The sequence below is a fragment of the Centroberyx gerrardi genome, chromosome 17 (assembly GCF_048128805.1).
Source record: "Centroberyx gerrardi isolate f3 chromosome 17, fCenGer3.hap1.cur.20231027, whole genome shotgun sequence".
Lineage (NCBI taxonomy): Eukaryota > Metazoa > Chordata > Actinopteri > Beryciformes > Berycidae > Centroberyx > Centroberyx gerrardi.
Genome location: NC_136013.1, coordinates 12,387,244 through 12,507,531, shown reverse-complemented (window position 1 = coordinate 12,507,531; position 120,288 = coordinate 12,387,244). Strand labels below are relative to the sequence as shown.

Below are 120,288 nucleotides of genomic sequence, written 5' to 3'. Positions count from 1 at the left end.
TAATTACTGTGTGAGTTGAATAATGAAAACCTTTGTATTATTCATTACGTTACTCCATGTTTCATCTGTATGAGGATCTATGGTAGATCAAAATATTTGGCTCCAAATTGAACCAAAAATCTGTATATTTCGATTTTCTCAACATTTGATCAGCTGTATAACAAGAGAGAAAAGTCTTAGTGTCTAAAATAATTTGAAGTCTCAGCATTACTGTATGTAAAGAAATGGGAAGAATTACACCACTACATGATATGATACAATAGCTTCAGTAATGCTTTATTGCAAAGGCAAGTGCAGCGCAGTATGCATGTGAGAATTTCACACAACTCCAACTTCAGAAATGAAACAGTTGAAACAGCAATGCTAGACTTCAGTCCAATCAGTGCAGACCAAAACCATCAGCGATACATTATTATTTGATTAAGAAAATTATTAAAGTGACTCTGATGATGATCCTTTGTTTGTTAATCATGGCTCCTTGTGAAGGAATGCATGCAGGTCATACACAGATTCACAGATAAAACATTTCTCACATTTTCACAGTGTTGACACCCAACCACTTCTTGACAGAGGAGGGAAGTGGTTTTTGGAAGGGGTTGATTTTTTATTTTTTTTGAATAGTGGTCTTGACTATCTTTGCTGCATTCATAGCCAGATAAAGATAATCTACATGTTGAATACCTTTGAGTCATCCATCCCTTACAAGCTTCACATACACAAATGTGATCGAAAACACTTAAAATTCAACCCTGGTCAATTTTGTTTGTTTTTTCAATGGAACAATAGACAGGCCTTTTCAGTGCCGAATGAAGTTTGCAAGTGCATGTTGCAAGTAAGTGTTATCTGTGAGGCAAGGGTCGATATCAAATGAGGGAATCAATTTGTTCTCTTGTGTTGCAAAAAGACCACAAAACCACCTGTATCTCACACGTGACAACATTAGTGTCACTTAGCTCAGCTGTGGAGCCTTGTTGTTTTACCAGGCCAGTCATACTAATAATACTGGTTAGGGTCAGGCGTTAGTGTGTTTAGCTTGTGTGTGTCTTAAAATGCATAGGACTGGTCAGCCTGTTTTTTTTCTTTGTAGACTCCATCCTTGAAGAGATTTATTTCTCAGTTTACCGGTGTGATAGATTTAGATTTTAGGTTTATTATATTAGGTTTTCACACAGGATAAGTCAAGAGATAAAAGTATTGACGGTCTAGTTTTTGCTTTTAAATTTCACTCTTGATTTTCTTAATGTCACTCTCTTAAAGTTTGTCATGATCCTCATCTAGCTGCCACCATGTAGTGTCGGTCTGGTGTAGCACTGCAGTGGCTGTGGTGCTACAAAATAATGGCAAGAAATGTACATAGTGATTGCTGCGGAATTGTTTTTCGACAATATGACACCCTGATTCATATTGTTCGAGGGCAGTGGCTTGTGTAAAACGAGAACACGCTTCTTTATCATTTTTAGTCAAGATATTATTGATAATGGAGTCATGTGGGCTCATGGGAGATCTGCCCTCCGATCACTTCCCATAGCACCAAGCACATAGACCTGTAATGCTTTGTTGTTGTTGTTTTAATTGGTCAGAAAAAGAAATGTACATTAAAAAAACTTCAACTAAAGCAGTAAAGCAATGCATATTGCTGCATTCAAGATGATATGAATATTAACATTAGATAAAAATCATAATCAAGTATACAAAAATAGATAAGTAAATACAAAAATGAAAATGAAAAAACAATGTAAATTATAAATAAATAAATACAAGAGGGGGAATTGACACCTTTTTTGTCAGCTCCTGTAACAGAAATTAATTTGTAAGAACCACAGCGGGGCCTGACCAGAGGAGAGTTAAACCAGGGCATCAGCTAGATTCCTTCAGTTTCGCTCCATCCTGTTTACAATGCCATGATGACTACAGCGTCATGATGGTTTTTACCTCGGCAGTGGCGTTGGCACCGGCGGATTTCTTCACCTTGTTCAAAGCCCACTTGCACGCCCAGCATAAACCTGGGAGCTGCGGAAGCAAATGAAAGGGACACAGAGTGATATTATTATTATTGAGGCCAGGCAATTTTTGCAAAATATCAAAATATGTTTAAGTGATGGAAGAATATTAAACAGCGACAGAGTGTTTGGAGGTAGATCACAGAAGCAAGTGGCAGCTCTCAATCAGAAACTACAGTGATATCAAGATTACAAAAAGAAGAATGTACAAATAAAAAGGATTGTTATTTATGGCAAGTTATATACCGGGAAGAATGCTTTACGTTTACATTTTCCATAAGTTACGGGTGAGCACTTCTCTTTTTGCTGCTCTTCCCTTAGTGTTTCAGCAGCCATTTTTACCTTGTTCGCATCCACTGAAATTTCCTCTTCCATCTGGTCAAGGTCATTGAGGTCAAACTCGAGGCATCTCCCATGGACTGTCCAGACTGAGAAGGAAAAAAGGGGAAATTGTTAAAATATGACTTGCCATTCACATAATATGCAGGAGTGAAGCCACAGAGCCTGCGGCACCTTACGACATGCAGAGGGAGGATCCACTCTCAAATTCATGAAATGGGTTTTGCAATAAAAAATGTAATATGTTCACATGTTTCAAGTCAAAACAGTGTATCAAACAACACAAGAGCACACCTGAACATGTCATCAGGAAGCAGGCAAGGAGGATCACAGACATATTCATGGCTTTCAACCAGCGGTGAACTCTGAGAGCGTCTGAGAGTCTCCTGTGTCATGACACCTTTTATACACAGCAGAGGTGAGGCGAGGTGCTACACATCGACACTGCTCTGCATCGCTTCACATGAAGGAAAGATAGTGTCATTTCTGTAATCTCTTAGAAACCTCCAACCACAACAAGTGGCTGATCAGACAAAGTGTCTCAGCTAGTTCTGCGGAGACCACCTTCGCACAAAATTCTTATCACCCTGCCCACATCTGTTCCTGTCAGCTCTATACTGACAGGACATATATATTAATATAGTATATATACATATATAGTAAGAAGTAAGGACCCAATTTAACCCCATATCAACACAAAGCATGCTGGGGAATTGTTTTTGCTACAATCAATTGTACTTGCTAGTAAAAGTATTGTGCAGAAATAGGTGCAGCGTTTACAAGGTTGCTGATATGTGTGTGTGTGTGTGTGGGTGTGTGGGTGTGTGTGTGTGCGTGCCACAATGCTTCACATGAGTCTTACTTTGCTTTGTCACTGAACTCAATGGAGGGAAATGACCCATTATCAACATGAAGCACTTATTAAGCCGACTTTAAATTCCAGTTAAAGAGCACTGGGAAGGAAAAACCTGGTCAAACAAATGGGGTTTGCTCTAGTTTTTGAATAATTACTGTGTGAGTTGAATAATGAAAAAGTGGAAACCTTTGTATTATTCATTATGTTACTCCATGTTTCATCTGTATGAGGATCTATGGATAGATCAAAATATTTGGCTCCAAATTGAACCAAAAATCTGTATATTTCGATTTTCTCAACATTTGATCAGCTGTATAACAAGAGAGAAAAGTCTTAGTGTCTAAAAGAATTTGAAGTCTCAACATTACTGTATGTAAAGAAATGGGAAGAATTACACCACTACATGATATGATACAATAGCTTCAGTAATGCTTTATTGCAAAGGCAAGTGCAGCGCAGTATGCATGTGAGAATTTCACACAACTCCAACTTCAGAAATGAAACAGTTGAAACAGCAATGCTAGACCTCAGTCCAATCAGTGCAGACCAAAACCGTCAGCGATACATTATCTATAGTATCTAAAAGCCAGCAAGTGTATATTTCTAGCAGAGTGTCAGCTTAACACACGCAGACTTTGCATCCAAATGTTTGACTAAAGCATCAATCAGTTTATCTTTGTATTTCTTGACGATTTTCTTGCAGATGCCCTTGATGAGTTTGCCCATTTTATTGCAGGCAGTGTTCAACAGCTTTGCGATTTTAGCCTGCAAATAAAAACACATGTACAATTTTAAAAGACACATTTTGTTTCTAGGTTGATAGAAAATAATTAAAACTGCCAGAATTGCTGGAAAGAGAAGTGGACTTTTTTTTTTTTTCAACTACAGGGGGATATTGGTCTCTCTCAGTAAGGTCATGTAGCCTCTGACAAAGTACATATGATACATAAGGAAACATCTGTGAAAGAGACTATAATATCGGGGATAACATCTGTACAGATTGTTTTGCATGACCAAAACATTCATTAGAGTATCCTGTTGCAGTGAAATGAAGCCAGATCTACATATGTATCATATCCTTAGTTGATATGATTAAATTGGATCAAATGAATAATTACACAGTACTGTGATATATGGACCAGTATGATGTCATTTTATATTCATTACCCTTGAAGTTGAATGGCCCAGCTTCTTCTTAACTTTGGATATAACGACTTTGCAGACTGTACAGGAACCGGGGAAAGCTTCATACTGTGATAGCTGTAAAAAAAAAAAAAATAAATAAATAAAAAAATTTTAAAAAAAGCAAAAGCAACTTTGGGATATAGGCATATATATTGTACAGTCTATTGATACAAAAAGAAACATTTCAGATATGTTTCCATGAAGGTATCAGTTCATGTGTTATAGGTTGACCATATGGTGATGAGGCAGTCAACGGGCTGGATGTTGAGTTTGCAACATGTTTACAGCTGACTGACATCTTCAAAAGTGCATTATGTGTCACAGGTTCTCACCTCCTCTGTAAGGTGGTCGGCTCTCTCCATGTAGTCTTTCCACACGGATGGAAAATCCTCGTCGTCTTCTGGTCGGCCCTCCAGAGAGGGCCATGACTCAACAACAACTTGAAATAAAACAGAATGCAAACAAAAATATATATTTATGTCATAAGATGCACTTATATTATCACTGACTTAGGAGAAATAATGTTAATTTCTTACGTGCACAGAGCAGCAGAAGAGCGATGCCGATGGCAGGTTTCATGGTCTTCATCCTTGCTTCAGCAAAGTTGTCATCAGTTACTTCTTCCTTGGCTATTTATACTGTTTTAAAACTTTTGCCACACTGGCTCAACCACAGCTCTTAACCATATGTAGCAACACTTCACTTGCCACAGACAGAAGAGTACAAAAGATTAGATTAGATTAGATTTTATTTCGAACATGTTAAAAAAGTAAAAATATAAGTGAGAAAAGCAAAACAAAAATAACCAATAAAATTAACAGCAAACATATACAGCAAACTCTCAATAAACAACATTTATAAATAAATATTTCATGTCCGAAAAGGAGTAGGAAGAAGTGAATACTTATCAAGTCCTACCCCCTATTTTTATATTTTATCTATAAACTTAATGTTAAACATAAATATTCCAACTTTCCGCCCCAGTGTTCACGATATACAACTCGAACTCGATCAAATCAAACAAAAATAAAACATTCAAAACAAAACAAGAACAAAACAATCAGAATAAAACAAACAAAACAACACAAATAAAAAACAACCTACACATCCTGTACCGTCTTACTATGCCAGTTCCCCTCTCTGATCATCCATCCTATATCCATTCAATATGTTATTTTTAAACATTCATTTCAACTTATTAAATGTTCTACATGTCTTCATTTCCTCACTACAGTTGTTCCATAAATTAACTCCTTTGACTGATATACAATGATATTTTGCATTAGTCCTGACTAATTGTTTCTTGAACATACAGGTTCCTCTCAAATCGTGTTGACTCATTTGAAACAACCTTTGGATACTATTAGGTAATAATTGATTTTTTGCTCTGTACATGATTTGAACCGTTTTGAAGTCAACCAAATCTTTTAATTTTAGTGCTTTTAATTTGATAAAGACTGCATTGTTCAACTACTTACATTTAGACTGCATTGTTCCATTTAACTAAATATACAGTACAAAGTTATTTAACAACTGCTTAATAAAAGAAAGCATTTACAGCTAAAAGGTTATCCGATTGTTTTATTTGAACCAGATCACTTGTAGAGAAAAGTGAAGTTTTAATCTACATTATTCATATGGCCCAGGATAGCCCACTCAATATAGATATGCTGTAGCTCCAACTCTATATCCCCATATGAGCCAACTTACAACTTTTAAAGAAGGTAGTATTTCTATAATTTATTCAATACATTTCTCCCATTCTCTTCCTCGGCTTTGGCATCAACTGTACCAGAGCTTCTCCTGTGTAAGGACTCTCAAGTGAGAGAAACTTTGTCCCGAATCTTGCCAGACATTGCTGGATAAAGTAAAACTTTTTTTGACAGCTTTATTTCGGTTGTGAGAAGAGGTAGGACCCAACAACCCAACAACCAAATAACTGTGCATCACCAGTATCATGAAACCAACTACCATCCTTCCTTATTCTCTCCTTCTTTCCTCCCCATCATTCGCCCTACCTTCACCATCTAAATTCCTAACATACAAGCGCTCACATAGAGACAGTGAAGAATAAAAAGGGCAGTCAACAAAGTCTCCGTCATACTTGTGAATATGAGACATCACACCAAAGTCATACTTTACAAAGAGACAAAGTCATAATCAATCTGTCATGAGATCCTAATAGTTTCAATGATGACGTCACTTCCTGCTAACTGAAAAGCATGAGGTGACGATAAAGCCAGCGGAGAAGACGATGTAGTTGCACTGCAACTCTCAAAGAACAGGGAAGAATAGAAAGAATAGGGTCCAAAAAATAGTGTGGAAAAAGGTGAAGTTTAAATATGTGACAGCTTTTTTTTTTTTTTTTTTTTTAATTTAACCTTTATTTAACCAGGCAGGTCAATTAAGAACAAATTCTTATTTACAATGATGGCCTAGCAAGAGGACAAAAGGACCTCTCGAAGGGTAAAGGGAAAAGGGGACAAAAAAAAAACACGCAAAAGAAACTAAACAAAGAACAATCCAGATAAGACTATCGGACACAAATGTTACATACATCGCAGAGGCAGAGAAACTCAACACAGTATGGGAACGGGGAAATAATCAAAACACACACCAAACACACAACCAAATAAAATTACAAGTCATGCAAGTCATGAAGCAGAACAGACAAATTTCTTTGTCAGTTAAAAGGCTGGGTGACAGTTGCAGGTGTGTGTGAACAATTCTGCAATAGAGTCCTTAAAAGTAGTGAGGGAGATCAATTTGTCCAGTTTCAAAGTCTTTTGCAGCTCATTCCAACTGCTGGAAGCAGCAAGTTGGAAGGAGGACTGGCCAAAAGAAGTATTAACACGGGGAACTTCTAGCGAGATATGGCGGGCAGCTCTGGTGTTATAGGGAGTGGATGACAATTTTAACAAGCGTATCAAATAAGGAGGAGTCAGACCAAGGAGGGTTTTGTAAACGAGTGTAAGCCAATGAATCTCTCATCGAATGTGTAACGATGGCCAATTAACACAAGTGTATAAGTCACAATGATGTGTTGTATAGGGGGAATTTGTGGCAAACCTAATTGCTGAGTGGTACAAAACACTAAGGCGTTCAAGGACACTCTTGCTTGCATGCCTGTAAATGACATCGCCATAGTCAAACAAGGGGAGAATGGTCATTTGGACGAGGGAGTGTTTCGCAGAGTGAGTAAAGGAAGAGCGATTCCGGTACAAGAAGCCAAGTTTTGCTTTTACTTTTGACTGAAGATGTAATAAATGCTGAGAAAAAGACAGTGTATTATCTAACCATATACCGAGGTATTTATAAGAGGTGACTGTGTCCAGAACTGAGCCATTAGTTGTTGTGATGCTTCCAGGCGGGATAACAGACTTCCTACCAAACCACATAACTTTTGTTTTAGATGTGTTTAAAACAAGGTTAAGAGTAGAGAAAGCCACCTGTATACTATTGAAGCTGTCTTGAAGAGAGCGCAGAACAGCATCAGGGGAAGGTCCAACTGAATATAAAACTGTATCATCTGCATACAAATGAGTCTTGACAAATTTCCTACTACACTGACAATGTTATTTATGTATAAGGAGAACAGAGTGGGGCCAAGGATGGAGCCTTGAGGTACACCTTTAGTGACAGGCAAGGGCTGCGACAGGTGGTGTTCTGATTTAACGCACTGGGGTCTACCAGACAAATAGCAGGAGAACCAGGCTAAGGAATGGTAGTTGACACCAATGTTACCAAGTCTGTCTCTGAGAATCGAGTGGTCTACTGTGTCAAAAGCTTTTGCTAGATCAATAAAAATTGTTGCACAATGTTGTTTGGAGTCAAGAGTGGTAATAATGTCATTGAGGACCTTAAGAGTTGCAGTGACACAGCCATGCTCAGAACGGAAACCAGATTGCATACCAGAGATAATACTGTAAGTGTCAAGATATGATGTTAGTTGCCTATTTATGAGTTTTTCCAAAATCTTAGATATACAGGGCAAGATAGAAATAGGCCTATAACAATTAGGATCAGTCTGATCACCCCCTTTAAACAAAGGTAAAACAATAGCAGCTTTCCAAGAACAAGGGATTTCAGCAGTTTGAATGGAAAGATTAAAGAGATAAGAAAGTGGGGCAGCAATTATGGGAGCAGCAACCTTGAAATAGTAAGGGTCAAGGTCATCAGACCCAGATGGTTTTTTAGGGTCTAGCTTAAGTAGCTCATCCAGCACTTCATCCTCAGTGATGAAGTGATGAAACTGAAAGAATGTACTGAAGATGAGATGGCACTGTGTAAAGACACAGTATCAGACAGGCTAACAGAATTGGGGGGCTCGGGGGGGTTGATAGAATCAAATAAGAACCCAGATGTGATGAAATGGCGATTGAAGACCTCTGCCATGAGCACCTTGTCTGAAACGATTGTACCGTCAGAGTTAAGGGACATAGGAAACCGGGAGAACGGGTTCCTATCTTCCATAACTCTGACCGTTTTCCAGAACTTATTTGCATCTGAGATAGGCCTACTATGGGAGAACTGATCTTTAAAATAATCAGCTTTGAGTTTTCGGACGGTCTGGGTGCATTTATTTCGAAGTTGTCTGAATGTCAGCCAGTCTGTACGAGACTGTGAGAGTCGAGCCTTACGCCAGGAGGCATTTTTGCGATGAAGAAGCTCAACCAGATCAAGGTTAATCCATGGACTGAGACGAGTCTTAATTCTCATTGACCTTCTGGGGGGGCGTGTTTATTGATAATGGTACTAAAATCATTATAAAACAGGTTCCAGGCATCTCCAATAGAGGGGATCAGACTGATTCTATGCCATTTTATAGTGGCTAGGTCATGCAGAAAGGCTTGCTCATTGAAATTTTTCAAGCAACATTTTACCAGAGGTGGGTTTTTTTTAACGGAACAATTTGCACGAATACAAGCTGTAAACAATGGTCACTGAGATCATTACAGAAAACCCCAGTACGTACATGTGGGGTGTGTTCGTAAGTATAACATCAATGAGAGTTGCCTTTTCTGACTGCTTGGTATCATATCTTGTCGGAGTAGAAATAATTTGCGAGAGATTAAGAGAATCAAGTTGCAGAGAGACTTTCCCTGGTGGTTTCAGCATATCCCAGTTAAGGTCTCCTAATAAGACAAACTCAGACCTGAGGTGAGGAGCAAGGAGACAGCTTAAGGCGGACGATAACACCCAGCAACTTTTAGACAGGAGTTGTTGGAAAGCTTAATATGTAAGATCAACAGATCGAATTGTTTGGGTACAGATTTGGCAGTGATCACAGAGCACTGGAGTTGCTCCTTGGTATAGATAGCAACACCACCTCCTCTAGAGGATCCATCCTGTCGGAATAAATTATAACCAGACAGATTGACCTCCGAGTTGGAGATGCTCTTTTTGAGCCAGGTTTCACTAATAACCAGTACATCTGGATTAGCAGTATGAACCCAAACTTTCAACTGATCTAGCTTTGGCAATAAGCTTCTAGAATTGATATGGAGAAAACCCAGGTTTTTACGAGAACAGAAGTCAGAAAAGCAAAAATTATCAATATTCAAGACACTGTCAGGACAACCTAAATTATCACACAAGCCAGAAACAGGGACATCAGGGCCAGGATAAACATGGACATCACCGGAAATCATTAGCAATAGCATAATCAAAGCATGGCTAAGGACAGTAAACCTTTTACCATTTTGTTGTATTTTCTTAACTGTTCCATCTGAAGGCAATAAAACTGAATTGTGAAGAAGTCTCATGATGTAACATGAACACAGAGCCACCAAAGGACACTTAGTGAGAGGAAACCCAAAGGTCCTTGTAGCCAAAAGTGAGTCATTATCACGAGCATGCAAACAAAGAATGGCACAATCTGTCATACAGACAGGTGTATGAATGAGTTCACTATGATTACAATTTTTAAAAGTATGTTTTCTTGATAAAAAAGTAAAGAGAGCGAAGAGAAAGTAAAACAGTTTGGGATTAGCCATGATTACTTTGTAGCTGGTAGAGGAGATCAGACTGTGGCTGGTAGAGGAGGCCCTAGGTAAAAAACTTAAACTTAATGTGGCATCCATTGATCTTCACAACTTCTAAATGATGATGTCAATATTTAGGATTTACATTTTTCTATGGGAAAATGTCACCCACTGCAGTCCTTCCCAGGCATTTTTAACTGAATTCCTTTCTGTGACTGTCATGGTCCCAGCCTAGCCCTTGTGTTTTCCTTGTGTTTCCCTTTCCCTGTGTTCCCAGTGCTCCCCTGTCTGTCTCTCTCTGTCTTGTTTGTGTGTGGGCGTGGTCTCCCCTCGTTCTCCTGGCTCCCAGCTCGTCCTACACACCTGCCTGCAATCAGCTCGTCTCCAGTCTGTTCACCTGCTTCCCATCATCTCATCAGCCCACAGTATATCATCCCCGGCTTGCCGTCCACTCACTGCCAGATTGTTCCGCCTTGTTCGTGGTAGCTACTCTCTCGGTCCCTCAGTATCTTGTATACCTGAGGTTAATCCTGTGTTTCCTTGTGCCTGTTTCCTAACAGTTTTTTTTTCCCTGTGTCCAGGATTCCTCGTGCCCTCTCCTCTGTGTGTTACCTCGCATGCCCACGCCTTTCCAGCCAGCCTGTCTGCTCACCTGTTCGTCTGCCTGCCAGTCAGCTCGGCCCGGATCACCCACACCACTCCGTCTTGCTGTCTCAAGTCTCTACCCACCTCTTCATCCCATTCCCCAAACTAACAACCAGCCTTCTAATAAACCCTTTTTTCCATCTCCATCCACCTTTGTCCGTGTCTGCATTTGGGTCCTGGAAACAAACTGTAACAGTGTCTAGGTTTTTTTGTTGAGTCATCTTTCACAGTTTATTTTGTTTCAGTTTTTACTTTGCTTCCTTGCAAATGGCTCAAATTTCCTTTTACAGGTTTAAATACCAAGAAAGAGGCAGAGACCACCAACACTTACATCTGTCAGATGTCTCCTTCCTGCTTAACACCTTTTACAAACAGGACACAAACTCACAGCTCATGCATAGAAGCGCACACACACAAACAAACACATGCATGTGTATCCACACACACACACACAAACACTCACACAGAGTTGTAAGAATGTATCTTTACCCAGTTGAGTTGTACTTATCAACTTAAATTAATTTACAACCTCTTTCAGGCCATTGTCCTTTCATTTTAAACTGTATTTCCGTGTATTAGTTCTGAAGCTATTTTCATTCAAAAAGCTCTTACACACCACACCATTACTGAACTCTCACGTCAGCAACCCTGTAAACGCTGATGCACCAAATGATGCAGGATACTTTAATAAACCAACGGGGGGTGCTAGAGCCAAATGGCTGAGACCTGCCTGAGCCCGCAGTGGCTGCCTACTGTGTGTCATTACATAGACACAGAACAGAGAGACACTGAAACAGGAAAAGTGTCTGTGATTGTCTCAACTCCTACGGTTAGGCCGCCCCTCCAGCAACCGTTTAACCATCTGAACAGCTGCCTAATGGACCTGCTGAAACCTTTAGGGCTGCAGTGAAACAATCTCTCTGGTGGCGGACTGCAGGGCGTCCAGATTGCCTGGTCAGATGGCCAGGTAGATCAAATGGGCTAAATCAGTGAGGCTTACTGAACTGTGAGATGGATGGGGATGAAAATGTGATCTGGATTAATTGAGGGTGACCTGGAAACATACAGTTGTTGTTTTTTTTTACAATTGCTATGGCCTATTTTCATAACAGAGTTCTAAAAATTTGCAAAATTGTGGATGCAAAAAGCCAAACTGACTAGCCAAAATCTTACCTTAAGACTCATAAATGCTCTGCTTACAAAGTGAACAACTCACAAGTCACAAGCTCACTTCTCAGATACTACATGTAAGTACAATGTTCTAATGCTTATTACTACACATGCAGTTCACTACTGAAAAACATGTACAGTATTTTCAGTCATGTCTTGTTACTTCCAATGACATTTCCCAGGTTACAGGCACTGCAACTCAATTACTAATCACTTCACCACTACAGAAAATACTGCAAGAAAATGTACTTCTAAAACAAGAACAGCATTTTTGATTGCTGTTACTGTTATTTTTGGTTTCTTTGGGTTAATGGTACTGTAAAATAGTGTAACGTACTGAGTTTCTGCTTTGTGTACACCTTCCAGTATTGTGCTGCTGTACTGTTACAGTACATTACAGCATTTGTTGCATGTACACATTTTGAGTGAATCTTGTTTGTTACAGCATTACTGTATTTGTTCATCTTCAGTGATTACAGTACATTTCAGTATAGTTATCAAAGTGGTTTGTGTCTTGTGTAAAAACACAAGCTTTACTGTAAGGTTGATGCGGAACAGAGAATATACAGTAAATTGATGTGATTGATGCAATTGAGTTTGAAAACCTTTTGCTCATTGCTACTTGCAATCTAAATATCTGAATATTAGGACATTACCTTTGCATACTCTAAAATTCAACAAGGAACATATCCAATGTTCTGATGCTAGGATAAGCCTTTTGCACAATGTCATTTGACAAAGTTGTTGTTATTTTGCCTGCTGTATGGGACTTTAGGAGTATAGAAGTTTGCATTAAGAGGCACTTTGAAAGTCTCTTGTGAAAACTGAGGTAAATGCAAAACTGAAATGCCAGCGCTGTGCTTTAAAGTAAAATATTCATCTGATTTGTCTCCTTCTCAACTCCAGTGTTTAACACCTTTTTGCTGTGAAAATATGACACCGTTCAGTTCTGCATGGAGTCTGAGTAAATGAGTCACAGCCCAGTTGTTCTCATTGGAAAATAAATCACACTACAAGCTTCATAGGTAATGGATGATTTTTGGGGGCCCAGTTGAGCGAATGATGAGCTTGTTATCAATAGGTAATTAAGGAGCATGAAAAGCAGAACCATGAGCTGTCTGATGGAAACTTTATGAATCATTCTGACAGACGCAAGAATCAGTTGCATTTGTAGGTATAGGACTAGTGAGTGTGGCCTATATTGGATTAATGTAATGGATTAATGTAATAAACATAATTCTGCACAGTCATACTTTGTCATGGTTGTATTGAATCATGAACCCCATATTGAATCGTATCGTATATTGTCTCATCCCACACTGTAGACAACTCATAGCTACAGTACACTTCTCATTCTCATTCAGTGTCCATGTATGTATATGCTATGCTATCCATGCTATGTAACTTATCATCTGGATGTCTGTGTCAGGAGTGTAGCACATGGCTGAACATCGCAGTATCTCGGGAGGAGAGCGGTTGTGCCTTTGAGGATGTCGACAGCAGCTACAGCACCGCCTTGCGCTGCGCCCAGAGAGCTGGGCAGACCAGACTACAGGTGAGGTAGCACAACTAGCTCATGTTGGGTTAACAGCTTACAGTACAAGGAGTGCAGGTAGAAGGTGTCTTATGTTGTTGGATAGTGTTCAGGGTTCCTAAGCAGACCTAGGTGATCAAAAATGAAGGTCTTAAAAAGCTTTCAAACTGGATAAATGGGCTGATCAAGTGTGAAAAACAAATCTTCAGCCCTGATACACACAGCTACATTTTTTATTTAGCTGTAAACCCACTGTAATTTTGCATCCTGTGATATTTGCATGCTGCCGTGTTACCCAGCCACTGTTGGCATACATCATATTGGACACAGACCAGAAATTAGGGTCTGGGAAAATGTATGCAGTTTCCAAATGGAAACCGTGTAGGAAGCCTCATGATCCTTCCCGCTGCAGAAGCGTGTGTTGAGACTGTGGCTGGCGGCCCAGAGACGGAGCGGCTCGTCGAATGCTGATGACACGGAGGCTAGGCTGCAAGAGCTGTGTGCTTCAGAGGGCTGGAGTGCAGACGGGAGCGATGGAGAGGAGGATGAGGAGGAGGAGATGGAGAACAGTGAACCTCTGGAGGACGGTGACATCCACCTGTCAGACTCGGGTAAGTGTGTGATGTAGACTGCTGCCCTTCTGTCATCTCTGTATGAGTTTATTTACCAGAATTAACTTGTCATTTTTGTCTGGAAGTCATGCTTGTCTTAAATGACTGTTCATATGATTTCTAGATGATGATTTGGAGGGTTATGACAAGATGGTGTCAGGGAGGAGGAAGACAGGAAAGGTAAGGGCTGAATCAGGGCCTCATTGGCCCAGTTAAGTCCTAGATATCATATATAGGTTGTCAATTTGCACAAGAAATCATCTCTCATATGTCTCCTGCTGCTCCTCTCTCTGTCTTCCTCCTTTAGTGGAACAAGAGGAATGAGAAGGGCGAGACGTCTCTCCACAGAGCGTGTATAGACGGCAACCTGAAGCAGGTCCAGTATCTGGTGGAACAGGTGAGAAATACAGGCTTTTTACATTTTTGATTTCTAGAATCCTTTTTTCAATGGAAACCTGGCCAAGAAACCAGCATCAAGACAAACATAAAATTTGCAGACATACAACAAAAGCAATGCACAAAAGCAAAATACAATGAAAGTCATGCAGAAGAGAGTGACATTTTCAGTAAATAGTAAAGTTTTCTTTATACTTAGTCCAGTTAGCAGTAGTCCAGTATCAAAACCAGTGGCCAAAGCTATTTAAATATTGACTAAACAAAGCATCAAACAGCCAGCTGTTTGAGAACTCGGAGCCGCTGTTGTCATCAGGCGGGGGCTGTTCCTCCAGCCAAGACCGGCCCAGGAGCACCAGGAAGTCAGAAGTGAGCGCAGTGCCTGCCAGCCCCACACGGTGGCAGTGTAACGGCTCAACACAGCGCCACAGAGCCAGAGGAACAGAGGCTGCTGTTCTCTATGGGGTAATGTCTGGTTCATGCTGTCTGTGTGGTTGATGCAAAGAAACTCTGTCTGCGTACCTTGGCATATGCTTCTTATGCTTTCATGGCAACTGTGTGCCTGAAAACTCCCAGTACCTTGGAGGCACTGTATCTGTTACACAGGAACAATTCTTTGGCTTTGAATATATATTTCTAGTGTGTTGTTGTTCTGTCTTACAGTACATCTGGTCTGCACTCTGTGTGTTAATATAGAAATAATACTAAAGGATTTCTTGTTAGGAATACTGTGTAATGCATTAGTACTTAATATTGAGTTTAAACTGAACAGCCTTTTACTCAAATGTCAGCATGAATGTCAATGACATGGCAGGTTTTAAAGTGAAACGTCCCACGTGCAAACTGAATTACTCAGAATTACAGTTACAGGTTTTGTATCGATTTGTCTTTCTCAGAATGACAGCAGCTTCTCAGACGACAGTGACTCAGAGGGTCCAGTCAGTCCCCTCCGTCCCGTCCGCCCAAGACACAGTTTCCCAGCAGCCCCGAGCCAGAAGGAAGTTCCCCCCGAACAATTAAGGAAGCCAGCTCAATCCCCAACTCCGGCCGGGAAAGCACCAGGGAGGCTGCTGCATCCTCTGTCTTTGCTCGACAGGAGTACCACAGTGCCATCCGGGGCCTGGGCAGCTCCAAAACGCTCCTCCAGCCTCTGTCACAGCCGCAGTTCACCAGCACGCCCGCAGTTTCTTCCGGTAGCAAGTCGGCACTGGTGCCCGAGGAGGAGTATCTGGCAGATGATTGGTTGGAGGATGACCTGGGGGAAGTCCAGCCGAAGAAGAAGAGGAAGCTCGGGGCGGAGCAGAATGGGACGAGAGCGGAGGGCAGCACCTTCTCCTCAGCAGCCAGAGGTCCAAACAGACACTTAAATTCTGACACAGCTAGCCGAGGTTCGTGTTCAGAACGGTCGAAACACTGTCAAACGCACATACACAAACACACGCTCATAATCATAATGTAATATAATGTAAGCTCATAATTCCTTCCTTTGTCAGTCCCTCTCCCATGGTTTGCTTTTCCTTGTGTGATTTATCCCGATGACTTCAGTTAGATTTCATAGCTAACTGTACCTTCATTATTTCTAGGGCTGCAGCTAACGATTATTTTCATTATCGATTAGTCTATTGATTATTTTTTTGATTAATCATTTAGTCTATAAAATGTCAACAAGCCAAAAGTGATGTGCTAAAATTGCTTACTTACTCAAAAACCCCAAAGTATTCATTTTATAATGATATAAAACTTCAGCAAATCTTAGCATTTGTGAAGCTGTAACCATCAAATGTTTGATATTTTCACTTGATAAATGACTGAAACGATGAATTGATTATCAAAATTACAATCAATAAATTTTCTGTCGATCGACTAATCGTTTCAGCACTAATTCTTTCATTCTCCTCACTCAGGTTCTGCAGTCCCGTCTTCTTCCAGCAGGGGTCTCTCTCTGAGAAAGAATGGCTCCTTTAAGCCTCGCCAGGTCAAGATGACTCAGTTGTCTGGGATGGTCAGGCTGGGCAGACGGGAGGTCAGCAGGTCACACAGCCCCACCGTCCCGGATGACGATGACGACTTCCGACCTGAGACGCCTCCCCCGCCCTCCCAAATACACGTCACACAGGTGAGAGAGAGAATCTGTGTCGCCTCTCCTTGATTCTGGATGGGTTTCCACTGGAGTGACCTGTGTTAAAATGCAATCAAGATACTATAATGTGCCTTGGATAAAAGTGTCTTTAAAACAATGCATGTTGTTGTGTTGTGTCATGGTGTAATTTGAAGAGTGGATGAGTCAACGTCAAAATTCAGAAACAGAATTCAAATTACTACTTCACCACAAGGCTGACTGCGGCTCGACAATTATTAATGCTTCAGCATCACTAGGGGCTATTACTGGGATCTCATTTGTCAAGAATCTGTCTCCATTTTTGATTAACTTAAGACTGTGATGAAGGTGGTGGCAGATGAGAGAGAGAGAGATGGTCAAAAAAGGAGATCCATTTTCAGATATCACCGCTGCAGGAACACCATCACCCGCCTCCAGGATCATGACCTCATGTGTTCTTTACTGGATGCTCACACATTTTCCACTTCAAAAGTTCCAGTTTGTTTAGAGTTCATTTTTATATTTTGTCTATGTATTTCAGGCTCCAGCTCAAACATTCGCTGCTCCCATGCACACACCAGTACCTCCACCAATCAGAATGAGGGTCAGAGTTCAAGAAGATGTGTTCCTCATCCCAGTTCCACAAAGGTTGGCATATTGTTCTATATGAATCAATGGTATTGTTAATGAATTTCCATACAAATATACTGCTGTTAAATCAACTGTGGTACATTCTGTTTTAACATAAAGACACTATTACATTTGTTAGAAAGCAGCCCCAATGATTTGCTGTCATTTTGGGACCATTGGCAAATTCTTGGATTTAAAATGACATAATTTTGTGGTGCTCTGGTGAAAGGGGCTATAGAGCACTGAGTACCTGTTATTTGACTCTTATATATAATCATGTAATATATGCACAGACATTTAGAGAGGTATTGGAAGAATCAGACATACATACAATACATTTAAAGGAAGAGATTTTTAACAAATAAAGATATATGTATTGCATAAAAAAGCCTGGGTACGTATTAACACATAAGTAATGTCCTGTTCCACCATGTTGCAGTGAGGCAGACTCCTGCACCGTGTCCTGGCTGTGTGAGCAGGCAGCTCAGAGGTACTACCAGAAATGTGGCCTCCTGCCTCGCCTCTCCCTGCAGAAGGAAGGCGCTCTCCTCTCCCCGCAGGACCTGCTGCTGGCCGTCCTGCACACCAACGAAGAGGTTAGTGGCCAGTTTGAGGGGCAGCGGCTGCTTTAGGATCAGTTTTACTTATTTTCTCAAGACCAAGAGACTTTATTATGGTGTGGTTGATTGCAGGTCCTGGCTGAAGTGAGCTCCTGGGATCTCCCTCCTCTCTCTGAGCGCTACAAGAAAGCCTGTCACAGCTTGGCAGTGGGTGAGGAACACACACACACACATACACACAAACACACACATGCACATTTTGATAAGGTGTCTCTTTGTCTCTGTGTGTTGATGCCTGCAGACGAGAACAAGCGTGTGTCCCGTCTGTGCGAGGTGCAGGATGGCAGCTCGTCCGTGTCGGTGTGCGGCCTCAGCCTGGCCCCCTCCTCCCTCACCCCGCTCCTGCGCGCCCTCAAACTGCAGGCCAGCCTCACCGAGCTGCGTATTTCCGGCAACCGCCTTCATGACAGCCTTCTCCCCAAACTGGTTGCCACAGCGATCACCATGCCTCGACTTCGCCTGCTAGACATTTCTTTCAATCACATAACGGGGGAAGGGCTGGAGAAGGCGGTGAATGCCTTGAAGGGGCAGACCCATCCTGCGTTTCCGGTAAAGACCCCAGCTGGACAAATCTGTTTTTATGTTGTTTTTGCTTGCTATTATTAAACTTTTCATAGTTGTTTATCAGTGATCCACACAGTCAGCATGCTTGGAGTGGTATGACCAATTGCTAAACAAAGAACCACCTTTTCTTAATGTCCTCATATTTAGATCATCACACTCATTTTACTCTGGAACATGCATGCATGAGTAAAATGAGTGCTATCACCAACACTGTGGCTAGAGTGACTAGCCACCAGCGATCACAGCCCCTCCCTGTATGTGCTGCTGAAGTGTGATAAGCAACAGTGTGGTGACAAACTGTCGCTGCGTTCTCACACTGCATGCACATTTTTTTTCTGTCATATCTTAGAATGACTGGCTAGTAGCCACGCAGTAAATATTTACGACAATATTAATGTATGAATACAATATAATAGAGAATTCACACACTCACTTGTGTGGTCCTTCCCCTCCGCAGTGTCTGGAGGAGCTGGACCTCAGTATGAACCCGCTGGGTGACGGTGTGTCTGAGTCTCTGTCCTGTCTGCTGTCCGGCTGCCCCCTGCTCGCCCGCCTGTCCCTGCGGGCCTGCGGCCTCACCGCTCGTTTCCTCCAGCAGCATCGCTTACTGCTAGCCAACGCCCTCGCAGGTAACTGTTAGCAAGGGGGAATCACCTGAAAATGTCAAATCAGTTTCTGTGTGTGCTCTTTTATCTTATGCTTTTGTTTTTCTTTTCAAGCGAGATAATCTTTTATCTGCAAATCGATGGGCTTAACTAAAATACCAGTAGGGTTTAATAGAGAAGGGATTAGATGAAAAGAGTTGGTGTCACGTTATAGGAGAAGGTTTTGGAGATGCAAGGTTTCCACCTGACAACAAACAACATGAAATCCAAACTGATCTAGTCTGACAAATAATTTCCACAATAACACATAACTGATAAAATTCCAAAGCAAATTTATTGATGTTGATTCTGCACGAATACAGAAAGTGAAATCAAGCAATTCAGCAGAGCACACAAAGCAGTTGCAGTTTAATAATTGTATATGTGTAAGAAGTCAGGGGTTTCCATTGCGTTCAGTCTCTTGAATCCTGGTGGCTTCATCAGTAAAACAGATCCAGAACCTCTTTTGGCCTGAAGGGTGCACATCAGAAAAAAAAGAGAAAGAATTAGGGAAAATGTGCTGAAAGAAAGGACGTTTTTACTGTTAAGATTTCATCAGTTCAAGAAATTGTAGTTAGAGTTGTTGCATCTGGGATAAGGAAATGATGCGTAGGAGTTATTCTTTGAAATCAAGGATATTCCTCATGTTTCTTAACTGCAAAATACACAAATAATAAAACGATCAATATTAGTCAAACCGTCAGAGCTGAGGTTAGAAACCCGCAGGGTATCAGATCAATTGAATATTGTTTGACAGCATCCCAGTTTCCAGGGGCCCGTGACTCACTTGCAGGCCTTGAGGTTGACGCAGATGGTGCGGACGTCATCAGTGGTAGAAAGCTCCTCGATCAATTCTCCAAAGTTATTCTTCACAAATTTGTTGCATAGATTTTTCAAGAGGCCAATTTGGTTGCAGACGGACGACACCTTTTTTGTCAGCTCCTGTAACAGAAATTAATTTGTAAGAACCACAGCGGGGCCTGACCAGAGGAGAGTTAAACCAGGGCATCAGCTAGATTCCTTCAGTTTCGCTCCATCCTGTTTACAATGCCATGATGACTACAGCGTCATGATGGTTTTTACCTCGGCAGTGGCGTTGGCGCCGGCGGATTTCTTCACCTTGTTCAAAGCCCACTTGCACGCCCAACATAAACCTGGGAGCTGCGGAAGCAAATGAAAGGGACACAGAGCGATATTATTATTATTTTAAGCCAGGCAATTTTTGCAAAATATCAAAATATGTTTATGTGATGGAAGAATATTAAACAGCGACAGAGTGTTTGGAGGCAGATCACAGAAGCAAGTGGCAGCTCTCAATCAGAAACTACAGTGATATCAAGATTACAAAAAGGAGAATGTACGAATAAAAAGGATTGTTATTTATGGCAAGTTATATACCGGGAAGAATGCTTTATGTTTAAATTTTCCATAAGTTACGGGTGAGCACTTCTCTTTTTGCTGCTCTTCCCTTAGTGTTTCAGCAGCCATTTTTACCTTGTTCGCATCCACTGAGATTTCCTCTTCCATCTGGTCAAGGTCATCAAGGTCAAACTCGAGGCATCTCCCATGGACTGTCCAGACTGAGAAGGAAAAAAGGGGAAATTGTTAAAATATGACTTGCCATTCACATAATATGCAGGAGTGAAGCCACAGAGCCTGCGGCACCTTACGACATGCAGAGGGAGGATCCACTCTCAAATTCATGAAATGGGTTTTGCAATAAAAAATGTAATATGTTCACATGTTTCAAGTCAAAACAGTGTATCAAACAACACAAGAGCACACCTGAACATGTCATCAGGAAGCAGGCAAGGAGGATCACAGACATATTCATGGCTTTCAACCAGCGGTGAACTCTGAGAGCGTCTGAGAGTCTCCTGTGTCATGACACCTTTTATACACAGCAGAGGTGAGGCGAGGTGCTACACATCGACGCTCCTCTGCGTCTCAACTGGTTTTGCGGAGACCACCTTTGCACAAAATGCTTATCACCCTGCCCACATCTGTTCATGTCAGCTCTATACTGACAGGATATGCACACAGTACATATATAGTAAGAAGGACCAAATTTATCAACACAAAGCATGCTGGGGAATTGTTTTTGCTACAATCAATTGTACTTGCTAGTATAAGTATTGTGCAGAAATAGGTGCAGCGTTTACAAGGTTGCTGATATGTGTGTGTGTGTGTGTGTGTGTGTGTGTGTGGGTGTGTGGGTGTGTGTGTGTGCATGCGTGCCACAATGCTTCACATGAGTCTTACTTTGCTTTGTCACTGAACTCAATGGAGGGAAATGACCCATTATCAACATGAAGCACTTATTAAGCCGACTTTAAATTCCAGTTAAAGAGCACTGGGAAGGAAAAACCTGGTCAAACAAATGGGGTTCGCTCTAGTTTTTGAATAATTACTGTGTGAGTTGCATAATGAAAACCTTTGTATTATTCATTACATTACTCCATGTTTCATCTGTATGAGGATCTATGGGTAGATCAAAATATTTGGCTCCAAATTGAACCAAAAATCTGTATATTTCGATTTTCTCAACTTTTGATCAGCTGTATAACAAGAGAGAAAAGTCTTAGTGTCTAAAAGAATTTGAAGTCTCAACATTACTGTATGTAAAGAAATGGGAAGAATTACACCACTACATGATATGATACAATAGCTTCAGTAATGCTTTATTGCAAAGGCAAGTGCAGCGCAGTATGCATGTGAGAATTTCACACAACTCCAACTTCATAAATGAAACAGTTGAAACAGCAATGCTAGACCTCAGTCCAATCAGTGCAGACCAAAACCGTCAGCGATACATTATCTATAGTATCTAAAGGCCAGCAGGTGTATATTTCTTGCAGAGTGTCAGCTTAACACACGCAGACTTTGCATCCAAATTATTGGCTAAAGCATCAATCAGTTTATCTTTGTATTTCTTGACGATTTTCTTGCAGATGCCCTTGATGAGTTTGCCCATTTTATTGCAGGCAGTGTTCAACAGCTTTGAGATTTTATCCTGCAAATAAAAACACATGTACAATTTTAAAAGACACATTTTTCTAGGTTGATAGAAAATAATTAAAACTGAAGAATTGCTGGAAAGAGAAGTGGACTTTTTTTTTTTTCAACTACAGGGGGATATTGGTCTCTCTCAGTAAGGTCATGTAGCCTCTGACAAAGTACATATGATACATAAGGAAACATCTGTGAAAGAGACTATAATATCGGGGATAACATCTGTACAGATTGTTTTGCATGACCAAAACATTCATTAGAGTATCCTGTTGCAGTGAAATGAAGCCAGATCAATGTATCATATCCTTAGTTGAGATGATTAAATTGGATCAAATGAATAATTACACAGTACTGTGATATATGGACCAGTATGATGTCATTTTATATTCATTACCCTTGCAGTTGCACCGCCCAGCTCCTTCTGAACTTTGGATATAACGACTTTGCAGACTGTACAGGAACCGGGGAAAGCTTCATACTGTGATAGCTGTAAAAAAAAAAAAATAAAAAAAAAAAGCAAAAGCAACTTTGGTATATAGGCATATATATTGTACAGTCTATTGATACAAAAAGAAACATTTCAGATATGTTTCCATGAAGGTATCAGTTCATGTGTTATAGGTTGACCATATGGTGATGAGGCAGTCAACGGGCTGGATGTTGAGTTTGCAACATGTTTACAGCTGACTGACATCTTCAAAAGTGCATTATGTGTCACAGGTTCTCACCTCCTCTGTAAGGTGGTCGGCTCTCTCCATGTAGTCTTTCCACACGGATGGAAAATCCTCGTCGTCTTCTGGTCGGCCCTCCAGAGAGGGCCATGACTCAACAACAACTTGAAATAAAACAGAATGCAAACAAAAATATATATTTATGTCATAAGATGCACTTATATTATCACTGACTTAGGAGAAATAATGTTAATTTCTTACGTGCACAGAGCAGCAGAAGAGCGATGCCGATGGCAGGTTTCATGGTCTTCATCCTTGCTTCAGCAAAGTTGTCATCAGCTACTTCTTCCTTGGCTATTTATACTGTTTTAAAACTTTTGCCACACTGGCTCAACAACAGCTCTTAACCACATGTAGCAACACTTCACTTGCCACAGACAGAAGAGTACAAAAGACTGCATTGTTCAACTACTTACATTTAGACTGCATTGTTCCATTTAACTAAATATACAGTACAAAGTTATTTAACAACTGCTTAATAAAAGAAAGCATTTACAGCTAAAAGGTTATCCGATTGTTTTATTTGAACCAGATCACTTGTAGAGAAAAGTGAAGTTTCAATCTACATTATTCATATGGCCCAGGATAGCCCACTCAATATATAGATATGCTGTAGCTCCAACTCTATATCCCCATATGAGCCAACTTACAACTTTTAAAGAAGGTAGTATTTCTGTAATTTATTCAATACATTTCTCCCATTCTCTTCCTCGGCTTTGGCATCAACTGTACCAGAGCTTCTCCTGTGTAAGGACTCTCAAGTGAGAGAAACTTTGTCCCAAATCTTGCCAGACATTGCTGGATAAAGTAAAACTTTTTTTGACAGCTTTATTTCGGTTGTGAGAAGAGGTAGGACCCAACAACCCAACAACCAAATAACTGTGCATCACCAGTATCATGAAACCAACTACCATCCTTCCTTATTCTCTCCTTCTTTCCTCCCCATCATTCGCCCTACCTTCACCATCTAAATTCCTAACATGCAAGCGCTCACATAGAGACAATGAAGAATAAAAAGCACAAATGCTCATTCTTTATTGTAACCTACAAGTATGCCTCTCCGTCATACTTGTGAATATGAGACATCACACCAAAGTCATACTTTACAAAGAGACAAAGTCATAATCAATCTATCATGAGATCCTAATAGTTTCAATGATGACGTCACTTCCTGCTAACTGAAAAGCATGAGGTGACGATAAAGCCAGCGGAGAAGACAATGTAGTTGCACTGCAACTCTCAAAGAACAGGGAAGAATAGAAAGAATAGGGTCCAAAAAGTAGTGTGGAAAAAGGTGAAGTTTAAATATGTGACAGCTTTTGTTTTTAATGTGGCATCCATTGATCTTCATGACTTCAAAATGATGATGTCAATATTTAGGATTTAAATTTTTATATGGGAAAATGTCACCCACTGCAGTGCTTCCCAGGCATTTTTGGTCAAGTTTAACTGAATTCCTTTGTGTGATGCAGTCTAGGTTTTTTTGTTGCATCGTCACAGTTTATTTTGTTTCAGTTTTTACTTTGTTTCCTTGCAAATGGCTCAATTTCCTTTTGCAGGTTTAAATACCAAGACGGAGACAGAGACCACCAACACTTACAACATCTCCTTCCTGCTTAACACCTTTTACAAACAGGACACAAACTCACAGCTCATGCATAGAAGCACACACACACTCTCATGCATGCACACACACAAACATGGACACATGCATGTGTATGTGTATCCACACACGCGCGCACACACACACAAACACTCACACAGAGTTGTAAGAATGTATCTTTACCCGGTTGAGTTGTACTTATCAACTTAAATTAATTTACAACCTCTTTCAGGCCATTGTCCTTTCATTTTAAACTGTATTTCCGTGTATTAGTTCTTCATTAGTTCTGAAGCTATTTCCATTCAAAAAGCTCTTACACACCACACCATTACTGAACTCTCACGTCAGCAACCCCGTAAACGCTGATGCACCAAATGATGCAGGATACTTTAATAAACCAACGGGGGGTGCTAGAGCCAAATGGCTGAGACCTGCCTGAGCCCGCAGTGGCTGCCTGCTGTGTGTCATTACATAGACACAGAACAGAGAGACACTGAAACAGGAAAAGTGTCTGTGATTGTCTCAACTCCTACGGTTAGGCCGCCCCTCCAGCAACCGTTTAACCATCTGAACAGCTGCCTAATGGACCTGCTGAAACCTTTAGGGCTGCAGTGAAACAATCTCTCTGGTGGCGGACTGCAGGGTGTCCAGATTGCCTGGTCAGATGGCCAGGTAGATCAAATGGGCTAAATCAGTGAGGCTTACTGAACTGTGAGATGGATGGGGATGAAAATGTGACCTGGATTAATTGAGGGTGACCTGGAAACATACAGTTTTTTTTACAATTGCTATGGCCTATTTTCATAACAGAGTTCCAAATATGTGCAAAATTGTGGATGCAAAAAGCCAAACTGACTAGCCAAAATCTTACCTTAAGACTCATAAATGCTCTGCTTACAAAGTGAACAACTCACAAGTCACAAGCTCACTTCTCAGATACTACATGTAAGTACAATGTTCCAATGCTTATTACTATACACATGCAGTTCACTACTGAAAAACATGTACAGTATTTTCAGTCATGTCTTGTTACTTCCAATGACATTTCCCAGGTTACAGGCACTGCAACTCAATTACTAATCACTTCACCACTACAGAAAATACTGCAAGAAAACGCACTTCTAAAACAAGAACAGCATTTTTGATTGCTGTTACTGTTATTTTTGGTTTCTTTGGGTTAATGGTACTGTAAAATAGTGTAACGTACTGAGTTTCTGCTTTGTGTACACCTTGCAGTATTGTTCTTGTTTGTTACAGCATTACTGTATTTGTTCATCTTCAGTGATTACAGTACATTTCAGTATAGTAATCAAAGTGGTTTGTGTCTTGTGTAAAAACACAAGCTTTACTGTAAGGTTGATGCGGAACAGAGAATATACAGTAAATTGATGCAATTGAGTTTGAAAACCTTTTGCTCATTGCTACTTGCAATCTAAATATCTGAATATTAGGACATTACCTTTGCATACTCTAAAATTTAACAAGGAACATATCCAATGTTCTGATGCTAGGATAAGCCTTTTGCACAATGTCATTTGACAAAGTTGTTGTTATTTTGCCTGCTGTATGGGACTTTAGGAGTATAGAAGTTTGCATTAAGAGGCACTTTGAAAGTCTCTTGTGAAAACTGAGGTAAATGCAAAACTGAAATGCCAGCGCTGTGCTTTAAAGTAAAATATTCATCTGATTTGTCTCCTTCTCAACTCCAGTGTTTAACACCTTTTTGCTGTGAAAATATGACACCGTTCAGTTCTGCATGGAGTCTGAGTAAATGAGTCACAGCCCAGTTGTTCTCATTGGAAAATAAATCACACTACAAGCTTCATAGGTAATGGATGATTTTTGGGGGCCCAGTTGAGCGAATGATGAGCTTGTTATCAATAGGTAATTAAGGAGCATGAAGCAGAACCATGAACTGTCTGGTGGAAACTTTATGAATCATTCTGACAGACGCAAGAATCAGTTGCATTTGTAGGTATAGGACTAGTGAGTGGAGTGTGGCCTATATTGGATTAATGTTGTGACTTCAGTATTCCAATAAAGAGTCCAAGTGAGTGGTGAAATGTTAGGTATATACTGTATGGTTTTTTTAATATAATTTACTGTAAGAAACTCATTAGTTGACGCCATAACAACAAGCTACTTTCCTGGGCTTCACAGAAAATGTAAATCATAATACTAATGAAAAGAGCAAGATGATACAATGGCGATGGTAAGAAAAACATGAATTGTTGAATTGTGAATTGGACTGTTTTTGCAATGAGGCTCATTTGCATAGAAAGGGGCCAATTTTGCGCCAAATGTATGCATATTACCTAATTTAAATACGTGCAAATAGCACAGGAGCACCGAGACGCTATTGCGTGGCAGCGCAGTTAGCGGTGCATTTCACCCTTTGCAAGTGCTTTGTGAATTACACGGTTTCTTTTTGTGTTATTTGCACAGGTTTAGTGTCAGCAATAGCCGCGCAATCCTTTTGTGAATTTGCCCCTCAATATTATATTATATAATATTTTAAGATGATGTCTCATTGATGCACCATCATAGTGCACTAGGTTGTAAATTCAGCATATTAAAAAGCAATGAATAAAATAATATATAACCAACAAAGTAATATGTAGATTAATTTTTTTATTTTATTTTGAAGAGGGAAACAGATGGAGGTAGATGGTTCTTGTTCTAGATCATGTTCTTGTTCTTGCCAGGCGTGCAGGACAGAAGTTTCCAGAGTCCTCCGAAAATCTTCTGATACCATTCTGGTTTTTTTATTTCTCTGGCTGTGGGTTTGAACAGTGACTTCAGCTTAGTGGTCTTACTGTTCAGGGTCAGGCATGAAGGATAGAAATTTCCAGAAGAATCTCCTGACACCCTTCTTCTTCTTTGCCCTCTTGGTTATATCACTGAAGGCCGAAGCATTGTCCTCTTCCGTCTATTTTCTCCCTCTGGCTGGGAGCTTGAACAGTGACGTCCCAAGCGAAGTCCTCAGCAAAGTAAACTTCAGCATGGTGGTCTTCCTGTTTGATGTCAGGTGTGCAGGTGAGAGATTTCCAGAAGCCTCTGAAAAATCTCCTGACACCCTTCTTCTTCTTCGGCCTCTTGGTTTTATCACTGAAGGCCGAAGCATCGTCCTCTTCCGTCTGTTTTCTCCCTCTGGCTGGGAGCTTGAACAGTGACGTCCCAAGCAAAGTCCTCAGCAAAGTAAACTTCAGCATGGCGGTCTTCCTGTTTGATGTCAGGTGTGCAGGTGAGAGATTTCCAGAAGCCTCTGAAAAATCTCCTGACACCCTTCTTCTTCTTTGCCCTCTTGCCATGGGCTTCATCACTGACGTCTGAAGCATCGTCCTCCTCCTGTTCGATGCACGTCTTTTTTTTCTCCCTCTGGCTGGGAGCTTGAACAGTGACGTCCCAAGCGAAGTCCTCCGCAAAGTAAACGTCAGCATGGTCGTCTTCAATATCAGGCGTGAAGGTCAGAAATTTCCAGAGTCCTCTGAAAAATCTTGTGCTACCCTTCTCTTTTTTCGCCCTTGGCTTTTTCACTTGGCTGTCATCCGACTCAACTGCCTTGCTGTTGGTTTTGCCCAGGCAGTTTGTGACCAAGTTGCTTGGAGGAAGGTCAGGGTTATCAGACACCTTGCTGTCCATAGTGGCATCTGCTGCCTTATCAGTTGGAGCCAAGTTGTCTGAGGCCATAAGACACTTCTTCTCCATCAAATCCATGCTGGCCTCGGCTCTTTCAGTGGCAGCCCTGAGTTTGTTTGCCAACTCAGTGAGGGCTGACTCGGAGTCCTTATCCAGAATGTCCTCATTAACAGTTGTTACAGCGGACGTCGAGGCAGCCTCATGCTCACTTTCTGGGGTCAGATCGTCTTCAACCGTAACGATGTCAGCCTGGTACTGGAGACCTGGGTGGTACTGGTGGCCTGAGAGGTACGGGAGACCTGGGTGGTACGCGGGGCCTGGCTGGTACGCTGGGCCTGGGCGGTACACGGGGCATAGGTGGTACACGGGGCCTGGGTAGTACGCGAGGCCTGGGCGGTACCGGTTGCCTGGGTGGTACGGGAGAACTGGGATGTATGCGAGGCCTGTGGGGTACGCGAGGTCTGGGTGGTAGGCCTGGGTGGTACCGGAGGCCTGGGTGGTACGCGGGGCCTGGGTGGTACGCAGGGCCTGGGTGGTACGCGAGGCCTGGGTGGTACGCGGGGCCTGGGTGGTACGCGGGGCCTGGGTGGTACGTGAGGCCTGGGTGGTACCGGAGGCCTGGGTGGTACGCGGGGCCTGGGTGGTACGCGGGGCCTGGGTGGTACGCGGGGCCTGGGTGGTACGTGAGGCTTGGGTGGTACCGGAGGCCTGGGTGGTACGTGGGGCCTGGGTGGTACGCGGGGCCTGGGTGGTACGCGGGGCCTGGGTGGTACGCGGGGCCTGGGGGGCACGGGAGGCCCGGGAGGTACGGGATGGCTGGGGTGCACGGGAAGGTACAACAACGAACAACGTATCCCAAAGTGCCGATCCGGAGTTGGATGGATTTGCGTATTCCAGCATATCCAGTACTGTCATGTAGTGAGTTGACAACATCCAGAGTGCGTTCTCAAGGTTGAGATGCAGCGTGGCCTCTTTTGGATTGTCGGTGAAGCGCAGGTCTGGATTGGTGACCTTGACCTTATTGATCAAATTGATCAGCCGACTCCAGACTAGCCTGCGTTCTGCTCGACAGCTGTATCGCTGGTCATCTTCCTGTAAGAGTGCCCCCTTGAGGACCCTCCTGACGGAGTCCTTGCTCAGTATGAGCGTCTGGAAGAAGAGAAGAGCAGAAGAAGAATAATGGTTAATTGTCATTTCATTTCATCTCCATGTCTCACAAACACAACCTACATCCCAATATAGTGCAGGGAATGCTTATGAAGGTATTTATGTTGCAAAACCCGAGAGCTTGTAGACTTGATCTGAGAACTTGTAGAATGCGATCTGAGAACTTGTAGAATGCGATCTGAGAACTTGTATGTTGAAATTTTCACTCACAAAAAAATAGTTGATAGTCAGATAAATACAATGACAGCTGAAAACTTATAAGGCAACATTTACTCATATTTATTTTTTAGTTTAGTTAATTTCCCAGTACAACCACAAGTCGGTGATTACAACCTCTCAAACTGCTAGCTAACTGTGACCAAATATCTCAAGTAATCTGAAATAAGTTTGTCCCGGTTGATCATCTTGATTAAAAGTACTTGGTGTTCCACTGACGAGTTGGAAATGTCCAATCAAGTAACATTAACTCTGATTTAGTTGTTTATAGGCACTTTATTAAGTTACAGCCACAGTATTACACTCTTCAGTACGACTCAACGGCAGTCAGCTGGCGGTGTATTGAGCGGAACGACTGGTAAAGCAAAGCATTATGGGAAGGGCTAAAAAGGCCTATACCTAGCTACAAATGACCAGTGACAAGTAAGTCTATTAGAAATTGAGTCAATCTGCAAATACACAGACTTAGGAATGATGGCTGTGTGTGTGTGTGTGTGTGTGTGTGTGTGTGTGTGTGAAGTTGGGGGCAGGGTAGATCACTCAAATCTTTGTTTTTACTGAAACTACATTATATCTACTCAAGTTCTGTGTTAACACTATGACTGACATGCATCATGGGACATGTAGTGCAGTTCAACCTGAGAATCAAGGTGGCTTAAAGATTGGATAACCCATACTGGGCCAACACACACTAAAATGGGTACCAAGCATGCACTTGTACACTAAATCACCCTGAACAGTCTGGGTTAGTTTGGCCAGATAATTAAATATATATATTACATAATTTCCCATTTTTCTCCCATTTTCTCCAATTCAATTCAGTTATTAGAGAGCTAGAGAACAGGTGCCCTTTTACCTTCCCCACATTTCGCCACATTTCTAATATTTTACATTGATAATATTTCCTAATATTAATTTGAGAAAGTTAAAGTCTTTACTTACCGTCATCAAACTTGTAAGTCAGATTCAGATTCCTTGTTGGTTGTGTCGAAAAAAGTCCTGAGGTTACGATTTCCGCTGTGTTGAGGTTCGCTGTGAGTCTCAGTCGCCTTATGACGGGCTGAAGCCTCAACACTGGTATTTATTGTCCATGGAATGTTCAGCTTCATCACCTCAGCCATTGTGACTTAAGGTTCACCTCTGGAGTCTGCCTATGCAGATGAGCGCCTGTGTGTTCCTGTGCATAGCAGCTCATTGTGAGGTCACAGGAGAACCTCAGCTTTCTTTCTACTTTAGTATACAAAAAATAATTCAATTTTTGTGTTTTTTTTTGTTTTTTTTCATAAAAAACAACAGTTGCATTATGTAAACAAACTGGCTTTTAAAGGGTTAAAATTCTGAAAAATGAATGAATATTTGGTAGTTATGATCAGGGCTGAAGTTGGTTCAAAGATTTAACTCAGTGAAAGTGGAAAATAATATTAATATATAATATTTTTATGGCAGTTTTTTGACACAGACATTTTTGTCCTTTAAGGAACTTTTTTAAAGTGAGGCACAAGGGTTTAATTATGTATGTTTGTGTCTTACAGCTAACAAGCCTGCAGACATCGACAGTCCAGACACCGACAGTCCAGCAACCATGGAGTCTGTCTCTCAGCTCCTGGATTTGGAATTTGCGGCCAGAAGAGCATTCACTGATTCCGATTCCGTTCGCGAGGAGGACAGACACGAGAAAATTCTAGAGGCATATCCTTGTTTCAAGGACATTGGACATGCAAGTCATTATTGACTGGGCATAATTCAAAACATGGTACCACACAGAACAATGTTTTATATACCAATTTCCTCCTCCTAAGTGATGCATTCAAATGTCTGTATTGGTATATTGGATATATTTCATAGGTGATGGGGGAGCCTCGACGCATTTTGGACAAGGATAACAGCCACTACATTGATGAACTGAAGGGAAGGTGGCACGACTTCTGCCAGAAGGTGCAGTTTTTTGGCGTATGGAAAAAGATGCTGAAACCCCCAATGGGAATAGACAAAGGTAAGCAATGATGTTTTGATGTTATTAGTGATCAGGGTCAGGGTGGACATTAGGGCATGTTAATTGTCAAGTTCATGTGCTAGTGTCTTTTCTTGTCTTTCTTCTTTTTCATCTATGATGACTATCCCACCGTTTGTTGAATGTTTCTGTTTTTTAAAGCATTATATCTGTTGTATACCGTTGATCAGATTTGATCTCGTGCATTTTATATAAGTGTAAAAGTAATGAATCTTTTCCTCAACAGTTGAATAGGCTGTCGGGATCCTACGTGTGCTGCCATCACTGTTCCCCTCTACGTCTGCTCCTCCGAAGAGGCTACGAGATGCGAGTGAGGCTCTGGTGCATGTCCTCGAGGTGAGCTGTGTAAAACGTTACAGGATAATTTCGACTGCAGTATTGAAAAAGTTATAGCTGAAGGTGCTGCTTCTAACTGCTCCCAATGTATTTTTCAAATTATGTTCTAAGCCTTCAAAGACACCCAAAACATTTGTTTTTGGAAACAGGATTTTCACTGGTAAGATGTGTGTAGCTCTCAATGTTACAGTATGTACAAAAAATGGACGCATTACATGGTTAGTAGCAGGTTTTATAGACCTAATGAAGACCTTGCAAGACTAGCCTAGCCTTGGCTAGCCCAACAAATCTAAATACATTCCTGTAAATTCAAATACAGTGTGTTTAGCAACACAATTTTGTACAGCAGAGACGCATTTTGCTATTCTTTAAGCCTACTGATTTCGAAAACATACGTTTTCAGTGTTTTGGAAGGCTTACAACGTATGTGAACAGGAAATGCATTGGGGACAGTTACAAGCAGCAACTTCAGCTGTAACTTTCTCAGTACTGCACCTTTCGTCTGAATTTTGCTTTGGAAAGTGATATTTGATTGTAAACAACCTTCTAAAATGGCTTAGGTTCCAAAATACCGAAATGATCCTTGAAACAAAAGTGCATTATCCTGATAGAAGGATGTCTGTGTTATATGTTTAAGGAAAAAGAAGACCCCGATGCGCCCTCTCTCCTGTCCAGTCCTGATTGTGAGTTCGTCCAACTGCCTCCTGGCTGTAGGAGATGTGCCGATAACTACGTTCCCAAAAGACAAGGTTACCGAGGGTGCTTTATACCTTATGGCCTACTATTATGCCCTACACCTTACGTACCCCAAGTGTGTAGCCACTCTGCTTTCAGTCATACAAACGGAGGTCCTCTTGGACACAATCCATGAGCGAGATCTCACACCATCTTACAAGAAGGGCATGGCCGATTGGAAAGCTTTTGTTGGCCAATAAAGCCAATGGTTAGATGTGGACTATAGGATAGATCTCTCTCTCTCGCTCTCTCTCGCTCTCGCTCTCGCTCTCTCTCTCTCTCTCTCTCTGAGATTCTATTCTAGGCTACTACAATCCACGGTCATTGCCATTGATTCTTGGTTGGAATTTAGCCAAGTTTGCCCAATGTTAAAGTTAGCCCAAAACCCTTAATTTGAATGTTACAATAATGAGCAATTTGTAGGTGTATTGAGGGACACATTGGTCAGATGTTCGGGTCCGACCTTAACCCACACACATATTTGGCATGTTCTGCTATGTTTTCCTTATTTTTATTACAGTTCTATACACACTGTGAGCCAAAACATATTGAAAAAAACTAATGCCAGTGCAAAATTGTATTCATTCTATGCAAATGTTCTGCATAACTTAAAAACAGACCTCTGTCCATGGGACTCTTGTTGTGTGGCGAGAGAGGATGGTTGGAGGGAGGGAGAGAGGGAGGGGTGAATGGTGCTCCAGTCATACACTGCTGTGAAGAAGTCTCCATGTAATGCACTGGTTTGTCAGAACTGTATGTTTACTCCTGCATTCCACAGAGCTAAAAAGTTAAAGGCATGGTTCCTTTTATGCAGAGAAAATAAAGCATTTGTTGGTTTAATGCAAGACTAGTTTTCAATTTTTCAGTCTTATTTGAAGTAGGTGATTGTCTTAAATCTAGAACAGCATCACTATTGCTTACAATAAGTTAAATACACTTGAATTGAAATGAAGAGGATGCCAGGCTGGAGAATTATGGCTTATTATGACACAAAAAGCACTTCCTAATACTAGTAACAAATGCTCAATATGAGTATTTCCAGCTAACTTCAAGACATATTTTATCTTAAAATGCTTAAATATCACTTTCTAATCTTATTTCAAGTAGGTGATGGTCTTAAATCTAGACCAGTGTCACTATTATAGAACTTAAAATAAGTTAAATACACTTGAAATGAAGAGGATGACATCAACGGTAAAAAAAACAAAAAGCTACTTTTGAGGGAAAAAATACTACTTCTGAGCATTACAGGCTTATTATGAGACACAACACTTCCTAATACTAGTAAAATATAGCTAAAAATTAGTTTTCCCAGCTAATTTCAAGATCTCTTTTATCTTGAAAGGCCTAAATATCAAATCTTATTTCAGGAAATCTTAACGAGTGAATTTTCACTTGCTCCATTGGCAGATTTTTTTACTTATTACAAGCAAAAAACATCTTGTTTTAATTTTTTTTTTACTTATTTTTGAAGTGGCCTTTTTTCCAGTGTGGTCCTCAGGTCCTTTCAGCCGGTTGTTGCTGAGACCAATAGCAAGTTTAGAAATAATGGGTAATGTTGGGAACTAGGTGTAAGCCTTAATTTAGGTTTAGGAGTAGAGCAGGTGAATGCAGAAATCTCTGCAGCGTGTGCGCCGTGGCTGTTCACTTTGTTTCACTCACTACTATTCAGGAACCTCTGCTGATATTTACTAGTCATATTATGCTTCAGTAAGGCAGAAATGTGACACATATACCCTTTAATGCACATGCAAAGTCTAAACCCACCGATGTATTTGCCAGTCAGAAGCACCTACTGTCTGTTCTACTGCAGGTTTGTCCGACCTCCCAGAAGTCATAGGCTCCTATTGTTTTTTAAAATCCATTAAAAACTGCTCAGAGACATAACGCTGCATTGGCGAATGTAATCCATCATTTTAAATAACACGTGTATTTTATTTTTTTACACAACTTAATAAGGCCACAATCATTGCAGCTGCAATCGTATCAAAAGTAGTTACATTCTACCTGAGAGGAGATTCACCACTTTGTTTACTTTCAATGTTACATCTGGATTATGAGCGTCCCCTGGCATAGTAAGTGTAAATGAGTAAAAATGATTAGGTGTGAATGGGGCTACATAGCTGAAGCTTTTTGCAGACTGTGCGATTGTAACCGTCTTTTGCATTCACTTTATGTTGGACTGTGTAATTGGAGAGAAGTAAAATCTTTATTGTCAGCCTGTCAGACTGTAGGCTACATATTAAGGCCGTTCCATGGATTGGCTGATCTTGACCTTGTCCCACCGAATGAACAAAGACTGCTAACCATCTTTGAAGACAATTTCCCAGATGTGAAAAATGTGTCTGGGACGGCAATAAGATGGACAAAATGGCACAGTCTGCAAACACCTTAAGCCTGTTCATGTGAATATGCAGCTGTTGTTTTGAAATGAATTCAGCTCCAGCATCTCCTAATACCATAGCTTGCATGACCACTTACTGACCATTTTCAGAGATTTTTTTTTTGCTTATTGGCCAAGTGGTCTCAAATTTAAAAAATCAACATGGAAGTGTTGTTTGTGGCGGTATTGCGGTTCCAGTAGCACCTTTGGCCGACCGGGCCAATCTGAGAGCGGTTTTCCTTCTGCTGCACCCGCTCTGATTCTGCCTTGTCACTGCCACCAGTGTGCAGTAATGGAAAAAGTTAAATAGTCCCCCCCATTAAATGTAATAATTAGCTGCTGATGATAACAATAATCAAACAAAGCTTTTGAACAGAATAAATATAGAATACATGTATACATGTAATAATACATGTATATAATATACTTTTGAAACACTGAGGGGCGAATTCACAAAGAATGGATTGCGGCCGCTAATAGCACCATGAATTGCGTATCATTTGCAACCGCTATTTGCTCCGTCTCAAGGACCGATTCACATATTGCGCTAATGATATGCCAGCGCAAACACGCCCATAACCTGTTGCAACTGAGTGCAATTTGCCCCTGTTTTGCGTCTGATTGCAATTATCAATGTGGCAAAGTATAAATGTTGCCTTAGAGAAAAATGATTTTTTTAGACCGCGAGCTGCAAGTCCTGACGGATGAGGTGCAGAGGCATTCCTCAAAACTTCAGGCAAGAAATTTAACCGGGACTGCGAGAAACCATATTTGGGATTTAATATCCCAGTCTGTCAGTGCTGTTGGTGTTTCCAAACGCACACCTTCAGACTGCAAAAGAAGATGGCATGATTTGAAGCGGAGAACAAAGGAGAATGTAGGGGAGCTTTATTCATTTATTTCCTGTCACTGTATCCTTTGTTTGTCATTGCATCTCACTGCATCCCAAAATAAACTAGAAGGGCACTCGGAGAGCGCAGACCTCCACCAAGGCCAATCCAGTCTTCTATGATATGCAAATGTGCAAGCGCAACCAATATACGGATCCGCTCCAAAATTTAATGGGTTCTTCCTTGGCCCATGCTACACCCTTCCACCAAGTTTCATGAAAATCGGGCCAGTAGTTTTTCCGTAATCCTGCAGACAGACAAACAAACACACAAACAACCGCACCGAAAACATAATCTCCTTGGCGGAGGTAATACTGTAAATGAGTTTGAGCGGGGCTGTCCATGGTGCTGAATCTTTAGGCCAAAATAAAGCCCACTGTGCTGACTAGTGAGATAAGTGAAAATATTTTCAGAGTGAGAAATTGAGTTGTATTGATTGTTTGGTTGTACTGATTTATTTGCTTTTGTTTGTGAAGCAATCTGTGTTAAAGTTCTATAGTAATAATAATAATAATGTCAAAATATTATTTACAGACTGTATTTATAGACAATTTTATTTTTTAGGTCACACAAAGGTGGAATTGTTGCAGAGACATTTGCAAGGTCAATTCAATTCAATTCTCAGTTAAATCAACAAGTGATAAAGTCTGGGCGTGACACCCCTTATAAATGCGCTTCAGTTACCACCAACTCTCTGAAGACGCTAATAATTTCACTCTAACTGCATGTGGCAATTAGCGCCGACCTTTGTGAATTGGACTGTTTTTGCAATGAGGCTCATTTGCATAGAAAGGGGCCAATTTTGCGCCAAATGTATGCATATTACCTAATTTAAATACGTGCAAATAGCACAGGAGCACCGAGACGCTATTGCATGGCAGCGCAGTTAGCGGTGCATTTCTTTTTGGGTTATTTGCACAGGTTTAGCGTCAGCAATAGCCGCGCAATACTTTTGTGAATTCGCCCCTCAGTCTTCAGTGACAATAACAGAAAAACACAGAACCCAGTACTGGTGCACTCAATCAATTTATTGCAACCATAAGGACATGTATACAACATTAATCCTGCCTTAACAAAAAAAGGTTCTCCAAAATTGCAACATAAAAACAGTGTCTCAACACAGACATGTTCGTGCCGTATAAACAGAAGATACGGGGCTAGAACTTGAAACAGAATCAAACTTCAAACAAAACAGCAGCCCCAGCTGCCATGAAAACATGCGCCCCACCACCATGGGTGCTACACTCTTAGGGCATAGAAAAAACTTAAACAGCCATCGCAGACGATGACATCAACCATCCCCTGCCACCACGAGAACTGAGGATGAAACAGATGAGGAAGCCACATTAAGCCGATAGAACCTGGTAAAGGTCAAAGGGGAGGCCCAACCTGTTGCACTGCAGGTGTCCTCCAACGACGCCCCCGTAGCTAGACCGGACTGCCCGTAGGCCAAGGAGATCAGGTCAACTACCCAGTGAGCCAGCCGCTGCTTTGACACGGCCTGGCCCAATAGCCTTCCCCCGTGAGAGACAAAAAGTCTACCAGAGGACCGAAGGGACCTGGTGGGGTTCACATAGCACCTAAGGGCCCTCACCGGGCACAACTTGTGAAGCCTCTCTGCCTCTGCAGAAGGGTGCGGAGGAGGATGAAATGCGTCCAGCACCAGGGGTTTAGAAACAAATCCCCTTGTCAGAACCTTAGGCAGAAAAGCTGGGTTTGAAAGGAGACAGACTGACCCATCTCCTTCCCCAAACCTGAGACAAGCCCCATCCACAGACAGAGCACACAGCTCACTCACCCGCCTGGCCGAAACAATAGCCAGAAGGAAGGCTGTTTTCAAAGAGAGAAGCCGTAGATCAAGGCCTGATAAAGGCTCGAAAGGAGGCAGACAAAGAGCCCTGAGCACCACCTGAAGGTCCCAGGTGGGGAGAAGACGCTGCCGAGACGGTCTGCTTCTCCTCACCCTCAAACACCGCGATGCCAAAGGGTGAGCCCCAGGGGACACCCCATCACACCTATCATGACCTGTAGAGATTAGGGATGTGCAGAGAGCCCAGTATTTGTATTTGTATCTGTATTTGTTGAGGCAGCAAAATTATTTGTATTTGTATTCGAATAAAAGTGGAAATAAGCGTAACAATCCTGTTTTTGTTTTTATTACACTTCTAATTTTAGGATATTAAAGTGTTAAAATAAGTGTTCTTCAATAAACTATTATACAAAGGAGGGTTCCCACAGCAGGTCTTGAACCGCGGTCTCCCAGACCACAGACAACTGCGCTGACCACTCAGCCAAAGATCAGCTCTGCCAAAGATCAGCTCTGCCAGACACACAGACCTGCAGCTATACATAGACAGACAGCACAGCGGAGCAGAGAAGAGAGACGGAGACAGCGATGTAACCTCGCTACGTTATGAGTCCCGACCTGCGCGCTGTTATTTGACATGGTTTTTTTTTCTTCCCGAAAACAAATAATTTTTAAAATGTTTGTACGAAATAAATATTCATAAAAACCCACTATTTGTGCTTTTCCGAATACCGTATTCGGATTCGGCTCCACCCCTAGTAGAGATAGCGGCCAGGTAGCCCCTAAGTGTGGATTCTGCCTGCCCCATGGTGAAGAGGCGCTGAAGAAAAGACAGGATCACAGAGATGTCACAAGTCATGGGGTTTTCCCCTTTAGAAGCACACCAATCCCTGAACACTCTCCACTTGCTGCTATACTGCAGTCTGGTGGAGAGAGCCCGGGAGGCCTGCAGAGTGTCTATGACATCCCTGCCTAAGCCGAGCCCCTGCAAACGCTGCCGTTCAAGGGCCACACATGAAGGCCTCAGAACCTGGGGCTTCGGGTGCCAAATCTTCCCTTGCACCTGCGACAACATGTCCGGCCTGACTGGGAGAGGCCATGGGCTGCCCTCCAGCAGTTCCATGATCCCTGCCATCCATGGTCTCTGTGGCCAGTTCAGGGCCACTAAGAGCACCTGGGCTCCCAGCAGCCTGATCCTTGTTAGCAAGGCTGGCAGGAGAGGAAGCGGGGGGAAGGCATATAGCCTGTCTCGTGGCCATGGAAGACTCAGGGCATCTGTCCCCAGTGGCCCAGGTGGGCCCTGAATCGAAACCCACAAGGGGCAATGAGTGTTGGTCCACCCCTGCTCTCCCGAAGCGGCCCCAAATTCTCTCCACAATCTGTGGGCGCAAGCGCCACTCGCCCGGGTGGGGACCACCCCGTGACAAGAGGTCTGCTGCTACATTCTGAGACCCCGGGAGATGAAAAGCCCTCAGGGAGGCAGCTGCTGCGCTCTTGCATGCAGGGACGGGGACCTCACCCCACCCTGCCGATTTATGTAAGACACCACTGCAGTGCTGTCGGTCCTCACCAAAACCTGCCGTCCCAATAGCTGGGAGGAAGTGCCTCAAAGCCAGGCTGACTGCCTCCATTTCGAGGAGGTTCACATGCCACCCCTGTTGCACAGGACCCCAGTGCCCCCAAATGGACCTCCCTTCCCAGACTGCGCCCCAGCCCGAGAGGGAAGCGACGGTGGTTATGGTCACCCTGGAGGAGCCCTGGCCCAGGGGAACCCCTTCTTCGACAGCCAAGGACCGGCTCCACCACCTGAGGACCCCTTGGCCCTTCTGAGGCAAAACTAGCAACTTGGATTTGTCCTTCCTTGGACACACCTTCTGACGTATGAACCACCGCTGAAGGGGGCAGGTGTGCAACAGGCCCAACGGCATGACCTGGGCGGCTGCCACAAAGGGCCCACATTAGCCGTTTTAAATTTAGGATGGGGCGGAACCCCCTGTCCCGTTTCGGCACCAGAAAAAAAACGGAATAAAACCCCTGTCCCATCTCCCCTTGGGACAGGGGCCTTATTGCACCTTTTCTCAGTAAGGCAGAAATCTCGTTGGCCAAAACAGCAGAACAAGATTTGTCCCTCACCTTGGTCTCCAGAACGCCTCGAAAACGAGGGGGCCTGGTTGCAAACTGCAAGCGGTATCCACGCTCCCGTGTGCTGATCACCCACAGGCATGAAGTGCAGTGACGCCAGGAGGAGAGGTGAGAAGCGGAAAAAGCCGACGCCAGAGGCCGCGCACTGTCAGGTACGCTGCTGTGGCTTGGAGGATGAACGGGTGGTTTGCTCTCTAAAGTGCGGGCGGGGGCGCTGACGGCCCTGCTCCTGCCGTGGGGCAAAACTCTGTCTGAAATTGCCAGAACCCCAGGAAGGGCCCTGGTCTGCAAAGCTAGACCGCTGCAGGCCAACACGTCTCCCCTGGGATCCCCGAGACGGGGGTCTGGACTGTGCCGGTTGATGGATAGACTGCGTCCTCACCCTAACCTTCTGGGCCTCATCCAACGCGGCCTCTGCTGCAGGCCCAAACACCTCACGGTCCACCTCTGCCAGACCAGACTGGCTCATCCAGACGTGTCTCCGAGCTAGGGTCAGCTGGGCTAGAGTGTTGCCCAAGACCCTAGCCTGAGCACTCGCACCCTGTATCACCACATCAATGACCTTTCCCATCTCCGACATCAGGTCCGCTGGGTCTTTGGACTCCGAGTCTCTTATCAGACCCTCCAAGTACATCAAGAGGAGAGCATTAGTATTAGCCAGCCTAGAGGCCATGGCTGTTGACTGAAAAGCCTTCACCACCAACCTGTCGGTGGCACGGCACCTCTTATTAGGGTGACGAGCATCCCTACTGCCAGAGGCTGTGGCCCCAGTCAACATTGCAAAGGTCGAGCCAACCCTTGTGGTTCCGTCCAAACCATGCTCTGCAGCCCCACCGAGAATGGCGAGCGCCAAGCGGGGAGCTGTCACCTCCCTAGGTTTTGCCCAAGACATCTGCAGATGCTTGACAAAATCTGGAAACACTGGCAATGGAGGCTGTCTCAGCCCCCGCGGGTCTCAGTCCAGCGCAGAAGCCCTAGGAGGGGACGGTGGAGGGGGAATACCAGCAGCTACTGCAGCACGCGAGACCAAAGTCTCAACTGACAACTCACCGGCCCCCGAGGAGGAGGTCTGACCTACCTGGAAATTGGCATCGGCATCATCCATTCCATCATAATCATCCTCACCCTCAGAGGAGCCGTGGTCAGAACCATCGGTCTTATCCAGGTTATCTGAGGCTGTAAGGGACAGGGCGTCAGGATGGGCACGCTTAGGGGGGGAACCCCGACCCCGCCCACTCTGCAGCGCAAGCAATTGGTGCTGACTTGCAGCCATATTTTCTATGGTCTTACGCATTTCCTCCAACTGCCTCTGCATGAGGTCCACCCATGGATCACAGACTGGGATGGATTCTGTCCACTTCCTCTTCCTGGAGCACATCCTCCCCTTTGCTGAGCCACCTGCATCAGGAGGAACTTGAACCTGGCTCGGCGGCATTACCTCATCCGGACCACTGTCTCTTGCATCACCCTCCTGGGATGCCATCCTCCAACTGTTAATTAGCAAAACACAATTACACAATTGCATATATGTTTGGGGGTTTTTTGTTTTTTTACTATGACTTAATATGCAGGGCAAAAATATAAACGTGAGGCAATCCCCCTTTAAATTAGATTGCCACTGGGGAAACACACACACACACGGTTGAAGAGAGAAGAGAAGAGAAAAGAACCCTCCTCTCTCTCACTCACCAGTGTCGAATCCCCGCTTGAGTCAAACCGCACGCCGTCTCTTCCCTCTAAGAAGAAATCACAGGTAATAACAAACAATATAATTGTTCGTACAATATCCACGCTCTTAGCACAATCACGGGACGCCGCCGGGGTGCCCAAAGCAGCCCGAAAAAAAGCGAAACAACCAGAAAGTAACAATTTTGTGACGACTTCTCAGCATATGCTCTTACAGAGCAGGAGGATAAAAAGAGAATGAGTGTGTGGGTGCGCAGAGATATAGCGCGCTGCTGGTGACGCCGCACCCACACAGGTGTGATTAATTTGGCATAATGCTCCTGACCCAAGGGTAGATAATCAATGGTTACAGGTTCACTGACATGAAATAAAACACTTTTCATAAAACACTCTTGGTTGTTGTGATAATCAAGGGATTTTAATCTTGTGCATACAGTATGTACATTATAGTGGTCTTGGACATTCAATAAAGCCAAGTTTCAGTGCAGGATGACCTTTAAGAGATATACTATATCTACTATGGTGCGACACCTTGCCATAAATTCACTCAACGAGGATCTGAAGAAGAAATCCTATCTAGATCCTGTTTAGAATAGTCTGTGCTGAGAAAGAGGAAAACCACAGGAGAGTGATCACATTTAAAGTTAAAGCGCTAACTAGAAATGCATCATTTTATGTCTTATATGTACCATCACGTGTTGATAAGCCATTCCTAGCTGTTCAAATGGGCTTTGATCATTTACATCATAAAACACATACATAATGTGGGCTACATGCCTGTCATGAACAACTGTTTTGTACCTTCGCTGTACTCATTCACTTGTCTTTTACAGTGAGGAAAATGTTGACATCTTATGTATGTATGGAACAAAGAAATCAATGAAATGAATCGATAAATCAATAAAAACTAATTAAATCATATCTTATCAAATCAAGATTAGCCTTCAAAAATGAATGACAAACTGTTAAACTTGGTGGGAAGTTTTGCATCGACTGAAACATACATTTTAACAGGTTCTGAATGATAAAATGTGTATTATCATCATCATTACGTGAAATCCTGGAGTGCAGTGACTAAGCAACTATTTTTGAAAAACCATTGAGAATTTCTGATCTCTTTGATTCTCATACTCCTTTGAAGATACTCCCCCACATCTTACTGTTGCATCTGATGTTTTGCTATTTCTTGGTTCTGCTAGATGTTATACAGTAAATTCTTAGAAATTGTAGACTTTTGGAAGGCAAAGGAACAAATTTTACGTCTCTTTTCATAATATATGCTGTTTGTTCTCATCCATTTCTTACATCAGCTGCTCACATCAGGGATTACATCATGGAAAATAATCTGACATTTCAGAGCAAAACCTACCTACTATTTTGATCATTGATTCAAAAGCTAAACTCTTGCTTGGAACATAATGTTAAAGCATGAGAGACTAAATTGCTTGTAAGAAGAATGCCATTGTATGTACTCAAACCTTGAAAAACAATCACGGCAAAAAGGATTTATTTCCTTTTCTTAGGCTTGTAAGGTCAAACATTCTGCCTGCCAGCTCCACTTTCAAAAATAAACCACAATTTGTAGCGGAATAAAAACTAAAGGGAAAAAAAAGAAACATAAATAGGCTCTCTAAATTAAATTGAATCCAGTGATACGGTGACCTGCAGTCTCCTTGCAAACACGACATGGTCCGTCATCTCAGCGTCTCTCCCTTTGGGCTGAGAGGGAGTGAGGAAAGGAGACTCAGTCAGAGTTGAGTCCACAGCGACAGAAGCAGCATCACCTTTTGACCTTTGAACTCACAGTTCTGCCGATGAGGGCGGATTGGTACCGCGCGGCCATTTTGAAGGTTCGGCGTTCCTCCTCGACTGACCGACTGACCCCCCAGCTACCGTCACAGCCACCGTACCCTCCTTTCCTCTCTCGCCGACTCTCTGCCTCTCTCTCTCGCTCTCTCTTTCTCTCATTCTCTCTGACTGTCTCTCTCTCTCTCTCCGCTTCTCTGAGTGTTTCTCTCAGATGATTTCCAGAACATCACACGGCACATAGCCTCTCTTCTTCCCGCAGGCCACTCTGATGAAGTCGCCGCGCTCACACTCACTGCTCACACAAACCTGAGGGCAAAAGGGAAAGGTAATGGAGAATGTTACTTGAACGGAAAGACAAATCTCAGGATGTATTTCTGTCTTTCCTACTATTTGGTTCATTTATAAACCCTTACAAGTGACCTGAAACACATTGACTTTGCATACTTGCTCTAAGTACTATGCAACATTTTCCACTGGGTTAGTGTTCACTGTTGTGAGACTGGGAAAGAAAGGCAGCGGGTCACGGACTGATCTTGTGTTTAGTGGTTTCATCTCCGCTGGGGGTTTGCTTGCTTTAACTCCCCAAAAGCGTTGTGGGAAAAAGGCGGAGTGATCCGAGCGAATAGCCATTATGCCAAAATGCTAATGCAGCAGTTACAGCTGAGAGGGATTCTCTATCGGCCAATTCAAGTCAAGCTTTTCAGTGAATAAGTGTATGGGAGGGAAGAGTCGAGGTGAGGTAAGAGGCGACTTGGGAGCTGCAGGGGGTTAATAAGATGGATAAGGAGCTGGTGGATAATGTGATTCTGATGTGCTCTAATGGCTGGGGTGTGATTATGAATTAGTCACAGGCGTACTGTGGAAACTTTTATGCCCAGGATAAAGGTCGTTGCTTCAAAATTCAATAATGACAACGATGTTCAGTGGCTCAGCCTTACTAATGCTTGGTCCGACTGCTTACTTGGCTAGATGAATCCTTAATGTGTCTTGTCATTGTGGCTCAATGGGTTGAGCATGGCTCTAACACTGCAAAGTTTAGGTGCTTGACCCTAACCAAAAAACCTACAGTACGTACTGTACTGTATTCCTACGGAAGATTAGGGCCACATGCGAAAAATGTATTTGAGTTTAAAGTCAGAATTCTGAGATTAAAGTCAGAACTCTGAGTTCTGACTCAGAATTCTGAGTTTAAAGTGAGAATTCTGACTATCAGAATTCTGACTTTTTTCTCAGAATTCTGACTTTAATCTCAGAATTCTGACTTTAAACTCAGAACTCAAATACATTTTTCACATGTGGCCCTAATCCTCTACTGTAGTATTCACTGTACTGCACTTTGGTTAAAACATCCAACATTTACCTACTGTTGTTGTTATTATCATCATCATTATGAGGATTGTAGGATCCTACCTGTCCTTCCTTCAGGGTGATCTGGCCTTGTTCCTTACAGCCGATGAACGTCCTGTTACACCTGAACACTTGGTCCCCGGCCCGCACCTGATGAGCGAAGGATGCTGGGAAGAAACCGATCCTGTCCTCAATTACCCCCTGGGGAAAAAAATGACATAACAACTGACACATGGAAAGGTGGCGAAGTACATCAGAAGATTTAGAAAACCAGTGTTTTTATAAATGATTAGCTAAAAGTCTAAACCAAGAAACAACAGGAGGTTTGAGGTAACTGGTGTCCGTTAGTTAGATACAGTAGCTACCAGGGTTTGGGGCCATTCATGAACTGAATGGAGAATGGATGGTAAATTCCAATCCAATTCCTGGAGTTGGAATTGGAATTGGAATTTTACCCAGCTCTAAAGAAACAGAATTGGAAGGACAGGATCCAGAATTGAATTCCAGAGGTAGTCTTGACTTGCTAAAACATTATAAATCAAACATTATGAATCAAATAAGACAGTTAAACAAATCAAATACATTTGATCATAATGTATGTATTACGATTACATGCTATGCATCAAATACCACCTGAAAGGCACCTTGAAAATTTTATGATATTCAGTATTGATAATATATAACACTGTGTAATCTCAGATATGTAAGAAAAAACTAAAAACACACGAAATTTCACAGAATTTCATTGAATTAAATTACATTTCCTGAAATTCCAGTTCAATTCCAATTCTATGTCCTGTAGGTTCCAATTTCAATTCCTCAGTTGAATTGGAATTGATGAGTTCATTCATGAATTGACCCCGACCCTGTACAGTACATAACACATGTACAAAAGGCTATTTTACAACACAAGACCAAAAGCTGTTTTAGTTCATGTCTCTTATCAGGTGCCAGGTTTGTCTTTTGACTTGTTAGTATCTGTTGTATCTGTTGTTCAATGTTAAGGCCGGTCAGGCCAGATGTCTGTGTTTATATACAGACTGTGGAGAACAACAACAGTGTTAAAAGATGCATAAGCTTCTTCATGCTCTGGTGGCGGCGAGCTGCTCTGCAGAGTCACGTTTTGGCCCTTTTGTCTCCATAATTTATCTGTCATGCATTTGTGTCCGGAGGCTGGCTGTTGTCTTGCTCCCATAATTTACTGCTCGACTACCTGTAATTTATCAATCCATTTCTTATGCGGGCATTTCAGGCTTAGCAGAAGATACACAGTAGATACAAACTGGTCAACAAGCCAACTATCAGACAGTAACTTTGAATCCAGTTCATGGGAAGATAAACAATTTGCTGAATGAGCCAAACAAAACAAATTATTACATTTTTAATGACCATGAGTTATTTACTTAAGTGTGATATATTATTGGTTTCATACCTACCTTCCACCAGTCATCATTGGAGTCATCAGCCAGTATGATTCTGTCTCCCGGTCTACAACAAATAGAACAAAAAAAAAGAATTAGCCTAAAATTTCCTTTTTTCTCTCCTCTTATCTGAGCAGCAAGGGTAAATGTAAAAGCTGAATGGAATAGAGTATTACATTACATTAAGCATCGTCTACTGGAGAATAAAGGCAAGATAGATTGTTGACAAAATCACTATTGACTTTTCCAAAACAAATTGGCTAGTTTTAAAAGCCAGAGCCAGGAGTTTCTCTTAACAGAGGGAGTTTGTCTTTTCTTTTTTTTTTAATCTTTTTCACACTAGATGTGATGTACCTTCATCCTGTCTGTAATTCTTCCTCATCCAGGAAATGCATGAATCATGTGTACCTCATCAACCTGTGTGTCATAATTACTAGCATCTGTTTCAAAGCCACGGGCGATATTCAACCAATAAGAACCAAAGGGACCGGTGTTGGCCGAAATGCGGTTTTATATAGTTTCCTTTCTTCTCCTCTCGTGGTCCAATTACAACACTGACTGTCCTTTGCTGGGAATAATCAACGTGACTCAGAAAACACCGTTTTATAGTAGGTGAGAAAAACATCCTCACCCAACGCTGTAAAACCTTCTAAGACTGTGAGAACAAAGTTGATGCATGTTGTTCCAAGTAGAAGAACAGGAACTGTGCAGTATGAGATGCTGCATGTTTTCCACATACAATAAAAGGTGAGAAAAATGGTGGGCATCTCTTATACAAAGGTTACTGAAATAATTGTCCATTAAATAACAAAAAAGAACCAAGCAGTAGATTTTCTGAATCAACAGTTTAATAATGCAGCACTCATCATCACTGTAATATCACATAGTCCAAAAGTAATCATGTAATCAGAGCGTGTGGCAGCATCTGCAACTAATCACAAACCTGATTTTCTACCTTAAAAAGAAAATTGAACCCTTTGATTGAGGATTCCAATTTTTCCCCATTGTGCTTTGATGTGTTAAGTTTGTGATGTATTGATCACGGTCTGCGACGGGATCCTCGGGGGGGAAAAGCCTCGAAGCGGGCTTTCATAAGAGATGAGATTTGAAACAACACTCGGTGAAGCTTGTACTGTACGGCGGCTATCGGTGGACAGGGAGTCCTGGAGAAGGAGTCAATGAATATCAAATGAAGCCTGGTGATTGAAGAGAGAGAGGGAGAGAGAGAGAGAGAGAGAGAGCGAGAGAGAGAGCGCACTTTCATATCCTTAAAGCCTCCTAGGATTTCTATGAGAACCAGGAGCAAATGGATACTTGGGCTGAAGGACTGTTCATAAGCAATGCTCTCTTTCCTAAGGGCCTCTTTCAAAGGCTGTTACAGATGACACCCTATCCATCACTGTTAAGGTGGGGGATAAAATTCGCAGCTTGAGTGTCAGATTGTATTGTAGACAATGAGACAGGCTAGTGGCATAGAGATATCAGCAATGTCAAATGTGAATTATCGTTCTACAAGATGTTTTTTTGACACATGCACATAAAAAACGGCACATCTGTGTCAAGGTGCAGGGTGACAAACCTAAATACTTGTAACAAAAAGAGGCAGCCATACATATAGTGTCCAAGACAAAACCTCATATTGTTTTAGAGAATTATTAAATTTAAAGAGTGTGTTAATGCACTGTTTTCAGCCTAGTAGCTACACACTTTTGAAAGGTGCGAAAAAAGTGGAGTGCGGAGTGAGAGCGAACAGAGGTGTGTGTCTGTGATGACGGATCACCCATCTGTACTTTTCTGATGTTCTGACGGCAAACCATTTGACGCTGCTGCAGGCGAAATACCTGCCTTGACATCACTGACTGAAGGTGTGGCTAGAAATGCGAACACAGTTGAAAGTTTCAGCCCATAGATAGAAGTGCAAACACGGTTTTCTTCCCCTAGTAGCGGACGCAGGGCTTAATTAAAAAACATGTACAAGTACATGATTAATGCTAGTCAGTAGTCACTATATATATAGACGCCATGTAAGCATGTTTACAGCTCAAAAACGTGATTTAGTGCTGATTCACTCTTTGAGTTAACTTTTCAAAGACTAGCTGTCTCTGTCAGGGTTAACGCAACAACGCATGAAATTGACGGGTATTTATAGACTATCAACGAAGCCAGGTTCTGGTAATGAGGCCACTGTGGTCAAAAACTCTGTAAGGACCCTCTTCCAATAAAAGGAAGTTAATTAGATCCTGTTGGGGATCTATTCCTGTAGACTTTGGCCTCTGCTACTCTCTGAATAGAATACAGGCTGAATGATTACATAGGCAACAGCGGACAACAAACACATACACACTAATGACAGACAATTGGATTTCCTGGCATAATAAAGCAGGAATTAGAGAGGGACACTGACAAAGACCAGATAGCTGCTCACCAGCAACTACAGCATCACTGAAGCCTGCCTGCTTATCTCCAATGGTAAACACCTTATGTGTGTGTGTGTGTGTGTGTGTGTGTGTGTGTGTGTGTGTGTGTACATGTAGCATAAAAGGAGAGTTTAGAATAACTGTGATCACCATTACAAAGGCAACAAGAAAAGCGACAGAAACCAATGAATAAAACTCAATCCAGTCACAGATCCTGTTGTGACGCTGCAGGTCAGATGCTGAGGCCAGGAGGGTCAGGAGGATCGTGTTTGGTAATCAGTGGTTCCATCTGAGACTGCTCCTATGTATGTATAATGTAATATGTGTATCGTGTATAATTGTACAGTATATCATGATTTTACTTTCCACAATTACTGTAAAAATCAAAGAATTCAGCAAGGGTGGAAGTAACTAATTACATTTAATCACATTACTGTAATTAAGTCGTTTTTTCATGTACTTTTTTGAGTATTTTTTAAAGTCAGTGATTTTACTTTTACTTAAGTATGTTTTTACTGAAGTATTGTACTTTGCAACATTTTAAATCACATCCATTACAGAGTACACATTTTGTAAGATCTCCATAAGCAACAGAAACTGGACAATCATAAATTGACAAATTGTGGATCCATTCACAGTGAACAGTCAGTTAGCAAAGAAGAGAATCTGGTACTTTACTTACTGTTTTGCACATTATTTTGTAATTTCTAATTTTTCCAATTCAAAGAATCTAGTTTGAATTCTGTCCTTTCATCCTTTTATAATTGCATGGAAAAAAATCACTGCTCCAAATCCAATGCTCTTTTATCTAAAAAAGTAACTTTTACTTTTTAAATGAGCTACTTTTTACTTTTACTTATTGTAGATTTTTACACTGATAATTTTACTTCTACTTAAGTAAAATATCAGCAAAGTAACAACTTCTGCTTGAGTAGGATGTTTTAGTTCTCTTTCCACCACTGGAATTCAATTCCTCAGCCCCGTTGTAATTGAAAATAGTGAGGATGTTGATGGGAGATGAAAAAAGTCCAAGAAAATAATAGTGTTTCCCACATCATTGAGACTAATAATCCTGATTAAAAATTGTGATCACAATATCGAGCAAAATAACTGCAATCATCATAAGCCACAGTTTATGGACAGAGAGACACCAGCTGAACTGGAGCAGATAGTTTTTATGCAGGTAGAGATGTACAGCATGACTTTGTGATAGATGTTACCTGGCAGGTGACCTTTGGGGAAATATGTCTGCCTATGAATTAATTCAGCAGTGCTGGATTCAATTTATCTTGTATGGAAGGTTCACATCAGATTTCACAGTAATGTAGAATTGTGCTTGCAGAAGAATTGAGTGTGCAGCGTGGCAGAGTCTCTGCCTTTTTGCTTTGCATCCTTTTTGGGTTTTCTCTTTTCTTTTGGATGTTCTGGACAGGAGAAAAATGCATCAAAAGAAATCATTGTGGGCAAGCCAGAGTCAGTCAGCCGGCAGTATTCCATCTGCGCTCCCTGGACAGGTACTGTGTTATTGTTTCCGCTGAGTAATGCCAATGGGTGTTGTAGTGAGATTTCTAGATAAGATGTAAGATGCATGTGTGTATGTGTGTGTGTGTGTGTGTGTGTGTGTGTGTGTGTGTGTGTGTGTGTGTGTGTGTGTGTGTGCGCGTGTGCGCGTGTGTGCGTGTGTGTGTGTGTGTGTGTGTGTGTGCGTGTGTGTGTGTGCAAACTAACCTCATCTCCAGGTCCTGGCTCTCCTGGGGAGTGAAACTGTACAAGGCCACATAGGTGTTGAGCTGGAGAACGTCTTTCTGTAACTGGCTCCGCTCCTGATAGACAACACACACACACACACACACACACACACACATGCAAACACAAAGAGTTGGTTTTCAAGAATTCTAAGGGAAAAAATGCAATACAGGCAGACAAATTAAACAATGCGCAGGCACACACGCACACACACATGCAGAAACAGAAATACACACACACACACATATACACTTTTCTTGTAATCATATCATAATAAAGTCTAACATTTTTAACATTCACACAAAGCCCTTGTTTACAATAGACTGATAGACGGAGGAAGCGCTTAAGTTGTTCTGCAATCTGCTCCCTTTTAATCCATCATCAACATGAGTGGGAGAAGCAGGATCCCTCGGTCCTGTTTTCATAAACTCTCAGGAAATTAAAAGAGGATCGAGGTGTGGGTGGAGAGGAAGTTGTTGAAGTGTTAGCACAATTAGCAGCAAGATATTCCGGCGCTCTGGTGCTCTTCGCACCTGCTCAAAAAAACCGAGGGTGTTTTCCTGTTTCATCACCAGCATCTTAAGTCTCAAACCAACCTCCTGTGTATCTGAAATTCTTCCAAATGCACAGATCATGTACGCTTTTCTTTTGTGCCTGTGGGGAAATTGTGTTTAAAGATATGAGAAAGACCTTAAGACACACTGATGGCTACTTTTGCAAGACAACAGGGAAATCTGCCGTCTCTGAGACGGCGGTCGTGGCGCTGTACAGTAATGAAGAGCAGTTTTTCCAGTTTGCCGTGGCACAAAATGGCTCCCCATGCATCACCCGGGCAGACTAGCGATGTGGCTGATGGATGAGTCGAGTTACCGTGGCCACAAGGCAAACTGCTTCTCTGGCCTCTGGTTGAAAGCAACAGCATCAACCAATGGCAATCCATTACAGTTAACTAAGAGCTCCTCACTGGCCTTGAGAGCCTCACGGTGCTGCGGGAGCCTGGAACAGTGGAGGGGAGCTCGGGCAGCCTTTGTAATTGAAGTACTCAAAAAGGCAGTAGGCAGTGTTGTGTATGGGGGACCATGTGCTAAACACTTGTCTCTATCGCCGATTGCTTTAACAGAATAGTGATTCAACCTATACTCTGTTCATCGCACATCACACTTTTACAATTTCAACTGCTGTTCTAAACACCTGGTGTCTGGTAGATCTTTCCCAGGAGATTTCCTCTGACACACAAGGGGTGATACATTCCTGGTTTGTTTGGAACAAACAGAAGAAGAACTGGGTAGCTAGCATGAGCAGCGATAGCCACTATGGCTGAACAGACAACGAAAAGAGAAACTCAAACTTCATCAACAGAAAGTCTATAAGGAAAAAGATTACTGGCCACACTGTTTGATTATCAAGTGATCTCTGGAAATTCAGCACTAAATGTGGAAATGTGAACAGACGGCGATCCAGTGTGTGTCTGTGTGTATTTATGTGAATGTATGTGTGTGTGGATGTCTGTGTGTGTGTGTGTGCCTCTCATCTCAGATTGGAGGCTCCTTCCTTGGTGGAGGAGCATCGAGCGTTTTCCTCTGCTCATTACCCTGCAGAGTCTCCATCTGTCCGTCCGCCAGCCTGATCTAATGGAGCTGTCGGCCGACAGACAAACAGCCCGCTGCCAGCTGTGCTCAGTCCAGCCTGATAACACCGCACAATGCACTTCATGTCGCTCCTCTGAAATGGCCGGCTGGACTGGTAGATTGTATTGGGTGTGTGCAGAGGAGAGGTGTGTGTGTGTGTGTGTGTGTGTGTGTGTGTGTTCATGTTTGCCTTGCATGGTTATTTGTTCATTTTTGCGTTTGCCCAAGTGTCTGTGGTCTTTTTCCATTGTTGACAATACAGATAAACATGTAAAACTAAAAAGTAAACAGGAAAGATGGCCGCAAAGAGGAAATATGTGCAACGAATGTCGATCCTGCAGCGGTAAAGTCAGCACCTCTCCCACCAGATCCCACCGTGGAAGATGAAAAGATAGAAAGGGAATGCACAGAGCTTTTTTCGAAATTTGCCCATGAAATATTCATTGTCACTCCACAGGGGGTAATGTGATATTCGCAAAAGTTTACCCTTTCTCTTTCACCGACATGAATTGTTGCACTGTCAGCGCCGCATGTAGCGTGGAGAATAAATATTGCAGCGCAGACCCCAGAGCTGCAGATCCAAACATGAGGGTCAGGGCTTATCCCTATCAGCACGGGCCAGCGGCCGAGTCAGCTGGGGTATGATTTGTTACAGCAGGAAAAGAAGTTTTCCCTCTAACTCCTGGGAAATTCGGCAGCGACGATGGAGCCGGGCCAAGTGTAGCATGCTGATGGACCCGGCGTGATCTGGCTCCGTATCAGTTCTCAGACCGACCGGACAGAGTTCAGGCGTTGGTCAACGAGCACAGACAGTTCTCAGAGGTTTTCAGGCTGCACCGGTGCTACCCGCCTAGACACCGGGCTGCAGAGTAACTAGCGCTGTGAAAGACGAGGAGAAGATAAATCTCAGGGTAAAAAGTTGGCTACTGTGGCTGCTGGAGACTTGTAGAAAACTTGAAAAGAAGTGGAATGCAAGAGAGTCCACGATTGGAGGAGCATCACACAATCTCATTCCCCTAACGTACAGTAGGCTGCATTCAGTCTGCATTTTCCTTTTCCTCTTTCTATAATCAGAAGTTTATTATTTGGCTAAAAAGTTAATTTATGTACAGATGCTGTCGGGTGAAAACCTTCCAGTGTTTTAATGTACCCTCCAATTTTGGTGACTGTCATGTTTTAACTTCAATTTAAGGACCATATGCTCCTCTACAGGATGAGAAAATTTTACATCTCTTGGGTTCATGAAACCTTTCAAATCCAGTTGTATTAACTCAAAAATGCATGGTGGTCAAGCTAAAAAATAAAGCTGAAAAGTCGACATTTTGGAAATACAAGGTTTTCCTAACAACAGTGAAACAGTGTATGCCCATGCTCTGTGTGCTAGCAGTCTTAATTCACTGAGGTTTGAGTTTGGTCATAAGAGCTGGACCCATGAAAAGGGTCTTTTGATGTAACAAGCACCTTACAAGAACCATTAACTGTGGCCTAAAGCAGCATTTGCTGTAAATCAAACTAATTCATATTTATGGCTATGCATCCTGCTCAGCTCTGTTGGCACACAGAGCTTAAAACAGCAGCAACTTTAAATCATTCTCTTTCCCTCTCAGTTCAATTCAGCTTGCTTTACTGACTATTATTATTAACGTGCACGAAGGTTAGATGAACAGTGCTGCCAAGGCGTCTAAAACTCTCTCTTTCACAAACACACACATACACACACAAACACACACATATTCATTAATTTGCCCTTCCATCCCTCCTTTGATCTTCAATATTAGATTCGCATAAAAAGATTTTGTGGGCTTTGTCTTTAAGTGTTTGAGTTTCTCACCGGTGAATCCTCAGGCTTTCTCTCTGGCTGCTGGTAATGCTCCGTCCCGTTCTCCAGGACTGTGAAGACTAAGAACAAAAACAAATCGCTTAATGAAACCAACGACCATGGATAAAAACATGAAATAACCAATCTTAAACATTTAACACTTCAGAAGAAGTCTTATCAGAAAATGCTTAAACTGCTGACCTTACAGGAGTCAGTGAAATACCTGCTTTCATTACATATTTTGCTAAAGGCACAGCATGTCGAAATGGCATTTAGAATAGAGCACACTCATAAATGTGTGTGTGTGTTTTTCCCTTCACCAAGCTCACTCTCAAGAAACTCAAGTAGACAGCGGGGGGAATTGTTGTTTCGCAACCTAAGAAGGTGAGCAAGAGGTTTTTCATTTCTTTTTTCGTGGGTCAGCTGCTATTCTCTTTGAAGAATATCAGTCAGCGGTGTGGCTGTGCTTGAAATGACGTTTTCCAATACCAAGGTCTGCACTTCACAATTCTCCCTGTAGTTACTTCTGCCTTCACTGCTCAGGTTGAATGCTTCAGGATGTAAAGGGTCAATGCCTCGCCCTCCACTACAGATCCTATTGTGCAGCAACACACTGAGCAGATAAAAGAACCCAGCCACCGCTGAATAAAGTGCCAAACGCAATACAAGTTCAAAATCCACGCTTTCTTTTTAAGCTTTAACCACAGGATATTCTATAGGTGAGTCACAGTGAACAAACACTCCAAAAAAGAGCGAGTCCAGCTCAGTGGAAAACGGTGAAAAACCTCATTTGATGGTTCATAGAGAGAGAATTCGATGTTGCAACCTTCTCAGCCTCTCTTGTGGGAAGAGCAGGAGAATTTTTTTTCTGTTTTTTTTCCCTGTGTCACTGTCTGGCTTCTGTCCAGATGCACACAGTGTACCGCAATGGATACTCACCATCATCACTGTGTTTTCTAGACAGCTCCTGCCTACTGCTGTGAGCCACCGCTTCCTCTGGAACATTATCCAAGTCGCTGGTCTGCACACAAACAGAGCAGAGAGACAGAATAATGATCTATACATGGATAAATAGATAGATAGATAGATAGATAGATAGATAGATAGATAGATAGATAGAAAACACAATAACTATAATGAAAACTGTCCTCCCCTTCATACAAGGCAACATTTGGCACAGAAAGAAAGCAGTTATTAGTAATTACGTTAGATTTCTGAAATGCATTCAGTTTAAGAGACTGACCAGCCATTTCCGAGAAGCTTCTAATGTTGCATGCATGCGGTTTCTAAGTCTGCATTTGGGAACTATTATCATAACCCCTGTTGAGATCACATTGTCTCAACGGGCCTCCAGTGACACACACCCATTCACTAGCAGCTGCCCAGGACAGGAAGGCCCAAACCCAACAGCTTTCAGATGTCATCACGCAGAGGCGCGTATCCAAACTGCACATATAGCTTACACTAAAAGTGATAAGCTGTGAAAAACAGCTTTCCTTTTATATTACACACAGAGAAGGGAAGGAGGCTGGAGAGTGTAGCTTCGCTCTACAATCTGTCCGGTCCATCTAGAGAGCTGTAACGTGAGCATTCCCACTGACATCTCCCCTCATCACTGCCTTGACCAGACTGCCTTTATTGGTAGTGTTTATGGCTCAACGATGGCCGTATCTATTTAGACCATCGACCATGTCTGTCTGAGTGGGACTAAACATAACAGACATAATACCTGCACTGAACCGTGATGATCTCCTAATCTTTAAGTGTCCATATGTATGTTTAATGATTAGAATAACTGAGAGATAGAACAGGACCGACGAAAGTAATCGAAAGTAATAAAAATTGGACTGTGTTAGGATTAAAATGAGTCAAGCCCTGATCGCCAAAACAAAGACAGCTGCAACAGAAGATACATGTTAACAAGGTGGTAACTGACACTAAACTACAGATGATACTCAGTTGTCCTTACCGAGTTTCTGTGAGGAGACTCGGAGCCGCTGGCCCTCTTGGCCTTTTGTGCCAGCGACGTCCCGAACCTCAGCGCCTCGTACACCGGGTCCACCTTGTTGCCACAGGCTTGAGAAGAGAATAACACAAGAGGCACGATAAAAGCCACGGCACCCTGATCACAAACAACTGCTGTTTAGCTGTCAGGACGGCCGAGCGGTGATGGAGAATACTATAAAAACAGGTAGCACTTAACGCAAATCTTATAAAGCAGCTGAGCCGGAAAAGTGGACCTGGAGTAGTGGAATAGAATTTGCTGCCCACTTCAGTGCATCCTATCCCACAGAGCTGACAGTTAACTGTATTATGAAGATTAAGACAGATGTCCTCACCAATGGGCATGACTTCCTTGATGCACCCGAACTGTTCCTGGATCAGCAGCGGGGAGCTGTAGTAGCGCCGAAAGCCTTTTGGCTGAGGAGGAGGAGGAGGAGGAGGAGGAGGGAGGGGGGGATAGAGGGAGGGAAAATGGAAGAGGAGAAAGAGAGAGAGAGGTGATAGACGTTAGAGTGAGAGATGAATCAACATGCAGCACCACAGACAGCACGGCACCTTGACATTAAAATAGATAACCCTGTTTCGTCTTCTGTCTTCGCTTTTCCAAATAGAATTGACTCTGCACTGCTGAACTTCCGCTACACTGACCATGGGACTGCTTCTCTAGCCTGCAATGCTACACACAGAAAAATAAAGGTGCGAACTGGAACCGAAAATGGCCATAGAAGAACCATTTCAAGAACCTTTTAATATCCCAGAGAACCATATATGGTTCGATATTAAAAGGTTCTTAATTCTAAACTCCTGGATGGTGGGTGATGGCATAAATGTGGAAAATAACCAAACCCCTCCATAGTATATATTGTCCAATTGCAAATGAGGCTGTACAAGGGCAGATAAACCAAAAGACAATGCAGGTGTCTGAGCAAAGGAGTGCAGAAATGGATCTTTAAAGAACCTTGGTCTGAAAGGTTCTTTGTGGAACCAGAAATTGTTGGTTCCAGTTCGCACCTTTATTTTTCTGTGTGTACATCACTGCTTGGATGCATCACAACAAGCTCAATCATATTTCACCCAGCAAACTATAACTTAATCTGTCCCGGGCAAGTCACTATGCATAAAAGCGTCAGATGAATTCCTAAAATATAAAATAAAATGTCTCCTGAATGGTGGTTTTGTGCCTTTCTTGCCTTGTACCTTGAGCAACATCTCTACTGCTATCCATATTTTCTTCTTGTAAACGGTCAAGTATAGATTTAATCTCCTAACAAGCAGGAGTAGATAATGTCACATAATTGTATTGTCTTTCAGCAGCTGTACATATTGATTGAGGCTGAGCTGGCGCAGAGCCTTGGGCCAGGCTTAAAACTGCAGACGTGGAGTCATGGACTTAATTTACCTGCCTGTCATGTCCTCCTCCCGCCTCCCAAGTTCAAGTAAGGACAGACCTTCAAACATTTATAATTTATGTATCCATGCCTGTAGTCAAAGTCCTCTGCTCAATCAATACCTCCCCATCGGGTTTGACTCCTTCTTATATACAGATATAAAGACAGAAGAGTGAAATTCTCCTCTCTCCCTGCAGAGAGGACGTCGTCTGCAGCACAGAGGGTAATGATTAATGTAAGTCGTGCTTATGAAATATGTACAGCACAACACTTTTTTGTATTTTCTCTGTTTTTGATCTGTGGGAGAAGTCTTGGATAAACAGTCACATAATGTTCACCCATCTACTGATAAGATACTGTGATATTTGTGGTATGACACACAAGATGAATGTACCTCAATTACAACAACAGCTTTAATTCTTTATTGTATGTTTGGGCCAACACATACACTCACAGGATAGTCTCTTCTCTGTTTGTTTACATTTGGTATATTCAAGTGCACAGTAGGTGCAATCTGCATCGCTAATCAGTCCTGATTAATTCCCTGTTTGACACAACCCGTGATGAGACGGCTAAAATAAGCAACTCTAGAGCTCTTCAAGCCGCTCTCAAGAACTGAGATGTCAGACTTTCAGGGGCAAACTCATTAAGCAAAAGGTTAAAAGAGACATGCTTGTCGTGAGCCCATCTGGTTCATTTGGCCACACACAAAAGACAGCGCAGCGCTGCCAGCGAGTGGGACTTCAATTGCCACACTCTGATGTTGTTGTGACAGCAGCATTTAAGGAGTGCTTGGAAAATATAAAAATATCATTCTTGACATCTAATATTCTACAGTCGGTTATTGACGGTTAAGTCGGTTAAGTAAATCATAACATATTTGAGTCACCTCTTGGCGTGTAGCTGTGCAATCTGAGTAATATCAGTGGAGTCATGTGTGATGTAGTGAAATAGGTGAACGACAACAAAGGCCTACATTTTTTGTCATTGCTGATTTTTAGTCATTGTTAGAAGCATTCAAACTTACTGAAACAGTGATAATAAACTGGTTTCAGCATTTATAAAGAAGCAAAACATGAGGTAATTTTATTTCTCTGCCAAAGCTTTCTTTGGCCAAGAGAAATAAGCATGGCCAGAGAAGTACAAGTGTCCAAGTTTAGAGCAACCCTAATTTAGAGCTGCACTCCACTGGGGAAACTTCCCTTTTTATGCCTGACCCCTCAACCTCATTTTCCACTCCTGAAAGCCGATCATATCTCCAAGAGAGCCTCATCTTCAAGGCATCTAACGGAAAGCAGTGGGAAAAGGGGAGAGGGAATAGAAAGCGCTTTTCTTGTGTCATGTATCCTGTGTGAAATCTCAGGGAACATGATTCAGTTCAGAGACACACAATGAAATCTACAGGAATTGTCAGCAAATCTTCATCATTTCCAATCATTCCCTTTATTCTTACGCACTAACATATACTCATCCCACCAATTTCCTTCAAAAAAAATCCCAACAAAACCTTGTAGAAGACTGTAGAACATGGTAGGCATTCCTAGTGGAAATGACACATAATGTGACTACAAACCACAAACACAGTGCTGCCATTTCTCTCTCTCTCTCTCTCTCTCTCTTTCTCTCTCTCTCTCTCTCTCTCTCTCTCTCTCTCTCTCTCTCTCTCTTCCCCCTTCTGTGTGGGATGTGTGTGTGAATGACTAAAGAGTCCCAGTTCAGTCATGACTGCCAGTTTTCTGGACTGCTATAGAAGACGGCAAAATGATGAATGTGTCTTGGCACAGGCTTCCATGAGTGTGACCAAACCCTCCCCTGGAAAAACACCCTGCCCACCCCAAACCCAGTGGGCCAACTCCACAGCTAAACGCTCTCATCATAATGCAGAAGCACAGACTAAGAGGGAGACATGGTGATGATGATGATGATGATGACGATCACAGAATAACTCCCAATCTCAATAATCATCACCCAATAATGGCCCCCAGACAGTGTGTTCTTGGGACAGAATGAGATATATACAGCAATGATGAGTAGGCTTGATCTCTCAATTTCCGGTTTTTAATATTCGTCGCTGTCAGGTGAAAACCTTGTATCTCCAAAAACTAGCTCCACCACCATGCATTCTTGAGTTTATCCAATGGGTTTTGAAAAGGTTTCATAAAACCAAGAGGTCGGAGAGTTTTCTCAACCCTTAGAGGAGCATGTAATCCTTTAGTTGTGAAAATATAAAAATCACCCAAATTGGAGTTACGAGGTTTTCACATGACAGCGGTGATATGCTGGTAGCAACAGGAGACCATTTGGACCACAATTATTCAGTATAACTAGCAATATCACCAACTATCCCATTTTTGTGTCACTTTGAATTTTTTTACAATCCTATTACCTCTCTCAGTGATATGAATACTGGAATTAAATAATTCATAATTTGATTATTATCCCAAATATAATTTTGTTCCCTATTTAACTGACCCTGCAAGAACAAAGGATGACTTGCATGTTAGACAAAAGAGGTCAGAGACGACACATCATAACATATCTGATATTGTTATGTATGATATTTTCAACAGTGGTATGAAGGTGCCTCGGGGTAATCATAGTGATCCTGATTAATGGTTTATGCTGACGGAAGCAGAGCGGAACTTGGGGGTGAGGAAGTCAACATGTTGGTGCTACATTATTATTATCTAACAGAATAGAAAGACAGAGCGATGATATAACGATGATGAGGATGATGACGAAGATGTAGATCACAGATGTACCAGCACACTCACACATAGGAGAGAGTGTGATTTCTGAATAAGCACATTCTGGTGAAAAACAGTCGTACAGCCAAGTCTAATGTGTCTGTTTTTTATTAACTATGATACATGATGACATCAATTATAAGTCTATTTCCAGAGATTACAATCTCCCATACTACTGTCTCCTGTCCATAACATTGTTTCTTCATCATGTGTGTCAGTTTGTTGTCAATATGTCTCTGCACCAATTTCACCGGGACAAATTCCTGTACATTTACTGTACATGGCGATTGATGTGTTTGTGTTTGCGATCCTGATCCAGGTCTTACCAGTTTGCCCATGCAGCGCTGCTGCCCCACGCCATTCTCACATTTGTGGTGGAGGCTCATCTTGCAGGCTTTGCAGCGCAGGCCGTGCTTCGCCGTGTTCCCCGCCAGGAACACCACATGCTTGGCCGTGGTACCTGATACACGCACAGAAAACAGACAACATGGTCAAGTCCGCTTTTTATCCATGGTAAAAATCAGTCAAGTTAGGAGCTGGACTTGAATGGTATTCCTAAGTGAGGCATAAGAAAGAAAATAATAAGAAAACTTTTCAATGGAAAATATTGTTCAGGACCCCACTGACAGCTTGTATAACATGTAATATTCATTCATTCATTCATTCATTCATTGACTTTCCCCGCTTACTCCTTTTCAGGGTCACAGAGGGGGTGGGAGCCTATCCCAGCATGCATTGGGTGGAACATGTCATATGATAGGATGTGTATACTTCTGCACACCTGAATTTAACTGAATCTAATGCCCACGTACCCACGAATAGAATACTTTGGAGGGATCTCAGACTAAAATCCTAAATACTTGCATTTTAAAGTTATTTTATATCATAACAAAATGTCAAAAAAGATCAATGGGTGCACACAGACCTTTGCAAATTAAAGTGGATCTCACTTAATCCAATACTCTTCAAAAGCCTGTCTCTGCTTTTTCACGTCCACCTTGCCACCACACCCCGGCGCAGTATAATTTAATCTGCAACAAAGGAAGTCTGCCAGCCTCAGAACTGATTCCTTCATGTGAATCAGCTTCTACCTGCTGCCCGCACCTTTTACCCATTGATATCTGACGCACAGATGCTGGAACAAATGAGGATTAATCTGCTTTATTTGTGAACCAAAGTTATGCAAAACTGCAACTGCAATCAGTCTGTGTGTGTGTGTGCGTTTGGGTGTATAGGAGTGTGAATGAGTAACAAATGAGCGGATAGTGAGAAACAGAGAGAAGGACAGACGAACAAACAGAGGGATGGACAAACAGCCACGGCACAAATAAAAAGGAATAGAGAAAATGAGAAAGCTAATCTTGTTTGGGTGGAGATGTGAGCAGTAAAGAGAAAGGTGTTGGCAGAGAGGAAAGCCCACATGGCGACAATAGCAGATGTTCTGTACCATGTTTTTGTCTCACAGCAGCTGATTCTATTACAATGAAGGGCACTGAGCTGGGACTTGATTACTTTGTGTATGTGTGTGTAAGAGAGCGAGAAAGAGAACGATAGAGCCAGAGAGAAAGAGTAGGTGGTCTGTGGTTAATATTGGCATGTAGAGAGGGAGTGTAAAGCTTAGCAGAAGGCTCCCACAGTCTGAGTCCACCCACAGGATCTAACCACTGGTCAGCGTTGACCTGTGACCCCACTGCTAATGTCACTCCAGGGACAATCAAACTTTGCCTTGTTTATCTCAGGGATTTAATTAAATAAAGCTCTTGTCAATCAAACTAGATAAACGGGTGAATAGGGTGAAGCTCAACCTCTGATACACATGGCAAGTTTAGCTGCCTTTTAAACATTTAAAAGATGCTGATATTACTGTGTTATCCCCAAAGCATTAGACTCATTATGCACTGATAACCCTAACCATCAAGGTTTTCTTGGTATATATAATTTAAGAAACAATCCCACTAAACCAGTAAAAACTACAGTAAAGATTTCAGACATACAGCTAAAATGTTTCCCTAGTCCAGTGTCAGAATGTAGCGGCTAACAGAAAATAAAGTATTTTTTAATGAGAAACGTCAAGCTGAAAATTATTGCTCCACATCATAATATAATGATGTTCCTAATTAGCTTGACAGAAAATGGTGCTTACTAACAACAACAGTGTAGCGCTTGACAGCATTACTTCCCATTCCACATTAATAAAAAAAAAAAGGGCAGTGTTACCAAGTCACAGTTATTAGTTATTTAGTTAATAGTTATTTAGTTATTAGTTATTATGTTATTAGTTGTAGTCTGGCAGCTCTGCTCCTCCAGCTCTTTATTGATTAATCAATGAGCACGTGCCCCGCTTGGGCCGTGACTCTTTGTGTGAGCGTGTGAAAATGTGGACATGCAAAGGATTCATCGATCTAGTTTTCTCACTGGCCACCAGCGCACAGCGAGTACATAAGATACGCTTCGTCCAAGTTCCATCACTGTAGCATGTCATGTTATTTTTTTCCATGTTGTCACCTGACAAGGCTGTACGCTTAGGTCAGATTGTACTGTATATGGATTACTGTTCACTGTGGATGGGCATTGCAGCGAGCCAGTTTCATCATAGAAAAAGAATGCAAAGGGATGTCAGACAGCGTTTAGGTCCAGATGGTCTGCATAATACATTATGATGAGCAGGGGGAGCGGGGTCAGCGAGGAGAGGTGTTACTTTACTGTAAATATGAAACCAAGCAGGGCACCGGTTCCCCCGAACAAGACAGCAAACATGAATCCCCTCATGTGTAGTTTACTTCACCAAAGAAAAACAAATCTCTGCTTGTTCCACACGTGCTGTAATACGAACTTCTGTCAGGAGACAGTTATCTGGAGCGAGGCTGCGGCGTCAGGAACTTGAACCTGAATAATAGGTGGAAAACTGGGTCTTGTGTTGCTTGGCTGAGTCTCACTGCTACTGAGCGAGAGGAGTTAGTGATATTGAGATGGAAACCAGTGAAATGTGATCCAGGTCCAGATCAGGAGCGGTCAGTCACAGATCACGACGACAACAACGGCAGCAGCAACCACAACAGAGTGACTGCAAGCCACAGCTGATCCGTACACACACACCTGTACAGGTTTTTAGGTCGAGCTAAATCAGGTCGACTGATTATGTTGTTTAATACAGTGGTTCTCAACCTTTTTGGCTTGTGCTAGAGGCTGAAAACTATTCAGAATTTATAAGAAAAAAAGCAAAAATTTGAGAAAAATCTGAAAAAATACACTTGATAATCAATTTGTATAATAGAAATATGTTTTTTTCCTATCCCGTAAATCATGTCGGGACCCCCCAAAATTATCTTGCAACCTCCTGGGGGGTCCCGAGCCCCAGGTTGCGAACCACTGGTTTAATAGACCGTATTAACAAGCACTTCAATCCCTCATGTTTGTTTTCCTTCTACCTTCTGTTACAGGTCAGCATACGATTTCTCTACGGGACCTTTAACACTTCCCGTCTCTAGTCCTTGTCCTTCTCTCCGGCTGGACAGGGGGGGCAGGAAGCAAATGAAACCCTTGTCAAGCGATTGTTGATTGGGGTTTGGGGTTGTTTGAGCTGACTCATTGCAGCAACACGGGGGAATAATGTGACGCCTCCATGTTAAATCGTAACAGCTAGGAAGGGAACAAACCACTGTGTTTGAGCAGCCAGGCACATGAATCTGACAATGTCATCTCCCCTCGGTAATGGCTGGGTCAGATGGGTAATGCGTCAGCTGGGTAATGACATGTGGTGTGTGTGTGTGTGTGTGTGTGTGTGTGTGTGTGTGTGTGTGTTTAGGTACTTGTTCCTCCTCCTGGCTACGAGAGCGGCCCAGCGTCCAAAGAGATTATAACTGTGGGGAAGTGAGTGACAGCATTGCTCTCTCTGGCATTTGCTCTTTCTGGGCTACGTCGCCTTTAAAGCCCGTTTTTCATTTACACCACAGTAACACACTGGGCAACTGCCAGCTTTTCCATACTTTCTTCATCTCCCCTCTCATTTTTTTTCCACTCAAATTCTTCATCTCTCTCTCTCTCTCTCTCCCTCTCTCTCTCTCTCTCTCTCTCACATACTTTCTCAGTGTCTCCCTTCCTTTTTCCAGTATTCCTCTCCCTCTCTCTATCTCTCCCATACAAACACAGCACCAACTCTCCATACGACGCCCACACATTGATCCATTAAGCCGCCGCTCTTACTTCACGCCTCCTAATTTCCTGCGCAAATAACCTTCATCGTGACAAAGGCTCTCCCTCTTCTTCTACGCTCCCCGTCTTCCCCTTCAAAACACTAACCTGAGAAACTCTCTTTGGTTTATTTGCAAACTTTAATTAGTTTTCCCCATAGGCATTTGATCCGTCGCCACTGAAAACACCGTTTTCCCATCTGGAGAATAAAGGAAATGGGGCCTTCACTGCTCGATAAAATGCTATGGATGAATAAGGTGATATATATGTCTAATTGTACGTATTTATGAATTAACATGTAGATAGATAGATAGATAGATAGATAGATAGATAGATAGTAGGGATGGGATGATATGCTAATCTCATGATGAATCACGGGTTCACGATTCGATACAACCACAATACGATGTAAAAAAATAAAAGTCCAATGACAACAAAGTCTGACTGCAGAATTATGTTTATTTCTGAGCCACAAATCTTTCTAGCAATGGCACTGGCTTGCTAGAATGTAAACAACAATTTAAAAATGTCATTACAAAGTGCAAATAATATAATTTGAAATTGTGATGGTCAAGCCGTCTCATTTGTGACTACTACAGCAGAATAAAATGGAGCTAATATAGCGATTGATTTTCTGCTCCATGATATGTATTGTCACATTTTTGTATTGCGATATATTGAATTTTTTTTAGATAGATAGATAGATAGATAGATAGATAGATAGATAGATAGATAGACAGATAGTCCTGTCCAGTCCTGCTCTTGCAATGGATGGAGATAAAGGCAATGGCACGGATTAATGCATAAAAGATTAGTATAGCTGAACATTTTAGATTTATCTACCCATCTACAACAGGGGTGTTGAGGGTACAGAAGAACATGAACTATTTTTGGTAGCATCCAATTCATAAATGTTCAACTCACTTGGAGCACTGAGGCCTAACTCTGCCCTGCAGAGACGTCTGCTCACCCTGCATCTGCTAATCCCTGCCCAAACATCTGGGAATTTAGAGGACCAAATACATTTGTAACTGATGCACTTCATACCGTCCTGTGTGGCTTTGAAATAAACCTTTTCCTTATCACAGGATGTCTCGGAAAAACAGCTATCTGTAGTGTACAGTCAAGGCTTTAACTAGAATAAGTCATATCCTGAACAGATGCAGCAGTGATGTAACGTCTCACATGGTCGCATGCCGTATCCCAACAGCCCTGCAAAAAAAAAAAACCTGCATCTCCAAAAATGTCACTTTTCTTCAACTTTTCTTGAACTGACTCTCTCCAGCTGACATTTTCCCCCATGTAGTTTGACATTTTATAATGCACTCTCAATGGTTTAATGGTTTGTGAGACATTTTCAACACGTGGCAGACAGTGTCAGCTGTCAATTATAATGTTAAAATGGATAAATGGAGTATGAATAGAAATGCAAGGTCTTTACAGGCAACGGTGATCATATCCTGTGTGTGTGTGTGTGTGTGTGTGTGTGTGTGTGTGTGTGTGTGTGTGTGTAAGAGGTGCCATATAGGATGCAATTGAAACTTTTCCTTATGAATAGACATAGTTTACATACAAGAGATGTTTACACATTTAAATGCAATGAAATACTCGCATACACTACTGACACACTGACACTGTGTGTGTGTGTGTGTGTAACTGTGTGCATTATGTGTTTATGAAGGGATTTGTGACTCCACAGTCCCTAAATGTGGGTTTTCCACCACAAATCTGCCAGCAGGATCTGTCCACTAGTCAACCTTGACCTGTGACCCCCAGATTAAAGTCCCTCTGGGGTCAATCAATCAAAATTGTCATGTTTATCTCAAGGATTTAATAGCGCAGATTAGTGGATGTTAATCAAATGAGATTACACTCTCATTCACAGTGAATATCAGCTTCTCTTGATAATCCCTTGAATTTGGCTTCCTTGATTTAAAGCATTTAAAGGATCTTGAAAGTAAGTTGTCTATCCCCCAAAGGTTGTTGCAGGATATCATACTGATTGATTTCCTGTAATAGTATCTTACATTGCTGCATGTTCCATCTGCACTATGTACTGTAAGAAAAATATATTGTTTACAAGGCAGATACAGTAAAATCCTTTGAGCTCTGCATATGGAATTTATTTTTTTTTACATTAAATAGCAACGTAAAAGCTGCCCGAGAAATTATTAGCTCTTTCAACTCTGCACCGTAAATTATATTTCACCCTCTATCAACCACAGATAACTCTCCCATTCATTCTCCAGCATAAAGTTGGACGTTTATTTAATAAGCCATTTGCAGCAAGGGCCTGCAATCAATATCCCGGCATCAGTCAGTACTCAATCAGAGCATTTTTATGTACTGGTGAAACGAAACCACAGCCCTCCGCCCTCCTCAAGAAGGACACCCGCTTTAATGAACAAAAGCTACATACTGCACACAGCATTCAACCCATGTAATGAATTAAAACGTTACTTTCCAGAATGATGGAGCAGAATAAGAGCAAAGAGCAGCCTTGGTAGAAATAGCTTAAGGTTCACACTGAATAGGCTTCTTAGTTAAGTCGGATGGTTCTTATGATTAAGTGCTGGTTTGTTCATTTAACCACTGTTAATCTTTACTCTTATTTTGGAGATTTAAAATGATTCTGATGTGTGATAGTGTAGTCTCACAGTAAGACAGTAAGACAAGTAAGACAATGTGCTGTTTGATTAGTTCATGGGTTTAGAGAATCTTCCTGCTCAAACTGGAGCAGAAGTACAACTTTCTAAATCCAGAAATCTGTCAGTGAGGGATGACACAACGCTCTTTACATTAAAACACAATGTAATCAAAAGGTAGACAAACTTAACAAGATGATACTAATTCCACCACTATAGTTGTTCTAACTTGTATGGATAAATTTGATGCTATTGTGCCTATATGTGGAGCAGATAACTGCATTGAAAAAGTGAACAGGAGATGTTGAACTTTATGTAGCAACCATAAACTGAAATCAACTCTGTCAAAAAGACTGACAGTTGAGATCTGAATTATAGAGTCAACCTACACTGACAACTTAGATTACTGTACTTTTCATTTTAGTTTTCTTACATGCAAAGAGTTCCAGGTAGAACCATGCAGACAAGTTTCCCCATGAAAAAGGGTTTTAAAGTCGCTCTTATAAGGGCGCCCAAAAATCAGGAAGGGCTGAAATCCCCATAAAGACACAAAGTAGAACTATAATTTACAGTGAAGAGAGAGGATGAGTAAATAGGAAATATCCAAGTTAAGTAACTAAATCATTACAGTCCTGCACACTACGTAAGACAAAAACCTCAATGCTTATTGGCATTCATTGAAACTGCTGTAGGCCTCTACTCTTCCCATGTTGGATTACAATAATCAGTGATTTACATAATAAAACTATTACATTGCTTCCATCAACCCACTCCTGACCTTGCTGATCCCTTTTGGATTTGATAATAATTCTGCTTGCAATTTGCCAAATCAATTAAATACAGCATATGAGTTAATCTCATATATCCAGTGGTTCAGTTACATTTTGTCACAAGAACAAATAAACGCCTACAGATGAATGGTAATAAGCTCAGTGCTCTATTGAATTTTTACAAATTAAGTTTGCTCAGCCTTCATCTGCAGTAAATCTGATGAATGAGTCAGAAATCACTATAATATAATTCAGCCTTTTTCATTATGGATGACGCATTAATTTTACGCAGACTTTTATGTAATAAACCGTCTTTCTCTAGGAACAAGGTGGGCGTAATATTTGTAGTCTACCCCTCATAATATTAGCATATTGCTGTTCATCATCAATCATTGATTAGCTGCGCCTCTGTATACAGTGGATCAAACATACATACAGTATTTATGGCCCTTATAATGCCTTTTAACTTCGCTTAAACAATGAAAATGACAAAGATTGATTAGTGAAATTAATGCATTGTATTTCATTTTACTTATCCAAAGATCGTTCTATTTTTTCTTAAGTTTCCAGCAATGTATTTCCACTGTATTGTTCAGTAACACAGTCTTTGCTGTTAACAGGTCTGGTGTGCAGCAGATGTTGTTTCTGGACGACGTTGGCAGGTCAGGTAATGGAACTATGGAACTACGCTCTCCATGTAGCAATTTCTAATGAATGGCCATTAGTATTGTAGAAACATGATATGCTTGCACTGGCAGTTTCAGTCCCCGACACCCCCACTCCCTCCCCCGCCACCATCTCTCTCTCTGTCTCTCTCTCTCTCTCGGTCTCTCTCTCGGTCTCTCTCTCTCCCTCTGCTGCTCTATGACTCTGGGACACTGAATCACACTTTGACAGCAACATAGCATCTACTGCTCTGCTCATTACAGACACGTACACACACACACACACACACACACACACACACAAAACCCACCCACTGTCCTCTCCCTCCCTCTCTCTCCCTCCCTCTTTCTGCTCTCCGCTGCTGACCACAATGTGTTCTCATTAAAGCTGAACAAATGAGGAGGAGCGCAACATCTTTTTTTATGAGTGGCCAGAGGGAGCAGCACCAATCACAGGCCAGGCAGGCCTGACATTACACTTCTATTACCCAGAGACCACCAGAGGGCCATTCAAAACTTCAGCCGCTGGACTTGCTTCACTGGCCAGACCACATAAAACAAAGTTGTAAGTGTGAACAAGTACAGTCATGAACAAGTATAAATATGTTTTGTGTTAGAGTGAACTATACTATAGGTTTACTTTAGTAGCCGATATTTTGTGCCACTATTCAATATCTTTAAATTTGAAAATTTTTATGCAAAAAATGACTCTTGTCAAGGTGGAAAAGTCTCTGAAACAGCATTTAGACCATCATGGGACACTAAAACGCTCCATTGAAGCCCATAGTAATGAAATTCTTTTAGGTGGATTAGCAGCTCCTTAAAGCAGGATCACCTACTGCACCTATTCAATGGTAGGGGAAATCATTATTGGAAAATTAAATTAATAAATGCAACGTGCAAAGAAAATCAAATCTCCTTACAGGTTTGAAGGACTTTATTTATGTAGGTTAGTGATATATTGATATATTGGTCTAACCCTAGAGCATATACATGTTTGCATGAAACATTTTTTACATGTGCATATACTGACAATATATTGTGTACCTACCTACATTCCCACCAGCCTATACTATACTTCTCTAATACTCGTCTGATTACTTGAATCTGCTACCAGACTGGGTGTCAGTGTCTTGTGAAGCAGATGGTTTGTGCCGCCCTGGTCACTATGGTGCAGGACAGGCTCTGGTATATAAAGACTCAGCGGTCCCTCGCTGCGGACGGCTAACAAGGAGGGGGGCAGCCAGGGAAACTGGAACATCTGCCGAGGGGAGGACAGGTAGCGGAGCTGGCACTGGCTATCCTGCCTCCGCCGGCTATCAGACACACAATCAGACCCTCGCAGACAGATGGAGCGACCCGGCTCGGCAGCGCGGCGTTGCTGCCGGGCTCGCGTCAGGCGTCAGTTGGTCAAGTTGGCTGCTCAGAGCGTTGTCTGCCTATTTGTCCGTCTGTCTCTCTGTGTCTCGGTCTACATGGCTTTTGTGTCAGTGTTTCTCGGATCACTGCAAGTCATTATCTAGTATTTAGCATAATAATGACAGGACACCCTATACAGTATAAAACACTGGTGAGTAGTATAACCTCTCACGTCCTGCTGTCCTTCTGCCATATGCGCATATCCCCGCACATTCATTAGACTCTGCAATTAAAGTGAATCTGTCATTCTGATGACATTAAAGAAAGAAAAAGCTCCACTGTCTACTGAACTTTGCAATTAGAGCGTCTTTATTGAGAACAATGGTTCAGTACTGGAACCTTCATCGGGTGATATTTCAAAATCAAAATAACCTGATGGAGCTCCTAATACTGAGATGCTTTTCTCAATAAAGATGCTTTAATTGCAAAGTTCAGTAGACAGTTTTTCTTTCTTTAGCTGTCACCCTACAGTCTTCTCCTACGCACCTGCTACTCAGGCGTGCAAAAGCTCTACGGTTTGATATTCTCATTCCTCTGACATCACGCTTTACTCATGAGCGGGAAGGAAGGGAGGCGTCATCAACCGTACCTACGATCATGTGGTTGCAGACGTCGCAGAAGGTGGGCTTCTTGAAGATGTGCTCCATGAAGCAGTGTCCCGCCGAGTCTAGCTGGAGCGGGTTGCGCGACGGGGAGCGCGACGAGGGAGGAGGGGCGCAGGGGATGGCCGGAGGGACCGGCGGAATGGGCAGGTTGGTGGAGTGCGGCGGGGCCATCCCGATGCTGCAGAGATGGCCCGTGCTGCTGCTCACATCGGACAGCAGCTCCGTCTTGTTGTCGCTGCTGGTTCGGAAGAAGTTGTCGGCGCTCTTGCTGCGGATGCTCTTGGTCTTGAAGGACAAGGAGCGCTTCAGTCTCTGCAGCTGGAAGAGGAGAGAGAGGAGAGAAGGAGTCGAAGGAGCAAGGGAGAAAAAAGAGAAAAAGACAGAATAGAGGGATGTAGGATGAGAGAATAAATGAAGAGAGAGAATAAACAAAGTATAAGTGACAAAAACCTCTGCAAGACAGACAGGAGAGAGTGAAATGTTAAGTGAATCCATTCCTGTAATAAGCTACTTGAATTACTAGCTTTCAGAGCCTCTGGTTAAAATCATCACCTAAATGTCTTAGGCAATGCTTCAATTCCTTTGTTTCCAGCTAACTCTATTCCTGCTGTACAGCAGCGGCCGATAAAAAGACCATTGCTAGGGGCAACTTGTCATTGTTCAGTGGAAAACCTTAGAGGTTCCCCACCTGGAAGGTAATGTAATTTCCGAGGTTAGAGCGATGCATCACATCAGAACTATTTCTAACACGCTGGGTTGCCATGTCTGGCCGCGGCCTCCATCAATCTCATTAGGGTCCTTTTTACAAAAACGCTATTTATAAAGCTACACCAGTGACAACTCCTAATTTACCCTCTCAGTGTGTGCTTCCTCTTCTGTGTTGGAACCCAGTTAATTTTAGATTCAATTATACAATAACAAATCTCCCAGCTACTATAATGTAATTTTATGGTGCTGGTTTGTGTCCAGTCTGTGCCTGGAGATATCTGATTGAAGAAACAGATCTTTATGTTTTTAAGTAATTGATGAGTAGGGAAAGAACTCCTAATGATCCATTATGTCCTATTACACAGCAGGGGCCTGCCTGTATAATTGGAAATAAACACCTGGGTGGATTTACTGTTGTTCTGCCAGTTGCTCAAGGTTGATCCGTCCTCTCCCTGAACATGATATTGACAATGGCTTTTAAGTTCATTAACTACAGAGCATTAGCTATACACACACACACACACACACACATACTCATGCTTGCTGACGTACACACACATATGCCTGCATATGCACACACATGAATACACAGACGCACAGACTTAACAGTTGATGTGTTAGTGTTTGACAGATATTCTTATCAAATTAGTTAAATAAACAGAGATATTCAAAGGTGAATTAGCATTATGTATGTTGTTTGCTATGGATATTTTGTATGACATGCATGAGCACATTTTTCAGAGCGCTTAATACATCATTGCAGTTATGGAGGCACCATTGCATGCATGTGAGTGTTTGGGATGATGAAGATCTATTGATTCTACGGGTCAATCTGGAAACAATCAATTTGGACCCCTCCTCTTCTCTACCACTACCACCCACACACAGGAGGGCACACACACACGCACACAGACACACACAAACATGCAGTAACATAAACATACAAACACACATATATTATCCTCTCGCAAGTCTTTCATACATCCTAAACAGCAAAAGAAAAAATACAGTTGGCTCTAGATCACTCACTTATATCTATAGTATCAGATACTGTATAGCTGTGTGCACATTTTGTGTGTGTTGTACTTATCTACAAAGACTACAATGGCAAAAGGGTACAATGCTCCTTTCCTCAAGGCTGAAACTCAACACTTGAGTTTGATATGCTTCAGGGAAAACGAACGCTCAGAGAGAAATCAGACAGCAGTGTGAGGGATTGTGTGCATGCATCCAAGAGCTCATGCTGTTGTTGATGGCACTAAATCTATCAGCTATGTTCTGTCATTAAGCAGGGAGGGTTAATGGGAATCGGAGAGGTAATGCAGAAAAAGCCTAATTTGCCCACAACACTAACATGAATCATATAAATGTATCGGTGCAGCTTACAGTAAACAGGCCTTGGAACAAAGAGTATCCTCTGGAAGTTATAGGGTGATGATCGATTTCATCTTAAATTTACGGTGTGCGACATTCATCTCAGTGGGTGATTTATAAAAGTTGTAATGCGAAACAACTTTTATCTTCATGTACATGCAGGTATGCTGTTATGATGAGCTGAAATCAGCAGTTACCGCTACTAGTTTGCACAAGAGTGGAGCTGTTCCTCACCTTGCGCTTGTGATGTTCAGGCCTCACAGTATTCTTAAAGGAGGAATAAAAACACAAACAGTATAATGGCAGACAGCCTAAATCTTTGGCTTTTCTTACTGTGTATTGCTTATACTATATATATCTACTTATTCAGTCTGAAAACTACAGGCAAAATCAAACACTTTCCTGTTTTTGTTTTTGTTTTTTTGAGGTCAGCTACTACTAACATCCCAAGATATTGGAAGCGGGTGAGGTTGTTTGCCAGAAGCCTTAAAATTCAGTGAAACATCAGCCAGGAGTCTCTTGAAATAGCAGCTAATAACCCAGTGACCACATCTGCCAACATAAGAGGCCAGGAGCGTTAAAGACACAAAGAAAGGAAAGAGGAAACTTAACTAACTGTCCGACAAAATAATGCAAATGTAAAAACGGAAACACTTTCTCTCTTTGTTATTTTAAAAAAGAACAAAAGGATGCGTGAGTCTCATCTGTCCCGCTGCCACACAGGAGCTTCGGGGGAAGCAAGGGAGAGTGGCTGTAACCATCTACTACCATGATGACTAGTCCAATATTTCACTGCTAATTGTAGTAGTCTGGGCAACATGTGACCCACATAGATGGCACTGGACTACAAAACGCCTGTGGCAGCCTGGATCTCTACCACACAGCCTAGTTTTGTCTGTCAGCCAGTAAAATATACATCCCATATGCCCCTTTCTTATTAATATTCTCATAATATCAATGCCCAATTGCTTTGTTTGACACTACAGTACACTATGAACATGATATAAAGCTATACAACAAGTATAAGACATACAAATCTTTCCATTCCCATCAGGCTATATTGGGTATCAATTAATTAAGGCTGCAATTAAGACTATTAATACATTGCTTAGGCTATATTCTGCTGATGTAGCCTACATTTCTGAACTGAACTGAAATACCACAAGGCCTAATGAACTGAACTGAGATAACTGTCACTTAACCGATCTTCCCTAAAGAAAAATCACTGTAATATTTCCATAAGATTCATACAAGGACCCATAGGGTGTGTGTGGTGCTCATTAGTGACCTTATCTTTATCTATACTTTATGGTAATTTAATAAGTGTCATTATATTATTCCTATAATATTCCCATATACGGACTTACAGTGTGTCTGTGGTACTACATACCCAGTTTACAGTGACATTATAATATATGGTATTATATATATATATGGTATTTTTGATCTACTATGGCATTACTATAGGATTTTCTGTGGTAGGCCTATAGTTTTTTGACTCGTTTTTTAAAGTTTTGCTGTGACGTCAGTAGCCTATAGTATGCTCCTTAGATTTATTAGGCTACAAGAGTTCTTTTTGAGGCGGACGAGTGCATGGGTAAGTAATAAACAAAGAGTGACAGTGTCAAAAAGGGGCATGTTGTAAGTTTGGTCGAACCAAAGTAAACAGCTGACCGCTGATTTTGTCGATTTTAATTCCATTTTTAAGCTGATAGAAATTTGTTCACCCTCCTCTATTAATAGGAGTTGGACTGGTGCAGAAAGCGATCACACAGCATATCCGGGCTAATGCTAAATAAGAAATAAAGACAGGACAGCCCTACCTTGGTTTCCTGCTGGCTGACGCTTATCGCCGGGGACTGGGGCGTCTCGTTCTGGTCCCGCTCGTCCTCTTTGCCCCCACTTTCGTCCTGAATCATGTTGGCCGGTGGGATCATCCTCTCTGTCCGGGATCTCAAGAACTGTTGCTCTGCAGACTTTGCGTTCTCCCCGAAAATGTCTACATCGTTGCCATGCCTCTGTGGTCACCGTGACCCGAGGATAAGAGAAGTCATCCAGATCCACTGCTGCTGCGAAGAAGAGGAGAACCGAGTCTCATCCACCGACAGGAAAAAGAGAAGAAGAAGAAGAAGAAGAAGAAAAAAAAACGACACAAGACAACTTCAAGGGGCTGGGAAAGTAGTGTTGCTTCTTGTCAAATCTCAAGTTCAAAGTCGGTCGAGTTGAGCTTCAAACTGTTCTGTCCGTCTAAAGGAGACTTTTGCGTGTGTCGTGTCGTGCGTAATGCTGCCAAGACCTCTCCATGTCCATGCTGTGCGCCGTGCGCCTCACACTGCCAGCACTCATGCAAATGGGCGGAGAGCTGCTTGGCATGCGACTAGGGAGGGAAGGAAGGATGGGGAAGGAGGAGGAATATTACACAACGTTGGGGAATCAGAGATCCCTCCTTTTTTTAATGTGTCGGTATCAGTATGAGATAGCCAACTCTCTGCCCTGCCCACATTCACATGGGAGTAAGATACACTGCAACAAATGTCTATAAACAAGTTGTTTAATCTAGTGTTGTCTTAATTTTCTTAAAGGAAGTTAAAAAAAAAAATGTGCCAGTGTGATTACATAATGTCACCTGTTTCATGTCTCCACTGCAAATCAACTTATTATAAGAATTTTCTTGAACTTATTCACTTATTTGAAGGAAAATAAGATTTTGAGACTAAATTACTTTTTAAGACAGACATTCTTTTATTTATTAAAAACACAGTTTTGTTGTTTCCTATACTGAAACACTGTTTCACCACCAAAATGAGACAAATAATGCTTGACAAAGTATACAAAGAAAAGGACTATGCCTACTATTTGATTTATACCAAATATTCCTATTCAGTGACATAAAAGGATTAAGCTACTGTATTTCTCTCTCTCTCTCTCTCTCTCTCTCTCTCTCTCTCTCTCTCTCTCTCTCTCTCTCTCTCTCTCTCTCTCTCTCTCTCTCTCTCTCACCCTGTGTGTCTCACATCTAAAATGACCCAGTACCTTAAGTATGATGCATCATCATAAGACCCTTTCCTCATGACCGGACGATAAATTTCACCTTGCCAGGTACTGAGGTCTCTGTAATTGCCCTGTGACTCCTCGGCTCCAAGAGACATCTATTCTAAATAGATTTGATGGTACACTTTCGAGCAATTGGACCAAACCCCATGAGATCTGGGGTAATTAATATGTGCTCTAAAATGTATTTCTGTTGAAATCTATTTTTCTATCTTTTCTAGAGAGAGTACACCCAATTCTGGGGTTATTGCCGATCCTATAAAGGACAAACATACAACAACTCTACAACTATACAACTATAATACAGCAATTCATAGTATTCCCATGATGTCACATGTATTTCCTACCAATATGGTGCTTTATAAACAGGTGGCTGTGGCTGTCATTTGATTATAATCACCTGTTCATTTATTACAATCACCTATTATTCTTCTACCAACATGGCCTTGCGGTGATGTAACAGAATATTATGAATACAACAACAACAACACTTTCTCATTCAGCATTTCATCATTCCCGTGTCACTGTTATGTGTCTGTATGTTCTGCAGACCTTAGCACCCTCATAAACCATCGTTTAGGACTCATACGGCGAACCATTTTCACATTTTGCCCTTAGCTGGGGAATATTAGGCGTCTCTACAAGCAGATCACAAGTCTGGGATGGGATAGGTGTGATCCTCACTGTAGTGATACATCACTCTGCCTCCCTGCAGGCTCCCCTGTGATGTGATGTCCTTGAAGTTATATTGCAGGGCGACGGAGGCAGGCAGCAGACTGCAGCCTCCTCACTCTGACTGGAATGCAAACACCAACACAGTGCCAAGGAGTCCACATACACACTCAGTATCCAGCCCAGTTTCTAGACAAGAATAGAAGGGATTCCCTCCAAAATGATACATATCTGCTTTAGAAGAAAAACATTACCTATAGTTCAATGCTCATTATATTAAAACAAACAATTATGTCTTCTAAAATGTGACTATTTTGTAACTAAAGGGATCAAGATAATGGATAAGGTCAAGAATAGTGAATGTTGAGTTTTACTTTAATGCCAGAAATCATTTTGTCAAAGTAAGTGACATATCTTTCAAATTGTGGATATCTTATTTTGAAACCCTTCCATTCTGCTCAGCTACTTGTGAAGCACAAGGTCTTTACTGTTTCCAACATAATCAAAAGGGATCAAGTCAACAAACGCTATTCAGGGACCGAGAAAGCACTTTGTGTTAGAGAGCCGTATATCAGAAGTGTCAGAGATACATGACCTGTGATATTTGCGACCGGGTGACAGCTTATATCTACTGTAAATCAGTGCTTGAGGTTTGGCTTCAGGTTGTTTGCACTGATATTACACTGCGTTACTTCAGTGTAAACAGTATAAATCGGGTGTTACTCATCCACTGCTTGTCAGGCTTTAGGGGGTTATAAAAAGTAAACCTGAACCTGAACCTGAACCATATCTCCAAATAAACTAAAGCAGGCGAAATCTCACATTGTATTTTCAGGATGATAAACAGGTTTTGTCACTTCATTCTCTAAAAACATAAACAATCAAAACATGGTGTAGTAGAAATTAACTAACTGAACCAGATGTAGCCATAGTGCCTGTATGTCCTGCTCCTACAGTCTTTAATTTGTCATATGGTGCTTGTAAGTTATACAAGTACAAACAGAAAAACAGTAAATACAGTAAATAAATATCAGGTGAAATGTTGATCTACAAAGTTAATCATTATTCAGCCCAGTTACTAGGGTCTGTCCTATGATCTTTAATTTGTCACATGGTACTAATGAGTTTTCTTAATAAAAACAAGATGCTGTTAAGATTAAAACTTATGTTCGTTTGACATCACAAAACTTTTCTCATCACATCAAATCAATTGATCGGTCACAGCATGTTATTACAGGACAACCCACCTCCTCCAGTCCGCACAAGAAAACCACTCAAGTTAATCAGAGAGTGAGGCATGCAGAGTGTGAGTCAATGTTGCATTCGTGCATGTCTGTGTGTGTGTGTGTGTGTGTGTGTGTGTGTGTGTGTGTGTGTGTGAGTGTGTGTGTGCTTGCTGTGAACCATGTTATCACTGAAAAAAAAAAAGCCAAATGCATGACCAGTCTCGCCAGGCAGGAAGGAGAGAGAGTGAGAGAGAGAGAGAGAGAGAGAGAGAGAGAGAGAGAGAGAGAGAGAGAGGGACAGCGAGAGAGAGAGTGATAGAAAGAGAGCGAGAGAGGGGGAAAGAAAGAGAGAGAGAGAGAGAGGGACAGAGAGAGAGAGAGAGAGAAAGAAAGAGAGAGAGACAGAGGGAACATTATAATTTCCTTTCTCAGCTGCTAGTCCTCATGAAGGACCGGAGGACTGGAAGGAGGGCGTGAAAAGATGAGAAGGGAAGATGGAGGGATGGAGAAAATGGAGGAGGACAGGACAGAGGACTGGGGAGGGATGGGGAGATGGGGGTTAATTATGCCAAATGAAAGGTTTCATCAAGGCATTGCTGAGAACCAAGTTGTGTAATTCCATGCCTTGCAGTCGCTGGTTCTCCTTTTCTTTCTTTCTTTCTTTCTTTCTTTTTTCCTCCCTCCCTTGCTCCCTTCCTTCTTCCCTTCCCTTTCTGGGCATGCAGCCTATAAGCAACAGTGCTTAGAGTTTTCATAAGAGAAAGACTCTGTTTTCTTTAACTTTAACAGATGATGAATTAGAATAATTTAATTTAATAACTTAATTTCACTGCTTTTTTTATTTCTGCATTAGGACAGAAGACAAAATATGAGTTGCAGGTGCTGCTCTTCTCTTCTAAGCAACACATATGTGTTAGAAGACTATTAAACAGACAGCAGTGACCTTCTCCATTTGCTCTAATCTTGAGGTATTCCTCCTTGTTTACCTGTCGCCAGATGAGCGAGCCAACAGAGAGAACAATACTTGGATCGTTTACCACATTGTGTCAGAAAGCACATTCCATCCACGCGGACATTTAAATTTGAAAGCTTGTGGTCAAATTTTCCATAAACAATTTTTCAGTTTTGTTATTATAACCTGGTTTCATGCACTAGAAATGTTCAAAGAAAAGAACTGATAGCCATTGTCATCTAGGGATGCTCCAGGCTATTTAGTCTATTACAGATGGGGAGAAATGAGGTTGTATTATGCTTTTGCAGTGAAAACACAAAGGGGGGTGATGTCCTGCTGTAATTGGGTTCCTTTTGTGGCTGAATTCATAACTATTACAGGCAAATACACATCCAAACAAACATGAACATAAATCTAGACTGCTGGATCTTCTTGAATACACAATACATCACCAAAAAACCCTTCTTTTCAGCGAAGAAGCCAGAACCACGTTTGGGAATCCTGCCTTTTACAAGCCAATTCAAAGCCTTACCGACCGGTGTGTTTTGCTGTGTCTGGTTTACAGTTATCTCTCACAGACCGCGGCCCTGAAGGGAGCCTCCTTCCTCTCAGGCTTAATCCAGCCAATCCAGCGCTGCTCTGCTCCTTTTCATTCATTCATTCATTAGACGGCCATTCACTGTCTCGGGGATTACGACCATTCAGCACAGAAATAGCAGCAGAATTGGGTGGTCAGGATTTGGGGTCCCACATGATATTCCAAGTATGTAGTGTGTATGCCACAAAATGTCACACATAGAAGAGATTTTTTATATATTTCAGCTCTTCTTTCTCTGTCAAAATGTCATATGGACTTAAATTCAACTGGATTTCTTCATCTGAAACGTATTTTTTTAATATTTATGCAGAAGCTGAACGTTATCATCAAAAAATGACGCAGTAATGCTCAAACATATACCATATACTGTATGTACACCAACAAAATACAAAATTAATCAACAACATCTATTTCCTAAGCCATAACATTGTCACTATCACACCTTGATTTTCAGATGTGTGGCAGGCTGGTTTATTTTGGGACGTGCTGAAGCATGTAGGAATAATGTTCTGGAGTAATTGTGTCTCTCTAGCTGTTTCCAGGTTGCTGCCGCAGAGTTGTGAATTATATTGTTGCAATACCTCACTGCATATTTAATGACTTCACACATAAATGTGCTGTATTTAAAACGCATGTTGCTGTTGCTTGGAAGATTCCTGGGAAGATTAGAAAGATCTCCAGCGTTGGAGGACTTGAATGAACCGGATCACCCGGTTACCCAATCACCCAAATAATTATTACTCAACTTGTCTGAATTCTGGCTGATTTGGCTTATTGTCCCTCTAAACTGTGGAGATAAGACATATGAATTTCACTGTTTTCCATCTAACATCTGACCAACACTAACTTCTCCATTTCCATTAGTCGTCTGTTTTCGTGGCAACATTACTTTAACATTGTGTATGAAGTTTCTGTGTAATAACACCAGAATTATGAAAATCAGAATGTGATTGTGATACATAAGTGGTAGTAAGTGATAATGATTTTGTTGTTGTCAATCATAGACATATAGTCTCAATTCCATTTGTATGATCTGTAATTTCATAACTTAAAGCCAAAGTCTGCGTAATAACTTCATAAGATTCAAGTATGGCACTGAACCGTCATGTAAACAAATGAAAACAATCTGGGTGTTGAAAAAGGTTACTTAGTACATGGATGGACTCCATCGATGCCATTTCCGCTCATTCCGTCTCGAGTACCAGGATGTTATGAAATCCCTTCTCGCACTTTTGAAACTTGGTCACACTCGCATGTGCCAAACTTCACATTTGCCTCTTTCTGGTTGGTTCTCAGCTCCTCCGAGAGACTAAACATGTCAGCCGGCTATTCTTAGAGTGTAGTTTCCTGCATACGCACATGGTGTCCGCATCGTGTGCTGGTGCCAGCAAGACATGATCCTGTCCTGCTGACAGTATCGCATACAGTATAAGTATAGGTCCATATGCTAATGTATGGCTGTATCTATCATAAAAGTAGATCTATCCATCTGTATCATCACTGCAGTCCTGTAGAATTACTATAAGTGACTTTTTTTACCTTAAGTGTGGAAAATTGATGGGAATGTGAATTTCTAAAGTTTGGAATGAAAGATTATTACAATCAATCTTTTAATTGAGCTTCTGTACCACGAATCCCTTCTGATTTGAACACACAAGTATCTCTATAATTTATATGGATCATAAGGCATTGCATAGCTTTTCTGTAGATAACTGTAAGTGGATAAATTTTGGAGATGAACAGCATGTAATTGTGTCATAATATCAAAAACCCTTCACCAAAGCAACAATCAAAATGGTACATAAAATCAATTTATCCATACACACATGCTTATTTTAAATCAGCCTAGTTTGATAGGTATTGACTGCATGAAGGCATATACAATATAAATCATATAAAATGGTTTAAATACATCTTTAACGCTTGTCATCTATAAGTATAAGCCTTGTTAATTTATTCTCTGTGTCTTCGGCTCAAATTGAAACTGAAAATGTTACCAATTACTGACCCAGCCCAACACCGTACACACACACACACACACACACACACACACACACACACACAAACACACACACACACGTCCCAGCATGTGTTACAGTAATGGGCAAATGGATTCCCTAAGAACCAAGGCTAATTAGGCCAGCTTATTATGAGAGATCCGAGGAATGGTCTCTGCAGGGTAGGCGAAAGTAATGAGAGATATGAGTATATGTGAGTGCGTGTGTGTGTGTGTGTGTGTGTGTGTGTGTGTGTATGTGAGAGAGAGAGAGAGAGAGAGAGAGAGAGAGTGAGAAAGGGAGAGAGATTTAGAGAAACATTACTTTTTAGCAAACAGACAAGTGAAAGTTGATGCCTTTACAATGACAAATTATGGTTGAAAAAGCAAATTACTCATCTCTCCTGACAGACATTTGTATGCCATTTGTTTCCATAACGACTGCACTTTTTTAAAATCAAACCGTTTACACTGTTGTTACACTGTTGCAAAAATAGCTTCACCAAATCCTATCTGTTTTTCAGTTTTGTAAGTGAGGTATTTAATGGTGGTGTATGTGTCTGTCTGGTGTGTTACTGTCTGTGTGTGTGTGTGTGTGTGTGTGTGTGTGTGCGTGCATAGATAGGTGTTTTTGTGAACATAGACAACTTGATATTAAAACTGTCAGAAAATCTCTAAAGGTTTTCGAAACACTCTCAGTCCGTCTCTCTTTACTGATCTTATTCAAGAATCTTCAATTCCATAACCTGACATTTAAGATCTGTAAAGTTCAGAACCTGTTTTCAGAGCAGTTGATTCAAAGTATTAATCAAGTGCTCTGGCCATAATGCCAATTCCCTCACCGCATGTTGATCCAAGCGAGCGCTCCGTTCAGGTTGATCCAGTGACGCACAGCTGACCCCCCAAGACCAAGTTACTGGTCTCCAGCTGGTCATTTCTAAATCTCTGGGTGCAGCAGGCAGGGCTAATGAGACAGCAGAGGCTAAAAACAGCTCAGAGCAGCAGCTGATCTCTGCCTCACTGCGAGCATCACAGCTCTCCAACAAGAAGAGCGAGGCATCACTGTATAGAGTCGGTATGCATATAGGTGTAGGTTTGGAGGGAGACAAGTTTTAAAGTAAACTGCTGTCAAATTTACAGTAAAAGATTTAGCTTTTGTTGCTGTGCTAAACTTATTTACAGCATAATTTGAAAAAAAAAAAAAGTTAGATATGTAGTACTTTTTACTGTATGTCAATCCATATAGATTAATGGTATGTTGAGATGACAGCCCCTCCATTCTGAAGTGATAAATGGTGACAGGAGCATGTGGCAGTGTTACATAAATCTGCTGTCGCTTCTCAATTTTCAATCCAAAATAACAGAGTTGTGCAGGTTGTAAGAGCTCCTGTTCTGCCAAGCAAGTGTGTCAAAAATAAATAAATAAAATAAAAAGGCAATGCATAAAAAAACACAAAAACCTCACTTGAGACCTGAGTTTTTTTTCCATTTCTTCCTAAAAATCAGTCTTCCCTCACTATGGCTTCACTACGGCCAAAGTGGCTACATTCTGGACAGCGCCTGCTCTCTGGCACTTGTTTGCTGAGAAAACTATCAGGACACGTAGCCGTGGTATTTGTTTGTAATCACAGCATATTTTGTGCAATCAACTATTCCTCCCAAATGCTGTGAGGACTTGAACATTTTGACCGAGTCTTACAGTTATACTGCAGAATATCCATCACTTAGCTTTTAAAAAACACAACAGGGACCAGAAATGTAATTTCACACTGAAAACAAGTTAGGACTTTTCAGCAACCAGAAAAAAAGCAATGTTTTTGCCAATCCTTGCACTGTGACAGCAAAAACAACAATGAATTTGAACAACACAAGAATTTAAGTTGTAATAAGAAATTCTACAGAGACAGAAGGAACCTCCAAAGAAAAGACGATATTTCTCCATCATTTATTTGCAGTTGACACAGTGGGATACGGGTGCAAACAGCGCAGTCCATGACTCCTATCTGTTGCTGATTTCCCTGAAGGACTGCAAGGAAGCAATGCTCTCATAACCTCCACCTAGACCTTTAATGAGCAAATACATGTTTCCGTTTCCAGCGCTGAGGCATGGATACATGGATCGAAGAAATTATGTTCTCATGCATACATGAAAATTATGGAGAATAGCTTTTGACATGCATGTTGAACAGGTCTTTCTGTACACTCGGTATAGCTAGTTGACTTGAAATGAAATGAAATGTTACACAAAACACTTTTTCCTCAATAGAAAAATGTAATTCCTTGATTGTTTCTTCATTTGTGCCCAGTTAAATGGACCATGAGCCATTAGTCTGATGTGTTATTTCAATTGAAAGTTGATTACTGCCTATACACTTCACCTAAAAGGATTGCAAGCACACGCTTCGTGTGGAATGATTAGTATTTTAGAGAGTTTTTTCTACACACAGTTGGCCTGAAGTGAGATGTTTTATTTATACAATGGGTCGGTTCAGCCAAGCAATCTGATTCGTTAAAAGACGGGTTCCAACCGTGCTGATAATTCCCATGAAGCATAGCTAGCCATGCTTTATTGGTTGCTATGCCAACTGTTGTGGTAACCAGGGAGCTAGTTAGCGGCCTCTCTCCTTTTCTTCTGTCTTTTATTCATATGTATTTACACTATTCTGAAGAAACGTATAATGCCCTTGAGGACATTCTCATACTGTATTTATGAGCGCTTCGGTGCCGTCGGCGGCACTTGGCTGTGCCTCATACCTATTACATCCCTGTCATACCCATAACCACAGTGAAGAACGCCCTCTTGGCCGTTATCATTATCCTCTGGAGTGCAACCTATCTTAAAAACCCATCTTGAAAGTGAAAAGGACGGATGTTGAGGATAGACTCTTATCTTGTTTCCCTGCAGCCTGGTCTTGCTCGTGGTTTTCCTCATCTATTTTGGACCGTTTGTTTGTTTCATCTCTGGTTGTAAATGTTTAGGCAACAATATGAAACATTCCAGATTCATCTGCTGGGTCAGAAGGTTAAGTCTAACCCATGCTACTACACTGAAATGATGACCATGATGGTACACAGGGAAACACACGATAAGTGATGTCACCAAACGTATGAATCACCTCTGACTGTAAAATGACTTTGTGTTCTGGTGCGAGAAATATTGCTGATTGCTCACCGCCCCAGTGGCTGTTATTCATATTTTGCTAAATTGGTTGAATAGGGGTGAGTGGAGATGACTGAATAAAATGTAGAGAGAAGGCACTTAGGCTCATGAGCTGAAAAATCATCAGCCGTGAGCTGTACAGCACAAATAACCGTCATTTCGTGGCACAGGCCCCTGTATTTGTTTCTTCTTTAGTTCATTTCCCAATCACAGGCCGTTTCTAGGAAACTCTTGTTCCCTTCCACATTCTTCTCAAAATATGAAAAGCTCAGATTTAATCACATATTTTTGTTATGACCAAATTTTGCCCCTTTTTTACAAGACCATGACCAAAAGCAGACATGATGCCTTATCCTAATCACACATCAGTTATGGCAATGAGACAAAAATAGTATTTTGAAAATCCACTGTATAATTATATCACTATGAATGCATGTACGGCATCATAAATGTGCACGCTTGGTGAGCATATTGGCTTTCGTGCCTTTTGCTACAGAAATCCCACATCAATTATGACTGCTTGGTGTCTGCCACGTAGCCCAAGTTACTCAGGGACCATCTGTGACAGACGAACCCCCTCTTATCAATTTCTAATCAAAACGTGACTCTGAGCTGAGGGGGGGTGGGGGGGGGGGGATGGAGAAGAGGGAGAAAGAGAAGAGAAAAAGCACAATCGATGTTTCCATTCCACCTCCGTATTTCTTCTTTCTCCTCAGCCACTGGAGGCAGGGCATTAGAGACCAGGGCCGAGTTTCTCAGAACAATCACAACCCTAGGATCATCTTTGTTCCCTTGACTACTAACAGCAAATATGCTCTAGGTATTAAGATGTCATTCGGAGACTGGTACTGGGCTAGTCAGGATGCAAGAAGCTGATTTTATTTAGACAAATTTAGACAACTTTTTCATACAAAGGAAGCTGATCAATGTCAATCGTCACCCATGAGAAGCTGGCAGGCAAAAACAAGGCCATGATGATGTCATGCTCCAATTAACAGTACAAAATGATGGATTTGAACAGAGCACAAATATCTGGGTGCTGTGCTGTCCCAGTACAGGTCCCACAAGCAACAGCCTCATCTGTAATCCCTCCTCATTGTGCCATTCCCTTCTCCATACTCCTTCTACTCTACTTGGACATGTTGGAGAGGTTACAATAAACAGCAATGTTAGGAAAGAGGTGGAAGAGGGGTTTAACACAACATCAAAGACATTTGAGCCAAGAATCACCTGGTTCATTTTTTGTCTGATGTGTGATATAAGATTGATGGAATTACAGATATTTTAATTAGCCTAACAGTGAATATGTTGATCTTAAACGTACTCTGAAACAGCAGTGACAGGTTCAGCTCAGCGTAGCTCCCTATAGCGACTAATTTACTCAAGTAAGTGCTACCACAGTTCCATTTATGGAGACAATTTGCTTTGCATCACAAAACAATCATGTTTAGAGGGCAAACGCGCTAATAAAGCCAGAACACTACGGAGCCCTAAAAATAGAAACAATGGAACAAATTCAATAAAGCAGGAGGCGCTCTGTTAAGCTTCCCCTGTTGTGAGTCATAAGTGCTAGTTTTGAGTCTTGATGACGTGGGCGGGTGCGTGGGTGAGACTGGGGGAGGGTCGAGGGGAAGGCAGCAGATGCAACGCTGGTGTTCCCCAAGAAACTTGTCATCCTGCTACGAAATGACAAAGAAGATGACACCCTCAGCAAACACACACACACACACACAAACACAAAAAACCTGTTAAGTTTGTACGCATCCAGGGGAATCTTTTGTTATTCAGGAACAAGTTGAATGTCTTGCCCTGCAACCTCAGACACAAAGAGCATTATTTTAAAGCCAAAGCTGGTGTGGAGTCAAACCAGCGGCATTCTCAAAAAACACCTGCGCTTCCATCTAAAGCAGTTACTGTTAGTCCCATACATCTGTTAGTACATGACATGAAAATGAGCAGGGAATGATGAGGCTTTCATGGCGGTTGGGAGATCAGAATATTACTGATGTTCCCACTGTATCTTTCTCTCAGGTTATTTTCCCCTCGCTGCTCATGTGTTGCTATGGGATTGGGGGGAGACGGAGCTTGGGAGCTGTCATGCTCATTATAATGCTCTGTGCACTCTATCTCTGGTATTTCCTCTGGTATTTTCAATTTGGCAGGCCATTCAGTCCACACAACTGTGTCATTACCAAAAAGGCAGCATCATAACCATGCTGGAGAAGGTAATATCTAACATAATTGTGCTAATCATACTCAAGGTCACAAGTGGCGTCACTGCTTTCTGTTAAAGGTGCTGCTCTTTGATCCATCATGTCTACTGTATTAGCTCAAAAGTACAAATATGAGCTTCTGCACTTTGAGGCATGATCATTGAGCTGCTGAATCACCTCAAAACTGAAAACCGAAACATGATACTACCACAATGAAGAGATCATTTCCATTAAAATCCGTTTTATCCTTTGCTTCGCTTGATGTCACAGCTACCATCCATGTAGGACCTTCTTTTGTTTTGTTTGAATTGAGAACGCAAATGGCACAGCATTTTGAGATGTGAGCCATTAATAAAGGCATTGGGATACACCATCCTGACATTTTCCTGTCAGTTCCAGAAGGGTGTAAATCTGCCAATAAATACCTTCTGTGACACATTTTCTCCAGCACCTGCTCTGCTGCTCTACAGTTTTATGAGAATGATAGCTGCTGGAGCAATCTCTCTTCCCCTGGTTTCACTTCAGCTCGGCTGCAGCTCAGAATTACTCTCCCCTACTGCGGCGCAATGCCTCAATGCTTGACACATTTGTCAGATAGATTAATCAAAGCCAAAGCCGTAACAATGTTCTTGCCCAAAGTGAAACTTCACCACTTATACAGCACGAGGGAGTTCTCGCTCCATGAAGGGAAACATTTTAGATTGACAACTAAACAGCGATTCCTACGATCACATTCTGCAAAGGGAGAAAAATACAAAAGTAACAAATAGTCTTGAATCTTGACAGCCTCCGGGCAGAAAGAGAAAACTTCTAGGACATTGGAGAGAAGCTTCTGTTTTCAATAACGGGTCTACTTATAAAGAGCTCCCAGCAACCTAAGGAGACAGTGATGAAAAGCTCTGAGGCTAAGGGAGATGGAAGAGCCCCGCTGACCAGTCAGCATGACAGATACTCTACCTGTTGGCGTGTTTGCTGCTGCACTGCCACTTATCACAGGGCAGGAACCTGGCTGGAACCGCTGCCCCATGTGGTGGTTTTTGGAGATGACACAGGACAGAGGCGCTGCTAATGAGGCACATCTTACCTTTATCAGGATACAGGGTTTTCATTTGATTTGACTCAGATTTGCGGAGGAAAGGAAAACCAGACCTAATCAACATTTATGTTCATGCATTTTTCATAGAGCAATGTAAGCCTGGATAGGATAGGCTCAACCTCTCTAGGGGCCTTAGAGCTATTGCTAATTCTATAACTCACAAACACGTATTAGCCTGCTTTAATCCTTTAATGCATGTCTCCCGATGACGAAAATGTGTCAATGTCACTTTAAACTAAAGGTCTATATTTATAGTTTTAACAAAGCCCCATTTTGACACTGAGCCCTATTAATTGAACTCTCCACAGACATCTCCCTGCATCTAAAATAGGTAGGAAGTCCATGGTGGAGGTGAAGAGGGACAAAGTAGGCCAAGGACTCGCACAGAAAATAGACTCACTGAGGGGCCAGATCATCTTGGGCGTTCGAGATAAAGAACAGAAGGAAATGAGAAAGAATGTGGGTTAACAATAATCCTAGAAATTACAGGGCTACAAGAACAGGCCCCCCACGGTGCAATGAAGTGGAGAGGTTCTACATAATTATGTCTGGTAGGTTTTATACGGTTGAAAGATGGTGGCTTGATATTCCAGGCATTTAAAATGTATCTGGTGATGACTGGCCTTATATGAGAGTTAGCCTCAAGTGGTCAAATGTTGTGAAATATTAAATGTAAAGGGAAGCCTTATACACCCCATCCCACTTTCTTTATGTCTCTTTATGGGCTGTTCTTTGACCTCTGCATCAAATGTACTGACAATAACCCATCTTGATTAATTCCTGCAGAAAATTCCTGCAGAAAATGTAGTGCATGTTATGACAAGCAAAATAGCTCCATTCCTTATGATTCATTTTAGAGTTTGTGGAAAAAAAAGAAAAACTACCAACAGCATGCAAAGTTGCTCACTACTTCATATATCAAAATATCACACAATTTCTTTGGTGCTCCTGCATTGCCACCCTATGGTAATTTACTGGCACTGCATGCAGAGGCAAAAAGGCAAGCTGCACTCAATGCAAATCAACTGTCCTCCTCGCAGTCCAAAAACAGTCATGATTTCAAAACATCAGCCCATCTTTATTTACAGTTCATAACATGACAAAACGTATGGCAGGACACATACAGATGTTGGTGGGCTCAACCCTACAGAAAGGTACTGGGGTGACATAGGCTCAAACTAGAAAAGAGAAACGGTAGAAATGCAAAACAAAGCTAATAAGTTCTCTATGAAAAATCCCTCTATCGACTGTATTTTTTTTCTCAGTTTAGTAGCAGGACTAGTGATCCAGTTGCTAGTCTCAGGTTCAACATCTCACGTCTATAGACATATCCTCAGACAGTGAATCATGTCTACGTGCTATCTTGACATTTACAACATGGCAGTACACATCTTTTCTGAAATCAGCTGTTATTTTATACCTTTTATCACTTCCACCTACAATGAGGAAATGAATTTAATGAGAACGAGACCAAAGAGCAGTTAGAGGGCCAATCCTAACAACAACAACACAGACTCCAATTCAGACAACAACAGACAGATGGGCACATTCTTGTTTTCAATCCAGATAACTTGGCAGGAACGCCTCTTTCACACTGCAAAACTACACTAAAAGGATTCCCTGTGTTCTAAGCATAGACATAATAATTCAAACAAGAGTTAGAGTGACATGGGTGGAACTAAAACTGACATGATAACAGCAAGTCTTGCAATGACACAACTAGTTCTTAACAGTCATTCAATTTATATTTGTGCAATGAAAACTTTGGCGGCTTAAAGGTTTATTAAATGGGGCAAATTGAGGAAAAAACGGAGGCAGGCAATGAGGGGATGGGCTGATAAAAACAATCTCGTGGCACTTGAACCGATAAATATATGGGAATAAAACCAGGTATTGGAACAGGCAATAGTTTTGTGGTAAGGCGTCAACTGGAGAATCAATCAACATCAACATGAATCACATAAGTGTCATCATACACATGCTTTGACATAACTCTGCGCACAGAATGATGTGAAAGCACAAAGTTCAGAGGTCGTCCGTCCGAACTGAGGTCACCTCTGCCACGCCACATCAAATCAGGAAACATTTCCAAGAGCCACACATTCTACACTACAGGAAAATCAATTGGTATTTAAAAAGACCTGCACAAGTTTGTCTCTGGTGTTGTCGTTAACAGATATACAAACAGCAGCAAACAATGATGGGCACAGATTTCAATCACACACACTTTACTTACAGTAATCATATTCATTTCGCCAAAGTATTCCATGCTATTATGCACCATACAATTCACTCTTCACACTATGTCATCAACGTTTTCTCGCTCCGTTTAGCCTGGATGTCGAGAAGCTTTGTCCTGTGGTTCAGTGACTGTCAAGATATATGTTAATCACAAACTCAGGACAGGCATAACATGAGCTGTGGTTTACAGGTGCAGTGGAGTCCCGTTTTGAACAGGAAAGAGTGAGCAACAGATATGATGCTGTGAAAAGCATTTGCAAACTCAGTACTGTAATGCAAATATCAACTACAAAGCTCTGAAGTTATTTTCTCCCATACACACTGTAATAAGCTACAGTACATCACTGTATGCACCCTAGATCTTTCTCCATTTGTACATAAAATATGTTCAAGTATGTTAGAGGACTTTTTTTTTTACACGATTGGAAAAAAAAAATCTCAAAAAAGGTTTATTTGCATCTCTTCTGTTGAAAGTTCAAAAGCTTGTCAGAAAAAAAAACCCATCAGGTAGGAAACTCGACTCTTGTCATAGCAGGATAGGTAATATGCTCCTTAAACAAAATAGCCTGCACACAGAGCAAGTCATCGGGCAGCAGTGGAACCAGTCCGTTGAGTTATTATTCAAAATTAATTTTAACATAAAATAATCCTGTGTCACTGTGATGAAGCTTCTTTCGGAGAGAGAAAGAGAGACTGAATTCAATATGCAGTGCGGTGGTGAACTCACTGTTGATTTGTTATCAAGAGTAGACCATTCCCCTTCAATTGCACCGGCACACAGGAGTGAAGTTCAGATTTGGTTTTGAATGTCAGGGACTGAGTTTTTTTTTTTTTTTACATCTGGTATACAGCTATTGCCTTCGGTCGGTGGAGCTAGGTTGGGTCTCCATGGGTACACATTCCACAGGCAAAGGCCTGATAAAAAGCAGAAAGAGAACAAAAAAACACAAAGAAACCATGAGTAACCTAAGACATTTTGCCTTTGAATACCAAATACGAAATACTAATCTACCATTTGCTCTCATCAGATCGCCCCATTTCAAAGACTGGGGGGAAGAAACTCTTCATTATATGCAAAGCTTAAAAAATCCTCTCAAAAAAAGAAAAAAGAAGAAAAAAAAAAACTTCATATGCCTTGATTACATGTTGTTGAAGGACCTAGCCAAACACTATCCAAACAATGTTATTGTTCTGTCCTGACTTACATGGAGAGCAGGATCGGGTAGCGGTGAGAAACAAGAGATCAAGCTACTTCCGTTTCACAGCGGCGATATCTTCTTCCTTCAGGGTAAACTTTTTCCTAAGAGCCTCTGAAATCAGATTGGCCGAGTCCTCCTCTCTCAGGGACGTACAGCCTCTGTTGTACCTGCAGGGACACGCACCAAACAACACAGGCCGTCACTGACTGACATGAAGGATTGATTATGGTGGCGAGAAATATTTTGATTATATACACTATCTGTCAAAAGTTTGGACACACCTGATTAAGTGTACTATGTTTTCTATTATCTTAAAGCCATTTTGATCTAAAGGCTTATGCTTAAATCCTTGAAATTTGTTTCTTAGACAAATTAATTTCTTTCCAATGCCTTTGCCTTTCCATCAAGGCAAAGGGCAGCTACTTTAAAGAATCTTTGAATTTGTTTAAAAAAAATGTGGTCACTGCATAATTCCATTTGTGTTATTTCATAGTTTTGATGTCTTTACTATTATTAAAAAATGTGGAAAATAGTAAAAATAAAGAAAAGTGTGGTGTGTCCAAACTTTTGACTGGTAGTGTATAGTAAGCCAATCATCCATCAAAGGCACCAAGATGTCATTTTCATTTCATATACAAATGTGCACAGAGAAGCTTATCAATAAGGAACATTAATTTAAGCGCAGCCATGACCAAATAATAAAGAGATAATGAATGAGGCGTTTGGGCAGTTGATATCCCATACCTGTCCTTGCTCATCTTCATGCGGTTCATGTCCTTCAGGATATCCATGACATCAGCAAAGCTGGTGGACTTGGACAGCGACACCGTGTCCTCCTCCGCCTCACGGAAGTCCATGCTGGGCCTGTCCAGGTCAAAGGTCGCCGATGCCGTCATGGAGACGGGCGGCAGCGGGTCAGGGACCAGCTCCGACACCACGGAGACCACGTCTTCCTCATCTTCCTCCTCCTCCTCTTCCTCCTCTGTGACGTCACTGATGACGAAGGAAGCAGCAGCTGTGGCTGCAGGCTGGTAAGACGCCGTCTCAAAAGGCGCCATGGAAAAGCTCATGCTGGTGTCATCGGGGGACAGCAGGTCAGGGGTCAGGGGGTTGGAGCCTGAGAGAGACGAGCAGAGCAGGGACAGAAATTAGCGGGTTTGTCGTCATGATTTATCAGAGTTTGACTGGGACATTGTTGGAGAGAACAGATTGGACACATCTAAGGAGCTGAGTGCAAATGCCATTTCTATTTTTATCTGATGTTTCCGCTGACAATGTGAAGCACGGGTATGCTAGTGTTGTTTTCAGGCGCTCTCCCCCAGTCACTACCATCTCTTGAGTCAAGTGCCATGGTCGAATGCACTGGAAATAATCCATTCACTAACAATCCAAATTTCTTTTCAGTTTTTGATCTGGTGATAGGACAAACATTTAGCATTGCAATAATAACCTACACTTAAAAGTCAATTATCAAAGGATCATATTACCTACCTCACAATATAACTGGATTGTCCTATAGAGGAGGATATGGCACTATCACTTAATATGAAGGCCTGGTCTATATGAGGTCCTTCACCTATTCACAGACCATCTCATGCCACAAACATTACAGAATTTAAGAGGAAAGCAGAGAAGAGACAGCTGGCATGTTGCTTTAAATCCCAAAGGAGGAGATTTTCTTACTCCTCTGTCCGATTCAGAACATATAAAAAAAGATGTTTGAAAATAATTGGGGGGAAAAATACAAGTGAATACATGTCACTTTCTTGTGACATGCGGGTTAAAATGTCTAACATGTTAGGCCAAACAAACACTGAACCACAGAGATTATCTTTAGGCACTGACCTACAAACTGATGCCAAGATATCTTAGTACCAAAGAGCTTTAGGAGAATCAGGGCAGCTGACTTGGCCACAAAAGAATCAAAGTCATGTACTTCACAGACAGTTGAGCAGAATCAGCCTGCGTGTCCAACAGAGGCCCCATTTACACCTGGTATTAACATGCCATCTGTATCTAGAGATGCACGTTTCATCTCTAAAAGACGTACATGGTGTTGTCCTATTTCTCTGATCTTTTCCCTAAAGTGATAGCTTTTAGCAATTCTGATTATAATTCTTAATATCTATTAAATCGTCAATGCCAATTCTTGTCAGGGTTATTTTCAGAAGAATTCATCATTTTGTAGAAAATAAACAAAACACATTTTATCATCTCTAAAATCACTATAGGTAACAAGTACACCTCACATTTCAGTAACCCTAATAATAGCCCGAATAACCCGAAATAGATATTGGCCAAATCAATTAAATGCATAAAGTTCCCACAAAAAATGAGCATTCATATAGCCATTTCTAATGCTGTACTCAGACAATGATTCAAGAAAGAGGGATGTCCATACAACCAAATAAATTACAAAAGTTTATTTTTCGCACAGCAGCAAGCTGAGAAACGAATGCATTTCAGCGCTAAGCCATCATCAGCGTTTCCCTGACGCTGATGAAGGCTTAGCGCTGAAACGTGTTCGTATTTGGTTGTGTGGACATCCCTCTTTTTTGAATCTATATGCACAAGAGTCTGCACCCTAAAGACAACAAGATGAGTTTGGAATTGAGCGAGCTATTTCTTCCTTTGTACTCAGATAATGCCCATGCTATCAATATACCTCTATATTTGCAGATAATATTGCACTGACATACATAACAATAAATGCACTGTGTTTGTGGGGAATTGTTAGGACAGGGAGACCAAAACATGGTGAAAACTGCATTCTGTCATTAAAGCCATGCTGAAGAAAATGCTTCATCATGTTTGAGGTACAGCCTCTCCTGCAGGAGACGGTCTTCCTACAGCCATTGCATTTAGCAACATTATTGAACATCCTCTCTGCTAAAGCTACTCCAAAATTTAGACCACTAGTTATAATCGGCCGTGGTACAATCTAGCCTTGTAATGGAGCAGTGTGGAGATACATCATCACTACCTGCTGCAAAATACAGCTAATGATGAAAATTTGTGGCGAAGCTTGCTTACGATGGCTCAGTAAAACAATCCTAAAGCTACATTGTTCAAAGCAGCCATTTGAATCACAGCCATATACATCAATAAACAGAATCAAAAGTTAGATTTTATATCAGTCTGAATGTTCTGAGTAATTTCAATACATTTGTTACCAGTTCTCAGGTCCCTGGTATCTAATCCAATGTGGATTTCAAATACATTATATATATATATGCATTTAGCAATACGTGTATATATATATATATATATATATATATATATATATATATATATATATATATATGTGTACACACACACACACATACATATATATATGTCTGTATATATATATATATATATATATATATATATGTGTGTGTACACTGTGCAACTCCCACTTGGGTTACCTACCAGAATCGCTTGCCACTATCTTGGCGATCTGTGCACGGAGTCTGCTGAGCTCGTCCTGCAGGGCGGTAGTACGGTTCAGTGCGGTCACACCAGGCTTCCTCAGCCCCTCCACCTTCTTGCCCTCACGGCGAAAGTTTGGTACAGATGAGTTCCTGTGGAGCACCAGGAGGGGCGTGGGCCGCCATTCATGTCTCAGAGGACGTGAGTCACTCCTGCACACAGAAGAGTGAGTGATTAGTAGAGATCAAATAGCAGCCTAAGGCATTTATGATGATAGGACGTGATGTTATGGGGCTGAGTCCAGCTCTTGACCTATGTTGTATTGTATGTCATTGTATCTCTCTCTCCCTCCTACCTACTGCCCTAAAAATATTCTAATATAACAACAATCTATGCGGAATACAAAGACAGATCAATGAACTTCAAATTAATTCGACTGGTCAGAGATTTGTCACAACTCCATAACCATAGCAACTGTCTCTCATGACTAGACTGTATACTTACCGCACTCTGGCATATGTCTCCTCCTCATCTGCAGCAATCCAGGCTATGTCTGCCAAAGTAGGAACCATGGGGCCATCCATAGGCCGAAGAGGGGGCAGGCCTGGGAGTTCCTAATACACAAGGGGTAAGGGACCACTTCATGATACAAATTCAAAATTTATAAACAGCTAATGACATGGCAATAATAGGGAAACACAATCACTAAATAAATAAGCCAATATGCAGGACATTACATATGATATTTACCTGGAAACATGCCCTTTGTGGAGGTTTGAGCGGAAGAGTGGAACCTATTCTTCTCACGACACTACGGGTGGATCCATGAGGCTTGTTCTGCCAGATAGGAATAACTTCCTGAGTAGTATTAAATAAATGTTGTTAGTCTCTCCAAAAATGTACCATACACCCATATTAGTGCTCAATGCAAAATCGGCATTCACATGCAATCACAGGAGAAGAAAGTAACAATGTAACAATGCAGCTAGGAACAGATTAGCACACAGTTTAAAGACAGCTGGACAGCTAACTTACTGCATCAGTTTCCATGGTGAAGGGTCACTGGGTGATGCACACCTATATGCCGGGTGCTAGTAGTGGCTGAAGATGGAGTGATTCAGTAAACAAGGGCCATGTCAGTCCGACTGCCAACTGTTCGGATAAAGATCAATGAAGTCTTACAGCATCTGTTGACAGAGATATGCAGGAAAACAGGAAATAATGATGTGCTATGTAATTTCACCAACCGCATTAAAACAGGCTCAGCGGGCTCGTTAGTTTTTTAATTACCCAGCTGTTCCTAAAAAAACATATCAAACATAAGCTTAGCCAGCTAACGTAGCCCTACTACTCTATCTAGTTAACGCAGCAATTCACTATAATAATGCCTAACCAAGCTGGCTTGACTAACGTTAATGAAACAAGATGATGAACGACAGTTAAATAATTGTAGCTTTGTAGTTTGTGCATAGCTTTGCTCACTTCTTTAGCCGGCAAAGCTAACAGTTAGCTTTAGCAGCATCATTCACATAACGCCAACGGCCCTTCGATTGACCCTCAGCCGTAAACTATAACGGTGTTTCTCACTGCGTTTCGCTGATCTTCACAAAATGTAAAGATTGTTTGCTTGCACAAAACTTACGGTAGATTGTGCTGTATCTGGAAAATCTCAACTACGTAGATTATTTCGGAGACACACGTTCTCCTTTTCGTCTTTCAGACTTCGGGTTATGTTGTCGTTTTTTAGGCCGGAAACCTGTTCCTCCCTTTCTGTAATCTGATTGGTTGGAGTGTAACACGTGCTACCACCTCAACCAATAGTTTGCGTGTATCAAAACTTGTGTACGAGCGCCTTACAAAGGCTGGAGTTTGCAGTGCTGAATGCAGCATGCCCGGTAGGTTTTTAACAGCTCGTTTAGAAATACAGTGGCATGATACGTACAGTTTTGTTTTATTGATTTAGAGATGGGTGGCTGGTGTGCATAAAAGGAAATCCTTGCTGCTACGTTATTACACGCATTTTCCCTTATAATAATCTCAGCGACTCGTCTGAAAATATTTCTTGGCCTAAACCTCAAATTCACAAGTAGACGTTCTATCAATATGGAAAGTCATGCAGTATGACAGAGACATCTCCCTCCTTTCAATCACAGTCCATCAGTGATCGACGCGTACAAGGAAAGCGAGATCTTTCACTCTTTCCTAGTTCCGTTTTCGCTTAAATCCCGTTAGACAGACTGGACCTCTGCTATTGTGATTATTTGGATTTCGCCGAACAGCGTAGGCTAATGTTTAGGGTACAGAAAGTGCTGTGAGACCTAGACATGTCTTTAAATTAGTAAAAAAGAAAATGTTTAGTATGTGCTCCTGCTTCCTGGATGCGCAGTATGATGATGTCTGATGTCAGTAATGAATATTCCTGAATTATCTTCTACTTTATCTGTTTTACGCATTAGCTAGCTATCCTGCTAGCGGACTACTGATTAATAACCTAATTTCAGACAGTTGTGTGCTGTCCCGGTCTAGCGGAAAGATTTCCCATAGACTGGAATAGGAAGTGAACTATCTTGATGGTGAGGGCTGTTTGATCTTTGATCGACGCGCACCGGCCCTTTAAGAAATGGGCGGGGCTTGAATATTGAACTTGTTACTGTTTGTCTGCAGTGATATCATAACACTGCAATATGAAGAAGCGCTCATATGGTCGCCACCCGTCTTCATCCCCAGGCAATCTCTGAGACAGGTCAGTGGCTGAGCTGTGGTCAGATTCACCTGCTGTTCTGCACGCGCAGCTTTACTGTCTCTGAATGCTTAATCAGTATTGAGCCGCTATTGTAATTTTTTTTTTTTTTATGCCACAGCAGGCTCGGCATACCATTCCTAAATGCCGTCAAAATGCTCACTTCCTCCACGACGATAACTGCACTCAGCACTTACAGGAAGCATGTTTGAGCGTTATTGAATCATATGACTGAGAGGGTAGTGCAGGCCAGCGCTGGGCCTGCTGTTACTGTTATTTCAGAGATCACAGTCCACTCTGGCCCAAAGGGATGTGAGCCCTGTGATACCCAGTGAGTTGCAAAAATGAAGCCAGATGCATTCTTGTGTCATGATGTGGACCCAGGGCTTAGGTCATGTCTGAATAATACTGTTACAGCTGTACAGTGCTCAGAGTCAGAAAATACAGGATATGACCCATTTTAGTGGCACCATATTGGTATTTAATAATCCTCTTATTTATTGTAGCCATATTATTTTGAGGTACAAAATGTGCCTCATTTGGCCAGTTTGGTAATCTTGGAATCTCAAGCTCACACACACTGATAATATGGATTGATTGACCGTTTAATTGGATTGGAAACCTGGCTCCATTACTCTGCTGAGTGTCCAGCTCATTTCCTTATAGGGCCCGGTGGCCACTGGAAGAGGTTTTACTTTCCACCCTCTGCCTTCTCTACATTTGGAAAATCAGTCCATAGTCCATACTTTTGCTGCCACTTTCTCTCTCTCTTTCTTTTGTAGGTCTGTAACTGGGGCATGGTAGGCATGGGGAGCAAGAGGAGGAGGAAGGATGCCAGCTGAGCCCCTCGTCCCTCTGCAACCACCACTGCTGCCAGCATCGGACTAGGAAAGAGAGAGAATGGCTCAGTCTGTGAGGAGGCCTGACACTCTGGGAGCCATGGACCACAAGCTCCAGAGGGACAAGAACAGGACCAGCTACTTTGGCAACGTCAAGACCAGGTCAGGCCTACAGTTACAGGGATTACTGGGGAAAAAACAAAGGGGAAAGCATTACTTAGACTTGTGACAATTTTGGCTGGCATTTTCTCTCCAGAATTAAGTATGCTACAATCCAGTCTTTCATGAGGGTGACATGTCCAGTTAGTACAAACCATGTGTCACACCAGAACAACAATAAAACTAGGAATCCTGTATTAGCACAAAAATTGACATTTTCACCAGTTGGTTTCGTTTCCTGTCAATGAAGGACTACCGGCGCCATCAAAGTACATCATGTGGGTGAGAGCTGCAGGGTCTGGCCAGGAACTCACTTTGCTAGCCATAGCGCTAGCAACTCCCACTCACCTATAAATAACTCCTATCAGACTGTGAACGCAGCTCTACACAGTAATTCACACTTTCAGTATGCCAACCACCAAATCAAAATTCAATCCCTGTTATAGTATTGGGGGCATACTTTGAGTAAAGGCCCATTCACAGAATTCTAGAATTGTAGAATTGTAATATGATAACCATTAAGATAAGTATAAACTGTAATGCTACATTGTTGCTCAAGCATTCACACTACAGTGATACCAGTGATAAGGTCATCGCTGCAGTGAGCTACTGAATTCTCTGCCCCCTTATTTCTTACAACTTTAATTTGATTGGTTGAAAATATTTTACTGTTGTCTCTGAATCCAAAAAAGTCGCTCTGGGATCAAACCAAAAATATAGTTATAGTTATCGGGAACACAGACAGTCTATTTACTTACATCGATTTAAATGTTTGTATAGTTATAGTTATCTTTATAGTTAACATTCTAGATGTAAATGGGCCTTGAGTTATTTTTATTTAATTTCATTTAGTGTTTTTCAGAACTCAATGCAACAGCAAGTGTGTGTTTATGTATACTGGAATATAGTCCAATGATACAGTGTACAGTGGCAGTAAGTGCTTTTCTTCCTCTATCAGGCTGGGTGCCAAGCTGCCTGCCGGCGTCACCCAGCCACCAGAGTTCACTAAGGGCCCGTGGGAGACGCAGCCTCAGGCCCGAGTCGTCCGGGAGACCGCAGACAGCAGCCAGCATCACCACCAGCCTATTGCAGGCCGGCCGCTCAACCACATCCCCCACATCAGAAACCCCAAGCTGCGGCAGTACTACCTGCAAGGTGCTCAGGCCATGAGTTGACTTTGATCACCAGGGCAGGGCCTGGCCTATTTGCATCAATAAGAACCAAAGTAGCTGTGCAATGAACATCAGTTTGAATTCACATTTTATAATGGCCACAGGCGAGCGAACCTATTAGCATTTGCATGTCTTGCACTTATTTTCATACCTGACAGCAGAAAGGCATGGCAGGTATAGAGACAGCAGTGGCTTTTGTTAGTCCTGTGTTCCATTTAGCATGAACTGGTGATGAGGCACACTATGTTGCAGCTAAGAGCATTTGGAAAAATCTCTGAAAATGAAACAAGACATAAATAGCGTGATCACACACATAGAGCACATGACTATCGCTGCTTCCTCATACTTAAAGTAAAGCCAGATTACTCTTCTCTTCTTTGCGCTGTCAACAACAGAGAGAAAGAGGAGGTGGAGGGGCAGTTTATATGTTGATGAGAAAGAAAAGGATGATCAATTTCTCCACAGGGACATCATGGGAGCTGAACAGCACCGCAGTGAAGCAGGGGGAACAGAGTGGACCGCCAGATGACAGGACAAGCAGCAGGGTTAGTCACATAACTCTTTCTGTTTTCCTCCAGAAGGACAGAACCCAGTTTTTCTTTAATATAATTGTTCATTTCTGGGGTGCAGTGAGTAACATTAGCAGTGGAAACAGGTGAAGGAATGATTGGGTGAAGTAAGTAAAGTCCAAATTATTTATGGAGCGCTTTTAACAAACAGGTTTGTCACAAAGTGATTTACAGAAAACAAGGGACACCAAACCAGATAAAAAATAAGGATGATAAATACAAGAGACAATAAGCACGTCACAAACTCCAGGAAGAGGAGGGGGGGCAGAGCTTGTGTGTGTGCAAACACTGCATTATAAAACTGATTAGATAATAGCTTGTTACATCGAACACAGATGCAACATGTAATCGTTTTTCAGAGTTTATAGCATTGAAAGAGTTTGATAAACATAGTCCAAGGTCCAGGGAAGAGCAGTGCCACGATCAGAGCGGCCACAGTCGTTCTCAGCCGACACCATGGGGAAGCAGGGTCTGTTTCACAGCCTCTACAGCAAATACAGCAGGAGGAATGTCTATTCTAAGGTATTTGTCAGGCTTGTTTCTAACATTGTTGCTGCTGTTGCTGAGCTGTTAAGCATGGATAAAAAAGAGTAAGAGTGTTGATCTTTCTGTCCGCCCATGATAGCCTGCCTGTTATTACGGATCTGAAAAGTGCATTCGTGCTTATTACCAAGTACTTTGGTCTGATTTTTGCATTGGTTTGACCAGTGTTTGGAAATGTACCGAATTATTATTATTATTATTATTAGCCTCAGCATTAGCATCATTGTAGTCCTTATTTGTTTCAGTTTTGTTTGGGAAAAAAGCCACCCATAGGTTTCTACCATTTAAGTAGCATATGCTCCAAAAAATAATTGATGCTACTTTTTTAAAATTGAAAAAGGAACATATGTGCAATTTGAGATTCAAAATAGGGATTAACATTTTTAACTATTTTAACAGCTCATGCTCCCATATTTCTCCCTCGAGCTCCTAATATTTGCAATTTTAGGAGCTCATGTGATTGTTGGTGCAGTTGAGATCTGATATTCATTCAGTTTCATGGACAACTGTTAAAACCACTGAGTCCCAGTACTTATTTGGTATAGAGAGATGAATATTGACTTGTATTGGAAATATTAAAGAAACAGGGCATTAATGTGCAGCCTGCATATCTGCGGATGTCATTCTTCTAGGAGGCACACACACACGCACACACACACGTACATGCACATGCACACATATGTGTGCAAATGCATATCCACACACAAACACACAGCGTTCCTGCACCCACATAATCTGTCAGGCGCCAGGAATCTTAATTTAGGTCAATGGACCCATCTGTCAATGGATGACAGTCAGTTGTTGAATTGATGCTTGCCTGTCACAATTTTAACTCTGAAGTTGGATTTTGCTTGTGAAACAAAATATATTTTATATATAGGCTAAGATCCAACTAGATGGTGCACATGTTTTAATTGATTTTGAGTGGAGGCACATTGCTAGATCTATACAATGGACGGCGATGTGGATTTGAATCCATAAAGGCATTAGACTAAACTGTCAGATCTCAGAGCTCCTCAATATCGAATGCAGTGTCCCTTTCTAATACTAAATAGACCACTCAGAGTGTTTTTGTATTTGTGTGTTTTCCATTAAGGTCCTCCCTGGGGACACGGTGTTCAGCATCACCTCCCAGTTCAGCAGCAACACTACATCCTCAGCAGATATGAGCAAAATGTCCCATGGTCCCTCCTCTTTCTCCTCAAATGTGTCCTCCTCCTCCTCCTCCTCCTCCTCCACCCTCATCCCTCGAGAGGTAAGAGTCAGCTGTAATCACATGCTGGCTACATACTGGATTATGTCACCTGCCATGTGACGCACATATAATACTTGTTAAATGTGTTAAAGGATGATGACAAGTTTTAAATGACGCCCATACTGATGTGAGTCCTCTGATGATGCGTGTCACCTAGCTATAGTGCGGTCTGGCACTGTGTATGACACATAAGTAAATATTGTTTTTGCTACTGCTGTTGTCTTTCAAGCTTCTAAAAATGGATTTTAAATGCAAAACAAGACCGTAGCCTCAGACTTAAAGCTACAATATGCAACTTTTTGCCATGAGGCAGGAATTGTATTGTTAGTTAGTTGCATATTGTTGCTTTAAACTGTTTGCATGTTTAAACAGCTATGTCTCCAACCCAGACTCCACAGCCCTCATGCGTCATGCAGAGCTAAGATAAGGCAACAAACAGAAGTGGGGAAATGCAGGCCTGTAGAAAGAGGAACTAGTTACTCCTATCAGTGTGCGTGTTATGTGTGTGTTAAGGAGAGACTCCAAGCATTGTTCTCACCATGGCTTCCATTTTGAAGCAGCTGCTTGTTCCAAAGGGAAAACAGACTTCCACTAGTCAAGGATCTTCTCTGCCGGAGCTGAACTCAGACACTGATCCTAAACTGAGGCTGCAGCCGGAGCTGGAGGCTGATCCAGACTCTTCTGCCACTCTCCCTGCTCAGCCCCACTCCCCCTCTCCAGAGGCAGAATACGACAAACTACTGGTAAGAAGAAGAAGAAAAAAACTGCTCTCAGGTACTGCAGTAGACAAAGAAAAGAAAGCTCTAATTTTGCAGTATTTAACAATATACTGTATGTGTAATTGTAAGAGCAAGATAATGGAGTGTTTCCATGTTTTGGGGTAAGTAATAGTAACTGTTTATAGTTAGTAACAGCGCAGGTAGAAGTAGTTTGAAAGGATGAGGGCATACAGCAACAAACATTTGACCTCAAGAAATAGAAATTTGGGTTGACTTACCTATCGTGGCTTTAACAAAATAAAAACATTTTTAAAAGGAGGCAGTAAAAAAGAAAGCAGCAGAGGTATTGTTGTAGTTAAACAGATTTTATCACCACAGTGGCTGTAACTTGTTACTGGGATCACTGTGCATTTTTAAAAATCACTGGAATGCTAATCTGTGGTAAAGGAGGAACGAACAGAACTTGTTACCTTGGAAACAAGCACAGCACAAGAGATTTCAATCACAATGTTACAGCGCTGAGTGCAGGTCGGGTTTTGGAAGAATGCTGAAAAATAGTTTTGTGCTGTTTTGGGTATGGAAATCTCAAAGGGATTATTTTAGTATTTTTGTTTTTGGCCTATATCGTCTCCTTGGAGCGCCACATGGTTAGGAACATCCTTTACCAGGTCAAAAGGTCATGTTCCACTTGATGGTTGTGTGTGGGGAAAGGAGCGAGTCAGCCTCACAATCATGACCATGTTGTGACATTGTCGTGACATTGCTCAGTAGCATGAGAGTCAATGCAGGCCTGGAAAAACTCTTAGCTGGTTAATGGAACTCATTGATTGTTTCTTCAAGTGACTGTTCTGTCCTTTTGAAAGGTGCATAGTCAGCACTTCAGTATAGATATATAATGTTGCTCTAGAGAAAACGCTTGAGCATGCATAAGCTCTGTGAGACTAGAAAGTTGTATAAGAGCTACATTATAGACATATAGTGACTGACTTTGAAGCTTTACTCTGACGTTTGTGCACAATGGACTTATGAATGGAAACGCAGCTGTTATGATTCTATCCTTTTTCCACATTGCACATTGTTTTAGACACAAAGAACACAGTAAAAATATTGAATTACAAATTGAAAATGGGATAGAAAAGCCTGGAGTGTATTACCATTCTGCTCTGTGCTTATCTGGGCTTCCTTTGCTGTTGGATTACTAGCCTTCTCTGTATTGTGGTAATACCATATGACACATTTCATTGTTACGCCTGACACTTCTGTCTTACTAGATGTGCTACTGCAGTACCATTTTGCTGTGATTGTGACAGGATGTGGAGGCGGTGCCGATGCCCGATGGACAGCTGTGCCTGCTGGCTCTCCCTCCAGAGTGCTGTCAGGGGGAGGGGCCAGAGGCCATGCCCTACCTCAAACTGGTCTGTCGCTACATCACTGACCGCAAGGTGGGTGTGGAGATCGGTTTGTGTCTCTGGAACCGCAGGGTAGATTTTGAGGAAAAAGAAAGGAGAGCAACATTCTAGATTGGACAACAGGAGAGATGGATACAAATAGCCACACCCCAAAAATGCCTACTGATAGTGATACCAGCACATACTTACAGTAAATTAAAAGCAGCACTGCTGTTTAGTTGAGTGCAGGGTTATTACTGTAAACTAAAACTAAAACTAAGATGAACACTAGGTGTTAAAAACACTCGTAAACTGAAAAGACTAAAACTATTGTGTTTTCTTGTAAAATACTGTTTTTACTGAACGCTAACTACGACACAAGATGAGCCCCCATGAGCACCTCTTGCTCTCAGAAGTGCTAGCGCTGCCAGCGCCATCACTGTTTGCAAAACACTGGGAGAAAATGTCCTGTATGATATTATTTTGAGCTAAATGGTCTAAATTCAGATTGCTATTTGTGCAGCACAAAACCAAGTGGGTGCCAGCTTTAAGTTAGTTGAGGATTTATTGTTTGTATTACCTGTTGCAAACATACAAAATATCTGTTCTGAACCTCTATCATTATAACAGCATCCTTATCAAAAATACTAAAACTAGAACTGAAACGAAATAAAAACTAAACTAAAACTTCTGAACCCACTCTGAAAACTAAAACTAAACTGAAACTGAAAAATCCCAAACTAGAATAACCCTGGTTGGGTGTACAATTTTCTACACCAGTGGACTGCAGGCTAATGGAATCAATAACATTATCTCTCTCTCTCTCTCTGTCTCTCTCTCTGTCTCTCTCTCTCTCTCTCTCTCTCTCTCTCTCTCTCTCTCTCTCTCTCTCTCTCAGGGCGTGGTATCAGGTATCTTGCTGGTGACATCTAATAAGATTTTCTTTGACCCGTGTAAGACTCATCCTCTGGTGAGGGAGCATGGCTGTGAGGAGTATCTGCTGTCCTGCTCCGTCGACTGTCTGACATCCGTCTCCTTCTTCTCAGACATCACACATGTTCGCTTCAACTCCTCCCAGCAGAGGTCAGCACTGATTTACTGTTACTAAACACACATACACCAGCAGTACACACACCTATTACATGAAAAGCAGTGGTGGAAAGAGCACTGGAATGTCCTACTTAACCAGAAGTACTTTGCTAATATTTGACTTAAGTAGAAGTAAAAGTACTGATGTAAAAATCTACTTAAGTAAAAGTAAAAAGTAGCTCATTTAAAATGTACTCAGAGTAAAAGTTACTGAGTTACGTACATTTTTAGATATGATCTTTTCCATGCAATTCTAACATAACAGGAGAACTGAGTTCAAACTGGATTATTTTAATTGTAACAATGAGAAATTAATCATCACTGATCATTGATCATTCACTGTGAATGGCTCCACAACTGGCCAATTTACGATTGTTTAGTTTGTGTTGCTTATGGAGAGACACAAAATATGTACTCTGTAATGGATGTGATTTAAAATGTAGCGAAGTACAATTCTTCAACAAAAACGTATTTAAGTGAAAAGTAAAATTACTGACTTTAAAAAATAGAAGTACACAAAAAAGCGACTCAATTACAATTAGTAACGTGAGTAAATGTAATTAGTTACTTCCACCCTCGATGAGTCAACACAAGCATATATGTATTTTTTAACTTTCTAGGAGGAAAGGAAAGAAAACTATCCAGAAGTCTAAAACTGCCAGCAGCTTTCAAGGCGGCTTCTCCAAGCAGAAGTCAGAGTCAGTCCCGGCTCTGCTGTCTGCAGCTTCGTCAGACTTGCGATCCAGTCTGTCTCTGAGTCTGAACAAGGAGGTTTGTGAGGACGAGGGGCCAGAGATGAGAGATATGGCAGAGGCAGAGAGGGAGCTGGACAGCAGCCCGCTGGAGGGGCTGGTGGAGCAGTCAGTAGGCGCGCTGGGAGTGGCCGTCCTGAGCAGCGCTGCCACCTTCTGCTGCGGAGGACAAGACGCCGGGAATAAAGTGAAGATGGAGCTGCTGCACACGGACAAGTCTTCTGGAAAGGCTGCGGGTAGGAATGTGAATTATGTTTAGTCAAATCTCATCATTTTGATACATATGTATTTTTTTTGTTTGCAGTTTTCTTTATGATAAGTCGTCCCATATCTTTTTTTTTTGTTTTTTCAGTGGCTCGTAGAGCATCATCAGGTAGTCCTGGGGGGCTGATGTTTGTGCGGCTGCGGGTCCAGTGGCCTGCAGGAAAGAAAAAAGGTGTTGGAGGCCTTCAGATGGGAACAGCCAAAACTTTACCCAGAAGAGACGCCTGGCTCGCCCTCTCACAGGACAGGTACAGGAACACAGGAACATAACAACAGATTAAAAAATGTCCTATAAATGGTTTGAAAACAAACCATTATCCCTCTGCAAAGACTTAACCAAAGATTTAATACTTTTTAAACAAAAGAGGATACCCTGCACACACCGCTTCAGTTTAATATTAACACGCTCTCTCCACTTCTCACTCTCCACTCACTGAATATTAACATCACAACACTAACGTCACCCAGAGGCCATTCCTAGTTTCTAGTTTCGCAACATCTTGGTGTGTAACTATGAGGGTTGTTTGTCATTTCAACACTTCTGAAGGCTTTCTTTCCGCCCTGTAGCTCAGACGAGCTGTACGCCTACCTTAGCCACTGCCGGCCAGACCTGTGCATACTTGAGGGAGGAGAGGAGGAGGGAGAGGCAGAAGGTGACGAAGAGGAATTTGTACTAATTGAAGGCAGAGAGGAGGAGGAGGACGAGGAAGAGGTACTGCAGAGGCACCGTCGCTCGGGGGAAGACTGGGAGGTGAGTGGCTTCCTTCAGGTCTTGCAGGTATAAAGGTATTTGAGAGTGACTGACTAGCCCATGTGCTCAGTGAACTTCAGAGACATGTTGTCACTTGGACATTGGTGGGAATAATGGAGATTCATTGGGTGTATGTTGGTTGTGAACACTCCTGCCTCAGGATAATTGTCACTTAAAGTGGCTGGTACTGGCTGCTGGATGAAGTTACAGCTTGATTCTTGATGGAGAAAGCGAGTTATCATGCCTCATGAACTACTAGAACAAATTGGATTTTTTTTTAAACTTATCAATGTTTGTTTCAGATGGTACTGATGGAAGAGAGCGGGGACAAGCCGACCCTGGTCATTGACAGGGACCCAGAGGGATTAAATGAGATCGTAGAGCAGAGCCGTATCTTGGAAGCTTCACATGTCAGAGAGGTGAGTGAGTTCACACACAGATTATACATATGAATCACCTATGCTATGCACACAGACACAAGCGCCCACCCCCAGGTGTGGAATGCAAAGCACGCATTGGTTGAGTTTAAATGCAAATTAACATTCTATAGACTGAACCGATCTCGCCTGTGGCTGATTCTGACAACCTCTGTTCCAGCCTGTCCCTGTTGGTTCACACACCTGCACACACACACACACACACACACACACACTCAGACTTAGACTGATACTGCATCACACTGTCATGCACACCAGGGAATTTAACATTAAAAGATGTGGATAACTCAATTTGGATAAAAACGTCAGGTAGAACATTATCATTCAAACCTCATGACATCACAGCTTGCTATTTGACTCTCAGACTGTGTTTCATACTGAGTTTAAGTTTGAACTTGGGGTCAAGTTATGCATGGTGTCTTGACCTCTCCCTGTGCCTCCCAGTTATTTTTTGCATCTGTTTGCTGTTACACCTCTTCATCTCATCTTTATCTCCACCTTTTCCTCCCTATCTCTTCTTCTCATTCCTTATATGCCTCCCACGTACCCGGTGGCACCTCTTCCTTCCTTCCTTCCTTCCCCTATCTTTGTTCATCTCCTGCCTTCCCCTCCTTTAATCTTTTCCCAGCTGTGTCTGGAGCTGCCCCCCAGGACGGTCGGCCATACCTGGCAGCTGGCTTACAGTACGTCCCGCCACGGCTCCAGCCTCAAGTCCCTCTACCGGAAACTCAGTGACACAGACTCTCCTGTGCTCATTGTCATCAAGGATGCACTAGATCAGGTAAAAAACGCACTGTATGCCATCCATAATTTCAATTCATTATCAATGTTGTAATGTCTTTTCAAAATGGGCTCAAAAGTCCCATGTGATCTCAGAAGGATTTGGGCAGTTAGATTGCTGTTTACTCAGTGTTGCTGTTTTGTAATTTTTTTTTTTCTTTTCCCTCCAGGTGTTTGGAGGCTTCTTGTCCCACCCACTGAGGCCCAGTGAGACTTTCTACGGCACAGGAGAAACTTTCCTCTTCATGTTGCGTCCTCGCTTCAAGGTAAGCCAAATAACACCCAATACTGCCGATTCAGCCCATATTAAACACTCACCAAAACCATCACCAATACTGTATTTTATGTAAGGTCCAAATGTCCGAAAATCATTATTAAACTGTCTTCATTTCTAGCAGAACTGGTTTCAATTAAACATTTTAAATTCAATCACTCTAGGGTGTAAAGATGTGGAAAGCTGCAAATGACTATTTTCTAATTATCCAAAGGTTTTTCAGTATTTGAAATTTGAAGAAAATCCACTTCCTCAATTATTTGTACTAAAGGGATAATGAACCCTGTGTTTGAATTTGAGAAGGCTCTAAAATAGTTTGAAAAACATAATTTTCCTCTGGTGTTAATACAATACAGTATTAATTGCCATCTCTGTCTGCAGTGCTTCAGATGGACTGGAGAGAACTCCTTTTTCATTAAAGGAGACTTGGATTCCTTTGCTGTTGGTGGAGGCAGGTAATGTATTTTCCCACTTTGCCAAGTTTTCATTCACAAATCATTTAATATACTGCTCTTTGTCAGATTTGTAATCAGCTTGTGTTTTATGTGGAATGCTGTGTATTCATAAAGATGATGATGATTTTAATCAAACCAAGATGAAAAAAGACTCTCTCTCTCTCTCTCTCTCTCTCTCTCTCTCTCTCTCTCTCTCTCTCTCTCTCTCTCTCTCTCTCTCTCTCTCTCTCTCTCTCTCTCTCTCTCTCTCCTCTCCCTCTCCCCCCCAGTGGTCACTTTGGTCTGTGGCTGGATGAGGCTTTGTATCTGGGCCGCAGCAGCCCCTGTCACACCTTCAATAACTGCTGCCTCTCTGAAACCGACGACTTCCGGGTCATGGAGCTGGAGGTGTGGACGTTCAGCTGAGGAGCCTGGGTGACCGTTGAGCTTCTCTTTGCATTAGAGTCACCTCATCTCTGCTGATAGACTTTATTAAGACTGTGTTCACCGCTGAACAAAATCACACACAGCTGCTCATTCATTAGATAACTCCCAAGTTCAAAAATCAACCACAAATTGTTGGATTTTTCTCTGTGATTAAGTCCTGTGGATTTTAGCGAACTGAAATGAACTGAACTAATCTGAACTTGGACGACACAATGTTCTAGCGATGGACTATTTCATGGTTGACTCATTCCTGTGGGTTTGGTAACCAGACTGAGCTCTATTGAACTGAGCATAGCTGAATATGAAACCGTGGATTCTTTGAATGGATCATTTTTTAATGGAATGGACTACAGGGTTCAGACAGAGGCTGCGGTTTGCTCTGTAATGCAATTCGATAAAGCAACTTCACTTTATCTTACTGCTTAGGATGGTAAGTATGTGAACATGATGGTATACCTGTCTTCACTGGTAATGCATGTCCCCACCCTCATACAGCTGTGTCCTCAAGGTGCAAGATCAAGTTGATGCTTACGGTTTGTGGAAAAACACACATTAGCCTTCTTAACAATAGATTTTTGAAAGCCTATCTGCATGTGCACAGCCTACAATCACACAAGCACAGCTCACTTTTCTCAACCACCATTTCTCTTCATGGCTCCTCTGTGGGTTTTCATCAATTAGAGTCTCACTGACAATATAAATGAAGACTGAAATCAAAACACTTGGAACTCTACTTTGAAGGCAGGCTCTCACTTGAAGGACATTTGGACTTTGCAATGTATCACTGCCTCATTCACCACTGTGGCTGCTGGACATGGATACATGTTGGATGAAAGGGAACCTTCAGAATTACTTCAAATTAATGCAATCCAGTCATTCATCTATATCTGTAACTTGCTCACCAGGCCTCGGATAGACCGATCTACCTTGCTCATACTGTACAATATTGTAGATTAGATAATAAATATCAGCACAATGTGCAAAACATGGCTACCACTGAAACATGTTTTTCTCTAATCATTTGTGGCACTGTACAGTGTGTGCTTGATGTTGCCAAAGAGAACACGGTTCAATTTGTAACAAAGAGTTTTATTTCACCATGTCCAAAAAAAATGGCACTTTTAGGTAACAGTATAATGGAGCTTTCCCCCAAAGCTCTAAGCAATCATGATTATTATTTCAAATGGACAAGGCCATGTATGACCTTAAAACTGTAAGGCTTAAGTTACCATTTTCTTCTCATTTACCAAAAGTCCATCTTGAATTTCAAATGAGTCGTCTTGATCCCTGGGTTCTTCTCTCTTTGCTCCCTAATCAAAACAGAGTTTAGGACCTGACATGAGGAAACTTCTAGCATCTCCATCTGTACATTTTGAGAAGCAGAAAATGAGAGATGATGTGCAGGAACAGCTTTTGAAAAGATTGTCCAAAATTACAATGAAAGGAAAAAGATCATCTGAAGAAAGGATAACATAATTAAATGGTAGCATGTGCCTTTCAGTTCAGAGAAGCAAACAATTTTGCAAATATATGACCATTTGGTTCTGCTGAATTACATGAAAGTAACCATTATCATGATTACAAGTAACCTAATACAATTAATTTTGCTTAACTGCTAGTCTAGCTACTGTTCATATTACAAGATTTTCTTTGGTGTGGTCACATCTTGAATGCCATGTGGGCAACTTCCCCAAAATGGAAAATCTACAAAGAACTAAACATTTGGTTTCACACTTAAAATACAAGAACACAACTGAACTACGCCTTTTATGTGCCACAATCCGGATTTGTTTTTCCTGCTGCTTTGGTCTCCTGGGACAGAGCAGGGTGTTCCCTCCAGCCGCCTCAGCAATAACATCAGACCTTGCCCGGCCCACAGAAGGCTTTCAGGCAAAGACTTCACAAACTGCTGAAGCTTAACAAAGGCAACAACTGCACCGGCCCCGTCTCTAGGTATGCTCAGCAGCAGAAAAAGTCCCAAACATACAACACTATGGTCCAGTCCTTAAATATTGCACACGTAACGTGATATAAAATAAGAAATATGGAAGGTTATGGTGCGTTTTTATCATGGGAATAGGATGGGTGTTAATTATGAATGACCTGGCAGACCTCAAGTCTAAATATTACAGAAAACTTAATCAGCAGCTACAAGCAGAGAGACGCCAGATCTAAATGTGTTTAGATATTTGTTACTGTTCAGTGTGCATGGCCTTTGCATTTCATCAAAATATACTATATTGACAGTAACAGTAAAATTTGCTTTGCAGAGAAACAATATCATTTTCCCTGTAGACCATATACGTGTAGTGGTAGTCATAATACAAATATGTATGTATATTTAAGCTGAATGTATAAAACTTTGTTGCTGACCAGGTGAGAGGCCCAAATAAATATTAAGAATAGGGAGAAGGCAAAAATGTTTTTCAGCTGCCAACACGCTTGAAAAAACATCCCTACACAAAAGTTGGGAGGATTATCATTATCTTTGATCATTATCCAGAGGAATTACTACCATTTCCTCCAATTTAGTCTCTCAATTACGCACACACATACGCACACACACGCACACACACTACTGTGCCAGGTACTCCTTGGCCTTCTCCAACCCCTCCTTGAGGAAGCTGATATAAGTGGAAGTGGAGGGGTCCTCAAACCCCCCAGAGAAGCTGAAAGTAGCTCCTTCCTCTTCTGGTTTCATGGCTGTCTGGTCGAGGAAGTAGTTGGCATTGATGTGGTGAACCTAAAGTCATTAGGAACACAGACAAAAGCCACATCCAATCATTAATGCCTCAAGTATTTCCGGGTTCCTGTACATTTTCCTCCATTTCAAAACCCAATCCTTTTTCCAGACCTCAATTTCTTGGCTGCAAGTGAGGATTTTGGTCAATATTCAATATGATGTTTGCTGATGGTGGTTTGGCAATATGACTATTAACTAAACCTCATTATATCTCTATAACTGAAGATTATTCACAACAATAAATATCATATGTGACATGACAGTGGATCGAAGTGTACTGGGACTGAACAACAAACATTTCCATTCTTTTTGTGTAATTTCCAAGTTTTTTAAGACCTGGAAATGATCAATTTAATTTTCCATACTATACTTTTCAAGACTTTCTAGACCTGCAAGAACCTTGTTCTTCACTGGAATGAATTGGGTGTTTGAGTAATCGAAGACACCGTGGTAATCCAAGGTTAATTTACCTGCAGTGTAATTTTAACTAAAAAGGGTTACAATTTTAGGCTTGTAATATTTGGTTTAATTTGTTGACTTAATGTTGATTTCAGTGTGTATTCTTTTCTACAGGATTCATTGCGAACCTAGCCCTGGATGGTTAATAACTTGTAGGGCGATAGAAGAGTAAGCTACTTACAATAGTTCCGTTGGGCAGCGCCACCATCATCTCCACAGGGAAGTTGTACCTCTCCAGGTGCAGGCGGGCCTTCTGGCTCAGCACAGGGTTCTGCTCATCAGCCTGATACATGACGAAACAATGGAATTAACTCCAACATGCATTTGAATTGAACAAAACTCTACTTTAAGGGACAATAAATCCAGGATAAAGTTTTTTTTTTTTTTTCTTTGTATTTTGAGTATGAGTGCAGCAACCCATGTGGTGTTGTGCAGTCATGGCTGCTCACCTGCAGGTCCTCCAGCTCTTTGACCAGGGACCAGCTGCTGATGAAGCTCTGGTTGAGCAGGGTCAGGACGGGCGAACTTTCCAGGACGGTCTCCCGGAGAGTTCGCCCCGAACCTATAGAGGTGTGGAATAAACACAGAGATGAAATGACATCTGAGGAAAAAACCTCTTAGGCTGTGTAATAAAGTGCATGTTAATTATCTCACCTCAGCAGGACTGGTCATCTAATGCGCCCCAAAGCAGAATGGAGTGCACTAGCTTGTTCTCTGCTTGTGCTCGCTCAAAGGCTTCAGAAAAAGGCAGGTAGGACACCTATGGATACAGGATGAGAGGAATTAATGAAACTTCACATCATTGCACGGGCACACAAAGCAACGTGCATTGTGGAAATGAGGACAACACCAAACAAGTATAGACACAATGTGGTCGTGACTGACAGTGATTCAGGGAGTTGGATCCAGGCAAGTGAGAGCCAGAGACAGCAACAGTTGAGTTTAAGCCAGGAATTTCTTGATTGAATGCTTCATACAAATATCCATAATACAGCAGCACTGATGAGATGATGGGGAAAGATTTGTGTTACCTTCTTAAAGGGGTAGAGGCTGACTTCCAGGCGGCGAGCGGCTTCCTGACGACTGATCTCTGAGGTCCAGTAGATGTCCTCAAACACAAACTGGATGGGGTCACTGCCGTCGCCCTGACTGTCGATGACGTTGCCCTCCTCATCCAGGATGAAGGAGGGAGTGGATGGACTTATGGACTGTAGCTCTAACTGTGAACACACATACATAGCATTAAATACAATGCAATCTCTTATGAATGTGTGACAAAGAAAGCATTACATATTTTTCTGCTACTCAGTAAGCTCATCAATCAAATTCAAATTTTACCCTTTTCAGGCTACAAGCCTTCAAGCTCAGCATATTTTATTTGTAGTTAGGAGGGGTTTTGCTTAAGACATCAATTGCATTAGAATATTTTGGGTTCCTCCTGCAACCAATCTTTGGGTCCTAAATCAGTCTTTTAAAAATACCTACATAAGCCAATAGTAGCCAATAGTATCAGTAAAACATGGATAGTATCCGCACAGTACAATATCACATGAATATAAATGAATAAGACTTTGTAGTTGATGTACAGATTGTCATCTGAAAGTGTAAATGTGTGGTCTGTGTCGCTGCAGCTGTACCTGTGGCAGGTAGCCGATGTCCACCTCCATGTTGCTGCTCTCACTGGCCCCGTACAGCCACTCCATGTCCACATTCAGAGACCTGGGAGACGAGACGATGTGTCACACTAGATAGAACTACAGCAGATGACAATACTATACTGAGTGTGGTGTGTGTGCTCGCGTGTGAAAGCGTGTATCGACATGACTAACCTGTCAGTGGGGACGTAGATGTGGAAGTGGCGGACGTGAGACGCATCCTTAGAGAGCACGATGTTACCGGTGAACTGTCCTGGGGTGAACCAGAAGGGAAAGTCCGGAACATCATTCAGCTGGAATTCTGCATGAATCCTGCAGAGGTGAACAGAGGGAGCAGGTCAAGTAAAGTCTGACATTTGCAAAATGCCGTCAGATATCATGATGCCAGACTGTCTAATGAAGAAACATATTGGTAAGTGGTAATAATGAGCTGTGATATACGGTGAATGCACCTTAAGTCCTCATTATCATCATATGAGTTTTGTACTTGAATACATGTGTTAGTGTATGTTCAGTGTGTATAGGGATATCCCTGTGGAGCAGCCATTTACTGTAAGTGTCCTCCTGACTTGCTCCTCACCTGAAGACAATGTCATAATAAAAGTCGTTGCTGGCACGAATGCAGGCCACTGCGCCCTGAGGAGCGAAGCGTGATTTGATGAAGGGTCGAGGGTGGAACATACTCAGCAGGGAGTGGATGAGAACCTGCGGAAAAAAGACAGATATCAAGCTATGAATATCAGTCATGCCCCAGCCAAGCGTTACACAGCAATGAGTTTTCAAGATACCTCTTTGCCCTTGGGTGCGGGAGGATGGTAACGATTGTTTGGCAGGTACCCCGTGAAGATGTTGAGCTCACTGGGAATCACCCACCAGGTGTCTCCCACTTCAACCTTGCTCTTTGGGGGCAGGAAGACCCTGAACTGGCTGGCAGAGAAGGTAGAGGAAGGCACTGCTGGGCTCTTCCATGACCGCAGCCCACTCAGGGAACTATGGGTAACCTGGAGGAGGGATGCACACATTTCACTGTCAATATAACCAACTCACAAAGGATAGCTTCTTCAAAACTATGAAACATTTTGCCCTAAAAGTGATCTTACTGTTCAATATATGATGAGATAATTGAAAATGAATGTTCTGCTCTGTCATTACTAATCCAATTGTTTCATTACACATTTTGAATCAACTGAACTGACAGAGAACTGACCCAAACCATGGAGAAAAATATTATCTGTTCATTGCAATAACCTCAAGTATCCTGCTGTGATGATCATTTACAAAAGTTACACCTTTCCTCCTTTGAGAAATCACTGACATTGCGTCACTATTTGCAAAAGCCGCATTACACTGCAATGTAGAGTATTCAGTATTTTTTTTTTGAGGCTGAGCTGTGACCTTTTCAATGCGGTCCTTTGACAAACCTCCATTTGAGAAATACTGCCCTAGGTCTTGGATGACAAACGCAAAGTCATGTTCAGAATGGCTTTTTTCAATATCACAAATAATTATTTTTAGAGGGAGAGGGAGAGAGAGAGAGAGAGAGAGAGAGAGAGAGAGAGAGAGAGAAGAAGTGCAAAGGCTGGTACAAATTACAAAAAAGGCACTGCATTTTCTTGGGACAAATTACCAAGCAGTGTACAGCAGTAGGTGACTGTCTATACAGCAGGCAACTCCTTTTCATTACTGTGTGTTGGTGCACTGCAGGCCTGTTCTGAACCATATGTGATTAGCAAACTTGATATTGTGTATAGCTACAGAGCCTGTGCAGTAGAGGAGAAAAGGAGAAGAGCACACTGCTGCATGAAGGGAGCATGGCTAGTGTGGTCTTGTCTTACCCCGAGGAACCCGTCCTTGCTTTTTGTCATGGTTTCGAGCAGCAGAGGTTGCATTTTGGCCTCCAAGGTTAGAGTCTCTCCATTGGGATCATGGGTCACTTCCTCCTCAAAATCCACTGGAGGTGCAATCCCTGCAAGGAGTCACACAAGGGATCACAATGATCACAGTGATGTGACCAGCAAGAGTGAGCTTTACTTAGTGAGAGAGGATGGGGCAAAGTGTAAGTGGGAGAGAAAAAGAGACAGAGAAGAGGGAGAAAGACAGAGAGAAAAAAAAATATGTTGAATGCGACGTACCTGTGAGTTTCTCAGCGATCGGTTTAAACTCCTCAGGACTGAGGTACAGGTCATGGTCCGTGTCTAAGGAGGAGAAGAGAAAGAGTCCCTCCGCACCCAGAGTTTTTACACTCTCTTCCTATTGGAGGGAGACACACAAAAGCCTGATCCTTATTGTCATTTCACACGCTCCAGAGAATTTCAATGGCATGTGTGCTACATGAAAACTGGGACAGCAAGCCGTCTTATCGCAAAGTAGAAAGTCAAACACAAACAATTTGGAACCTGACAAAACGCAGTGAGACTGATGACAAAAACATCAAAGGACTGCAGGTAGACTGGCAAATCTGCCAGAAGAGTCTTATCAAAATGCAACAAAGTGAGGTCATTTGAATGGTGAACAGTGGAATGACAATGTGAGTAGATGAGGGGAAAAAATTGCTTTATTATAATATTCTTATACTGCACTCAATAGTGCGTTTATAGTGACCTTATTGTACTTTATAGTATTCTTTTCATCTCCTATTGCATATAATAGGATGTTCTGTGGTATAATTTTTGACCTGTTGTAGCTGCATGATATTTTAAAGTTTTGATGTTTGCATAGTATCCTTCTAAAATGCATTATAGCATTACAACAGTATTATTTTTTCCCTAAGAGTCTGTGCAGTCCAGCATGGATAAAGATCAGCCCAGAGGCAGATTCCTAGCATGTAGTTCAGTGAGACCACCCTTTCTCAGACGGACAGTAAATGCGTGCCTACTTGGGTTTTCACAATGGAGGGAAGGGGGGAGGTACAGGAACAGCTTTCTGTGGCCAAACAAATGTGGATTTAAGCAGCGGGCTGAGTGAGTCTCACCAGCTGTGCCAGACATCCAACCCCCTAATAAAACACCTTGGTGAAAAAAAAAACAAAGCTGCAGAGGTAGTGTTTTTTCCAGACCGACATTACGTGGCAAAGTGCTTGTTAGGTAAGGTATCTGTCAAGCACTTAGAAAAATATCCAGAGTAACGTTATGTGAGGGCAGAAATTAAATTACTGAACACACCCTGATGAAAAAGAACGACAGTAAACATACAAAAGATTTTAGAAGAATACAAATATCACAGCAAAATGTCCCTACATGAATATTATAGTGATGATACGGGTCATATCATGTACAAGAAGGTCACTATAAACTCACTATTGAGTACCACAGACATACTTTATGCCCTAGTGATTGTTCGTTATTGCTTTAATTGACATTTGACATGCATCTCAATGTTAAATGGGCCTTTTAAGAATAAACAGACCTCTCCTACCGGTTATGAGATATTTAACGTTAATTGCAAACATGGGTTCTCACATGACGTTTGAGGAGCTGGGCATCTTGATAATACTTCATCCCAAAGGCGAGAAGGGGGACAACACCGACCATCAGCAGCGTCCAGATCCCCCTGGAGATCCAGGATCCTTTGCTGCTGCCAGGCGGCGAGCCGTCGGTTGGAGAGCCCCGATTCCGATGCCCATTCTGCGGGGGCGCTTTGCTCTCGTCCTCGGTGGGTCTTTTATCAACGTCCGCGGCCATCCTCGTCCTCCACTACAGCTATTTAAACGAGGACATGGTCATCAGATAACGTCCAAAAAGGGTACCGGTACTAGCCCTCTCGTGTAAACTTTGTTCTTAAAGTAGTCAGATTTACCGACTATTCCGTTATCCCTTATCTGGACCCCGCGTCTTCCCAAGCCGCTACACTGGCTGGGTAACAGCTGTAAAATGTTACGAGAGCAGCACAGATTTTCTATTTCCCACATCAAATCTACAACCGTACGGATCGGGACTGAGCTGCACCAAGCCAGCAAGAGATAGCCGGAGTAAGACCGGAAGTGTAGCGATGTTGCTTTCAAAATAAAAGTGGGACTATTACTCTAAACACCGCTGCGACGTAAGGTCGTCAATAAAGGCTTTATTTTGAACGTACCGAGCGGAAGCTCTGGGTTTCATTCTGGCTACCTTTACAAAACTTGGGAGCTGGCACTGTAACCAACCTTAAAGGGACAGTGCACATATTCTTCATCTCTGGAATGTCTGCTAACCACAATTATATGTTATTCTGCCAAAGAGGTTTGCCACTAGAATTTTGTAGCTCTCGTTTCTTAAAAACTACCAGTATTGTATCATTCGAATTGAGGGCTTTATTTCAGCTTCAGGATTTAAAGGATTAACATTTTCATTCTAATAAAATTACAGTCACAATAATTTGCAAATCGACCATCAGCGTTGCCAACACAGTGGCATGAAGCCAGGTCCTCAGCTTGAAGCACGGTCTCTCTAACCACTGGGTTGCCCCTGGTATAAAAGGTGTATATGCTACAGAATGCATTGTGATTAAATCCACTCAATTTATTAGCATGTGTGAATTCCACACTGTTCTCTACACACACACACACACACCATATTTACATATACATGTTGCATTATATTACCTGATATAAGGCAAGGTTTTCCTGATACTGGTCACAGCCTGAGGCTGAACATCCAGTTACATCACATTTGGGTGCCGAGACAGATGTTGTTTGTCACAAAAAGCAGTTAATCATGCATCTATTTAGAACAGCCACCTGTGATGGCAAGACATGTGTAATAGTAGCATTATTTCATTTGTTAATGCCTCTGGTATTGAGGCAATCAGTCCATGGGTTAAGGTGCGCGGTTCTCAGTCCATGTCCTCTTCTACTGGCTGTGTCTTCACTTCAACAGTTTTGGGGGGGATGTAGGACCCCATGCCTGCTGCTCTCTCTGCCTCTGCCTGGGTGTAGGGCTCCTCTCTGAGCTGTTTCAACCTGGATGAAGAGAGAGGGGAGCTATGAAACTCACGAGGCCAATTAGCCGTAGTACAGTATGGATGAATGGATTATTAAGTGAAAACATATGTGACTGCAGGAAAAGAAAATAGCTGGGATATGGCATCTTACCGTTTTTTGTGCACTTTAGTTTTGAAGTGCTCTTTCAAGGATCTCATATCCACAAAATATCTCCTGTAAGATATGAAGAGCCACTGCATTAAAAGATATCCAACAGCATATTTGATCCCCACCAAGAATAGTGACAGTGCTAGTAGTGTGAATTAGCCTACAACATAAGGGTGAAACACTTTCCAACACTGCACATTTGCAGCTGAATGAGTTTATCTATGTTTTACGATGTTCATATCACAACTGCCATTATTACTGGCAGGAGATATTCTGCAACATCTGTTCTTGCCTCACTGGACAGATAAGAGACGGTGTAATTGTTGGGTTTGTAAATGTACTGTATGGTCTTTTTTCATCTGGTCCATTAGCTCTGTTAGGCTATAAAGACAAATGGGAAAGCACTTACGCGCAGTGCAAGCAGTAGTGCTGGGCACACCCGGTGACATCATAGTCCACCTCCTGTTTGAGCAGCTTGGCTGCCGTCTCAGGCTTCATGTCTGAGTGGATCTGGTCCAAGTCCTTGGTCCTGCGCTTTGTCTTCCATGTCTTAGCTATGTTCTTCTTCTTATCACTCTTGTGGTTTCCTGTTTGTTTGGACTTCCCCATGGTCCTAGGCTGGAAAAAACAATATTTGTTGGAATGCATGGAGCAGCAAAGACACATGGAAAGTTTGATTCCAGTGGATACCAGGGGCAAACTGTTCCTACTTCGTTATTTTTGTCTTATTTAAAACTCTCAGATTAATGATTTTCCCCCGGATCTCAAGTTTTACATGCCCATGTCACTGCGGTTATGTCACATAGCAAAGACAACACCACACACTGTAGTGGCGACAAATGTGCTGAATGCGTTCTTACTTGAATATCAAGTAAGGGGGAGGAAAGTATAGTTGTCACCTAACATAAAGTTTTACAACAGAAATATGTAGTGCACTCTGCTCTTGGCGAATAAACACGGTGAGGTAAGTTGCTAACCAACAGCCTGTGTCAATTGACTAAAACCGCACCTGTACAGGGGTTTAACTCAAACCGTACCTCAGTCTGCACCAATTACAGAACATCACCAGAAGACAAACATAAATATGTTTATTTTGACTCTAGAAGTCTTCGCTAGTATACATTTTGGATTTGCTTACCTTTCACACGTGTAGTCGAAAAGGATGGATTTATTTCCGGGTCAAGAAAATGATGCTAACTATACATTTGTGCGCCGGTAGAGGGCGCCAAATACCACTCAAAAAGTGAAAATGTCAGGCAAACAAGATTAACATTGTATAATTTATTGGAGATGTTGACCTGATCAACAGTTATAGGTGCAATAATGTACATATTAGGATAATACTTACATTAGATCGGAGTTGTGCTCCTAAAGTTTTCTTTTTACTGTATTTCCCAATGTTTGTCAAAGACAGAATTTGGTCTGACCCTAACAAATTTCTGATACCCAACAAAGTCAAGGAATCTTCACAGTAAACTGCACACAGGTTTTATCTGTGCAATACATTTTTATGCAGATTTAAAGCGGATAAAGAAGAATCAATTTCACATGTATGTGTAAGTTGCCCAATTTCTTCTAAACTTTGGAGAGATCTTGTATTGCTGG

General features: G+C 41.9%; 8 protein-coding genes and 1 pseudogene across 12 annotated transcripts; 2 read left to right on the top strand and 7 right to left on the bottom strand.

Moving 5' to 3' along the window:
• Positions 1 to 3,602: 3,602 nt before the first annotated feature.
• On the bottom strand, positions 3,603 to 4,988 carry LOC144542639 (uncharacterized). The gene is made up of 4 exons (XM_078289676.1): positions 4,917 to 4,988; positions 4,713 to 4,819; positions 4,363 to 4,455; positions 3,603 to 3,960 (listed from the first exon to the last, which is right to left on the bottom strand). Exons 1-4 carry the CDS (start codon positions 4,966 to 4,968, stop codon positions 3,799 to 3,801), a joined length of 414 nt encoding a protein of 137 aa, XP_078145802.1. The 5' UTR covers positions 4,969 to 4,988; the 3' UTR covers positions 3,603 to 3,798.
• Positions 4,989 to 13,572: 8,584 nt separating this feature from the next.
• Positions 13,573 to 31,966, top strand: LOC144542604 (tonsoku-like protein; annotated as a pseudogene). Its single transcript, XR_013507317.1, has 15 exons — positions 13,573 to 13,734; positions 14,126 to 14,324; positions 14,449 to 14,504; positions 14,632 to 14,734; positions 14,986 to 15,182; positions 15,614 to 16,099; positions 16,622 to 16,833; positions 17,357 to 17,463; positions 17,885 to 18,041; positions 18,138 to 18,216; positions 18,307 to 18,614; positions 19,087 to 19,258; positions 31,174 to 31,358; positions 31,487 to 31,634; positions 31,887 to 31,966. The product of XR_013507317.1 is annotated as a tonsoku-like protein (transcript).
• Positions 19,544 to 21,184, bottom strand: LOC139925657 (antimicrobial peptide NK-lysin-like). Its single transcript, XM_071917124.2, has 5 exons — positions 21,059 to 21,184; positions 20,768 to 20,853; positions 20,357 to 20,434; positions 20,061 to 20,215; positions 19,544 to 19,744 (listed from the first exon to the last, which is right to left on the bottom strand). Exons 1-5 carry the CDS (start codon positions 21,105 to 21,107, stop codon positions 19,714 to 19,716), a joined length of 399 nt encoding a protein of 132 aa, XP_071773225.2. The 5' UTR covers positions 21,108 to 21,184; the 3' UTR covers positions 19,544 to 19,713.
• LOC144542616 (uncharacterized) lies at positions 22,004 to 28,147 on the bottom strand. Of its 2 annotated transcripts, XM_078289644.1 has the most exons (5): positions 28,142 to 28,147; positions 23,218 to 23,301; positions 23,014 to 23,120; positions 22,680 to 22,772; positions 22,004 to 22,286 (listed from the first exon to the last, which is right to left on the bottom strand). In XM_078289644.1, exons 2-5 carry the CDS (start codon positions 23,267 to 23,269, stop codon positions 22,101 to 22,103), a joined length of 438 nt encoding a protein of 145 aa, XP_078145770.1. In that variant the 5' UTR covers positions 23,270 to 23,301; positions 28,142 to 28,147; the 3' UTR covers positions 22,004 to 22,100. The 2 variants fall into 2 exon arrangements, with proteins under 2 accessions (XP_078145770.1, XP_078145771.1); XM_078289645.1 differs by lacking the exon at positions 28,142 to 28,147 and having other exon boundaries at positions 22,680 to 22,763; positions 23,218 to 23,348.
• Positions 31,967 to 43,095: 11,129 nt separating the features above from the next.
• stac (SH3 and cysteine rich domain) lies at positions 43,096 to 74,271 on the bottom strand. Its single transcript, XM_071905442.2, has 12 exons — positions 74,158 to 74,271; positions 72,569 to 72,601; positions 70,237 to 70,570; positions 60,284 to 60,417; positions 56,158 to 56,239; positions 55,788 to 55,894; positions 54,758 to 54,839; positions 53,831 to 53,898; positions 50,354 to 50,448; positions 46,224 to 46,275; positions 44,851 to 44,988; positions 43,096 to 43,746 (listed from the first exon to the last, which is right to left on the bottom strand). The coding sequence occupies exons 1-12, from the start codon at positions 74,269 to 74,271 to the stop codon at positions 43,648 to 43,650; spliced, it is 1,338 nt and encodes a 445-aa protein (XP_071761543.1). The 3' UTR covers positions 43,096 to 43,647.
• Positions 74,272 to 89,059: 14,788 nt separating this feature from the next.
• mtfr1l (mitochondrial fission regulator 1-like) lies at positions 89,060 to 95,895 on the bottom strand. Of its 2 annotated transcripts, none has more exons than XM_071905387.2 (8): positions 95,792 to 95,895; positions 95,185 to 95,336; positions 94,900 to 95,007; positions 94,654 to 94,763; positions 94,150 to 94,361; positions 91,483 to 91,855; positions 90,745 to 90,905; positions 89,060 to 90,454 (listed from the first exon to the last, which is right to left on the bottom strand). In XM_071905387.2, the coding sequence occupies exons 2-7, from the start codon at positions 95,197 to 95,199 to the stop codon at positions 90,788 to 90,790; spliced, it is 936 nt and encodes a 311-aa protein (XP_071761488.2). In that variant the 5' UTR covers positions 95,200 to 95,336; positions 95,792 to 95,895; the 3' UTR covers positions 89,060 to 90,454; positions 90,745 to 90,787. The 2 variants fall into 2 exon arrangements, with proteins under 2 accessions (XP_071761488.2, XP_071761496.2); XM_071905395.2 differs by having other exon boundaries at positions 94,900 to 94,986.
• A 937-nt stretch (positions 95,896 to 96,832) lies between these two features.
• LOC139916474 (oxidation resistance protein 1) lies at positions 96,833 to 109,750 on the top strand. 2 transcript variants are annotated; one of them, XM_071905374.2, is made up of 16 exons: positions 96,833 to 96,892; positions 97,672 to 97,890; positions 98,846 to 99,042; positions 99,525 to 99,604; positions 101,268 to 101,426; positions 101,987 to 102,169; positions 103,456 to 103,587; positions 104,432 to 104,616; positions 105,243 to 105,610; positions 105,727 to 105,886; positions 106,206 to 106,389; positions 106,692 to 106,808; positions 107,455 to 107,607; positions 107,777 to 107,872; positions 108,262 to 108,335; positions 108,605 to 109,750. In XM_071905374.2, exons 2-16 carry the CDS (start codon positions 97,790 to 97,792, stop codon positions 108,738 to 108,740), a joined length of 2,325 nt encoding a protein of 774 aa, XP_071761475.2. In that variant the 5' UTR covers positions 96,833 to 96,892; positions 97,672 to 97,789; the 3' UTR covers positions 108,741 to 109,750. The 2 variants fall into 2 exon arrangements, with proteins under 2 accessions (XP_071761475.2, XP_071761468.2); XM_071905367.2 differs by having other exon boundaries at positions 101,984 to 102,169.
• A 79-nt stretch (positions 109,751 to 109,829) lies between these two features.
• On the bottom strand, positions 109,830 to 117,531 carry selenon (selenoprotein N). Its single transcript, XM_071905355.2, has 12 exons — positions 117,077 to 117,531; positions 115,751 to 115,868; positions 115,454 to 115,584; positions 114,407 to 114,619; positions 114,199 to 114,323; positions 113,793 to 113,930; positions 113,601 to 113,682; positions 112,995 to 113,183; positions 112,618 to 112,723; positions 112,413 to 112,525; positions 112,145 to 112,246; positions 109,830 to 111,504 (listed from the first exon to the last, which is right to left on the bottom strand). Exons 1-12 carry the CDS (start codon positions 117,296 to 117,298, stop codon positions 111,337 to 111,339), a joined length of 1,707 nt encoding a protein of 568 aa, XP_071761456.1. The 5' UTR covers positions 117,299 to 117,531; the 3' UTR covers positions 109,830 to 111,336.
• A 562-nt stretch (positions 117,532 to 118,093) lies between these two features.
• Positions 118,094 to 119,862, bottom strand: znf593 (zinc finger protein 593). Its single transcript, XM_071905431.2, has 4 exons — positions 119,822 to 119,862; positions 119,093 to 119,301; positions 118,687 to 118,749; positions 118,094 to 118,554 (listed from the first exon to the last, which is right to left on the bottom strand). Exons 2-4 carry the CDS (start codon positions 119,290 to 119,292, stop codon positions 118,428 to 118,430), a joined length of 390 nt encoding a protein of 129 aa, XP_071761532.1. The 5' UTR covers positions 119,293 to 119,301; positions 119,822 to 119,862; the 3' UTR covers positions 118,094 to 118,427.
• Positions 119,863 to 120,288: the final 426 nt, after the last annotated feature.

What these genes read in the sequence shown, in the direction of transcription:
- LOC144542639 (XM_078289676.1), bottom strand. Translation starts at nt 4,968, where the DNA reads ATGAAGACCATGAAACCTGCCATCGGCATCGCTCTTCTGCTGCTCTGT. An exon ending in TCTTCTGCTGCTCTGTGCAC is followed by an intron (nt 4,820 to 4,916) that starts GTAAGAAATTAA and finishes TTTTATTTCAAG; the next exon opens with TTGTTGTTGAGTCATGGCCC. An exon ending in TGGGCCATTCAACTTCAAGG is followed by an intron (nt 3,961 to 4,362) that starts GTAATGAATATA and finishes TTTTATTTGCAG; the next exon opens with GCTAAAATCGCAAAGCTGTT.
- LOC139925657 (XM_071917124.2), bottom strand. Translation starts at nt 21,107, where the DNA reads ATGAATATGTCTGTGATCCTCCTTGCCTGCTTCCTGATGACATGTTCA. An exon ending in CTTCCTGATGACATGTTCAG is followed by an intron (nt 20,854 to 21,058) that starts GTGTGCTCTTGT and finishes TTTCCTTCTCAG; the next exon opens with TCTGGACAGTCCATGGGAGA. An exon ending in TCTCAGTGGATGCGAACAAG is followed by an intron (nt 20,435 to 20,767) that starts GTAAAAATGGCT and finishes TTGCTTCCGCAG; the next exon opens with CTCCCAGGTTTATGTTGGGC.
- LOC144542616 (XM_078289644.1), bottom strand. Translation starts at nt 23,269, where the DNA reads ATGAAGACCATGAAACCTGCCATCGGCATCGCTCTTCTGCTGCTCTGT. An exon ending in TCTTCTGCTGCTCTGTGCAC is followed by an intron (nt 23,121 to 23,217) that starts GTAAGAAATTAA and finishes TTTTATTTCAAG; the next exon opens with TTGTTGTTGAGTCATGGCCC. An exon ending in TGGGCGGTGCAACTGCAAGG is followed by an intron (nt 22,287 to 22,679) that starts GTAATGAATATA and finishes TTTTATTTGCAG; the next exon opens with GATAAAATCTCAAAGCTGTT.
- stac (XM_071905442.2), bottom strand. Translation starts at nt 74,271, where the DNA reads ATGATCCCACCGGCCAACATGATTCAGGACGAAAGTGGGGGCAAAGAG. An exon ending in AGTCTCCTCACAGAAACTCG is followed by an intron (nt 54,840 to 55,787) that starts GTAAGGACAACT and finishes GTTTGTGTGCAG; the next exon opens with ACCAGCGACTTGGATAATGT. An exon ending in AGCCAGGACCTGGAGATGAG is followed by an intron (nt 46,276 to 50,353) that starts GTTAGTTTGCAC and finishes TATTTGTTGTAG; the next exon opens with ACCGGGAGACAGAATCATAC.
- mtfr1l (XM_071905387.2), bottom strand. An exon ending in CACAAAGGGCATGTTTCCAG is followed by an intron (nt 94,764 to 94,899) that starts GTAAATATCATA and finishes CTTGTGTATTAG; the next exon opens with GAACTCCCAGGCCTGCCCCC. An exon ending in GAGACATATGCCAGAGTGCG is followed by an intron (nt 94,362 to 94,653) that starts GTAAGTATACAG and finishes TTCTGTGTGCAG; the next exon opens with GAGTGACTCACGTCCTCTGA.
- LOC139916474 (XM_071905367.2), top strand. Translation starts at nt 97,790, where the DNA reads ATGGCTCAGTCTGTGAGGAGGCCTGACACTCTGGGAGCCATGGACCAC. An exon ending in GCTACATCACTGACCGCAAG is followed by an intron (nt 103,588 to 104,431) that starts GTGGGTGTGGAG and finishes TCTCTCTCTCAG; the next exon opens with GGCGTGGTATCAGGTATCTT. An exon ending in TTTGCTGTTGGTGGAGGCAG is followed by an intron (nt 108,336 to 108,604) that starts GTAATGTATTTT and finishes TCTCCCCCCCAG; the next exon opens with TGGTCACTTTGGTCTGTGGC.
- znf593 (XM_071905431.2), bottom strand. Translation starts at nt 119,292, where the DNA reads ATGGGGAAGTCCAAACAAACAGGAAACCACAAGAGTGATAAGAAGAAG. An exon ending in CACTACTGCTTGCACTGCGC is followed by an intron (nt 118,750 to 119,092) that starts GTAAGTGCTTTC and finishes CATATCTTACAG; the next exon opens with GAGATATTTTGTGGATATGA. An exon ending in ACTAAAGTGCACAAAAAACG is followed by an intron (nt 118,555 to 118,686) that starts GTAAGATGCCAT and finishes CTCTTCATCCAG; the next exon opens with GTTGAAACAGCTCAGAGAGG.